Genomic DNA, 109,016 nt, shown 5'->3' with positions numbered 1-109,016 from the left:
TCTCAGACCATGAGAAACAACATTCTCTGGTCTGATGAAACCAAGATTAAACTCTTTGGCCTGAATGACAAGCGTCACGTCTGGTGAAAACCTGGCACCATCCATTAGGATGAAGTGGTAGCAACATCATGCTGTGGGGATTTTTTTCAGTGGCAGGGATTGGGAGACTAGTCAGGATCGAGGCAAAGATGAACGGAGCAAAGTACAGAGAGATCCTTGATGAAAACATGCTCCAGAATGTTCAGGATCTCAGACTGGGGCCGTGGTTCATCCTCCAACAGGCTTTGGGACAAGTCTCTGATTGTCCTTGAGTGGCACAGCCAGAACCCGGACTTGAACCCGATCGAACATCGCTGGAGAGACCTGAAAATAGCTGTGCAGCGGAGCTCCCCATCCAACCTGACAGAGCTTGAGAGAATCTGCAGAGAAGAATGGGAGAAATTTCCCAAATACAGGTGTGCCAAGCTTATAGCGTCATATCCAAGAAGACTCAAGGCTGTAATCGCTGCCAAAGGTGCTTTAACAAAGTACTGAGTAAAGGGTCTGAATACTTATGTAAATGTATACTTCTGATTTTTTGTGTTTTTTTTTAGAAAAAATGACTAAAAACATGTTTTTGCTTTTTCATTATGAGGTATTTGTCACGTCTGCTCCCACTCTTCCCTTCCCCTGCCGCTTGAGGGCACCAGATTACCCTGCATCACACGCTCCTGCCATCCATCACTCACACCTGCCCTCCCTCGTCACTCGCATCAGCATTATTGGACTCACCTGGACTCACTTATCACATATTATTTTCCTCCCCTATATTTGTCTGTTCCCTTGCTCTGTTCCCCGCTGCTGCATTGTATTGTTTTTGTCTTTTGAATTTGTTTCTGACGCTGTTCCTGTCTCGTCTCTGTCCGTTATAATTAAATTTAATACATTTTAGAATAAGGCTGGTAACCTAACAAGATTTGGAAAAAGTCAAGGGGTCTGAATAATTTCTGAAGACACTATATATACAGTACCAGTCAAAAGTTTGGACACACCTACTCATTCAAGAGTTTTTCTTAATTTTTACTGTTTTCTACATTGTAGAATAATAGTGAAGGCTTAAACTATGAAATAACACATATGGAATCATGTAGTAACCAAATATGTATTTAACAAATCAAAATATATTTTAGATTCTTCAAAGTAGCCACCCTTTGCCTTGATGACAGCTTTAAACACTCTTGGCATTCTCTCAACCAGCTTCACCTGGAATGTTTTTCCAACAGTCTTGAAGGAGTTCCCACATATGCTGAGCACTTGTTGGCTGCTTTTACTTCACTCTGCGGTCCTACTCATCCCAAACCATCTCAATTGGGTTGAGGTCGGGTAATTGTGGAGGCCAGGTCATCTGATGCAGCACTCCATCACTCTCCTTGGTCAAATAGCCCTTACACAGCCTGGAGGTGTGTTGGGTCATTGTCCTGTTCAAAAACAAATAACGGTCCCACTAAGCGCAAACCAGATGAGGTGGCGTATCGCTGCAGAATGCTGCGGTAGCCATGCTAGTTAAGCGTGCCTTGAATTCTAAATAAATTCCAACAGTGTCACCAGCAAAGCACCCCCTCACCATCACACCACCACGTCAATGCTTCGTGGTGGGAACCACACATGCGGAGATCATCCGATTACATACTCTGCATCTCACAAAGACACGGCGGCTCGAACCAAAACTCTCACATTTGGACTCATCAGACCAAAGGACACATTTCCACTGGTGTAATGTCCATTGCTTGTGTTTCTTGGCCCAAGCAGGTCTCTTCTTCTTATTGGTGACCTTTAGCAGTGGTTTCTTTGCAGCAATTCGACCACGAAGGCCAGATTCACGCAGTCACCTCTGAACAGTTGATATTGATGTGTCTGTTACTTAAACTATGTGAATACTTTATTTGGGCTGCAATTTCTGAGGCTGGTAACTCTAATGAACTTATCCTCTGCAGCAGAGGTAACTCTGGATCTTCCTTTCCTGTGGCGGTCCTCATGAGAGCCAATTTCATCATAGTGCATGATGGTTTTTGCGACTGCACTTGAAGAAACTTTAAAAGTTCTTTTCATTTTCTGGATTAAAGTAATGATGGACTCTCGTTTCTCTTTGCTTATTTGTGTTGTTCTTGCCATAATATGGACTTCACCAAATAGGGCTATCTTCTGTATACCACCCCTACTTTGTCACAACACAACTGATTGACTCAAATGCATTAAGGAAAGAAATTCCACAAATTAACTTTAAACAAGGCACACCTGTTAATTGAAATGCATTCCTGGTGACTACCTCATGAAGCTCATCCAGGCTGCCGTGATTGGGAGTCCCATAGAGCTGCGCCCAATTGGCCCAGCATCGTCCAAGTTTGGCCGGGGTAGGCCGTTATTGTAAATAAGAATTTGTTCTTAACTGACTTGCCTCGTTAAATTAAAGGTTAAATAAAATAAGAAAATAAAAAGCTGGTTGAGAGAATGCCAAAAGTGTGCAAAGCTGTCATCGAGGCAAAGGGTGGCTACTTTGAAGAATCACATATATAAAATATTTAGATTTAACACTTTTTTGGTTACTACATGTTATTTCATACTTTTGACATCTTCACTAGTATTCTACAATGTAGAAAATAGTACAAATAAAGAAAAACCTTTGATTGAGTAGGTGTGTCCAGACTTTGGACTGGTACAATATATATAAATATATACATTTGGGGGGTGGGGGGGGGTTGCCTGATTTGCATGTTATTTTGGCATTAATACGTGTCACATCAGTTTACAAACAATGTAAAAAATGAAATAAAATAGAGTTAATCAAGCCACACACAAACTTGGTCTCTTTTTTACTTTCTTGATTAAGGCAGCTCCAAGATGCAGGTGTTTCAGCCTAGCTCAGTGCTTTCTGTGGTGGTGGGAAACACATTTGTTTAAGCAAGTCAGCCATATCAGCTGTGTTTTTTTTAAAGGCAGTAAATGAGGCTGAATGAACTGTTTCGCTGCCAGACGAGGCTCTGCTGATAGCCAGGTGTATCAGTGGTAAGGTGTTGGGACTGCTGTTGGGACAGCTTTATGTAGGCCCTAACAGTTTGTGGGCACCGTTTGACACCGTTATAGTGCAATTCATGTATTGTTTAGTGATGTGTTGTATTGTGTAGTGGCTTCTTTAAAAATGTGTGTGGTGGCTTTGCTGGCATATATTTGAAAAAAAAGTGTTTGCCCCCCAAAAATGTACATGCTAAATGATTGCTTATGATCATAATCCAAGTGAAATTATATTCAAATGACTTGAGGACCTGTGTGGATGACTGTGCAACTCTCTGTTTGCACTGAGCAAGATGACACAGTGAGTTAATAATGGAGTTGCTTTGCTGTGAGGCCTCTTGGATTGGTTCAGATCAGTCACATGGGCACCCTCTGGTGGCTCTTTCCCTACATGAACATGTGCTCCATCATCCTGGAGCTCTCTATGCCAGGGGAAAGGTACATGGCCCCTGACTGAGACAGCAGGATAAAGAGGATCTCATGGGCCAGCAGGGTCCCTTTGTTCTGGCAACAGCAACCTGCTATCGCACCTCAGTTCACTGCAGCACACCCAGTATCATTCAGAATAACCTTCTCCATAGTACCTGGAAATCACAGCAGCACAGGTCAACTCAACTAGTGCGCGTGTGTGCGACCATGTCTGCTTGCCCTGATGATTGGTGCTTATAGCATACCTATTTGTATATACTATGGCTCCCCATTGGCAGCAGTTACTCTTCCTGGGGTCCAGCAAAACTAAGGCAGTTATACATTTGAAAAACATTACAATACATTCATAACACATTTCACAACATTAAGTGTGTGCCCTTGGGCCTCTACTCTATTACCACATATCGATAACACAAAGTCCATGTGTACATGTGTGTATAGTGCGTATGTTATCATTTGTTTGTATGCATGTGTTGCTTCACAGTCCCCGCTGTTCCATAAGGTGTTTTTATCTGTTTTTTTTATCTAATTTTACTGCTGGCATGAGTTACTTGATGTGGAATAGAGTTCCATGTAGTCACGGCTCTATATAGTAGTGTGCCTCCCATAGTCTGTTCTGGACTTTGGGACTGGGAAGAGACCTCTGGTGGCATGTCTTGTGGGGTATGCATGGGTGTCCGGTGCATTCAAGATGTCAATACCTCTCACAAATAAAGTAGTGAGGAAGTTAATCTCTCCTCCTCTTTGAGCCAGGAGAGATTGGCATGCATATTATTAATGTTAGCTCTCTGTACATCCTAGTGCCAGCCGTGCTGCCCTGATTGAGCCAATTGCAATTTTCCTAAGTCCCTCATTGTGGGACCTGGCCACACAACTCAACAGTAGTCCAGGTGCGATAAAACTAGGGCCTGTAGGACCTGCCTTGTTGATAGTGCTTTTAAGAATGCAGAGCTTGGGTCTCCCGGGTGGCGCAGTGGTCAAGGGCGCTGTACTGCAGCGCCAGCTGTGCCACCAAAGACCCTGGATTCGCGCCCAGGCTCTGTCGCAACCGGCCGTGACCGGGAGGTCCGTGGGACGACGCACAATTGGCCTAGCGTCGTCCGAGTTAGGGAGGGCTTGGCCGGTAGGGATATCCTTGTCTCATCGCGCACCAGCGACTCCTGTGGCGGGTCGGGCGCAGTGCACGCTAACCAAGGTTGCCAGGTGCACGGTGTTTCCTCCGACACATTGGTGCGGCTGGCTTCTGGGTTGGATGCGCGCTGTGTTAAGAAGCAGTGCGGCTTGGTTGGGTTGTGTATCGGAGGACGCATGACTTTCAACCTTCGTCTCTCCTGAGCCCGTACGGGAGTTGTAGCGATGAGACAAGATAGTAGCTACTAAAACAATTGGATACCACAAAATTGGGGAGAAAAAAGGGTAAAAAAATAATAAGAATGCAGAGCTTTATAATAGACAGACTGCCCATCCTAGCTATTGTTTTATGTTTCAACCATGACAGTTTACAATCTAGGGTTACTCCAAGCAATTTAGTCTCCTCAACTTGCTCAATTTCCACATTATTCATTACAAGAATTAGTTGAGGGTTAGGGTTTAGTGAGTGTTTTGTCCCAAATACAATGCTTTTAGTTTTTGAAATATTTAGGACTAACTTATTCCTTGCCACCCACTCTGAAACTGCAGCTCTTTGTGTTGCTGTCATTTCAGTCGCTGAGGTAGCTGACATGTATAGTGTTGAGTCATCCGCATACATAGATACACTGGCCAAGGCAGCAGCTACTCTTCCTGGGATCCAGCAAAATTAAGGCAGTAATACATTTTAAAAACAGTCATCCGCATACATAGACACACTGACTTTACTCAAAGCCAGTGGCATGTCGATAGTAAAGACTGAAAAAAGTAAGAGCCTAGACAGCTGTCCTGGGGAATACCTGATTCTACCTGGATTTTGTTGGAGAGGCTTCCCTTAAAGAACACCCTCTGTGTTCTGTTAGACGGGCAACTCTTTATCCACAAAATAGCAGGGTGTAACGGATCTCGTCCTCCTCTTCTGAGGAGGAGTAGCGAGAAGGATCGGAGAACCAATTTGCAGCGTGGTAAGTGTTCATGATGTAATATTTAATGAATCAAACTGAACACTGAAATACAAAAAACAATAAAGTGAACGAACAAACGAACGAAAACCGAAACAGTCCTGTCTGGCGACATACACAAAGACAGAAAAGAAACACCCACGAAACACAGGTGGAAAAAGGCTATGATTCTCAATCAGAGACAACTAATGACACCAGCCTCTGATTGAGAACCATACTAGGCCGAACACAGAAACCAACATAGAAAAACAAACAGACTGCCCGCCCACCCCTGACCATACTAAAACAAAGACAAAACAAAGGAACTAAAGGTCAGAACGTGACACAGAGGGTGTAAAGCCATAATAAAAGTTTTTCCAGGAACAGACAATGATCGATAATGTCAAAAGGCACACTGAAGTCTAACAAAACAGCACCCACAACCTTTTGATCATCAATTTCTCTCAGCCAATCACCTATCTTGCCCACTTGAATGCATTTTCTCCACCATCTGCAGTGCCAGGTCCTCCAGATCAGAGTTGAGCAGAGCATGGCAAGCAAAGCCCAGAGAAATCACTGAATGCTGACCCTGATACTCCTTAGTCAATGCCTGGAGCAGAGACAAACTGGGGAAGCCAAACAGACAGTCATCTGCACACAAACATACAGAGAACTATACACATTTACTTAAATACACACACTGAGTCACTCACACATACACTACATAGGATGTGTGTGAATAGTATCAGTAAATGAGTGAGAGTGTGTTCCCCACCTGCAGTAAAGCCTTTGCTTCAATAGATGAACTCCATAGCATCGATGGTCATGCCTCTCTTGCACATGCTCAGTGTGGCCTTCCTGAGCACGCTGCAGGCCTTGTAGACGATGTCGGCCAGAGCCATGCGTGATGACATGAGTAGGTGAGTCCAAACTTCTGACTGGTACTGTATATTCTTGATTATGTGTTGCTGAATTTTCCTTGGTGGACACAAGACTATAAAAACACCAGGAAGTGATTTTTATTTAAGAAAGCTGTTCCCAAGTATTTTCATGCATAATAGAGAGACACGTGATTGTATACAAATATAAGCAAGGTTTTAAATTATTATTTTTTAGTCAAACATATCTGTTTGGGCTTCTTGCGGTTAGTTTGCAGTCTACAAATGATTTGTAATTATGTTCTGGCTCCCCGACCAGCCGCTCAAGAAAAAAAATCAACCCGTGGCTGAATGTAGTTGATGATCTCTGTCCTATGGGTACAGTCGGAGAACCCTTTTAGGTTCTAGATAGCATCTTTTTTCTAGGAGTTTACTAATACTGTAGTTATTACTATTATTCTATATTTGCTACATGCCCAGCTATAACATTCAAACCCTACACCAAAAAGACTGATAACCCCTAACACTCATATTATACACAATTGTATGCTAACATCTTCTGGGTGACCCAGTGCGTGACCAGCTCTACAAAGTTGTGCTGTATGGCACACCGGACCCCCTAGGGTCTCCCCATTCAGATGTTTCCCAGCATGCACTGATATCATGAAGACCTGGAAGAAAAGGAGCAGAGGGGGCAGCTCCCCCTGGCACACTGTGACCTCTGTAGGGGAAACAGAGATGGCATAGGCTGAAAACAGTTCATACAGGCGTGTGCCTGTACAAGATGCAGAGTTACTTCATGGTTGAGACTTCACAATAACCAACATTATGTGTGTATAGGGACCACAACACTATATGACCTCTGTTTAAGACAGACAACAAATAGATCCACCTTTTAACCTTTCCATTGTCTCAAGACAATGAGACCGCAGTGGAGAAGTTCGATGTGGATATGGGGATGCTCCCTCTGCTGTTTCCTGAAGTGCACGATCAGCTCCTTTGTTTTGTTGATGTTGAGTCAGAGGTTATTTTCCTGGCACCACTCTCCCAGGGCCCTGACCTCCTCCCTGTAGGCTGTCTTGTCATTGTTGGTAATCAGGCCTACTACTGTTGTGTCATCTGCAAACTTGATGATTGAGTTGGAGGCGTGCATGTCCACGCAGTCATGGGTGAACAGGGAGTACAGGAGGGGGCTGAGCACGCACCCTTGAGGGGCCCCTGTGTTGAGGATCAGCAGAGTGGAGGTGTTGTTTCCTACCTTCACCACCTGGGGGCGTAGAGTCATGAAGTCCAGAACCCAGTTACACAGGGTGGGGTTCAGACCCAGGGCCCTGAGCTTAATGATGAGCTTGGTGGGTACTATGGTGTTGAATGCTCAGCTTTCTTACATTGGTATTCCTCTTGTCCAGATGGGATAGGGCAGTGCGATGGCGATTGTATCGTCTGTGGATCTATTGGGGTGGTAAGCAAATTGGAGTGCGTCTAGGGTAACAGTAGGGTAGAGGTGATATGATTCTTGACTAGTCTCTCAAAGCACTTCATGATGACAGAAGTGAGTGCTACTGGACGATAGTCATTTAGTTCAGTTACCTTTGTTCCTTTACCCAAGAAATCAATGGTGGACATCTTGAAGCATGTGGGGCAGCAGACTGGAATAGGGAGAGATTGAATATGTCCGTAAACACTCCAGGCAGCTGGTCTGCGCATGCTCTGAGGACACGGCTAGGGATGCTGTCTGGGCCGGCAGCCTTGTGAGGGTTAACACGCTTAAATGTCTTACTCACGTCGGCCACGGAGAAGGAGGGCCCACACTCCTTGGTAGCGGGCCGCGTCGGTTGCACTGTTATCCTCAAAGCGGGTGAAGAAGGTGTTTAGCTTGTCCGGAAGCAAGACGTTAGTGTCCATGACGTGGCTGGTTTTCCCTTTCTAGTCCGTGATTGTCTGTATATCCTGCCACATACGGCAGGTAGCTTAGTGGTTAGAGCGTTGGACTAGTAACTGAAAGGTTGCAAAATTGAATCCCCGAGCTGACAAGGTAAAAATCTGTCGTTCTGCCCCTAAACAAGGCAGTTAACCCACTGTTCCTAGGCCGTCATTGAAAAAAATAATTTGTTCTTAACTGCCTTGCCTAGTTAAAGGTAAAATAAAAACATTTAAAAAAACATACGTCTTGTGTCTGAGCCGTTGAATTGCAACTTTACTTTGTCTCAATACTGACGTTTTACCTGTTTGATTACCTTACGAAGGGAATAACTACACTGCTTGTATTCAGCCATATTCTTAGTCACCTTGCCATGGTTAAATGTGATGGTTTGCGCTTTCAGTTTTGCGCGAATGCTGCCATCTATCCACGGTTTCTGATGTGGGTAGGTTTTAATAGTCACAGTGGCTACAACATCTCCTATACAGATAAACTTAGTCACCGTAACAGTGTATTCGTCAATGTTCCTCTCAGACGCTACCCGGAACACTGAAGTGACTCACTTGCCTTTCCTGAAGCTGGACAGCTCTTCTCTGACAGTCATAAGGGAGGTGAGCTGGGCCACCATGGCCTTTAGTTTTTCCCCATGCGACAGCTTGCCATCACAGTCACTCTTCTTTATGGAACAGATGAGCTCATCATACTCTTTCTTGAAGACGGTGAGAACTGTTTTTTTTTGTTGCAGTTGCATATTCAATTACCTGGTGAAAATCAAACAAGCAAGAGAAAGGCACAGCTAGTTATACAACAAGCCCAGGCATTCTAAGCCCAGGCATTCTAAGCCCAGGCATTCTAAGCCCAGGCATTCTAAGCCCAGGCATTCTAAACCCAGGCATTCTAAGCCCAGGCATTCTAAACCCAGCCATTCTAAACCCAGGCATTCTAAGCCCAGGCATTCTAAGCCCAGGCATTCTAAGCCCAGGCATTCTAAACCCAGGCATTCTAAGCCCAGGCATTCTAAGGCCTACAAAAATGCTTGAGTGTTGATGCTGAAAACAAGGCGAAAGGGTATGGTTCTTTATTTTGATACCAAATGTAGAACTGTAAATTATGTGACATTGCTCATCAGTCCCACATTTATTCACCAAGAGATTCAAGGAAGTTATTGTCACTGGCAAATTTGGCAAGGTTGTTCTTCCATATTATTCTGTTGAGTGATCGAAGTTTCCAGCTCCAAACATAATTTTCTTGTTTTTCACTCCTTTCTTGGAAATGGTTTCATTAATCCAACACCAGACATGTTGCTGAGATGTCTGTCCAATGTGTCCAAACGGTAAACTGGAAGATTGCTATGGACATAAGGGTATTTTGTGTAGTTTAAAAAAAAAAAATAGGGTGACCAGACGTTCCCGTTTTTGGTGGCCTGTCCCCGGCTGGAGCTGTCCCCGGAAATGTCCTTGTTTTTAACTGTGCGTTAAAAACAGAAGGCAAAGTGAAATATTTGACTTGGCAAGAAAGACTGGGCAGCAGAGCCTACCGGTTGACGTCTCAGTCGCGTTGTGCTTGTTTCGTCCAGCAGAGGGGGATGCTCGCTATAGCAGCTTCATTCACTCTACTTCTACTAACTACTTGCTCGCGATAGTTTTAGAGAAAACTGCTGTGGACAACTCGGCCAGAAGCTAGAAAGTATCAAGTGAATCCACAACATCACCGCAAACGTCTTTTCAAGCCAGGTAAGTTACAATCGTTTGAGATACTAGTTATGTTATACTGTCACAATTTATTATATAGATAGATGATCTACTCTATAAGGGTTTAAATAGGTTATGCTAGCTAAGTTAGCTACTGTTATGGTAGGTTAAAAAACGTTCACATGTAAACATGCAGTGGGCGGGCTATTTTGAAAATATGATTATATTAAATGAATGCACAATTAATTCTGAGAATATTTGTGTAGATTACAATTTTAATGGTTTGGCATTATAATAAGTAGTGTGAAAATATATTTAGAAATGTTCATGGATAACATTAGCAGTGGAGAGGAGGAAGACTGGATAGGAAGAGTGAAGGAGACAGAGGAGGAAAGGTAAAGATATGGTTACAGAGCCTGCCAATTTATTATTCCAAACAATATTTTTAAGATAAAATACAAAAATGAGGCAAGCAATGGGAATCTGTTAACCAGTGTTTTATCTAATAGTATGCTATTTATTAATACAGATTGGAGAGGAAGGAGAAGGAACAATTAAGGGAGTAAAAAGAGTGAAGCAAGGAGAGTGTAGAAGAGTGAGGTGGAAAGGTGAAGAGAAGGAAAGGAAGACGAGTGAAGAAAAGAGGAGGAGAAGAAAAAGTTGAGAGCGTAAGAAGAGTGACCCAGGGAGAGTCAAGAAGAACAGACAGAGGAGATACAATGACTCTTTCCAAGAAACAGAAATGCACTTTTTATGAAACATGATGAGAGAATTTCCATGTATACGCTCAGGTCAAGACAATAGAATTGTTCACTGCACCCTTTATAATTCCTCTCTTTCAATTGGCAGCTGGAGAAGAACGGCAGTGGTAGAACATCAGCAGACGAAAAAGCATAAAGCCTCCCTGTTTGCTCGTGTTGGTATGCCCTCTGTCACCACATTCTTCAAGAAGGTAGAGCCTTCCCAAGAAGAATATGATTTAGCTGTGCAGTAGGGTGTCTTTGCATACCACATACAGATCTATGGACTGCAGAGCACAACTAACACGGAAGCTTTATGAGCCAAAGCTTACATGTGCTAGGACAAAATGTGACGCCATAGTGAGTAACGTGTTAGCAACATGGGCAACTACTTTGGTAATACAGGATCTAGACCAGGTTAAATTTGTGTCCCTGTCCATTGATGCGTCCAATCATGGACATGTAAAGCTGCTGCCAATAGTAGTCAGATATGTCAAATATATGATGGCAGCACATCTGTGGAAACAAAACTGCTTGATTTTGTTGAATTGAATGGAGCAGAGGAAATTACAGCTGAGGTCCTGGTGGTCATCCAAAAATGTAACCTGGAAAACATTCTCTGCTGACAACAAATACCAACTTTGGAGGACTGAATAGGCTGGGGAGGGTCAATGTCCATACCAAAGTTAAAAATGCTCTGCAGGGCTTCCCAGGTGGCACAGTGGTCTAGGCTACTGCTAGCTGTGCTACCAGAGACTCTGGGTTCGAGCCCAGGCTCTGTCGCAGCAGGCCGCGACCGGGAGGTCCATGATTTTCACCTTCAGAGTTGAAAGACCGAAGGGCTTTATTGAGTTTGTTGGCCAGGAGTACCATAACATTTTAGGACACAGCAATGTTTGCTGGATGTCCATGCTCCCTGCTCTAGAAAGAGTGCTGAAAATGTATTTTGAAATCCTTTTTTATTTCTGAAGACAAATGCTCTGTTTTCCTGTGAACAATCTTCGAAGATCCACTGACTAAACTTTGGCTGGCCTTTGTCCATGGAAACTTGACCGTATTCAGTGACACGATCAAGATGCTTGGAGGCCAGGGCCACTGTGCTGTGGAGTCCGCTGCAATTCTGAGAAACGTTGAGGAAAAATTGACCGCAAGACGTGATGACAACTTCATTCCAGTTTTGGTCAGAGGACTTCTGAGAGAACTAGAGGAAAATGGAGCCATGTCTAAAGAGAGCTTTCTCAAAACATCCCAATCATTCTTCACTACGGCTGTGAACTACTTGCAAGCATGGGGAAAGCACACAGATAATCTAAAAGATTTACATTATCTCCTTTTAAAAAGGCAACCTCTGCGTGAAGAGATCCAGAAGGCAGCAGGCACACTGCAGGATTTATGCCCCAATGTGACCATCAATGAGGATGCATTGTGTGACGAGGTTACTGGCCTGCAAGAGTTACTAAAGGGGGGATCGCTTGAAGAATGGAAAACATCTGAGACACTTCTTAGTCACAGATGGAGCATGGTGGTTACCCACTTCAAAGAGAATGACATCCCACACTTGGCTAGATTAGTGTTTGTTGTCATGTTCTTACCTGGAAGTAATGCACCAGTCGAGAGAGTGTTCTCCCAAATGAATGATCTATGGACAGCAGTAAGAAATAGGTTCACTGTTCCTACCATCAAGGCCATGCATATTGTGAAGACAAACTTCAACCTCCCCTGCCAGGAGTTCATGGAGAAGCTGGCCAAAGACAGAGCAATCCTGAAAAAAATACATTCTTCTGAGAAATATACCAATGAGGTTGGTATAAATATATTATGTAGTTACCAATCTCATCAGCATCTTATTTCTTTATTATGTTAACTATTTCACATTATACTATTGTCTGTTTTTTCAATTTTGCTCATGTTCTCTTCTGCTCTCATTCTACCAGGACCACTGAATGGCTGTTCAGATCGGACAGTTTTGTCTTGTCTGTAGTGTTTCTGTAATATAGTTGTTTTCTTTGTCTATCACAGTATGCCTGTTAGACTAAATACATGAAATCGGAATTGTCCCCCATTATATTTCATAGATAATAACATTGGATATTTTAATTATATATTGACCGCCTAACTGGAAATGTCTCCGGTTTTCATTTCAGAAATCTTAACCTTATTTTAAAATCACTTCTTTTTTTTAGGTGGGGGATTTCTCCCACAATATCTGTATATCTAAAAAAGTAGCCAAACGGATTTTATATTTTCAGAAAAAAACTGATCTGGTTTGGGGTATGCACCTCGTGTAAAGTGTGATGTATTATGCATTTTTCTGAGGGGTGTTTTTGAACAGGCATTTTATTTGACGCCTACTCCCTGCAGATGAGCCGTGAAAACCCCGTAGCAGGCTTGGAAAGCCCTCTTCTCATGATCCGCCATTAGTAGGAGACCGGTGGTAAGATCGTGCTCTCTATTTTAAGCAATTATTTACCACAATAACGACAGTGTAGATCGTGTTTTAGCTGATATAGTTGTACTTACAACACTGTCGTTCTTGTGTGCAGGTGGATTGATCGCCAAGATGCAGATTTTCGTCAAAACCCTCACGGGGAAGACTATAACCCTCGAGGTGGGTACTTCGGATTTGGTGTAGCGCTTCCTGCCTCTAATAGCGGCGCATGCATTCTTTAGCAAACTAGCTGGCTAGGTAATACTTAAATCAGCCTATAGTGCGTTGTAGCAATTCACCATATATAAACACCTTTGCAAGTTTCCCTATCTTTATTGGGCAGTAGTTGTTAATAGCCTACCAGAACTTGCCGACATGGTAACCGGTCTTTTATTCTGACCTGCTAGCTAGTTGGCTACCAGTAGCTAACTACATTTTAGTAGCATGGCCCTGCGTATACACGTGTAAATGACCGGTACAGCTCGGCAACTTATCTTAGCTATCTAATAACATCGTCTGCTTTAATGTAGATGAGTCATTTATTGCCATTTGGCTGGTAGGTAGTTCATCAATACCCTGGGAATGAGTTGTCTTGGAACTGTTTAGTCTTCTTGCTAGCCATGTTAGCTACTGTTTCAAGACAGGTTTTTCTAATATTATATGCAGGTTGAGCCTTCAGACACCATTGAAAATGTCAAGGCCAAAATCCAAGACAAAGAAGGTAATTGCACTTTTTATTTTTTATCCTCGTCATCCTTGGAATTGCTTGAAGTGGCTGCATGAAAGATTGAACTCACCCTCTTGTCTCTCCAGGTATCCCTCCCGATCAGCAGAGGTTGATCTTTGCTGGTAAGCAGCTGGAGGATGGACGCACACTGTCCGACTACAACATTCAGAAGGTGAGCTGACATTTTCACCTTGGTAAACATTTGACAATACTACACTTTAGTAAATGTGTTGCAGGAAATAGAATACACCACTGAAGTCCACAACACCATTCCTGTAGACAAGGGGTTCTCAGCCTTGCTTTTATCTTAAAATGTTTCCGATCATATCTAAAAGTAATGCATGCTGAATTTTGGTCAAAGTATGACATTTCAGAATGTTTTAATGTACCATATATTGCCATCGGGAATTATTGTTTGGTAGATTAGATACGGACACCATTGTTTCTCAGCAGTGTTTAATTTGACGTTTTAGTTTTTTAGCAGATGCTCTTATTATGGTTAAGTGCCTTACTCAAGGGCACATCGCCATTTTTCACATAGATGGCTTTGGTTACTGGCCCAACGCTCTTAACCGCTAGGCTACCTGCCGACTCATTGTATTGCTGTTTTCTTTGTATTTTAGTTCATTCTGGGACAGCTGTGAATACTCCTTAGGTTTATATTTGAATTTCTCACTACAATCATACAGCCCAAATAAGTATTTATTCTTAGATTGTCATATGCCGCATTGACCACTGAAGCCATAGCCGTTTGTTGGTCTTTCTGGCTGAACTGAATTGCTTTTTCTTGCAGGAGTCCACTCTGCATTTGGTGCTGAGACTCCGTGGGGGTGCCAAAAAGAGGAAGAAGAAGTCCTACACCACTCCCAAAAAGAACAAGCACAAGAGGAAGAAGGTCAAGCTCGCAGTGCTCAAGTACTACAAGGTAAATGCGCTGGATCACAACCTGACCCATTTCCTTGATTGCTGATAACTAGTCTAGTAGATAACAAAGAAAAGTCTGGTATGCCAATTTGGCTGTCTACTGCCACTAGTCTCTAGTGCAGTGGATTTTAACTTTTTCAGCTAGAGACCCAAATTAGAAATTGACCGGCCTCTCGTGGCCCATATTTTCCTTTGACCTAAATTAAGTACTATTATAAGATTCATTTTCATAACTCGACCCACCTCGCATGACCAGGGCACACTTTGGGTCCCGACTAGAGGTCGGCCATTACACGGACGATTAACCTGTTATACCCCATCCCGGGCCCGGGAGCGTAATCGTCAACTGACCCTAATTAGCATAACGTGACGCACATAAATATTACTAGAAAATATTCCTATTCAGGAAAATCACAAGTGAAATATATTGAAACACAGCTTAGCCTTTTGTTAATCACCCTGTCATCTCAGATTTTCAAAATATGCTTTACAGCCAAAGCAAGACAAGCATTTGTGTAAGTTTATCGATAGCATAGCATTATGTCCAGCTAGCAGCAGGTAACTTGGTCACAAATCAGAAAAGCAATCAAATTAAATCGTTTACCTTTGATGAGCTTTGGATGTTTTCACACACGGGACTCTGTTAGATAGCAAATGTTTCTTTTTTCCAAAAATATTATTTTTGTAGGCAAAATAGCTTCGTTTGTTCTTCACGTTTGGCTGAGAAATCGACCGGAAATTGAGGTCACGAAAGTGGCGAAAAATTCCAAATTAGCTCCATAATATCGACCGAAACATGGCAAACGTTGTTTATAATCAATCCTCAAGGTGTTTTTCAAATATCTATTCGATAATATATCCACCGGGACAATTGGTTTTTCAGTAGGAGCGAAAGGAAAAATGGCTGCCTCTGTATTTTACGAGAGAATCACTCGGAGCCATCAGGTGACCACTTACACAATGTAGCCGCTTACGCTTATTGTTCAACATAAAGGCGTAAAACTACGTCACAATGCTGTAGACACCTTGGGGAATACGTAGAAAAAGTAATCTGGTTGATAGCCCATTCACTGCTCAATAGGGACGCATCGGAATGCAGAGCTTTCAAAACACGAGTCACTTCCGGATTGGATTTTTCTCAGGCTTTCGCCTGCAATATCAGTTCTGTTATACTCACAGACAATATTTTTAGTTTTGGAAACTTTAGTGTTTTCTATCCTAAGCTGTCAATTTTATGCACATTCTAGCATCTTGTTCTGACAAAATAGCCCGTTTACTTTGGGAACGTTATTTTTCCAAAAATGAAAATACTGCCCCCTTGTTACAAGAGGTTAATTAGGGCCGATTTCAAGTTTTCATAACAATTGGAAACCGGTATTTAATCTTTATTTAACTAGGCAAGTTAAGAACACATTCTTATTTTCAATGACGGCCTAGGAACGGTGGGTTAACTGCCTCGTTCAGGGGCAGAACGACAGATTCTCACCGTGTCAGCTCGGGGGATTCAATCTTACAACCTTACATTTAACTAGTCCAACGCTATAACCACCTGCCTCTCGTTGCACTCCACAAGGAGCCTGTTACGAATGCAGTAAGGTAAGTTGCTAGCTAGCATTAACCTTATAAAAATCAATCATAATCACTAACTACACACATGGTTGATGATATTACTAGTTTGTCTAGCGTGTCCTGCGTTGCATATAATCTGACTGAGCGTACAAGTATCTGACTGAGCGGTGGTAGGCAGCAGCAGGCCCGTAAGCATTCATTCAAACAGCACTTTCGTGCGTTTTGCCAGCAGCTCGTCGTTGTGCGTCAAGCATTGCATTGTTTATGACTTCAAGCCTCTCAACTCCCGAGATTCGGCTCGTGTAACTGATGTGAAATGGCTAGCTAGTTAGCAGGGTGCGCCCTAATAGCGTTTCAAACGCCACTCGCTCTGAGACTTGGAGTAGTTGTTCCCCTTGCTCTGCATGGGTAACGTTGCTTCGAGGGTGGCTGTTGTCGTTGTGTTCCTGGTTTGAGCCCAGGGAGGAGTGAGGAGAGGGACGGATGCTATACTGTTACACTGGCAATACTAAAGTGCCTATAAGAACATCCATTAGTCAAAGGTTAATGAAATACAAATGGTATAGCGGGAAATAGTCCTATAATTCCTATAATAACTACAACCTAAAACTTCTTACCTGGGAATATTGAAGGCTCATGTTAAAAGGAACCACCAGCTTTCATATGTTCCCATGTTCTGAGCAAGGAACTTAAACGTTAGCTTTCTTAAATGGCACTTTTACTTTCTTCTCGTGTTATTTAAACCAAATTGAACATGTTTCATTATTTATTTGAGGCTAAATTGATTTTATTGTTGTATTATATTAAGTTAAAATAAGTTCATTCAGTATTGTTGTAATTGTCATTATTACAAATGCATTTTTTTTTAATTGTCCCATTAATCGGTGTCAGCTTTTTTTGGTCCATCAATCGGTATCGGCTTTGAAAAATCATAATTGGTCGACCTCCAGTCCTGACCCATTGTTTAAAAATCCTTGGTCTAGTGAATGGAGCCAGCATTTGTTTTGTAGACATTTGTTAATGGCTTCAGAAGCCATATAAAACATCTTAGGCCATGTTTATTAGGCATAAACAAATCTAATTTTAAATGAATATTCAGACTTACTGTGGTGTCAAATTCCTTGTCATCACACCTCATTAAGATAGAATTGGTTTTCTGTTGCAAAACATTTGCTGTTGTGCTCTACTGAACACAGCAGCCACTGTCTCATTTGTGTGTGTTGCTATACTTATGGCTTCCATGGTGTATCTTCAGGTTGATGAAAATGGCAAGATCCACCGTCTGCGTCGTGAGTGTCCAGCTGAAGAGTGTGGTGCTGGTGTGTTCATGGCCAGCCACTTCGATAGGCACTATTGTGGCAAGTGTTGCCTCACTTACTGCTTCAACAAGCCAGAGGACAAGTAAAACAATGGAATGGACTAAATAAAATGTTCATCAATCACTGAGGGCTTGATTCCTATTTCTTTCACACTGGATATGAATGAGATGGGTAACCAATATCACATTTCCGGAGGATTATTATTACCAGGGTTACAAGTAGTCATTGGTTTAAGCATTAGCATTTTCTAAATATGGTCTTGGTGTGGGCCTATTTTAAATTGAACCTTTTCTTAACTGACTTGCTTAGTTAAATAAGTTCGTATTTACAATGATGGCCTACCGGGAAACAGTGCGCTGTTCAGGGGCAGAATGCCAGATATTTACCTTGTCAGCTCGGGGATTTGATCTAGCAACCTATCAGTTACTGGCCCAACGCTCCTAACCACTAGGCTACCTACTGCCCATTGGTTGTTTTTGAACCGAACTTTGTTATTTCTGAAGTACAGTGACTTCAGAAAGTATTCACAACCCACAATGGGTGAAGGGGCCGACAGCACTGCATCTGTGCAAGAGGTGTCACTACAAACCCTGGTTCGATTACAGGCTGCAACACAACCAGCCATGAGTGGGTGGTGCACAATTGGCAGAATTTGTAAAAAAATATATATGTAAATTACATCTGCAAACATGTCATATATAAGCATTAACATCCTTTTTCTATGACACTCTAAATTGAACTCTGGCGCATCCAATTTGATTGTCCTTGATGTTGTTACAACTTCATTGGACATGATTTAGAAAGGAACACCTGTATAAAGGTCCCAATGTTGACAGTGCATGTCAGAGCAGAAACTATACAATGAAACTCAGTTCTCAGAATTGTGATTGGGTGTATCTGGGGAAGGGTATAAAACCATTTCTAGATTAAAAGTTTATCCCTGGGAAACGGAAAAAATATGGAAGTACCAAGATTGCATAGAGTTTACCAAATTGGGCAAGAATGACCTTGGTCAGGGAGGTGACCAAGAACCCCATACACGCTCTTGACAGTGCTGAGGTGGTTGAAACCAGCCAGAACGTAAAGTTACAACAGCACTTCACCAATCTGGGCTTTAAGGGAGAGTGGCCAGACAGAAGCCACTCCAGAGGAAAAAGACATGTGAAAGACAGCATAAGGCAAAATATTGGTTTAATGAGACAAATTGAACTCTGGCCTGAATTGAAAGCGCTGTCTTGAGAAAACCTAGCCCTTAAGACAAAGTTACACTACATTGGGTTAGTGTTCCCACACGGTCATATCTCGATGTTACAGCGCTTGTTTACGGAAAACACGAGACGAGCACCTGTGCTAATTAGCTATCTAGCATGCTCTGTGTGTAAGTGTAGCTTCGTTGGAGGCACCCATAGCTGGATGGAACTGTGAAAAAACTTCTACATTTAATGTATCGTTTTTATTTGAAAGATTCTTTCTCGCTGATGAGTGATAAGGGCAAGGGCGCAACTTCGGTTTTAGTAGTTTTTTGGGGGGCATCTAAAGCTAATGTCCTGCATTTTTACCCAATCTAATATGCCCTATGGCCCTTCTAGCCGTGTATTTAGAACAACAAAAAGCAAAACATGCCCAGTCATCAAGCAAGGTAAGAGATGATTAAATGTTTTTTTCAAATAGGTTACATGTCATTAAACGGCAAAAAAACTAAATAGGTCAGGAGCCAGACCGGGAGCCTAACACCATGCCCAAACCTGACGTGCTCGCAAATTGATTTTGTCCCCCCACAACAGAAGCGTTCATGACATGCAGGTTGCAAGATCAAAACAAACTCTGAACCAAATATATTAATTTGGTGGACAGGTCAAAAAGCATGAAACATTTATGCCAATTTAGCTAGCTTGTAGTTGTCAACTAATTTGTCCTATTTAGATTGCTAGCTAATTTGTCCTGGGATATACACAGTTATTTTACCTGAAATACAAGGTCCTCTACTCCGACAATTAATCCACACATAAACGGTCAACCAAGTAATCTCTCCTCCTTCCAGTCTTTTTCTTATTTAGACTTAATATGGCGATTGGCAACTAACTTTCATAAGGTGTTATCAAACCAAATGTTGTTAGTCACAACAGTTGTAGGTAGACCTTACAGTGAAATGCTTACTTACGAGCCCGTAACCAACAATGCAGTTAAAAAAAATACGGATAAGAAATAAAAGTAACAAGTAATTTAAAGAGCAGCAGTAAAATAACAATAGGGAGACTAGACCACAACCGACCTCAGTTCATCTTTTAATAACCCACGTGGGTATAACCAATGAAGAGATGGCACGTGGCCATATGCTTCTAAGTGTGTTCTAGGCCACAAATAGAAGCAACTTCTATTTTCGGCCTGGCAACGCAAACAAACGCTCATTGACGCTCGTGAGTAGTGTGGGTGCAATGATTGAATAACGTTAATGTGTACATTTATTTTGCGATGCAAGCAGTGTGGTCAGCATGTAAGAAGGAACGAAAATAAATAATTTCAAGGCTATAGTCTACAAAGAAATACATTATGAAGCATTTGCGAGTGCAAAACACTACGCTGGTAGCGACATAAAGCCCTTGTCATTTAAACATTTCGTTGTATTAAATAATTAGTCTATAAATTGTGCATATAGGCTGTGACTTAGAATTAAATACAAATTAAACGAACAATGACTCATTAGTGCCTTTGAATTCATTTTTAGAAACACAAGTTTGGTCTGTGCCTTCAGGCTCATGCGATGGGGAGCAGGCCAGCAGGGGAGAATACCCTCTCCACACTTGCAGAGCCACTGGGGATGCTCAACACACAGGCTGGGCAGAGATGCAGAGTTGTTTATTTTTCTATAGGTAGGCCTAAATGGTTTTAGGCAAAATAACCTAATCAAAACAGAAAGCTCCTTGAACGTGGGAATATGCAAGGCCTATTGTATAGATAGAACAAAAATAAATGAAACGTTTAAGAGATCAGATTTTTCTGTTTTGAAATACTTTGCTACACAGTTATCTACCCACCTTGTTCCTTTCTTTTAGCATGTGCACGTAGTACGTATCTTGAGTGGCACAGCGTTCTAAGGCACTGCAGTGCTAGAGGGGGGAAAACCGACTCCATATTAATGCCCATGAATTTGGAATGAGATGTTCCACGGACAGGTGTACACATACTTTTGGTCATGTAGTGCATATATATGCACACACCGGACATTTGCACGTCCTAATATTTCAATATTTCTTAATTCCATTCTTTTACATTTTAGATGTGTATTGTTAGATATTACTGCACTGCAGTGGTGTAAAGTGCTTAAGTAAAAATACTTTAAACTACTACTTAAGTAACTTTTTGGGGTATCTGTACTTTACTATTTATATTTTTGAGAACTTTTACTTCACTACATTCCTAAAGAAAATGGTTTACCTTTTACTCCATAGATTTTCCCTGACACCCAAAAGTACTCGTTACATTTTGAATGCTCAAGAGAACATCCCTGGTAGTCACTACTGCCTCATCTGGTGGACTCTCTAAACACATGCTTCCTTTGTAAATTATGTCTGAGTGTTGGAGCGTGACCCTGGCTATCCATAAATACAAAATTCAAATGGTGCTGTCTAGTACTTGCACTTTTGATATAAGTATATTTAAAACCATATTTTTTGACTTTTACTCTAGTATTTTACTGGATGACTCATTTTTACTTGAGTCATTTTCTATTAAGGCATCTTTACTTATACTCAAGTATGAAAATTGGGTACCTTTTCCATCACTGTTGCACTGTTGGAGCTCGGAACACAAGCATTTCGCTACACCCGCAATAACATCTGCTAAATATGTGTATGAGACCAACAACATTTGATATTACTTTCGCTTTGGTCTTCCAGCAAAATGTGGGAGGAAACGTTGCAAAAAAGCCGCTCTAACTGCGACGTGAATAGACTACAATCAGCAGCCACCCGCATAGAATGCGCTCATAAATTCACTGCTACTCACAGAATGTTTGAGATCTCAAATTATGATGCTGCGTGCACTTCATCAAATGCTTGCAGTTGAATAACCAATATGCGCGACTTTGGTTCTTTTCCTGTGTTTGATCCAGACTGTTGTCACCTGCAGCAAAACCACACCACGAAATGAATTGAATCTGACCGAGACCACCCTTTTGAGCGAACCACGGTGCGTTGTTTAATGCTCTCCCGAGTGCGGATAGTGTACACACCGTTCCAAACTATTGGGGTAAATGCACCAGAGTTCAGAAAAACCATACAAAACAGTGTGAATGGCCCATATAATTCAGTCACTCATCCTATATAAATATATGATCAATCCGGGATCATGTTAGAATTTGTGCTTTTTCAATGTGTAGAAAGTTTCAGTTTCCCAGCTAATTTCCTGCAATTCTACCCATTTAGCCATGGGGTGGAGACATTTTTGCAGTATTAAAGCTAAATTCCTGCGATTTTGCACATTTGTAATGACTTATGTCACAATATGATGAGTGAGAATGACAAACAATCAATGAATGGAGGTCCCCTGGGCTACATGAACAACCAAACAAACAATTGTTAGCTGGCATGGCTAATTGAGTGACTGTCAGCGACTGACATAAGAGAAAACTGCTGATGCAAAACCATTTTTTTGAAACCCAGACTGAGTTCCACTAAAAAAATATACAAAATTTGGTTGGGGGCCTGAAGTGACCGCTTATGTCGCTTATGCCTGGAACCACCCCTGGGTTTAAGGTGGAAAATATAATTATCCTGCATGTCAGAGAATCAAATCTTCAATTTCATACATTTATCATATGTTCCCTCACATCTCTTATATTTGGCTTCAGTTCATTGTTCCCTCTGATTTATGCTAGGGTTGCATTACATTTTTTTTGTCTAAAGTGGCCTCTCCTGTGCTGATCTATAAACAGACTAGGTGAAAGCAGTAGGATAGATGCCAACTGGGAATATTATTTTACATTGCAGTGCAGATGAAACAAGAAAAGGAGATGAAGCCATTTTAGACTTGAGATATCAGAGTAACATATGTCCTCTGACCTGGTGTAAATGTATTTTTCTCCCTTAGGTATTCACCCCTAAAGAGATGATGCTGGGCCTCCCGAGTGGCGCAGCGGTCTAAGGCACTGCAGTGCTAGAGGTGTCACTACAGATCCAGGTTCGAGGTCAGGCTGTGTCGCAGCCGCCTGCGACCGGGAGAACCATGAGTCGGCGCACAATTTGCCCGGCGCCGTCTGGGTTAGGGGAGAGTTTGGCTGGCCGGGATGTCCTTGTCCATTGCTCTCTATCGACTCCTGTGGCAGGGCGGGCGCAGTGCACGCTGACACGGTCGCCAATTGGACAGTGTTTGCTCCAACACATTGCTGCGGCTGGCTTCCAGGTTAAGCAAGCAATGTGTCAAGAAGCAGGTGCTGCTTGGCAGGGTCGTGTTTTGGAGGATGCATAGCTTTCGACCATGGCCTCTCCCGAGTCCGTACGGGAGTTGCAACAATGGGCCAAGACTAACTACAAATTGTAGAAAAAGGGGTAAAAAGTACAACAAAAAAAAAAGACCTCAAGAGTCAATAACCTCTTCCTGATAGACAAGGGCCTGTAACTAGTCTGTCCCCCATGATCGTCTGGTCAACCTTAACAGGCTGGCTAAGAATCTAGGATTGGGCAGTGGCAACCTGTGCTACGCTATGGTGGAAAAACTAAAAGTTGGGCCAAGGCTGTGCCACTGCCCTGGAACTATTCTGTGACAAGGACCAGAGCGTCAAATTGTCCTGGACAGCGACCTGGTCAACATAGGCCATGAGCGTGCACGTCCATCCTATTACCAATGCTTCCATTATGGGACTAAAGCTAGAGGATCTGACATTTTTAAAGGACACAGGACATGAACCAGTTCTTCAGAGCTTTAAATACCTTGAAATTAACACACTATTCTGGCAGACTGTGTTTTTTCTTGGTACAAGGATTTATTTCGAAGTTATTTACCTTTGTGCCTTTTAACCTTAGGTGAAAATTGTAACAATGCCCATTTCTCTAACTTTTGGGACAGAATAAGGTCTGGAGAGTCCTTATTTTCTATGGGCAAGAGAGCAGTCTTGATTGTTGGTTATATGTGGATGGCTGATAGACAATGTAGTAGTGATTATGGTGGTTGCATCCTCGTATCTCCCTCCGCAAGATCTAGTCATTTACACATTTGACACAATTACTGCAGACACGGAATATTGATTATCCACTCATATCTCCCCCCCTTTTAAAAAAAAAATGTGGTTATACTCTGGTGTATACCTCCTTATCGCACAGACTACACCATTGAGTTGCCAAAGTATCCGTTTTATGTAGGCTAATGGATACCTCAAGCTTTGTCGATCCAGTAAATGGACATCTGGGATATTTCTATTCGTTATATAAAAGCAATACAAGATTCATTTGAAGATGATTTTAAGCGCCTTGCATTCGTCTGTCCATAGAAATCATGACATTGCTTTGGTCCAATATCCCAACAACTTTAGCTGGTGAGATTTCCTGATTCCATAAACGCAGACAAAAATCAATCATTCATCAGGGGAAGAATAGATGACTTGAGGGTCACAGTCCTTTATATGATGAAGATGAAATGACACAGGATTCTTCTGGAATTTTTATCACAAATGGATTTATGTAAAAGTGAAAAAGGAAATTAACACTAGGTCATCATCACAGACAGAAATCTGATAGTAGCCACATACATACTGTAGACCTATACAAAGCTGTGCCATTCAGCTCACACAACCTTCATGATTGGATTGTATGTCAATCACAGTTGGCATGGCTTCCCACGAGTCATTTTGGCATTTCAGAGGAACACAACTTAAAACAATCGTCCATTCTGATTGGAAGAAAAGCATGTTGATTGCTCCATGCACATTGTGGTTGACCTTGTTCTGTGCCCACATGCATTTTTTTCCCTTCTGTGCAGATTGTTGAATGTAGACATCAGTTGTTCCTCAGAAAGATGCTGCATGTGTATGCTCATTTACAAAAAAAGTATAATTAGCATCAATTGGCAGACAGAAAAAAATCCAGCTGATTCAAAGTCACGCAGAGGACAAGGAGTCTTCAGGGTCTAGTTTAAGTTCACCCATTTGGCTTTGCGTGAACATTGGCACTAACAGTATGTCCGTGTAGAGTGCATGTTAGCAGTCTGTCACACCATAGCAGTGCAATTTACCAGAAAGTCAGTTATAGAAAAACTATTGTTGCCACATGCTGCGTCTTAAGTTTTATTTCCTTGATTCAAGGAGAAAAAAAATATGTTTACTTTTCTTTATTGAAGCATTGATTTTTTGTTTAAAAAAAAAAGAATATATAAAGATACATCATTTTTCACACTGAAGACCATCTCAGTAGATCAACTTTTAAATGGCTTCAGAGTCAGACAAACAGCTTGAAGGTCACTTTTCTCTCTGAGTTGGAGGCAGACAGAAGAGTGAAGAGAGAAGAGGACAGAAAAAGAGGTTAGCGGCAGATGACATCAGAGAAGAGGATGAACATATATTATGGACGCACTGGAAAGCAGTCTACATGCATTGACAGGGAGGGGTTTCAGCTGCTTGACCCACAATCCATGCTCACAAAGGGATCACAACCTCCTATAGAGCCACCAGTGTTTTTTCCTGAATACCAGCAGAGAAAAGTAAAAGAAAAGCCAGCTATAAACATGTTACACTGAGGAACAGGGAGGGAGTGTAGCAGGTCAGGACCTCCTGTTATTAGGGACGCCATGCAGACCAGGCTCCATTCATGTGCCCTTTACAACACCAGCATAGCATAAGCAAGCATGAACAGGATGGGACATCTGTTAAGCCACCGGGTTACCATGGAGCACCCCCCTCCCACTGGACTCAGAGCAGCACTCACCACTTGAGCTCATAACGGTAGCCGATGAGTAATGTTTAGGAGCTTTGTTGCTCCCCACTGCTTTTTGACTTTCTGCGCTCTTGTAACACTTCCACATCTGCAGAACAAAGGCATGTCATATTACATCGGAATAAAGGCCGAAGTTAGTTTATACACAAGATAAATACAATAAAACTATTTCAAATGGCAAATACATAAAGCAGAAATAAAAATCTAACTAACATTACTACTCCTACTGCTTGTGCATACACAAGTGCTTTCTGTCTTTGAATATAACTTAATATTTAAAAAAATATAATGGTTGTACAAGGTGTAGTCAGTCTACAATAATTCATAACCTAAAATGTGTTATTGTGCAATTGGAATTTGTATTGTGGCCATGAGCATTCAAGAGTTTACCCAGATCCAATACCATGACAACCAAGAGTAGAGGAATCTTCATTCACAAAATAATCTGGCCATCATATTTGTCTCAATTGCAAATTTCTCTCACCACTATGTATACTGTCTCAGAGCAACAAAAACACAAGACTCAACTATCTTTAAAACGCTCTCTCTCAAACGCTTAACATTGCTCTCAGCTCATTTTGTGAATTACGTTTCCTCAAAAACAATCCCTTAACCCCAATTCACCCAATCTGAATCCCCACATTGGGAGTGGTTTGATCAGAAAAAGAAATGGAACAGAAAAATGTGTCATATGCACAAAACAATAAAACAAAACCCAGAGCATCAGAACAAACCAAGACAGAATAAAGCCATGCAGTTCAGTGAATATGCATTGAGATTGATACAGTAGAATTAGACTGGTAATGCAATGTGACAGTACTTTAGAGAGGACAGAGTTCTCCCACATACCAAACACCCAATAAGATAGAGGGGAAACCAAATATTTTATCTAATTTTAATAGATGTGAAACTGCTTTCCTCTGAAGGGCTAGATTACATAATGACTCCATAAATAGCGCTTATTGGCAGTTAATGTGTTCCTCAGTCAGCCTATCATGGGACGTGTTCTACAAGCCTCATTGCTTTATTATTAAACAGAGCTCCATTCTAATTCTGGAGGACTTCTGACATGATGTTTTAAAGATGCACTGAACATCCAAATGATAGTTAATGTAGCTTTGCAGCATGTTTTCTGGAGATGTATTTGTGATTAGAAAAGAAATAGCAAATAATGAATAAAATAACTAGAACAGCTATTGATGTCCCCCATTAAGCAATCATGTAATAGCTTTATAATGTGAGCCAAACAGAGGTTTGATTAATGAATACAGTGTGAACAGACCTCTGAAGCAAAGACATCCAGAGAACCCCACTTCCATAAGACGGAGGGAAATACCAAACCAGGAGTGATGAAAAGGGATTTACAAATCAGCCATGAAAAAACAAACATAAAAGCTCAAAGGAAAACATAGCATGATAGGGCTTTGATAATGCATGCAGAGTTCCTTCTTTCTCCCCGACCATCACCGGTCCTTAAGCAGGTCCCAGATCAGTAGCTGACCAGGGCGCCACACATTCAGACACAGCCATACTCATACCACAACGATTGTTGGTCCTCTGGGCTAAGGGGTGGAGATGGGTCAGCATCAAGCACATTATTGGTGTCAATGACATGTTCCCCACTCTGGTCAGGTGGGCTGGGCTTTAGCCCATTTGGTTGGTTCTGGGCGGTTTGGGCAGGGTTGGGCCGGAGGTGGGTTTTGCCTGGGGGGCCGCTGATGTTACTGACCAGGGAGGTGTTGAGGGAAAGGAAGGTGTGGCTCTTGCTACTGCACCCTGTGAAGTCTGGCTCGCTGAAGATGGAGTCCATAAACACTGACTCCACTGTGAAGGACGAGTCAAAGAAAGACTCGAGGCTGGAGAGGTCAGTTTCCTTACAACTGAGGGGGTGCTGACTGCCTGTGCAGGGCATACTGACTGACTTCAGCAGGGACAGGGGCATGGGGGCTGGGGCTAGGGGGATGGACTGGTGGGTGGGATGTTGGGACTGGGTGGGGTTGTTGGTTGGGGGGTACTCACTGGGCGTGGTGTAGGCGCGAGGCAAGGCCTTTGAGGAGGGTGAGGGGTCCACAGACACGGGCTGCCGGGTGTCTTTGGACAGCAGGTCATGGATGCTGGTCCGACGTGTGGAGCCCTCGGCTGTGGATATGACGCTGCTGGCCCGGGGCAGCATGGAGGAGGAGATGTCCAGACGCTCAGACACAGACACGGCTTTACTCTGGGAGGAGAGGCTGACCCGTGGCAGGACCATGCCCTTCACACGCGTACTCTCTGCCTTTCGTAAGCTGGGATGACCTGGTTGGCCACCCCTGGAGGGGCGGCCATCGGAGTTCACTGGCGCTGCCTTCCCACTGGCTGAGCGCAGGATGCCCCGCCCCTTAGTGCCGGTGGAGCCTCGCTTGGCCCGGTCTCTCTGCACATGCTCAGCGCCTCCGGAAAGGCGGGGAGACTGGCAGCCAAGAGAATCTGACTGAGACTATTGATGGAGAAGAGACATTAAAGTTACCATACCATAATACCTGGGTTTTTATAGCAGACTTGAGTGGTGAAATAACTTCTACTCCTTTCTTATCATAACACATCTGAAGGCCTAAAACAGTACTCCTATCTAAAAATAGTACAGTAAAGTTTTAATCTAGTGTTCCGGTGTGTTCCAGGCTGTCACCTCTGCAGGGTCGATGTGCTCCTCTAGGAACTGCTGTAGAGAGAGCACCTCGCTGGCGCTGCCATTTTTCTTCTTGGCCTGTGTGGCCTGGGGGTCCAGGGACCTCTGCAGCAGCATGGAGCTCTGGTGAGAGGAGTGGGACAGGGGCTGCTGGACAGGGCTGCTCCCGCTGGACCACTCCTCCTGATCCAGACTGAGGCTGAACTCCCCACTGCTCTCACTGTGGGGCCTGCTGAGGTTTCCGTTCAACGTGCCTGAAGAGAAACACACTACTGTAGGCGAGTTCTGCTCTAACAGTGTACGACTAACTCAGGTACTAACATACGAGTATCACCCTAAGGTGATGACAGGCACTAGATTTAAACCAGCATAGCTCAGAAACCTGCTCATTTGTGAGAACGCAAATAAATTAAATAAATAAATAATAAACATGCCAGAACCTAGCCCGGACCCTTCCAGAACCTAGCCCGGACCCTTCCAGAACATATCTCACACAGAGAGAGGAAGAGAGTTACAGTATCAATGTTAATAGATTACAAAAGTGTCATTTTTTTTCTCTCCTTTTTATCCAACGTGTGTGTATGAGAGAATCAACAGAGAGTACAATGAAGGAGGTGTCATATGCAGGAGTGTGGGAGAGAGGGGGCGTTCTCCTTAGTGATGAGACTGTACCTTTGGCCTCGAGCGGAGTGGAGTGGGAGGTATTACTGCTGATGGTCTTGATACTATGGAGGCTGGAGGCTCGTGAGGCTGGAAAGGGATAAGAGGACACAAATTGAGGACACGTCACACGGGTCAGCAGATGGTGCAGGCAGGAGGGGTGGCACAGTGCCATGCAACGCCAACATGCCCAATCACACAAAGGGAGTGGAGAGGGAGGGGCCACACAAACACGAAGGGAGGAATCATTCACGAGGAAGAACCTGTTGTAAAACCTGATTGGAGGAAAGGAGAGGGGCCTTGTGATTGACATGACCCAGAGACCAACACAGGAGGGACTCAGGTAATTGAGAGGAGTAGGGAATGGAGGAGACCCGGGGTAGAGGAATGTACCAAAGGATAGGTGGGCTGTATGTGAATGTGTGGGATGCAATTGATACAATGTTGTTGCTGTTATTAGTGGTCTTCAGTTTGGTTCAGGTTTGGTGTGGCTGGTACAGTAGTCGTACTGGGGAAGTGATGTCCGCAGGTAGTGGGTGGTAATCATTGATAGCAGTGGCGGGCTTGTGTTAAGTGGTACTGTTAGTGGTCTTAGACATATGTACACAGGTGTGTCACTTACAACAGATGCTACAGGGGACTCTGCACATAGCGGACGGGTCGAGAGCAGAGGGCGACATAGCCTGAGCACTGCTAAAGACCTGTAGGCCTGGCACATTCAACACACACAGCTAACTGGGTTAACCTGCTACCACAGTTGTTAAACACTACACTGGGCTACAGTGGTGCGGTTCACTTATACTTATATATACACTTATATAGCTACTGGTAGTTTGGCTCAGTTTAGGATATAATGCATTGTACTAGGTTATCTGCCATTATATTAATTAACTCACCAACATTACAGCACATCATAACAAAGTGTAAAAAAACAGTTGTGGAAAAGTTCATGCAATAAGAGGTACATTACTGTATAATACAACGTACATGACAGTGGGAGGACATTTTAGCTAGCCAAGACCGCACAGAAAATGGAGATAATGGACACGAATTGTGATACATGTGTGTGTGTGTGTGTGTGTGTGGGAGAATCGAGTAGGCAGACAGCCCGATCTACTAGCTAATGGAGGAATGCTGCTCATGACTATTTGTTAAGCAGAGTTTACTGTTAATGATAGCATGCTGAATCTAGTCATTTAGGCAGATCTACTCTAACGCAGGGCTTTAAAACCCTGTTCCTGGACCGTCCTGTATGTTTTCTTTCCAACCCTAATCTAGCACACCTGATTTCAATTAGCTGGTTGATCAGCTGCATCAGGTTTGTTACAACTGGGGCTGGAGCGAAAACTTACAGTAGGGTAGCATTACAGGAACAAGTTTGGAGAACCCTGCTCTAATGGTAGCAAACTCAAATGTAGAGATATAGGCTTTAAAACATTGCCTATTTTTTTGCCATTTGATATTTCATTCCTTTGTCTCCCAGTAATAAACTGGTGTAAAGCCCTGTGGTTAAATAATAGTAATGGGAGTTTGTCCTAAAGGTCAACAGTTCTCTTACCTTGACCTCTGAACCCAATGGGGTCGTCTGAGGATGCTGCTACGTCTTCACAGGAAGCGTTGTCTGGAGGAGACAAAGATGTGGAAATATGAGTTATGGCTGGAGGGATGGAGAAACTACCAGAGAATAGGGCTTATGAAGGAAACAAAATATGTGGCAGACAATCTTCTGAAAGCTAGAGTATGATGGTAGGCATTCACCAGTGTCCAAATCAAAAAGAAAAAATGGAGAGGAAAGAAAAATGACATTTACGATGGATTAAACAATGACTTGCTTCTGAAACACAATGAGACTTGTAGTAAATACACATCCTAGATGATAGTTCACCACACCACCAAGGGGGGATCGACTAGCGGTCCTGTAGTCTCTACCTTTGATCTTCAAGCTCCTCTTGGCCCTGTTGCCAGAGGGCAAAGTGAGGGTGGTGTAGTTGATAGCGTTAGTGGAGTAGGCCATGGAGCCCAGCTCCTTCATGTGCCGACTTCGGCTGCCCCCGTTGGCCTCCACGGGCCCCTCCAGGTTCTCTGTGCTGCCCGCCCACTGGCCCCCTGCCAGGGCAATGGTCTGCAGCAGGTCATTCATGGCTGGGGTGGAGATGGAGATAAATTAGCCGAGGGCACAGGGAGCAGAGCTAGGCTAGGCATGCAGTGGCTGCTAAGTCAAAGCAGCAGAATTCAGAGATGTGCCACAGTCAGTGTGGGCAAGCCCATGTCGGCAAGGCATGCACAAGAGCTGAAATGCAGCCAAACTGAAAGACTCAATAAAAATAGCAGAGTGACAGACAAAAGTCAGGAAATTAGAGAAAGAAAAAGAGAGAAAAAAGCACTGTAAGGCTCCACTTCAATTCCTACATGGTGGCTGTGAGTGAGAGGTGGCGAGAGAAAGAGAAAGAGAGCAGTGAGGTTCTGCAGAGTCATGCCGGCTCTGTAGTGAGAGAGGAGTGAGGAGGATGACAGGCTGCGCTCACACCACAGGCAGACAGGCAGAGATACAGTATGTAGATGGATGGATGGGGCCAGAGTCAATGTGCAGGCCACCACACACACCTAGAGACAGCACCACCTTACACAGTACGGTACAGTAGAATGGCATACAGTACAGTTAGAATCACCAATTTATTTAAAAAATGTGAAATGTCAGAATAATAGTAGAGAGAATGATTTATTTCAGCTTTCATTTCTTTCATCACACTCCCAGTGGGTCAGAAGCTTACATATACTCAATTAGTATTTGGTAGCATTGCCTTTAAATTGTTTAACTTGGGTCAAGCGTTTTGGGTAGCCTTCCACAAGCTTCCCACAATAAGTTGGGTGAATTTTGGCCCATTCCTCCTGACAGAGCATGTAAACCGAGTCAGGTTTGTAGCCTCCTTGCTCGCACACGCTTTTTCAGTTCTGCCCACACATTTTCTATAGGATTGAGGTCAAGGGTTTGTTCACTTTGTTGTCCTTAAGTACTTGCCACAACTTTAGAAGTATGCTTGGGGTCATTGTCCATTTGGAAAACCCATTTGCGACCCAGCTTTAACTTCCTGACTGATGTCTTGAGATGTTGCTTCAATATATCCACATACTTTCCCTCCCTCATGATGCCATCTATTTTGTAAAGTGCACCAGTCCCTCCTGCTGCAAAGCACCCCCACAACATGATGGTGCCACCCCCGTGCTTCACGGTTGGGATGGTGTTCTTTGGCTTGTAAGCCTCCCCCTTTTTTCTCCAAACATAAAAGATGGTCATTATGGCCAAACAGTTCTATTTTTGTTTCATCAGACCAGAGGACATTACTCCGAAAAGTACGATCTTTGTCCCCATGTGCAGTTGCAAACCGCAGTCTGACTTTTTTATGGCGGTTTTGGAGCAGTGGCTTCTTCCTTGCTGAACGGCCTTTCAGGTTATGTCGATATAGGACTAATTTTACTGTGGATATAGATACTTTTGTACCGGTTTCCTCACTTCATCTTCAAGGTCCTTTGCAGTTGTTCTGGGATTGATTTGCACTTTTCGCACCAAAGTACGTTCTTCTCTAGGAGACAGAATGCGTGTTTTTCCTGAGGGGAATGACAGCTGCGTGGTCCCATGGTGTTTATACTTGCGTACTATTGTTTGTACAGATGAACGTGGTACCTTCAGGCGTTTGGAAATTGCTCCCAAGAATGAACCAGACTTGTGGTCTACAATTTCCTGAGGTCTTGGATGATTTCTTTTGATTTTTCCATGATGTCAAGCAAAGAGACAGTGAGTTTGAAGGTAGGCCTTGAAATACATCCACAGGTACACCTCCAATTGACTCAAATTATGTCAATTAGCTTATCAGAAGCTTCTAAAGCCATGACATCAGTTTCTGGAGTTTTTCAAGCTGTTGAAAGGCATAGCCAACTTAGTGTATGTAAACTTCTGACTGGAATTGTGATACATGAATTAGAATCTGTCGGTAAACAATTGTTGGAAAAATGACTTGTGTCATGCACAAAGTAGATGTCCTAACCGACTTGCCAAAACTATAGTTTGTTAACAAGAAATTTGTGGAGTGGTTGAAAAACGAGTTAATGATTCCAACCTAAGTGTATGTAAACTTCCGACTTCAACTGTACATCGTCATGACCTAGACCAGCGATGTGCAACTTTGATGGGGGTGGGGGCCACAAAAAATCTGAACTCATCATGAGGCAGCAGTTGGCCACTTTGCGAGCAAGACATTTTGACAGCGGAGAGAACATTTTTTAAGTTATAGAGTTCATTTTGTGGAGTTCTACACATTTTGCCATAGAGTAGAGAGAAATATTTGAATTTGTTAATATAATATCTGAGTGAGACTGACTAATAAAATCATTGGGCCCCCCCCGGCTGGTAAATCGACCATGATAACAAGTTTAGATAGCTGGCCGCTAAATAGCAATCCACATTCTTGTTGTTGCTGACATGGACTAATTGACTGACTTAACAAGAGGATAACTGCTGTTGCACAGACATTTTTTTTTTTAAATGCACCTTGTGTATTCTATTATTGTAACTCGCAACAGTAAGTTCAGACGCCGATTAACCCCCCCCCCCCAAAACCAAAATGTATAACCTAGACTAAGACTAACCTAGAGTGCATCTACAGATACCACAACATAAAACTACAGAAAAAGAACTACAGAACACCACTACTACCACTCACATTACTTCACATAAGTGTTGTCAATCATTGAAGAGTGTTAGTTTGTACTAATATCGACATTTGTTAGTTCTTGTATGTCATTACTTCGACTGTACACAAATCTAACCGAACAAAAATTTGTTGTTAAGATAGATGTATCTACTATTGGTGATAAATTAGAGCATGTGTTTTGTTTATTCCTAGAAAGGAAGAATAGAAACCAGCTAGAAGCTATGAGAAGAGAAGCTAGGTGAGGGAAGCAGGAAGGCGCAGGCCAGAGGAGGTGGACGGAGGTGGTAGGACGCCAGGCTGTCGGAGGTCTTACACATGGACCGGCGGTAGATGTCCTTCGCTTTGTCTTTCTCCTTCGATCTGTTCCTCATAAAGGGCAACCATTTCACAGCTGTCAGTTTACAGCCAAAGCAGAGGGGGGAGAAACAGAAATACCAGGGGAGATGGAGAGGAAAAGAAAGGAGAAAAAAAAAGATGGTTGTTAACGTTGAGAACCAGTGTACCGTTCTGAAGACTCAACTGGTAATAAAACAGTGTTACATAGATATCGGGGCAAATACTGATATGTATGCAAACAGACACACGCGCGCACACACACAAACGCTCACTCACTCACTGTTCAAACAAAACGCCAAGCACACAGCAAAGTGGGATGGCTGTGAAGGGGGTTGCCACATAGAAGACCTCAGGCTGTTAACAGACAGAATACCACACACAACACCACACATAGGGTGACATTTATTAAAGGGTGCAATTAAGAGAGTACAACAGTGACACCAGGGGAACGGCACTGCAGTGGAAGGAATGGCCACAGGGATCCCATTACTAACGCAAAAAAAATAGTAGATCCTGGGACACTGTATAGAGAGACCATTTTAGATTTCCAGCTCCACAGACACCTCCATGTGTTCTATAGATTTCTGTAAATGCATACATAGTGTGTGTGTGTTATGTAAAAGGTTCTTTAGTATAGCTATTAAAAGACAAAAGAAACATAGTTACATCAAATATTGCCTTTAGTATAGCTAAAAATTATTGTCAGAAGTATTACAATGTACTTCTAATCCATCTGTCTGCATATATCAAGACATGTCATATGAGGGGGCAGACAGGTACCTGAAGGGTTGGATGATACTTTTCTTGTGAATTATCTTGAAAAAGCTTATACTTAAAAACCGGACATCAACCAATCCTCCATCGTTAAGTCAATGGAAAAATCATATGCTTCATTATCTAAATATTGAAAGAGTGTGGGTGACAGAAAGGAACAAAATGATGCGATTTGAGGATGTGGGAGAAAGTAGTGCAGACACTGGAGATAGGGTCTGGGCAGGTGTGATGTTGATGTTTGTGTGCGTCTGTATGAGATAGACATATATCGAGAGAGAGAGAGACAGAGAGAGAGAGATCTATCTATATATATATCCATATACAATCCCAGTCAAAAGTTGACACACCTACTCATTCAAGGGTTTGTCTTTATTTTGACTCTTTTCAACATTGTAGAATAATAGAGAAGACATCAAAACTATAAAATAACAATCAAAATACATTTATGAGATTTTTCAAAGTAGCCACCTTTTGTCTTGATGACATCTTTGCACACTCTTGGCATTCTCTCAACCAGCTTCACATGGAATGCTTCTCCAACAGTCTTGAAGGAGTTCCCACATATGCTGAGCACTTGTTGACTGCTTTTCCTTCACTCTGCGTTCCAACTCACCTTAAACCATCTCAATTGGGTTGAGGTCAGGTGAATGTGGAGGCCAGGTCATCTGATGCAGCACACATGCGGAACCACACATGCGGAGATAATCCGTTCACTTACTCTGCATCTCACAAAGACACGGCGGCTCGAACCAAAAATCTTACTTTTGGACTCATCAGATTAAAGGACATATTTCCACCAGTCTAATGTCCATTGCTTGTGTTTCTTGGCCCAAGCAAGTCTTCGTATTGGTGTCCTTTAGTGGTGGGTTCTTTGCAGCAATTTGACCATGAAGGCCTGATTCACACAGTCTCCTCTGAACAGTTGATGTTGTGTCTGTTACCTGAACTCTGTGAAGCATTTATTTGGGCTGCAATGTCTGAGGCGGGTAACTCTAATGAACATATCCTCTGCAGCAGAGGTAACTCTGGGTCTTCCTTTCCTGTGGCGGTCCTCGTGAGAGCCAGTTTCATCATAGCGCTTCATGGTTTTTGTGACTGCATTTGAAGGAAAAGTTCTTGACATTTTCCGGATTAAAGTAATGATGGATTGTCGTTTCTCTTTGCTTATTTGAGCTGCCCTACCATAAATATGGACTTGGTCTTTTACCAAATAGGGCTATTTTCTGTATAGCACCCCTACCTTGTCACAACACAACTGATTGGCTCAAACGCATTGAGGTAAGAAATTAACATTTAACAAGGCACACCAGTTAATTTAAATGCATTCCTGGTGACTACCTCTTGAAGCTGGTTGAGAGAATGCCAAGAGTGTGCAAAGCTGTCATCAAGGCAAAAGGTTGACTACTTTGACATGTAAAATATATTTTGATTTGTTTTACACTTTTTTGGTTACTACATGATTCCATATGTGTTATTTCATAGTTTTGATGTCTTCAATATAACAATGTAGAAAATAGAAAATAGTAAAAAATTAAGAAACCCATATATACACACACATACATACATACATAGCTGGTGCATTGAGCACAGGTTACATATAATGCACTACACCGTTTAATAGGTATGGAATGTGGGTGCGTTCCTCTGCCCAGGCATTGCTGACACCTGCCAGATCTTACAACACCTGGATAGGTATTTTATGTATCAGCTAATCACATATGTTATAGCAATGTATCAGTCAATGACACAGCCGATGATGTGGCACGCAAACATTGGTTGATGCATGCAACGTCTAAGTAGGGGAACGCGACCATTGACTGAAGGATGAGACACGACATGTTGACGTGCCTTGAGTGACACGACAGCTCGACTACAAGCCCCGCCCAGCCCTCCCCTCTCAGCATACCATTAGAGGAACCTTGGTTACCCTGGTTACTCTGCACATGGGAGTGCTGCACTCTCTGAGAGTCTTTCTTCCCTATCGCATAGAGAGGGAAAAACAAGCACAGGAAGCATTAAGTTCACACAACCAGCCACCACACAGCAACAAGGGGCTACTGTCCTGGTGTCTCCTGCCCTGCATACCTCCCTGTCTACAACTGAGCCCTGCTCATGTTCTAATGTCTGTGCCAGCATGTACTTTTCTGTCTGACCCAGTGTACTTCGGTTTGTCTGTCTGCGTGCATCATATTACAAGTGTCTGCATGTATCTGCCTCTGTCTGACCATGCAGTTCCTGTGTTTAAACCGCATGTATTTATTGACATACGCTCTGCTCCCAGTGTCTTATTTAACTAATATATGATCTAGTCTTTCTTCCCGTCTGTTAGTCCTTCTGATCAGAGGAAGGGACATATTGAGTGAGAGGAAGACCTAGTCCTAGACTCTTTTCTGATCTGGAGCGGACTCTCTTTCAAAATATAGGTCTATTACTTCCTTCTATTGTGTCTATTTTACCGTAAAGTATATTGATGTGTTTTAATGCACTTGAAATAAGGCTCGATTTGATCTGATCAGTAGGGTGTTTTCCATGCAGGCCAGAGAGCGTCTACTCACTGCTGTTCCTCTTTTGTGTCAGTGTGTCGTCCAGGGAGTTGGAGCCAGAGCCTATGGAGGAAGAGTCCTGGCTGTCCAGAGGAAGCCCCAGGAAGCCCTCGCTGGACTCGGAGCGCGTGGGAGTCAGTGTCAGGGAACGCATCCGCTCCCGACTCCTCGGCTTGATCAGCTTCTTCATCTTCAGGGTGATCCAATTCTCTCGTCTGAGATGAGAGAGAGAGGGTTTTGTAATTAGGGTAAATTATTTGACTCTGGGTAGTGTTCAGTAGGCACAAAAAGAGCGGAAAACTTTTTAAATTAAAGGATGTATTCCCATTTTGTGCCTTATTGAACCAGCATCCGGGGTGTTCTTGTAAACCACAGCCTCCCAATTCCCCAGAGTCAGCTATGATGATGGTGGTTAGGCATAAAGATGAACCAGAGCTTCTTGGTTAATTTGAACTATTTGCAAGAGTTGGTTAGGTTCAGACGTAAACCATATGCATTAAGTCAGGCATGGAAATGAATCAGAACTGAATGGTTAAGCACATACGATCCAGGGCAGTTGGTTATGCAATGGAATTAACCATAACCAGACAACTGCAGCAATCCACCGCAGTTCTACATTTCATTTTCATTTGGGGGATGTCAGCTTTGTCTCAGTCAGCTGTTTACTACAACAGAGGCTGATATGGTCAAAGCACCAACCACAAGGATAGCAGTTGACTCCTCCTAGCTACTTACCTCCGTGGAGGAGAGGGGTCATAAAACTTGTACTGGTCCATGATCTTCTCTTCAAGCTTCTCCTTCTGTCTCCTCAACTCGTTCAGCTTGTCACTGAAGGAGGGAAATACCAGTTAGGCACAGGAACAAATTACATCTATCTACATAGCCAAGAAACAGACATCTCTCTCTTATTGAAATGTTAACTTGAACACTGGTTACAAAATGTAATAGTGGGGTCATCTCTCACATGTACTGTCTCTGTTCTACGTGGAACAGGTCCTTGCTCTCCATGGTCTGTTCTAGCAGGGTGCGGTTCTGCAGCATCAGGGTCTGGATCTGGTCCAGCAGGTGACGGTTCTCCTCCTCCAGGTTCCCCTTCAACTGACTCAGCAACTAGGGTGAGAGAAATAGACTATTATTTGAGCAAAGTTGTTAGTGTCCAAGTTGCTTTCACATGGTTGTATATTTCACACGTGGGTTGTGCCTTCCCTTCACAGTGGGTGAATACAGGTCAGACACTTGTTAAGCCTTAAAGAGCATAGTATTGAGAAACCAGCTATCAGCCTTCCTTTCCAACAGACAGATGTCAGGCAAACATAGTCATGTCTGGACCGAGGCCACATATCAGCTTTGAACACTTACATAACATAGGACTACATTCACCTGTGATAGAGTTTGAAAATATGCGGAACATAATAATTATAATCTAGTGGTTGGTTTATGGGTAGGCGGTACAGATATTGTAGTACCTCACACTGGTTAGTGAGTGGGAGGGAGTGAAGGGGTCTGAGGGGTGTGTAACCGTACATCACACTGGTTGGTGAGCTTGGTGGAGGTGATGTCCAGCTGCTGGTACTGCTCTTTGAGTTTGGAGAACTCTGCCTCCAGGCGGGTCTGTTCCAGCTTGGCACCGTTCATCTGGCTCTTCAGGTTCTTATGGTCAACCTGCAGGCCCTCATTATCCTTCACCAGCTGGCGGTGTGCCATGTTCAGCCTACACACAGACGTCATGTGTTTTAAACAGCACATTCTTTACTCATAGCCCCCTGGCTAGTTCTCTAATTGCAACCACTTAAAATGTCTGCATATTGCCACTCAAAACATGCTTACTTTATTTCCCCCTCTCTCTAAAAACCTTGATGCACAGATTTCTCTGTACCTGGATTGACAGCTTAAGGATGTTCCCTTGCACCTCAAAGTAACCCTCAGGGTAAATTCCCCTCCTCCTCCCCCCTCTCTCATACAAACACACACAGACCTCAGTTTAACCCTGAAACACTCACCTTTCATTCTCCTCTTTCAGTTTGTAGTAGTCTATAGCCGTGGCCTCGTGGCTCTTGTTCTCAGACAGCATCTTCTCCTGCTCTGCCTTCAGCTGTTTCTCCAGCTCCTCCAGCTGATCCTTCTGCCTCAGCAGCTGATTATACCTGCAACACATTACCACCGGTTAGTGGATGGCAGCTGTGTGTATATATACAGTTGAAGTCAAATTTTTACATACACTTAGGTTTGAGTCATTAAAACTAGTTTTTCAACAACTCCACAAATTTCTTGTTAACAAACTAAAGTTTTGGCAAGTTGGTTAGGACATCTACTTTGTGCACGACACAAGTAATTTTTCAAACAATTGTTTACAGACAGATTATTTCACTTATAATTGACTGTATCACAATTCCAGTGGGTCAGAAGTTTACATACACTAAGTTAACTGTGCCTTTAAACAGCTTGGAAAATTCCAGAAAATTATGTAATGGCTTTAGAAGCTTCTGATAAGCTAATTGACATAATTTGAGTCAATTGGAGGTGTACCTTTGGATGTATTTCAAGGCCTACCTTCAAACTCAGTGCCTCTTTGCTTGACATGGGAAAATCAAAAGAAATCAGCCAAGACCTCAGAAAATAAATTGTAGACCTCCACAAGTCCGGTTCATCCTTGGGAGCAATTTCCAAACGCTTGAAGGTACCACGTTCATCTGTACAAACAATAGTACGCAAGTATAAACACCATGGGACCACGCATCCATCATACCGCTCAGGAAGGAGATGCATTTTGTCTACTAGAGGTGAACGTACTTTGGTGCGAAAAGTGCAAATCAATCCCAGAACAACGGTAAAGGATCTTATGAAGATGCTGGAGGAAACCGTTACAAAATTATCTATATTCACAGTAAAATGAGTCCTATATCGACATAACCTGAAAGGCCGCTCAGCAAGGAAGAAGCCACTGCTCCAAAACCGCCATAAAAAAGCCAGACTACGGTTTGCAACTGCACATGGGGACAAAGATCGTACTTTTTGGAGAATGTCCTCTGGTCTGATGAAACAAAAATAGAACCGTTTGGCCATAATGACCATTGTTATGTTTGGAGGAGAAAGGGGGAGGCTTGCAAGCCGAAGAACACCATCCCAACCGTGAAGCACGGGGGTGGCACCATCATGTTGTGGGGGTGCTTTGCAGCAGGAGGGACTGGTGAACTTCACAAAATAGATGGCATCATGCGGGAGGAAAATTATGTGGATATATTGAAGCAACATCTAAAGTCATCAGTCAGGAAGTTAAAGCTTGGTCAAAAATCTACCAAATGGACAATGACCCCAAGCATACTTCCAAAGTTGTGGCAAAATGGCTTAAGAACAACAAAGTCAAGGTATTGGAGTGGCCATCACAAAGCCCTGACCTCAATCCTATAGAAAATGTGTGGGCAGAACTGAAAAAGCGTGTATGAGCAAGGAGGCCTACAAACCTGACTCAGTTACACCAGCTCTGTCAGGAGGAATGGGCCAAAATTCACCCAACTTATTGTGGGACGCTTGTGGAAGGCTACCCAAAACGTTTGACCCAAGTTAAACAATTTAAAGGCAATGCTACCAAATACTAATTGAGTGCATGTAAACTTCTGACCCACTGGGAATGTGATGAAAGAAATAAAAGCTGAAATAAATCACTGTACTATTATTTCTGACATTTCACATTCTTAAAATAAAGTAGTGATCTTACCTGACCTAAAACAGGGAATTGTTATTAGGATTAAATGTCAGGAATTGTGAAAACTGAGTTTAAATGTATTTGGCTAAGGTGTATGTAAACTTCTGACTTCAACTGTATGTGTATCTGACTTAAACACTGTGTAATGGTAGTGTGGAACTGAGTGCATACTAAGACTGTCATGCATGTGTATTTGGCAATGTGTGGTTAAGTGTGTGATCGATGCCAGCTGTGCTAGAGTATGCTGTAGGCACATAACAGCACCAGTTGAAACCCCACCTGTCCTCCAGGTCTCTGTGCTGTGATTCCAGGCTCTTGTGGGCACTTTTCAGGCCTCCATGTTTGCTAATGAGGCCCTCATACTCTGAGGCCTGCCTCTCATGCAGGGCAGCCAACTTCTCATGGTCCCTCAGTAGCATCTCATAGGTCGACCTCAGGTCCTCCCTCTCTCTCATCGCCCCCTCCTTCTCGTTCTCCGTGCTAGACTGCTGTGTCGCAAGCTGGGCATTCTGGGCCATGAGAGTGCCGCTCTGGGAGTTCAGGGTGGAGTTCTCCACCTAAAGGGGAAACAAGACATCTGATTGGACATCTGTGCCATCTGAACTCAGTTGCTCAGAAATGCCCTTAACTATGTCTGTTTTTTCAAGGCTTGTGTCATGTCCTTCTAGGCATTGCATTGGATTAGATTCTCCAGTTATGTGGGGAAAAAAGCAGGGCGATAACCTCACAAAACAATTTGTGTAGGTGTCAGTTCTGAGCAATAGGGGGCAATGTGTCCACAGACAGCCTGTCCATCCAGTAAACACTAACGGTTGAGACGTCGCACGTTCTTGTCCAATTTGGATATACATCAGTGGTCAAATGTTTTTTGAAAGTACAAATTCCCAAGCACAGACATGTTCAAAGTTAGATTTGACATGCAGCAGAATGCATCCGATTCCTGTTCAGATGTAGATTTTACGACCAAAGATTTTGTTGAACCGCTGCCATAAAATATATCAAAATAGATGTGGCTTATGAGAGAGGAATTCTCTCTAGCCACATGGCAGTGGAGAGTTGGGGAGGGTTTAAACTACAATATAAGCTATCAATGCAGTGTAGACAAGGCCAGCGTATAGGGTGCAAAGCACAGCAGTGAAGGAGCAACAGAGGGAACCAGGGCTTAGTGGTTAGAGTTGGGACAGTAACCGAAAAGGTTGCTGGATCTAAGCCCCAAGCTGACAAGGTAAAAATCTGTCGTTCTGCCCGAGACAGCAGTTAACCCACTGTTCCCCGTGCGCCGAAGACGTGGATGTCGATTATGGCAGCCCCCCGCACCTCTCTGATTTAGGGGTTGGGTTAAATGCGGAAGACACATTTCAGTTGAATGCATTCAGTTGTACAACTGACTAGGTTTCCTCCTTTCCCTTACTTGTAGTTTGGCATTCTGGGTCTGTAGGGTGGTATTGTTCTCCTGTAGAGATGCAGTCTGTCTCTGTAGAGCCAGAATCTGAGCCTGCAGGTTACTGCTCTGGGTCTCCAGCTGCTTCAGGTTGGTATGCAGGGCCTGCTTCTCTGCTTGTAGGGTGGCATTCTAAAAATGACAGACAGACACACACAAGATTAACGCATGCATTAATTATATACAGAGGCCCTTCACATATCGTATCGAAGATGGCTATTTTGACCACCTTGATTAGATTGAGTTTACTTACGTTTCTCTCCACCTCGATGAGGCGGTCTTTGACCTTGAGCAGTTCCCGGGTGGTCTCGTGGCTCTCCTTCTCCCACTTGTTGACCGCCTGAGAGTCCTCCCTGTCCCCTCTTCTGGGGGGTGAGCTCTGCACCATCCTCTCCTCCTCCTCCCTCTGTCGCAGGGCCTCATAGTTCTTCTTTACCTGGAGAGGTCAAAGGTGAAAGGGTTAAACCTCCATCCCCCAAAATATGCCCATGCTAATGAGTTCCATCTCTGTTCTGGCACCCCAGTGGCAAGGGTTCTAGTTTTTGTCACAGAGTTAAACATGTGCTGCGGAAATTATTCTCTGGGTTTTCTAGGCTCCTGGTGGCTCATGAATAGATAACACAATGGAAAAGGAATGAATAAATAATGAATTGTGTTTCTCTGTGTCACGTGTTAAAGAAGCATAACCACAGGACCTCTCTGGGATAATGTTTTTTTGTGCAGATGTTCATTGGGCTGCTGTTCTATATTGTTTAGGACTCACAGTTTTGAGCTCCTGGCGCAGTTGTTGGTTGAGGTTGGAGGACTCCTGCAGTCTGGCCTCCAAGGCTGCTATCTTCTCCTCCTTGATCTCCAGAGTAGATTTGAGAGTGGACTCTAGCTTGAACTCCAGCAGCTTGTACCTGCACATAAGGGACATTGACAATCATTAAAAGACCAAAGATATTTCCAGGATAGAATTCAATGTCTTGACACCGTATTGTTGGCAGAGTGTCTACTATGTGATGTGGTCACAATTATTTATGGGGGGATGGGCACCTTTGAGCAGCAGCATAATGGTTTGTGTGTGTGTATTACCTGTCGTTGTCAGAGCTCTGCTTGTCCTGCAGCAGCCTCTCCTTGTTGAGGCCTATCTTCTCCAGCTCGTGGGTCAGTTTCTCCAGGTCATTGTTCATCTGCTGAGTCCGCAGTTTCTCACTCACCAGTTCCTGAAACATAAAACGCAAATCCAGAGTCACTATACATTCAATCTCTAGAATGTAATCCTTTATTAATGAATAATACAATCTTAATGTACTTAATGGAACATAGTTGAGTTCCAAGTTGAAAAAAGTGTTGGCATAGTGGTCTGGTATAATTACTTCTTGCATAATGCAGGTGCAATGATTATAGCTGAATATTCTAAAATGTACATTTGAAGACTTGTGAGCATTCACCCCATGCATTACCATTACAATATATATACACTAGCATTACAACATGCATCTCTAAGGTAGTCGCTACATCATTACCTCTCGTAGAGTGACTAGTGTCTTCTTATCGATGGTGGCCTGTTTGACCAGCTCCTTGTTCTCCTTCTCCAGATCTTTGAGGCGGTTGCAGGAGTCCTTGAAGGAGGTCATCTCCTTGCCCAGCGAACGGTTGTCCTTCTCCAGGTGGCTGATCCTCAGGTTGTCCTCGTCCATCTTGGAGTCCCTGATCTCCGCCTGCTGTCTCAGCCTCTTGTTGTCCTTCTCCAGGTGCTTCTTGTCCTTCTCCAGCTGAGAGCTCTCCTGCTCCAGAGTCTTATTCTCCTGCTCCAGCTGCTCCAGACGTTTGCTAGAGATCTTCAGTTCCTCCAGGCTCCTCTGCAGGCTCTGGTTCTCCTGCTCTACATCCTGCAGCTCCCCCTCCAACTGCTGCATCTTGCGGCTGCTGTTGTCCAGGGCCTTCTGCAGCCGCTGGTTTTCCGTATCCAGGCCCTGGTTGCTCACCTCGAGCCTCTCAGTTTTCTTGGAGGAGGCCTTGAGCAGCTCCAGGCTCCTTTTCAGCTGGCTCCTCTCACTCTCCAGCTCAAGGTTCTCCAGCTCCAGCTGAGCCGCCTTGTTCCCTGCCGAGCGGAGCACCTCAGCAGTCCTGCGAAGCTCCAGGTTCTCCTCGTCCAGCTGGGAGTTCTCCTTCTCCAGGGCCTCTAACTGGAAGGATGTGCTCCGCAGGCCATCCACCACCTTCTTTAAACGTCGGCCTTCTACCTCCAGCTCGGAGTTCTCCTTCTCCAGAGACACCACCTGAGGATTTGGGAGAATATGGGAACATTTATCAACAAAGTACTTTTCCTCATTCAAACTCCAATCTGCTTTATACAATAGGAACTGCACAACAAAGTAATAAGTGACTCATTTGGCACACAATAGACACCAGGTACACCGACAACTAAGTGAAGTTTACAGCCACCAATGCACGCAGGGGCCGACCTTGTCACAGGTGATGCCCAGACTGGCTACTCGTTTCTGCAGGGCCTCGTTCTCCCTCTCCAGCCGCTGCGCCTCCACCTCCAGCTCCTCAGCCCTCTCGCCTTTCTCCTTGTACATCTCAAGGTCCTTACGTAGCTGTTTGCGCTCAAACTCCAGCTTGTTGAGCTTGGAGCTGGTCTCCCGGATGGACTCGTGCAGCACGCGGTTCTCCTTCTCCACGTCTTTGACCCGCGCCTCAGCACCCACCTGGGAGCGCTGCCTCAGCGACGAGACAGTCTGGGTCAGATGCTCGTTCTCCTGCTCCAGGCCTTTCACCTGGAACATGGAGGACGTCTGAGTGGCGCTATGGGACAGCTTCAACTCGAGTCATGCTTCAGTGTGGTGTTAATATGAACAGAGCCCCAGAGATTATCTGACCATGAAAAACTCTTTGCTCTTATAATACCCTAGGGTCCTGAATTTGTCCTAAATCAGGTCGAGTGGTCATGAGAAGTTCCTGGCCCTAGCTCTGAACCCTGTAGTGTAGGTTCACCAGATATCTGTTATTCTACTGTAAACCTCATCAATCTTAACTCCCTGTGTCTGGGGCCTCATTAGATTCTGTCGGCTTTCATTACTTTCATTACACCCCCCCAAGTCACACAGAGCTCTTCAAACTCACTGGGAGAATGCAAGCACAAAGCCTACGCTCTTTTAAGAAAACTCAATCCAGATCCATAATGATTAAGTAGCAATGTCGTTTTGAGTTTCTTGGAACAAGACCAGAACAAGGTCAAATTAGTCCTTTAACCAGCCTAAAATGAAAGGCTGTTTGTGTCTTGAACATGGACATGTATGCATGCCTGTGTGTGTGTGTGTGTGTGTGTGTGTGTGTGTGTGTGTACCTGTCTATCTGCGTTCTCTCTCAGTGTCTCCAGGGTTTTCTCCAACAGAGCCTTCTCCTTCATCAGGTCGGTGCTGAGGCTCTCTGCACTGCACAGACTCTCCCTGCCTGTGTTCAGCTCACTCTCCAGCTGCCCCAGCTGCAGGCACACACAGAGGACGCACTGTTACCATGGCACCCAGTCACTTAGATCACAGACAATGACACTATGCAGTACCACATCATTACCCATCACAATTGGACTCAATTACATTGTAATCCGGTCAATGAAATTGAAGAACCCACTATTCAATTTAATTTCCTGATTGGCCAAAATAAAACTGAATTGACTATGATACACAGACATTTATATTTCTCTAATTACAGTGGCTCCGTGTTGTGATGTATGTCCTATATTAAAGAGAAGCAAAAGCGACTCCATATAGAGCCCTTCCCATGAACACCGGCTCCAATCTCTGTTGTCTCCTCTCCCCTCCGGAGGATGCTGTCAGACTGCACTGGGTAATTACCACTCATGTCACTCACACCCTCTACAAAGGGAAGGGCTGAATTATCTACAAATAAAAGCTTTTCACTGCAGCCGCTTCATCCTCGGTCTGTTCTCTCCTTCTGTCCTTTCTGCTCACCGCATGACGCACAAACACTGTGGCACCAACAGCAACTACAAGTGCACTGTATACACACACACACCGTTCTTCAAAAAGCAGGCGGATTATTACTAATCATATCATAGATATATATACTCACAAGCACTTCATTACGTCAAAGCAGCTTAACTCAAAATTGCCTTATTATTGCTCCTGCTTGGATTCACTTCTAAATGGGCTTTTTTACAGACCGAGTGCTGTTGCCAAACTCTGTTTCGCTTGAGAAATGCACATTTCATGCATTTTATGTGGAGTGCACAGAGAAGGCGTGTCTGAAAATAGCCCGAGAGAGTTAGCTTAGAGAAACCTTCAAGTGTCAAGTCTGAGAAATAATAGGAAATGGACTTCAGGATTTACTCAGTTCTTTCAACTCCCTCTGTTGTCATGGATCTATGAGTCCTGAAAGCCAAGTCCTGGGGTGAAATATAGGGGGCTGGAGAAAGATGCTAGTGTACTGTAGGGTTACAGAGCAGGCAGCCATTATTATGTTGTTAATGCAATAAGGAGCCAATGTGGAGTGGGCAGATGATTGATGGGCAGATGAGGGTCCATGTTTAGGCAGCAAGTGTGAAGATGTATGGGACAAGAGTAAAAGCTGCTCTGACCCTCTGGGTGAGCCTCTGGTCCTCCTTGTCGGCCTTGAGGCGGTGTGCAGGGGCGTCCTTGCTGGCAGAGCCCCTCAGCTCCTCCACGGTTTTCAGCAGGGCCTGGTTCTCCTTCTCCAGCTTCAGCAGGCGGCTGGACGTCAGCTCATTCACCTCGTGGCCCAGAGACTTCTGAGGCACTACAAAATGAAACCAACTATGTCAAACACACAACATACTGCACCGAGAGACTGAAAACAGCCATCACTAGCACAGAGAGGCTGCTGCCTATATACACAGACTTGAAATCATTGGCCACTTTAATAAATGGAACCCTAGTCACTTTAATAATGTTTACATCTCTTGCATTACTGATCTCATATGTATATACTGTATTCTATACTATTCTACTGTATCTACTGGGTCTATGCCGCTACCACATTGCTCGTCCCGTCCATATATTTATATATTCTTAATTCCATTCCTTTACTTAGATTTTAGATTTGTGTGTATTGGGTATATGTTGTGAAACTGTTAGATATTACTTGTTAGATATTGCTGCAATGTCAGAACTAGAAGCACCTGCAATAATATCTGCTAAACACGTGTATGTGACCAATAAAATCTGATTTGATATTTTAAAAAGGTACTGATATAGTGTTGGGGAACTTCCCAAGGGGAAGAGGAAGTATGGGACATCCCTAAATGTAGATCTACATCAGTACTGTAGTTACTGAGGAAACACACAGGGTTTATCCTGATCCAAGACCAGTTAAACATTATTCCAAATCCAGGCCTGTTGCTAATCTGGGTCTCGGATTCATTAAATATGAATTACAGGAGCTAATCATGTGTAAATAAACCCTGTCCAATCTGGTGTGTGTGTGTGTGTGTGTGTGTGTGTGTGTGTGTGTGTGTGTGTATATATATATATATACACACATATGGGTGTATGTATATACCCATATATATATATATGGTCGGCCAAGGCCGGGGTTGAAGCCAGAGCCCCAGTAGGCCTACTGATCCTCACCCTCTGTCAGATCAGGGGTCTTGGAGAGCTGCTCCAGCTCCCAGCCCAGGTGGAGAGACTCGTCCATGCTCTGTTTCTGGGCCATTTCTAGCACCAGGTTCTCCTCTAGCAGCTCCTCAATACGCTTCCTGTCCATGTCCCGCTCCTGATGCACACAGAAACACACAACGTACTGTCAGGATGGCTATACAGTTAGCTAAACCTTAAAGCCGATTTAAGGTAATTCCAGCGTTTGCATTGACAGTACAGAATTTACTGCGATGCAGCCTCTGTAGAAGTCAAGGCATTCATACTTATTGTGCTTCGTAGAGCTGTTGTAAAGGAAGTTGTCAAGGAAGTGAGTTTGTGTTTATACAGGACCTACCGCCCCCACCTATCGTCAACCAATCATGTCAATGCAGAGCTATACGCAGCCCTCCGCATTGTTACAAAATTTGGGAGGCGCACGACAATGCGGGTACAAAGCTTGATTTGGCCTCCGCAAGCCCCCGCAATTGCATCACACCCTCCATACAGAGCCTCTGGATCACATTTCAGGATCAAGCATAAATTGGCTTTTACAGTGAGAACCTATTCAGTACAGTATATGGGATTTTATTCAGAGAGAACCTACAAAATGGTTCCATAAAGAGAAAATATACAAACATACCAGCATGTCTGTTAACTTTAATCCCACACAAAACACAGTCTCTCATTCTCAATCTTTCCCTCACCATTTCCATGTCATGGATCTTGGATTTGAGCTGCAGGCTCTCTTTCTCCAGTTCGTGGAGTTTGTCAGAGCGAGCCCTGGTTCCTTCTAGCTGGTCCTCAAGCATGGCCTTGGTCTCCAGCAGAACCTGGTTGTCCTCCTTCAGCTCCTGTAGGGCCCAGCAGAGATCAACATCAGCAGCCCTATCACTTCTAATACACAGGACTCACAACATTAAACAAACATTGGGGAAACAAGTCGATTTATGTTACACCCAATGGATGCTTCATTGACACGTCAAGCTTGTTGGGTGCTGAACTGCTATTTACTTGTTAGGGCATACCTCCACTCTAGCTTTGTAGAACTCAATGTCATGGAGCCTCTCCTTGTAGCGTCCCACTTCACTTTCCAGCTTGTCCACTCTGATGGCCTTCTCTCTCAGAACGTCCAGCTCGTCACGATAGGCCCTGGCAGAACGCGCATCTGACAACAACTGCAAGCTCTGGAGGTTACAAACAAAACACTTCATGTCAGTGTCACACACATACAAGATATTTGTTTTCACAGACTCATTTCCCTTGAGCGTACAAAACCTTAAAAACACTTTCCTAATATTGAGTTGCACCCACTTTTGACCTCAGAACAGCCTCAATTCGCCAGGGAATAGACTCTACAAGGCGTTGAAAGCGTTCCACAGGGATGCTGGCCCATGTTGACTCAATGCTTCCCACAGTTGGGTCAAGTTGGCTGGAAGTCCTTTGGGTGGTGAACCATTCTTGATACACATTGGAAACTTTTGAGCATGAAAAACGAAGCAGCGTTGCAGTTCTTGACGCAAACCGATGCGCCCAGCACCTACCTCATACCTCATTCAAAGGCACTTGGATCTTTTGTCTTGCCCGTTCACCCTCAAAGGCACACATACACAATCCATATCTCAAGGCTTAAAAATCCTTACGCAACCTGTCTCCCCTTCATCTACACTGATTGAAGTGGATTTAACAGGTGACATCAATAAGGGATCATAGACTGACTAGGTGAAAGCTATGTTATGGAAAGAGCAGGTGTTCCTAATGTTTTATACACTCAATGTACATGCATTGCGCACAGGCATAATTAATATTGGTAAACAAACACACCATAGATTGAGTAGGTAGACACGCACGCACACACACACGGACAGACTAAAGCTCCTCTTAGTCAATAGGGTCATTAGCCAGTAATCTTCTCTGGAAAGGGGATTTGAAATGATCCCACACACACACACACACACAACAAGCACCTCTGCCATGCTGTTGCTGTGGTCCCTACTTTCTAGCGCTGCGAATCATGTTTACAGCAAAGACTATAAATAAAAGAACATCTTTGCCTACTTCTAAGGAGATCGCCAAACTATAGATAGCTCAGCCACTAATTGGTTAAAGGCATTAACCTCATGATTAAGAATGTCAAATAGGAGGTGGTGGAGATGGTTTGATGTGTTGTATAACCTTGAGAGCAGTCAGGGCACAACAGGCGACGTGTCTTATAGGTGGAGCTTTTGTCCAGTTGTCGGCGGGCAAGCTCTGTGTGACAGGCCTGTAAATCTGGATTGATGCCTAGCACAGCTCAGCAGCATGGTCAGTGCGTAGTTTGTGTGTGAAAGTGTGTAGCTGGAGATCAGAAGAGACATGTTGGTCCAAGGCAGACTGTGTATTCGTGCATTAAGTGGAGTCATGCTGGTGCTAAATTGTGTAATGTGACGTGGACCGGGAGCTCTGACATCAGCTGTAATTGACTCCCGGTGATTACTCAGCTGTGTTGACCTATTCTGTGCCACACCTAGTGAGGTCTCAGTCTGCTCTGGGTTTGGACGGTAATGTGTTATGTTGGGCTATATGTTGTGCTAGTTTCATCTTTCTAATGCAGAGTTGGAAATCTGTTCTATATTTCTTTGTGCTGTAGTAGCTAGGTTTGTTTTGTCCAGTACCTCTTGCTGTATCCTCTTGTTCTCAGTCTCCATATTGTCCAGCTCCTGTCTACAGTCCAGCAGCTGCTCACTTTTCTCCTCCCTGAAAGAGAGAGAGCGAGCGAAAGAGGCAGAGAGCGAAAGGGAGAGAGAGAAATGTCTTCAATCACACATGTACACTTTTTTTTTTAAACACACAAAAAATCCTTCCTCACAAACACCATAACTGTCCCACACAGTTGTTATTCTTAGAATAAATATTTTTTCTTGACATTTTTCTAATTTGGCACAGAAACTAGAGGCCATGAGTAACACCGATTGGCCTATAGGTGGCGCTGTTATAAGCAGTCTCACTTAAACCCTCATATCGCCGCCGTCTGTTTGACCTAGAGACTTGAAACTTGGTATGTAGGCGTATTTCATCATGCTGAACAAATCGGCCTCAAGGATCCATAAGGTCTGTCAGGATACATTGTACTCCATTTTGGAAAATTGAAAAACTTCTCATTAACCATAAGTCCAAAGTTTTGTAGACTCATGGTTAGGGTTGCAAACGGAGGGTATATTACTGGTAATGTTTAATATTTACCAGTAAACTACCAGCATTTTGGTATCTTTCAAGGATTTGATCTATCACAAGACATTTAGTGGCACTTTTGAGTACTTCAGATTATTACAGGTGTCTGTCCCTCTGTGTGGTATTATCACATGTAAAATATGGAAATAAGTTCAAATAAATAATCTAATGACAAAGGTGTAAAACACTTCTAAATATAAACCAACTTAGTGAATGTTTGTTATTTTACAAACTTATTTATTTTTTGCTTTCTGGGTTGGGAGATGGCGAGATATTGCATATCCAGTATTCTATTTTATACATCTGTCGATGTCATTTATTGTTTCTTTATAGATAACTAGCTATTATCACTAACTACTTGGCTGATGTGGGTGGGGTACAGTAGTAGTCTACAGTAACGTTACAGCAATACTGAATGACAAAGTAGGCTTGTCACTACTAGCTAGTTGGTTGATATGGGGTACAGTATAACTGAATGAAAGTCACCACCCTACTCTTCTGTTATTCATTGGTCTGAAAATGGTTAAATTAACATTAAAGAGACACCCCACACATTCACGCAGATGGAGGGCCATGTACATTTTAGCCAGTAGTTCTGAAAAGTAGCACTAATGAGCCAAAAGTGGTCCCCGAAAAGTGTCCTCTCTCTCTCTCTCGCTCATTGGCAAATGCTGGTTAGGCCTAATTCTGCATGTGTGAACTAAACATCCAGCCCAATGCAGGAGTTTTATAAAATACTTTCTTAGACGTCAATGTACTGCCGCATGTCTTTAAGGCTAAGCTAATCGTTAGATCCTTTGTAGGCGCGTCAGTAAATCCGAGCTGTTTCCCAAAACCATCATTATTAACGTTGCACTTGAAAACTAGCATAATCTAATGCCTGCCTCAGACCACTCGTAGACCATATAAGTGCGTCGTTAAGATGCTTTTTTGCCCTCCCGCGTCACTTTATACACAGAAGAGCTCTGCTAAACACAGAATCACATGGTTTATCAGTCTCTCTGTGGCAGCTGATAACTCCAGAACAAAGTTGACTACAAAGTTGCCAATGTTCTTGCAATTGGTACAAACAAGTGACGTATAAAACATGCTTCAAATGAAAACAGATGACTGCATTAAAATATAAATACAGTAGGCTATAGGCCTATTTCAACCCTATCAATTTACATTTAATGTGCAATCAAATGAGTTATATTTTGCTACTTGTAGGCTAGCTAGGCTACTGTCTGTAATTTGTCTCATATTTCATGATGTGTAGCCTAACATGTGCGCAATGACTTTTATTGGGTAAGCATTAGAATAAGCCGCCTCACAATTTGCAGCTGTAGGTGGCAATATCTCTCTAGGAGCTGATCCGTCGTCAGTATTGTGAGATAATTATAATGTTGGGGTACGGTTTGAATGGAGAAAGCTGAAACCGAGAGCAGTTCTGCCTTTCTTTCCATCCTGTCAGTATCAACACATGCTCCAATGACGCACAGAGACGATTCACGCTACGTGGTGTTTTGGGAAACGCATGTTACGCAATGTAGGAACGATGCAGGGTTAAAAAAAACACTTGAAAGCCTAAGTTCCACCGCTATCGGGGAAACCGGGCCCAGGTCTCCCTTGAAAAAGTAATGTTATTTTTGACCTGGTAAAATAAGTTAAAAGGTTGTGTGTACGCTCACTAGATAGACATGGATATCGTCAGCAATCCTCAATCAGATGAGATACACCTGGTCGCATTATTAACAGTATTACTGAGAAACAGATAAATCGTTTCAATTCCCAACTATTAAAAACTTGATTGTTTCTAAAAACACAGCAAACCAGTCACGGCTACCTTTGAAAATGCTGTGGACAACACCTCTAAATTAGTCTTATGGTAAATAACTAATCCAAAATTAATTTCATTAATAAAATGTGGCTACAATTTACTGTGTGGATATCTTTACAAGTTATGCATAATTATTGTTAATATTACATTTCTCAATGTTTTCCATTCCCAGATGTGAAGTCACCTGTCTCCAGCAGGAAATATTTAGATTTAGTGACTAACACTAATAGGAGCATATACATTACAGGATTAGTCTACCCTCGCCTTGAACAACAACATGAACCACAATGGTTAAGAGGTGCTTACACACTTGCATCCTTTATTCAACTTGTGTAGACTAAGCCCTTGAGATTGTAACTTCACACGATTTAGCCTACTTGTCAATCCAGATCTGAATGTTTGATATCCTTTTGCTGTACTTTTGATAGTATTTGATGCCAAAGCTAAATCACCGAATGTCCTACTACAAGGTCAGGTTGACGCAGTCACAAAATCACACACACGATTTTCAAATATATTAAGATACAGTACATGTTTGCAATGTTACTGACCCATCCTCGTTTTTTCCTATCACAGCCATTAAACTCTGTTTTAAAGTCACCAGCGGTTTCCTTGCTCTCCGGCAACTGAGTTAGGAAGGACGCCTGTATCTTTGTAGTGACTGGGTGTATTGATCCATTATCCAAAGTGTAATGGACCTCATGGCTTGGTTTTTGCTCTGACATGCATTGTGAACAGTGGGACCTTGTATAGACAGGTGTGTGCCTTTCCAAATCATGTCCAATCAATTGAATTTACCACAGGTGGACAATCACGTTGCAGAAACATCAAGGATTATCAATGGAAACAGGATGCACCTGGGCTCAGTTTCAAGTCTCAAAGCAAAGGGTCTAAACACTTTTGTAAATTAGGAATGTTTTATTATTTTTAATATTTTTGCAAAAATGTCCAAAAACCTGTTTTCACTGTCATTATGGGGTATTGGTGTGTAGACTGATGAGGAAAACATTTAATATGTTTTAGAATGAGGCTGTAATGTAACAAAATGGGGAAAAAGTCAAGGGGTATGGAATACTTTCTGAATGTACTGTATATTAGTTTATTGCTAGTGTGTGAAAATGAACAAATACCAACATTTTATTCTAAATAGCTGTGAATGTCTTGAATAAATCAATTGGTATAGTGTGTAAATAGGTTTGCTGTACAATGGATTGTGCTCCAACACTATTCTAAATATGCTTTTGACTTCAATAAAGTAAACCTCAACAATGAGAGATACACATGGTAATGCCTTCACTGATTGCACATAAAGGAAGATATCATGTAGGAACTAAAGTGCTTGCTTTGTGTCATCCTATGAATCCTGTTTATTGCTGTTCACAGCTATATTTATTTCTGTTTTCTCTAAAGTAGTCTTGAAAAACTGGAATTTTTACTTAGGCCATGTAACTCATTGGTTAGTACAAACCAAGATGTTTACCCAGCAGATAGGAATCCACAGACCTCTGTCCTTACCGGGTCAAGTCAGCTTGTTGACTTCTGCCTGTGTGGGTTGGGGGTGTGGTTAATTACCAAATGATACAGTCCATAGTGGATTATATTTGACATTATTAGGAGCTATTCAGACTCTGCAGGTGAGGATAATTCATTTATATGTGTAATGAACAATTGAAATGATAGTGTGTGAGTACATCTTCTGTCTTTTTGATCATATGAAAACAACCTGATTTGTACTTGGAAGAAAAGAACCAAGCATACATTTTCCTTCAGAGGCAAGTCAATGATCTTGAGTGGAAAAAACAAAAACGCCTGTGTGTTATTTTACAACTTCAACAGAACAACCCTTTCCTCAGGATAACAAACATAGCTCAACTGAAAATATACAAAGTAGGACCAGAAACACAACCTACAAATGACCTCACAATAAGCTCCCCTATGACATGCAAATCTCTAACTGTCGTGCTGCTTTGCTTTAGTTCCACCAGCTCTTTGTAACAGAGCAAATCCAGATAACCAGATGTTAAGTGAGCAACAGGCCAACAGATTCCTCTCCTCACTCCGTCGCTGACTAGACGTACTTCAAACCCCCTCAACCCAGCATTAGCAGCATATAGAGCTCATCTGACAACAGCATATTCAACAGTTAATGGGTTTGCGTGATTGTGACACTACATTAGACAGGCAATGCAACCAAAATACAGGTTGGGACTTGATGAGGCTGAGGGAGGCCAGTCCTGCAAGCTCCTGGTCGGTGAGGAATTAAGAATGTGGCACACACAGCTTTGAAGAGGTCTGTACATTCTTCAGATGAGTGGAGATGCTTTCCAGTCTCCTTGGTCCACTGAACATAACTTATGACGGCCTGCTAGATTAGTGATCTGTACTGGCTTGGCTGATTGTAGGTATTATCATCAGTGTTCTATGCTTCCTGTGATGTGCTTGTAGAAATCAGAGGCTTGAGCAGCTAGCTTCGAGCATGGAATAAAACTCACTGCTGCTGTTGCTTCAGCTACTTTTGGTGAGCACACACTCCAAGTGTGTACCTCTTGTGTTTGGAGTCCTTTCATCTCATCCCACCATAGATACTGTCATCAGACATTCAGCCTCAGCAGCAACACACCTTTCACTGTATTCCACGTTTCATTAAGGCCCTAACAAAGAGAGTAGTTGACAGCCTAGGCCGAACAGAAAGCTGCTCATCCACTGTGGGTGACAGCACTGAGCCTGCAGCAGCTGAGTCACACTGACAACCATGGTACCATGGTCTACCTGCATTTTACAGTCTAACATTCACAATAGAAAATGCAAATCAAATCAAATTTTATTTGTCACATACACATGGTTAGCAGATGTTAATGCGAGTGTAGCGAAATGCTTGCACCTAACTGTAGTTCCACAGAACCTGACAGGATTGAGATTGGGTCTTTAGGGGCTATATCATAATCTATTTCTACACAATCTATTCCTATTCTATTCCTCTTAACACCAGGTTTCATATTTAAGCTTTAAAAAAAACATGATCATTAAGACATTCTGCAGTATGTATGGTTAACATGGTCACTTTACTGTGCCCTCAAATGGACCTTCAGTAGAACTAAATCTCTATTTGTGTTTTAAAGCATGCCTTTGGCGGAGAATGGCCAGCTCCCCTTCCCTCTAGTGTTGGTGCGCCAGAGTCAACAACGGCCAGAAATCGGAAGAAAGCAAGTGGAATTCAATAGGAACTGCGTAAGTAGGTCAAAAACACATTTAAAAAAAGAACATGCCTCTGCACGGCATCATCGGATCTGGGTCAAATCCTCAGACATCTGACCCAGCATCAGGCCTGGGTGACTGGAGGGGTCTGTGGCCATCTACGGCAATAACATCTCCACACACATACACGAGACTACAGTATATGCACTCGCACTCCTGTAGAGAAGTAGTATGCCGCGTCACTCTTATATTCTGGATATCTTCTGGAATTATGATCACCATAAAAAAAGATACACACAGCACATACATACAGTACCAGTGAAAGGGTTTTCCTTATTTTTACTATTTTCTACATTGTAGAATAAGAGTGAAGACATTTAAAACTATGAAATAACACATATGGAATAATGTAGTAAACAAAAAAGTATTAAACAAATCAAAATTTATTTAATATTTGAGATTCTTCAAAGTAGCCACCCTTTGCCTCGATGACAGCTGTGCACACTCTTGGCATTCTCTCAACCAAGCTTCATGATGTAGTCACCTGGAATGCATTTCAAGTAATAGATGTGCCTTGTTAATATTTCTTTCCTTCTTAATGCGTTTGAGCAAATCAGTTCTGTTGTGACAAGGTAGGGGTGGTATACAAAAGACAGCCCTATTTGGTAAAAGACCAAGTCCATATTAACCTGTTGCGACGACCAAACCCGGATCCGGGATTCTATTTATAGACCTAAGCTCATTACCATAACGCAACGTTAACTATTCATGAAAATCGCAAATGAAATGAAATAAATATGCTATCTCTCAAGCTTAGCCTTTTGTTAACAACACTGTCATCTCAGATTTTCAAAATATGCTTTTCAACCATAGGAAAACAATCATTTGTGTAACAGTAGCTAGCTAGCGTAGCATTTAGCGTTTACATTAGCGTTAGCATTTAGCAGGCAACTATCACAAAAACAAGTAAAGCCTTCAAATAAAATAACTTACCTTTGAAGAACTTCTGATGTTTTCAATGAGGAGACTCTCAGTTAGATAGCAGATGCTCAGTTTTTCCAAAAAGATTCTTTGTGTATTAGAAATAGCTCCGTTTTGAACATCACATTTGGCTACCCAAAAAACAACAAAAAAACCCCGAAAATTCAGCCCTCAAAACGCGAACTTTTTTCCAAATTAACTCCATAATATCGACTGAAACATGGCAAACGTGGTTTAGAATCAATCCTCAAGGTGTTTTTCCACATATCTCTTCAATGATATATCCTTCGTGGAAGCCTGGTTTCTCCTTGCTCTCAAATGGAAAAATAATTGCACCTGGCTTTGCGCTCCAATTTCGACGCAGGGACACCAGGCGGACACTTGGAAAATGTAGTCTCTTATGGTCAATCTTCCAATGATATGCCTACAAATACGTCACAATGCTGCAAACACCTTGGGGAAACGACAGAAAGTGTAGGCTCATTCCTTGCGCAATCACAGCCATATAAGGAGACAATGGAACTAGCCTACCTGGTTAAATAAAGGGGAAATAAATTAAATAAAATTAGAAATGTCCTTGTTTTTGTCCATTAAAATATCATCAAACTGATCAGAAATACAGTGTAGACATTGTTAATGTTGTAAATGACTATTGTAGCTGGATTTTTTTATGGAATATATACACATAGGTAAACAGAGGCCCATTACCAACAACTATCACTCCTGTGTGCCAATGGCACGTTGTGTTAGCTAATCCAAGCTTCTTTTTAAAAGACTAATTGATCATTAGAAAACCCTTTTGCAATTATGTTAGCACAGCTGAAAACTGTTGTGCCAATTAAAGAAGCAATAAAACTGGCCTTCTTTAGACTAGTTGAGAATCTGGAGCATCAGCATTTGTGGGTTCGATCACAGGCTCAAAATGGCCAGAAACAAAGCACTTTCTTCTGAAATTCGTCAGTCTATTCTTGTTCTGAGACTTGAAGGCTATTTATTCCATGTGAGAAATTGCCAAGAAACTGAACATCTCGAACAACGCTGTGTACTACTGCCTTCACAGAACAGTGCAAACTGGCTCTAACCAGAATAGAAAGAGGAGTGGGAGGCCCCTGTGCACAACTGAGCAAGAGAACAAGTACATTAGAGTGTCTGGTTTTAAAATGGAACAAAAACTAAAAAGTGTTTTTTCTTTCAAAAACAAGGACATTTCTAAGTGACCCCAAACTTTTGACCGTTGCTGACAGGTGTATAAAATCGAGCACACAGTCGCCATAGACAAACATTGGCAGTAGAATGGCATTACTGAAGAGCTCTGTGACTTTCAACATGGCACAGTCATAGGATGCCACCCATCCAAATCAGTTCGTCAGATTTCTGCCATGCTAGAGCTGCCCCAGTCAACTGTAAGTACTGTTATTGTGAAGTAGAAACATCTAGGAGCAACAACAGCTCAGCCGCAAAGTGGTAGGCCTCACAAGCTCACAGAACGGGACCGCTGAGGCGTGTAAAAATTGTCTGTCCTCTGTTGCAACCCTCACTACCGAGTTCCAAACTGCCCCTGGAAGCAACGTCAGCACAATAACTGTTTGTCGGGAGCATCATGAAATGGGTTTCCATGGCCAAGCAGCCGCACACAAGCCTAAGATCACCATGCACAATGCCAAGTGTTGGAGTGATGTAAAGCACGCCACCATTGGACTCTAGCACAGCGGAAACAAGATCTCTGGAGTGATGAATCATACTTCACCATCTGGCAGTCCAACGGACATTTGGTGGATGTCAGACGAAGACCTGCCCCAATTCATAGTCGCAACTGTAAAGTTTGGTGGCCCCTTAGTTCTAGTGAAGGGCAGTCTTAAAGCTACAGCAAACAAAGAAATTCTAGACAAATCTGTGCAACAGTTTGGGGAAGGTATGCCAATGCCGTCACGCACAAACTGAGGTCCACACAGAAATGTTTTGTCGATATCAGTGTGGAAGAACTTGACTTGCCTGCACAGAGCCCTGACCTCAACCCCATCAAACACCTTTGGGAGGAATTGGAACTGCGAGCCAGGTCTAAAATCACCAAACATCAGTGACCAACCTCACTAATGCTCGTGGCTGAATGGAAGCAAGTCCCCGTAGCAATGTTCCAACATCTAGTGGAAAGCCTTCCCAGAGGAGTGGAGGCTGTTATAGCAGCAAAGGAGAGGACCAACTCCATATTTATGCCCATGATTTTGGAATGAAAGTCGATGAGCAGGTGTCCACATACTTTTGTTAATGTAGTGTACCTCAAAACCGGTTTGACCCAGCACTAAGAAGCCTGCATTACAAAACCCCAACCGTATCACTGGACAAACCACATCAATGTTTTGATGGACTTGATTAAGAGATTCCAGAGTCAGCACCTCAGTTTTTTGCATCCTAGAAAACACTTCCGTCTGAAACAGAGAATGCTTCTCGTTAAAAACCCCTCCCTTTGATAAACTGACCACTGGCCTTTGTCTCTGCCCAGGGTTAATGGACTCTGAAGAGGAAGTTCAATTATTTATGACAACAATGAAGGTCTAGCACTACGGCATCAGAACAGTAGTGTAGAACCATTTGTTTCCTACTGAGAGGCAAGAGGAAATGTATTCTTCTTTAACAATATCGCTGACATAAAACTTTAAGTTCCGTAATTAGCGTCCTGCTTTTGCGGTTCTCTCCGGTCAGTATTAGAGTGCTCCATGAAGTGGTGAACAGAGAATGGGATACTCAAAGACAGAGCTGAGTCACGGTTCCTAGCTCCAATGACACACCGTACTGGGTTGTTTTCCATTACTAGGCAGTCACGAGACAGCAGTAGATGAATGCAGAGTGTCACATTTAGAGACACTCTGCTAGACTACACGAGACACCAACAGTACTCTTAGGATACTTGTACAAAGCTTATAGAACTTGTGAGAACCAATTATGTGTTAAGAGATCCTGGGAGGTCCAACAGTGTTTGCAGTCTACCACAGACTTACTAAAAAGGGCCAATGGAGCTGGAGAAAGGCCAAATGAGGGTACTTACAGCTCCTGGCGCAGGCGTCTGATCTTGGCCTTGGCGTCGGCCAGCTCCACAGACAGGTGCTGGCGGCTCTCTGTACGGCGCAAGCTAGGCGAGTCGTTGGGCGACTGGGCAAAGAGGGGCGGAGGAGAGTACAGTCCACAGTCCCTCTCCTGGGTCAGCTCCACAATGGTCTGGAAGGACACGCAACACCATAACAGTTAGACCAGGGATGCAAACTGGTGAAGGCCCAAGGTGGTGACAAAACATTCTCTGTGTAAACTGACTATTTTCAGAGTGGGGTTGTCACTACACCAAAATATTACTAACGATGGCCAAGTTTCATAAAACAGAGTAGTATCGTGATACCACACAGGGTTAGAGGCAAACTGAGGACGGATCAACATTGTAATTACTCCACAATACTAACCTAATTGAGAGAGTGAAAAGAAAGGTGCCTGTACAGAATACAAATACTCCAAAACATGCATCCTGTTTAAAATAAGGCACTAAAGTAACATTTCCCAGAAATATCCTGAATACAAAGTGTTATGCATGCATTCTGTGCTCAGTCAATAATTTCAATATGAGAAACATACACCATTATTTAGTGATCACACAGAGAGAAGCTCTTTTCACACCCCTCAATGATCTCAATAATTTAAGATCAAAATGACAAATATTGCCAAAAAGGAACAAGCTTGCATCCCTGTAGACAACTCACAGACCAGGACCCTGATCATGTATCCTGCACTCATCTTCTATATTTAACACATGTATCCCTCCCTCCGTCCTTACTTGAAATGACCAGCCTAAGTAATCTTAACAGATTTGGATGGGTGAAAACAAGGCTCTCATCAAATTGCTTTCAACAGTGTTAGATCATTGATCACAATGAAAGACAAAGCAGTTGTCAGACAGGGTATTGAAGATTGAGTATACTGACCGTGTGGATTGCAGTCTATATATAGTCTACCGTGACATCTTGTTATTGAACAGTAGTACCTATGTTGCGTCAGGCTCTCCTGCTGTTCTGTCTGCTCAGTCTGGGAGGTGTGAGCTTAGGGAGATGACTGATTAGGACGGACCTCAAAGGAGGAGAAGCAGCACCTAGCCACCAGGATCAGTCACTTAAATGGAAACCCCAAACATAATGAAAAGCCCAGTACTAATGCAGTTAAGGCTCAAGTATCGGCACACAAGGGTATATTAGGCTGGGTTCGGAGATAATAGTAGCAAAAGGCATTGGTTTAAAATGGTCTGTGACAACATATCATCACTCCTCTCTCTCTCATTGTCCGTTCATAACCCAGTGGCTACGCAATGAAATGGGCTTTTAATGAAGAACGTCTAGCCTCCAGTGGAGATCCTTATAATCCCACCTCCTTCTCCCTGCCCCCCTAGCCCATAGGATGCTGGGACTGCTGCTCTACCAGGCTTTGACAACTGTACGGGTGGGCTGTCCTTAATCAGACTGCTCTGGGTTCAATTCACACACACCCCAACCATACACACAAACTGACGCACACGCCATAAAAATGCAGACACCATAGCACCATACAGACTCTATACAGGCCGTTAACTCATTGAGACAACATTTTATTCATTTTATTTTACCTTTATTTAACTAGGCAAGTCAGTTAAGAACAAATTCTTATTTACAATGACGGCCTAGGAACAATGGGTTAACTGACTTGTTCAGGAGCAGAACAGATTTTTACCTTGTCAGCTCTGGGATTCGATCTAGCAACCTTTTGGTTACTGGCCCAACGCTCTAACCACTTGAGTGGAGTTAAAAAGGTACCAATGTGCCCAGTTTCAGACATGTACCTCCAGCTGGTCGTCTCTCTCGTCCACCAGGCGTTTGAGATGGAAGGCCATGTTCCTGGAGAAGGAGTCCAGGTCCTCTGGGGGCAGGTCACCCCCCTCCAGCCACTGTAGGTCCACAACATTCTCCTGGTTGTGGGTCACCTTCAAAACAACAGCATTAGCGGAGTCGCACTCTGCCAGCCAATACACAGAACAAATGTGTTGAAAGCAATGGGAAGCAAACTAATTTACTTTGACTCAAACTGCTGTGGAGGGCAGTGACATAAATGTGGCTGAAAAGCTCACAGATCCGTCCTACAATAACTAAAGTTTCCTTTTACAAAAAGCTGGCCCAAAACAGACACACGAGACGCAAGGGTTTATGTTTGAACTGGATGCCTTCACAAAATGAGATATATAGATACATCTGTCTCTCATACCTCTTGGATGTGAGATGCTATGGCAGCTTTTGTGTCAAAGTCTAGGGTCTGGATCCTCTCGATGTACTCTTCTTTCTTCTCACACTGCAAACAAAAGGAGGCGGTTTGGGGTTTGGATGACAGTCTGGAGAGTGGAATTAGAGAGGTTTTTGCGAGGTCAGCTTCCTAAACACAGGCTAGGTTGAAGATGGGAAGATGAAGACACCAGCGTCACAATACAGAGGTTCTACCACTCTGAATCAACCATGGGAGCAGCTAAAATATTGTAGCTGCGCTGCCTAGGCGGAAGGCAAGCATTCTGAAACAGATATCAGGATGGTGAAAAATGCATTTTAAGCGAATGCCAGAAAAAAATACATATAGCCAGCTAGCCAACGTTGAGGTTGAAGATTACAAGGTAAAGACAACAGGGTTCTAATATCTCATAACTCTTTACAATTCATGGAACTAGCTTTACTAGTTAGCAACGGCACTAGTAGTTATCAATGGCGCCGGTCCCATTAGTTTATTTTTGAATGCTTCAGCATTGAATTATTATATGGCCTGGCCTGTTCTGATTGGTTGGCTTTGAGGAAAAATGCCTGTGAAGGAATATGTAGATCAGGGGTCAGCAACAGGTGGCCCGCAGGCCATAACCGACCTGCAACGGACTTCCCCACCAAAGTTTTTTTGCAAAACAAAAAAAGGGGGATTTTCATTTTTTGGTCAAACAAGACTAAAACCATCAGGAATTCAGCTAAAAATCAAGTTACCCTGTAATAGAACAGTGTCACCTAACAATTATGATATAGAAAAAAACATTTAAATCAACTGACTTCACACATATTTCCCTATCAGGAGTCCTTGAAGAAGTATCCTAGGTCAGAACTCCCTAAAACAGTGAGCTAAGTGTGCACGAGAATGACTGAGGTTAGCGTCTCTCTGGCCACGGGTTAAGTATGACGCATCATCAGTGCTACTCCAGCCAGGCCCAGGGCAAAGACAGAGACAAGGGTCGGGTCAGGGCATACAGAGCCTCCCATTGAGCAGACACACCCTCTGACCCTTCTCTGGCCTGCTGCCAGGACAGAAGACAGACCACCTGTCATAGTGCCAACTCTGCTGAGGAAGAGGAAGCGAATGCTAGTCTGAGTGAGAATGACTAATTTTACTCATACAACTGTAGTTGTGTTAACACTCATCTGAACAATAGAGCCGAAGGTTATTGATGGTCAGGAACTAGTGAGTAAGAGCTACTCAAATCAATAGAAGAGTGAGTGTTAATCCTACAGGAAATGGTAAATGGTAGACTATTGACAGTAGATGATTAAGGGGATGATGTGTACAGTAGGACTTACCTGGACAGCACAGCCAAGCAACAGCAACAACAGCTTCCTCATCTCCTCCAGACCTTGCTCTGCAGACAGATTGTCAAATAGTGTTTTACTACCATTGATTTTACTACCATACATATTTTCATTGACTGTAGTTCTTGTCCCTGGCATTTTGCCTCGTTTCAAATTCATTTCATAAATCACAACCAAATTCCATAAGTTTTTGCTGTATCATTTTGCAAAAAAGATATCTGCCCCCCGGCCCGGTCACACAGATAGGATACTTACTACAGCCCTGAGATGAGCCATTCAAGTAACCCTATTACATACATGCAAACCTACTATTGCATGCTTATAATGTGAGGTCCTTAACCAAAAAGATTGTACTGTAATTTTCAGCATCCAATCAGCTAGGTACGGTATGATGCCAAGCCACATGTAGAGGAAATGATTACACAGCTGCTAGGAAGCTCAACAAGGTTGAGGTAATCTGTAGAATTGTAAAATAATGAGCCGGTTGGTGGGTGGGTCTGCCTGCGCGTGCGTGCGTGCGTGCGTGCGTGTGTGTGTTGTGGCCAGCTCATCAGCCCCAAGGACATAAACACAGATTACTAACAGGCTTTGACAACAAGGCATGTCTATTCAGAAAAAAAGGGCCACACAGCAATAACAACTACTGTGCATCCCCACCAGTAGGTACAACATCTTCATGGACAGCCATAATATCAAATGGCAATATTTTGGTCTTAGTGTATGTTATGGTGCATTCGTTTCCTCCATGTGGGTGTGTAGTGACAGAGGTAGAGGGTTTAGAAGGTTGAACTATTGGATGTAGCCTCCAGTGCATTCGGAAAGTATTCAGAACACTTGACTTTTTCCACATTATGTTACAGCCACATTCTAAAATAGATCAAATTGTTTTCCCCATTTCAAATCCACACACACACACACACACAATACCACATAATGACAAAGCAAAAACAGTATTTTTTTTTGCAAATGCATAAAAAATATAAAAAATAAAAGAAACACCTAATTTAAAGTAATCTGACCCTTTACTATTAGAATCGAAATTGAGCTCAGATGCATTCGGTTTCCATTGATCATCCTTGAGATGTTTCCACAACATGATTGGAGTCCACCTTTGGTAAATTCAAATTATTTGACATGATTTGGAAAGGCACACACCTGTCTATAAGGTCCCACAGTTGACAGTGCATGTCAGAGCAAAAACCAACCCATGAGGTTGAAGGAATTGTTCGTTGAGCTCCGAGACGGGATTGTGTCGAGGCACAGATCTGGGGAAAGTTAACAAAAAATGTCTGCAATATTGAAGGTCCCCAAGAACCCAGTGGCATCCATCAATCTTATATGGAACAAGTTTGGAACCAACAATACTCTTCCTTGAGCTGGCCAGGGGCAAAATTGAGCAATCGGGGAGAAGGGTCTTGGTCGGGGAGGTGACCAAGAACACAATGGTCACTTTGACAGAGCTCCAAGGTTCCTCTGGGGAGATGGGATAAACCTTCCAGAAGGACAACCATCTCTGCAGCACTCCACCAATCAGACCTTTATGGTAGAGTGGCCAGACGGAAGCAACTCCTAAGTAAAATGGCACGACAGTCCGCTTGGAGTTTGCCAAAAGGAACCTAAAGACTCCCAGACTAGAGGTCGACCGATTATTTGAGAACCAAAAAAAGCCGATACCGATTTTAAATCGGACAATTTCTATGTATTTATTTGTAATAATGACAATTACAACAATACTGAATGAACACTTATTTTAACTTAGTATAATCCATCAATACAATCAATATAGCCTCAAATAAATAATGAAACATGTTCAATTTGGTTTAAATAATGCAAAAACAAAGAGTTGGAGAAGTAAAAGTGCAATATGTGCCATGTAAGAAAGCTAACGTTTAAGTTCCTTGCTCAGAACATGAGAACATATGAAAGCTGGTGGTTCCTTTTAACATGAGTCTTCAATATTCCCTGGTAAGAAGTTTTAGGTTGAGGTTATTATAGGAATAATAGGACAATTTTTCTCTATACCATTTGTATTTCATGTACCTTTGACTATTGGATGTTCTTATAGGCACTTTAGTGTTGCCAGTGTAACAGTATAGCTTCCATCCCTCTCCTCGACCCTACCTGGGCTCGAACCAGAAACACATCAAAAACAGCCACACGCGAAGCATTGTTATCCATTGCTCCACAAATGCCGCGACCCTTGCAGAGCAAGGGGAACAACTACTTCAAGGTCTCAGAGCGAGTGCCGTCACCGATTGAAACGCTATTAGCGCGCACCACGCTAACCATTTCACATCGGTTACACAAGCCTAATCTCGGGAGTTGATAGGCTTGAAGTCATAAACAGCTCAATACTTGAAGCACAACGAAGAGCTGCTGGCAAACGCACAAAAGTGCTGTTTGAATGAATGCTTACGAGCCTGCTGCTGCCTACAACCACTCAGACTGCTCTATCAAATCAGACTTAATAACACACAGAAATACGAGCCTTAGGTCATTAATATGGTAAAATCCAGAAACTATCATTTCGAAACCAAAATGTTTATTCTTTCAGTGAAATACGGAACCGTTCCGTATTTTATCTAACGGGTGGCATCCCTAAGTCTAAATATTGCTGTTACATTGCACAACCTTCAATGTTATGTCATAATAATGTACAATTCTGGCAAATTAATTACAGGCTTTGTTAGGAATAAATGGTCTTCACACAGTTCACGAGGCAGCCCAAACTGCTGCATATACCCTGACTCTGCTTGCACTGAATGCAAGAGAAGTGACACATTTTCCCTAGTTAAAAGAAAGTCATGTTAGCAGGAAATCTTAACTAAATATGCAGGTTTAAAAATATATACTTGTGTATTGATTTTAAAGAAAGGCATTGATGTTTATGGTTAGGTACACATTGGTGCAACGACAGTGCTTTTTTCGCAAATGAGCTGAGAAATTAACAGGCACAGCATCGATTATATGCAACGCAGGACACGCTAGATAAACTAGTAATATCATCAACCATGTGTAGTTAACTAGTGATTATGTTACGGCTGTAGTTTTTTTTTATAAGATAAGTTTAATGCTAGCAAGCAACTTACCTTGGCTTCTTGCTGCACTCACGTAACAGGTAGTCAGCCTGCCACACAGGCTCCTCGTGGAGTGCAATGTAAGGCAGGTGGTTAGAGCGTTGGACTAGTAACCAGAAGATTGCAAGATCGAATCCGCGAGCTGACAAGGTAAAAATCTGTCGTTCTGCCCCTGAACGAGGCAGTTAACCCACCGTTCCTAGGCCATCATTGAAAATAAGAATGTGTTCTTAACTGATTTGCCTAGTTAAATAAAGGTGTAAAAGAAAATAAAAATACTACATTTTTATTTTTTATTTTAAAATCAGCCACAATCGGTGTCCAAAAATGCAGATTACCGATTGTTATGAGAACTTGAAATCACCCCTAATTAATCAGCAATTCCGATCAATCGGTCAACCTCTATCCCAGACCATGAGAAACAAGATTCTCTGGTCTGATGAAACCAAGATTGAACTCTTTGGCCTGAATGCCAAGATTCACGTCTGGAGGAAACCTGGCACCATCCCTATGGTGAAGCATGGTGGTGGCAGCAGCATGCTGGGGATTATTTTTCAGCTGCTGGATCGAAGGAAAGATAAATGGAGCGCAGTACAGAGAGATTCTTGATGAAAACTTGCTCCAGTGAGCTCAGGACCTCAGACTGGGGCGAAGGTTCACCTACCAACAGGACAACGACCCTAGGCACACAGCCAAGACAATGCAGGAGTGGCTTCGGGACAAGTCTGTCCTTGAATGGCCCAGCCAGAGCCCGGACTTAAACCCGATCTAACATCTCTGGAGATACCTGAAAATAGCTGTGCAGCGACACATCCCATCCAACCTGACAGAGCTCGAGAGGATCTCCAGAGAAGAATGGAAGAAACTCCCCAAATACAGGTGTGCAAAGCTTGTAGTGTGCCATACCCAAGAAGACTTGAGGCTGTAATCGCTGCCAAAAGGTGCTTCAACAAAGTACTGAGTAAAGGGTCTGTGTATGTATGTAATTGTGATATTTCAGTTTTGCTTGGTCATTATGTGTGTAAATTGATGAGGGGGGGGAACAATTGAATTAATTTTAGAATAAGACTATAACATGTGGAAGAAGCCAAGTGGTCTGAATACTTTCTAAATGCACTGTATACAACGCAATAATGCTTCTAAGGGGCATTTGGTGTTAAATGTACTGCTATAGTGTCAAGTCAACTGATTATAAAAGCCATGATAAAAATTATGACCTGTAACACTTCAGCTGAGCTGGCTTATATCTGTGGCTAATAAACAACTCATTATGACATCAGTGTTTCACTCATCCTAATGACATCATCCTTGAAGACCAGATTCCCCCTATGCCATCTGGAATCCTTACAGATGTCCACACAGGACATCCAGAGGATCAAAACACAGGTCTCAGCTAAACTAACAATGTTTGTGGCCCAGACTGAAGTAAGAAAAATAACTACTGGCCTATATTCACAACCTTACAGTATGATGTTCAATGTTTCTTTAGGGGAAAAAAATATATAAATTCACCATATTAAAACAAGAGTTAAGTAACAGGGTTGACCTTGAAATTAAAATCACACAAAATAATATTCAGAAATGACTGTCAAAGTAACAAAATAACTAGGGTTTTACGATAATCGTGAAAACTTGGGAGAAATGTTTGGGTTAAAGATCTTCCTAGACAGTGACAGAGGGACATGTCAAAATGCCCAAGTCTATTCATATAAAAAAAAGTGTTAAGGTCGCAATGAATAACTCAAGATAATATTCTGATAGATAGGATATGGACAGAACGGACGACGATTTGAAAATGTTGAGGCCCATCAAAGCTAAACAACATCTATAAAAGGCTAGGACATACAATATCTTTTGTCGGCCAAGAGTACTTAGCACCTCTGAACAGATTTCAGGCCATAATTTGCCAACCATTCTTCATGTAGAATTGCGCAAAAATGTTGGCAGTCGGGATGTCCATCAGCGGGTGGTCTCTAACACACCACACCGAACAAGCGGCAGATCGACAATGTGTGTGGTGTGTGTGGTCCTTTAGGGAATATGAGAGTAGTCCGTTCTGGATTCTATTCTGAGTACACAAGGCCAGCTGTTGCGAATGCCTTCTAAATGCTTTTTCTTCAAACTGAAAGCCTTAAGAAGGATTCATACACACACACACAGTAGAGCCTACACACAGAAGCCTGTACAGTGATTTAGAAAGGCAAATCTTCTTGAGCGCTGAAGATAAAGGAGCAGGCAGGCGCAGGATGAATAATTTAAGAAGCTGACTGAACCAAGCATGGCGAGCGAGCATGCGAGAGAAAGAGAGAGATGGGGGAGAGAGCAAGATGTGGCGAGAGAATGAGAAAGAGAGCAAGAGGAGAGAGGGGGTGGTTTAAAAATAGATGGAAATTTCCCTTCAGAAGCCCTGGCTCTGCAGGCTTTGTTATGATAGTGCTGTATGCGCCTAGTGTGGCTCCTTCCCTCGGTCGCTACACTCCGCTCTTCCTGGCAGGAAACTCACAGGGGCGCACAGACAGTGACTTACCCCTCATTGCTGCAACCCTTCCTGCCCAGCCATTGTTCACAGGGAGCAGGGGCACAAGGCCTCAGTGACGCTGGGGCATACAGGTGAAAAACCCAGCAGCGTCACAGTTCTTGACACACTCAAACCAGTGCGCCCAGCACCTACCCCATTCAAAGGCACTTGAATCTTTTGTCTTGCCAATTCACCCTCTGAAAGGCACACATACACAATCCATGTCTCAATTGACTCGAGGCTTAAAAACCTTTCTTTAACAATACATCAATAAGGGATCATAGCTTTCACCTGGTCAGTCTATGTCATGGAAAGAGCAGGTGTTACTAATGTTTTGTACAGTCAGTGTATTTTGTCAATTGGCCCAATAATTGTTATTCATTATATATGTCTATAACGTGAGTCAGGGACTACTCATGGTTCCTCTGATAAAATACCATACTTTTGCTAATTTCACTTCCAACTGAAACTGATTTTATAAATCACTTATTTCCCCAAGGGCCTCATTTATAAACATAGCATATTTTGTGCGTATGCGTGTGCCCAGATCACGCAAAACTTGCCATTTATAAAAACTGAGCTTGAAGTGAGAATGTGCTTATCCTCCCGCAAACTTTAGACCACGTGTACGCAGTTTCTATTGGTTGAAGTATTACATTGCAGGCAAAAGTAGTATCCTTGTGCTGAGACAGTGGAGCTCATATTCCCGACGTGGCTACACAACAAATTACCATGCACGCATCTCATTTAAATTGGGCCTATTAGATAGACTTCTGTCATTTAAAGTTTTTGCTCTTTGCATCCGACAGGGAGCACAGTTCATAAGATTAACAGGTGAACATGTATAGGCTACCACTGTACGTAGGTCTACTGTTGTTTATTTTTTCCCCCCAGAGTAGACAATGTTTCAGAATTTGTGGGCAGTGCAGAATATTTAGGTTCGGGAAAAAGTGAAAGCAAAACATGATTGCATTCAAACGATCTGTTTACTGGTCCACAACAATTTGCTATTGTTTTTGACCTTCAGAAACAGTCAGATAAAGCAAATGTCACTGCAAAAATGAAACACGCAGTCTGCTAACCCCTCCAAAGACATTTGATCAAGTTTGCCATTAAATTTTCCTTTAGATACCATCTTGGCCTATTTCCAATACTTCCAAACCATACAGCAAATAAGGGTGTTATTGTCCCCATAAAAGGTGAATGATGGGCATTTTTCAGATGCAGTTATAATGCTTGTTCACGCTTGCACTATCTTTTACGGCAGGTATGATGTATGGCGTGCGCCAGGTTTATCAATCTCAATATTTTTGCAGTCTTTTCAGAAATGGCGCACACAGATATTTAGTGTTCAATTTATGTAACGGTTATAAATGAGGCCCCAGGTGCTCTAACCATCTTCAGGTTTCTAAATGTGACTTCAGGTTTCCTGACCTTCCCACAACCCCACACAGCGTTGCTGATGACTGCCACTCTGCCCTGCCTCCACCTCTCCACCTGGAGAGCACATATCTCCATACGGTTGCCATTGTTTCTGAAAAGAGACACTCCTCTGGCATCTAAACGACCACAATAGAATCAAACAATGTCAGCAATACAAAGTAGGTACAAACTGCTCTCCACGTGGCATGCAACGGACACCCGTGTCCAGTCTCTGAAATAAAGGCTTGATCGTTGCACCCAAGGAGAAGTAGTTTCACTAGAAAGACACAGACAGGGCATGACTGTCCACATTGAACAGGAGATGAGCCTTTAAGAGCACATTGTGTTCTAGCTGGTCAAAGTGCTTTCCATTTTGAAGCTGGATCAGACTGAATCGAAGTGATATTCAGTGTGGAAGTCAGACAGTCTGGGGTGGGGACGACCAGATGAGTTAGTTAGTGGGCTCAGAGGAGTGGGGTTTTGTGGTGTTGAGGACAGAGGTTGGGTTAATAATCAGAGCCTGGGGTGGATTCCCATAGTACTGATAATAGGCCCATACCCCATTGAGCCTTAATGACTGCATAATAAAAGCCACATGGTCAATCACTTTCAGATGGCTCCAGATACCAGCACCGCTGCACACCACCAGGGTCAAAGGTCATTGGAAAGAGACTGGAATGCCACATGTTTTGGTTCAGGACTTTGAGTTGGTCTGATAATACTTTGCACATAGGAGTATTGAATTTCATGGCTGTGTTGTCTAGGTCTTCACTCTAGATGCAGATTCTAGCTAAATTTCACAGTAGCAGAACGATTCAAGATTCAATAAACCAGCATATTGTTTCCCAAATCACCGTATTTTGACAATACAATCAATGGCTGGTTTGATCTTAATTTTATTTCACCAGCCAATATTGAGAGAACCAAGACTAATTCTAGCTGGGGGAAATCAAATCTACACACAAGATAAAAGGGGAATGTGAAATGCAAACAACCTACACGTACGTTGCATAATAATGAAGTTATAAAGGGTTTAAAAAGCACATCATATCCCAGTGTAACAGAGTGTGTATTACACACTGATCAGCCATGACATGTAACAGTCTGTAACAGTTTGCATTGTTAGCAGGTCAGTCAGATGAAGGACGTACCACTGAGAGGGTTCCTGCCCAGCACCAGCACGTTGGGGAGAGGCATCGCCACCAGCTGCTGGAGGGTCTCCTAGAAGAACAAAACATCAAATACTTATTATTACAGTATCAGTTATTACAGATGTTCACAGGATTTTATACATCCTGACAAGTGTACATATTGTTTTCACTGAACATCAGAATGAGTACTGACTTCATGGAGAAGGAATCTTTAAAGGATCACTGCAGAATCATGCATGAATCCCCCCTCCCAATGCGATAGCTATAGGCTAGGCTAGAGAGTTTCAGGCAGGCCGTGTACAGAGACCGTACAGGCAGAGGGAAGCCCAATGGGGATGTTATATAAAAGAGTATCAATTTGTCCAACAATGGACAAAGCAGAAGTCTCATATAGCATCGTTTGATGATGTCACCTGTCCTGTGTCTATGTGCCGACTGTGCTCTTGGCTGTCATGTGACAATGGTGACCTTGGTCTTTCTGTAGGTTGTAAATCTCAAATCCCCCTTTCACTACACAGGTATTCAAATGTGTTTTTTTTCCATCATGAAAACAGGATGCCCACACTTAAAGCTCACATACATATGTGAACATGAGCACACATGGGATTGCAAACACACACACACAGAGAAAACGCTGTAGTCAGCTGACTAGACAACTAAAGCTGCTCATCTCCTGCTCCTCCTAGTTCAGTACTACACCACCATGCTGCTGCTGGTACTCTGACAGGCAGCCAGTCATGCCGACTGGGGGGGGGGGGGGGGGGGTTGGAGGAGAGTTAGACTGCCATTCCCCAAAGTTGGATAATTTAGCATTTTTCAAACACCTGAAATCCTGTTCCTGCAATCGAGAGCCATAATCATTATGCTTACATTCAATGTAAAATGTTATGCACTTCTAAGCATACCTCTTCAGCTTTCTGTATTAGAGGCCTGTGCGGGTTTACACAGATTTATTCATCTCGCTCCCGCCTGCCCCCGCCCACACCTGCTGTCTGTGTCCGACTCCCACCTGCTACCGCAAGAAATGGTCTGGAACTCAACCGCAGTCTCGCTATGTTATTTTAGAACTATGTGACGACAAAGCTCACTTGACAGCAACATTGCACCCTATAGTCAATATCAAAATGCACAAAAATAACCTAAGAAATAGGTTAAATTACCAGAGATTCTCACTGGGCCCATTATAATTAGGCTATCGGTAGGTATTCTTGGGCTATATCAACAAATAGGCAAGATGTGGTTTGAAGAGTGCAGAGTGGACACTTGCACTTTCTCGAGATACATGTTATAGCCTACCTTTAAGGAGCAGGACAACTTGCATCTGATCTGACCGCCTGCTCCCAACCGCAGCCTGAAAAATGCAGACCACGCCGCAATGCTCTCTGTCGGGGCCCGCATGTATCCCTTGCAGTCTGAATCCTCCAGACTAGTGGTTCTTTAAAAAAAATATATTTTTAAATAAACTAAATATGCTTCTCCATCTCTGCTAAAATCTGGGTAAAATATTTTTAAATGTGAGTCCTATTCAGTACATTTAGTTAAGTCCACAAACCTAGCTACTCAAACTTGATTGATAGCCTGAAATGGCTGAAGTTGGCTTTAGCTAGGTGGCTAGTAGTATTACAGAGAAACAACAAACATTTGTTTGTCCGAGGTCAGCACGTGCCCCTGTGCCCCCTATGGGCATAACACCTCTGTCCACACACACACACACACACACACAATCACACGTCTTCATCTATTATATAATCTATTATATAAAAAGCCAAGTACTCACTAAATGAGGGAGACCTTCCATTAAACAGCTTTAACTATTGACTCAGTAGTGAAGAAGTCTGTTGAACTGGTGGGACTGGAATGAGACGCGTGGGCAGTGCTGTTCTAGGGCCTGTGTAATCTCTAACAGACTGCCAGACTGACTGGCCGCCGTTTGGAAAATAACCTTGGATAATGAACTTGCTTACGGTGTAAGCATAATTAATAGTAATTAAAGCCTATGTCGGGACTTGAGCCAAAGAACTCCAACCCAAAGTAACCATTAAAGTATGTGGGACGGTGGCCTGACCTTGTCATTTGTCCAGCGAGCAAAAATAAAATAAAACAATTCTTGAATGAGTAGGTGTTTTAAAACTTTTGACCGGTGGAGCGAGCGAGTGTATATATGCATATCTGTGTGTGTGTGTGTGTGTGTGTGTGTGTGTACAGTGGGGCAAAAAAGTATTTAGTCAGCTACCAATTGTGCAAGTTCTCCCACTTAAAAAGATGACTAATTTTCATCATAGGTACACTTCAACTATGACAGACAAAATGAGAAAAAAAAATCCAGAAAATCACAGTGTAGGATTTTTAATGAATGTATTTGCAAATTATGGTGGAAAATAAATATTTGGTCAATAACAAAAGTTTCTCAATACTTTGTTATATACCCTTTGTTGGCAATGACAGAGGTCAAACACTTTCTGTAAGTCTTCACAAGGTTTTCACACACTGTTGCTGGTATTTTGGCCCATTCCTCCATGCAGATCTCCTCTAGAGCAGTGATGTTTTGGGGCTGTTGCTGGGCAACACGGACTTTCAACTCCCTCCAAAGATTTTTTATGGGGTTGAGATCTGGAGACTGGCTAGGCCACTCCAGGACCTTGAAATGCTTCTTACGAAGCCACTCCTTCGTTGCCCGGGCAGTGTGTTTGGGATCATTGTCATGCTGAAAGACCCAGCCACGTTTCATCTTCAATGCCCTTGCCCTTTTTTGCCCCACTGTATGTATGTATGTAGGTGTACACACACACACACACACACACACACACATATATACATCCAGTTGAAGTCGGAAGTTTACATACACCTTAGCCAAATACATTTAAACTCAGTTTCACAATTCCGGACATTCAATCCTAGTAAAAATTCCCTGTCTTACGTTAGGATCACTACTTTATTTTAAGAATGTAAGTAAGTCACTTTATTCTGACATTTCACACACACACACACACATACAAAAGTCTGGAGACCTACTCAGTCCAGGGTTTTTCTTAATTTTTTACATTGTAGAATAATAGTTCAAACACAACTATGAAATAAAACATATGGAATCATGTAGTAAACAAAAAAAAAAAGTGTCAAACAAATCAAAATATATTTTATATATTAGAGATTCTTCAAATAGTCACCCCTTGATGACATCTTGAATGCCGAGAGTGTGCAAAGCTCAGAACAGTGCTAAAGTGCGATGGAACAAGGACATCCAAGCCGGCCAAACCATCCACAAACCCAGAAGACACAGGGCTAGCTGTGCGCTGCCTCCCGGTCGCAGCCTACTGCGACACATTCCGGGATCGGACACGGATCTGTAGAGACGCCGCTAGGACCGGTGCGCCACTAGGGAGGCCCAAGGTGGAAATTATTTTGTCCATTGGTCACATCTGGTCAATAATAGGCTCGTCTTTTGAGCGAGATTTACAGTTGTAGCCCTATATGATGTGTATAACATGGCACGAGGAAAAACAGACAAGAGTGGACAAAATACTGATGCTTCAGCCACCAGACACACTCTCCCTATCCACAGCACCCCCTAACCTCAGACGTGTGGTAGATGCCGGTCACACTAACGAGCGCCAGGGGACGGAGGGCTCAAGGTCATTCGTTTCCAGGGGTTACAAAGTGAGAATTTTACACTGTTGCCATGGTTTTGTGTGTCAGTCAGGATGAGTGTCAAGCTGCTGCTCCACCCTGTACTGCTGCTATGCTGGTGAAGGGTGGATGGATGATTATATGGCTAACACCACAGGAAGGGAGTACCTTCACATTTTTTTTCCCATGCTTCCAGAATAGAATAGATCGAATGGAATAACATGTGATTTGCCATCAAATGCTATCCCACCACAATCATTTTGTGGCATAAGGTGCTGATTGCTGAGTCAGATCCCAAGACAGCAACTATGGCCTTGGATAACTACCAAATAAATGTTATTTGTCACATACGCTGAATACAATGAAATGCTTACTAATACGTGTTAAGAAAGTATTTACTAAATAAACTGAAGTAAACAAATAAATACAAATGAAAAAAATTATTATAATAATTATAGCGCAACAATAAAATAACAGTCAACGCAAATAGTCCGCAAAGCCATTTGGTTAGCTGTTCAGGAGTCTTATGGCTTGGGGGTAAAAGCTGTTAAGAAAACCTGGACGTCCCCTTGACAGTAGTCACACCAGTGTAAACTTGGGGTAAGAGCTAAGGGTAGTAGTTGCCTTGTGGAAGTTGGAGGGGGATAATGTAACGATTCCTGTGACCACTAACAACGCTAGAAATATTGTAAAAGCAGTTGCACTAGCTGGATTGTGGCCACAGATGTAATGTCAGTACAGTAAAGCATCCTTAATATAGCATCTCAAAAAGCAATGTCAGTGAATCCAATCTCTCGCCTCCTAGCAAAGATCAGGAAGGTGGTATCCTTTTTTCATAAAAGCACAACTCCTGCACATGTTTTCAAGACAAAACAAGAGATGCTGGAGCTGCCAAACCACAAACTAATCCAAGATGTCCCTGCTAGATGGAATTCAAGCCATAACATCGTTGAGAGATACCTTGAGCAGAAAGTTGCGGTGTCAAGCTGTGAGGAAGAATGTCAAAACATATTGTGACTGTCTGAAAATGACATAAGACTAGCAGAGGAAGTTATCAAAGTGTGCAAACCTCTCAAAACAGTCACAACACTGAGATGCACTGCAAGCATTCCGTCAGTTTCCATGGTCCTATGTAAACAATGATCCTGAAATCAATGGTGGCATCTGATGAAGATGAACTCGCAGTAAGGGACGTCAAGACTGCTATCAGAGTTAACCTGGAGCCTAGATATGCTGACCCTGGCGTCCAAGACTTCTTACACAAGAGCACCGCTTTGGACCCCCGGTTCAAGTCCCTGCTGCACCTGGATGCTGCTGCTCGTCTGAGAGTCTACAATGAACTCACAGCAGAGAATGTGACCAATATACAACAGGTATTGTATTTATTTCCTTAATGTGACATTTAGCTTATTAGTAAGTTAACAATTAAAGTATTGTGTCTAATATACATTTCAAACAACAAATCATATCTTTAAGCCACTTCAGAGATTTTCATATAATTGAATTCTGCAGGATCAAGCCACAGATACCACAGGCGCCAACCCCTCTCCAGAGACTGCAGATGACAGGGGTTCTCCTCCAGAAAAGAAGTCTGCCATGGCTGGGCTTTTGGGGGGAGCAGGGAACCAAGTCAAAGGTCAAGCTCATCGAGGAGGTGGTGACCTCATACAGGGAAGTGGACTGTATTCCCCTGGATGCTGATCCACTTACATGGTGGAAGACCAAGGAGTTAATATATCATCATGTTGCCATATTAGCAAGGTGCTACCTGGCTGTGCCTGGGACCTCTGTCCCTCGCGAGTGTCCCTCGCGAGAGGGTATTCTCCACAGCGGCTGACATTGTCACAGCAAGCCGATCTGTGCTCATTCCAGAAAATGTAGATAGACTAATCTTCTTAAAGAAAAACTTGGGAAAAAAGTTAAATAATTTTTATCAGATTGAGTAACCAGTCTCAAGTAGTCCTATTTAGTTTAAGGTACTGCTATGTCACTTAATTTTGATATATGCTGCTGGACTATGCACTTTTGTTGAAGTTCTGTTTTAAATTTAATTTCATGTTATAAGTGGGAAAGAGCAGTGTGGAGTGCAATCGAGATTGCGTCATCTGTGGATCTGTTGGGGCGGTATGCAAGTGGGTCTAGGTTTTTGGAGTGGGTCTAGGTTTGGAGTGGGTCTAGGTTTTTGGGATAATGGTGTTGATGTGAGCCATGACAAGCATTTCAAAGTACTTCATGACTACAAATGTGAGTGCTTACGGGTCAGTAGTCATTTAGGCAGATTACCTTGGTGTTCTTGGGCACAGGGACTACGGTGGTCTGCTTGAAAATCTTGGTATAATACTGCCTCGGTCAAGGACAGGTTGAAAATGTCAGTGAAGACAGTCAGTTGGTCAACGCATGCTCGGAGTACACGTTCTGGTAATCAGTCTGGCCATGGCCTTGTGAATGTTGACCTGTTTAAAATGTCTTACTCATATCGGCTACGGAGGCGATCACACATTCTTCCAGAACAGCTAGTCCTCTCATGTAGGCTTCAGTGTTGCTTACCTTGAAGCGAGCATAGAAGTTATTTAGCTCGTCTGTTTAGCTCGTGTCACTTGGCAGCTCGTGGCTGTGCTTCCCTTTGTAGTCTGTAATAGTTTGCAAGCCCTGCCACATCCGATGCGAGTCGGAGCTGGTGTAGTAGGATTCAAGCTTAGTCCTGTGTTAACGCTTGTCCGTTTGATGGTTTGTTGGAGTGAATAGCGGGATTTATTACAAGCGTCAGGGTTAGAGTCCCGCTCCTTGAAAGCAGCAGCTCTATCCTTTAGCTCAGTACAGATGTTGCCTGTAATCCATGGCTTCTGGTTGGGGCATGTACGTACGGTGACTGTGGGGACGACGTCATCGATGCACTTATTGATGAAGCCTGTGACTGGCATTGAGGAGTACACCATATCATCCGAAGAATCCCGGAACATATTCCAGTCTGTGCTAGAAAAACAGTCCTGTAGCTTAGCATATGCGCCATCTGACCACTTCCATACTGAGTGAGTCACTGGTGCTTCCTGCTTTAGTTTTTGCTTGTAAGCAGGAATCAGGAGGATAGAGTTATGGTCAGATGTGCTAACTGGAGGGCAAGAGAGAGATTTGTACACATCTCTGTGTGTGGAGTAAAGGTGGTCTAGAGTTATTTTCCCCTCTGGTTGCACGTGACATGCTGGTAGAAATTAAGTAAAACGGATTTAAGTTTCCCTGCATTAAAGTCCTTGGCCACTCGGAGCGCCACATTTGGATAAGCATTCTCTTGTTTGCTTATGGTTTTATACAGCTTGTTGAGTTGGGTCTTAGTGCCAGCATCTGTTTGTGGCGGTAAATAGACAGCTTCCGAAAAATATATATGATGAAAACTCATGGTAAATAGTGTGGTTTACAGCTTATCATGAGATACTCTACCTCAGGTGAGCAAAACCTTGAGACTTCAATAATATTAGATTTCGTGCACCAGCTGTTATTGACAAATAGACACAGACCGCCACCCCTTGTCTTATCGGAGGCAGCTGTTCTATTTTTCTGATGCACGGAAAACCCAGCCAGCTGTATGTTAGCCATGTTGTAGTTCAGCCACGTCTCGGTGAAACTTAAGATGACAGTTTTTAAATGTCCTGTTGGTAGGATAGTCTTGATCGGAGCTCATCCAGTTTATTATCCAATAATTGCACGTTGGCTAATAAGACTGATGGCAGATGCGGGTTATCCATTCGCCGTCTGATTAATTACCAGGCACAACAACCTACATCTCTGTCTCTTCTTCATGCGAATGATGGGGATTTGGGAGCTGTCCAGTGTCTGAAGTAAATTCTTTGCGTAGGACTCGTTAAAGAAAAAATAAATCTTTGTCCAGTATGAGGTGAGTAATTGCTGTTCTGATATCCAGAAGCTCTTTTTGATCATAAGAGACAGAAACATTATGTACAAAAGCTACAAATAATGATTATTTTTTTTTATTTTTTAAACTGAACAATTAGTTAACCGCAGCCATCTTCTCTGGCGCCACTAAACCCAAAGAGGAATAAATACAAAAACCCTTCTCTCCACCACACACACACGTCCCTTCTAGCTGCTTCCTCACCTGCCGACACACACCTGTCCCTTACAACAGACACGTTTGCAATGCAATCACATACTGTAGCACTGTCAGGCACGGAGTCAAAAGCCTGAGTGTATGTTAGTCAGTCCACCAACCTTATCTCCTCTCTATGTCAACTCTTTCTATTTTGGTTAAGAAGCTGAACTATCTGCTATTGAAAAGAGAAAACACAGGGAATGGAAAGCCTCAGATCCAGGCTAAAACGACCTCAAGTGTATTCCTTTGTTTGGTTTATGAAATCTCACTATTTAAATCCCTGAATAAATGCTTGAAGTGGGGGGGTTTGGATTCTAAATAGAGCAGTGGGAGGTGCACAGATTGGCCAATGAATGATAAACTCCATGATGTTTCATTACGGACGCTTGATTAGGCAAAGCAAAACAAGCAGCATAGGAATAATTGCTAAATTAAAAGGCTGAATGAGTCGCTGCTAAAACAAGGTTAGCATATTAAAGACATGCTCTGGAAATTTAGGACTATTAAATATTTTTTAAACCTCCCACTTTCGGCTGTATGTCTCAATGTGTAGTACACACATGCATAATCTATGAGCACAATTAGCGTTTTACCTTAGCTACGAAATCCAGTTTGAAAGCTGATTTTCTGGGAGCTGTGCTGCGCCATGTGAATGGGGTCTATTTTCAATCTGATTACACTGCTAAAAATCTTGTTATTTTATATATATTTCTTGGTGCATTGATTGAGGAAAAACAGCTTGCAATCAAGAGAAAATGTCGCTCTGAAAAAGTCTCAAAAAGGTGGATAACAGCGAAATAGGCATTCTTACCATATTTCTCCAATGTCAATCCCAAGTGTCTTATTTCCAATGAAACGGTTGCGGTTTGCAAATAATTCAATAATATTAGACATCCGTATGAATCTAAACATGACACTTTCAAAAGTCACTCATCCACCCTGACAGAGGCTGCTCACCTGATGCAGAAAAATAAGCTTCAACTCTGGGCTACTCATCCGTAGTTTAACCCAAGAGAAGGGCTTCCCTAAAAGCTTCCTGGTTTTAAACATCTTGTCAGAAAGTGAAAAGCTCAATTAATTAGGGACGAATAGGTCCATTTTGTGTCTCCTCAAAATTCAAGGCAGCATCAGAATTTCAGATACAAATAACATATCCCCATAAGCATCAGCGTTACATCTTTTGTAGGGGTGGGCGGTATAGCGGGATGAACGCGAATACCGGTATGACGTTTTACCATGATATGGATTTTGCCATGTCGTGCATGTCATGATGAATTAATAAAATAAGCCGTTGTTTCAATCAAGACTTCAGGCGTGTGTTACGGCCTCAAATTGTTTCTCTTTTACTAAAAACATAGCCTTTTTTAGCAAAGAAAAAAAACTAGAAGCATGGATGTTACACGCAATCTGCCTACCAATCAAAGTATACAAACAAGCATGCGCAACTGCAGAGTACACAAACATTTAGTGAAGTAAACTCCTTTCGTTAGCAAAAGTGTAAAACGTGTAGGCAAGCATTGAGGATGACCGAAGACAAGGAACATAACAGTTGAGGTTGATTTGCAGGACAAAGAATTGGTTAGAAAAGAAGGAAAAAAAAGAGAAGGGGGGCCTCTGTGGTTTGGAACTGGTTTCGCTTTAAGATAACCAGTCAATGTATTATGCTAGCCAGAGGTGGAAACACTAGCAATATATTTCACTACCTGAAAACACTGAATGTGTGCGCGAATTAGAGGTTGACCGATTAAAATCGGCATGGCTGAATAATTAGGGCCGATTTCAAGTTCATAACAATCGGTAATCTGCATTTTTGGACGCCAATTATATTGCAATCCGTGAGGAGACTGCGTGGCAGGCTGACCACCTTTTACGCAAGTGCAGCAAGGAGCCAATGTAAGTTGCTAGCTAGCATTAAATGTATCTTATAAAAAAACTTCACATAATTACTAGTTAACTACACATGGATGATGATATTACTAGGTTAACTAGCTTGTCCTGCGTTGCATATAACCAACCTGTTAATTTATCGAATCACAGCTTACTTCAAACGGGTGATGATTTAGCAAAAGCCCATCCGCGAAAAAAAGCCAAATCGTTTCACCAATGAACCTAACCATAAACATCAATGCCTTTCTTAAAATCAATACACAAGTATATATTTTTTAACCTGCATATGTAGTTAAAAAATTAATGTTAGCAGGCAATATTAACTAGGGAAATTGTCACTTCTCTTGCGTTCCAGTGCAAGCAGAGTCAGGGTATATGCAGCAGTTTGGGCCGCCTGGGACGTTGGGAACTAATATGCCAAAATTTTACATAATTATGACATAACTTCAATCAAATGTATTTATATAGCCCTTCGTACATCAGCTGATATAAGTGCTGTACAGAAACCCAGCCTAAAACCCCAAACAGCAAGCAATGCAGGTGTAGAAGCACGGTGGCTAGGAAAAACTCCCTAGAAAGGCCAAAACCTAGGAAGAAACCGAGAGGAACCAGGCTATGAGGGGTGGCTTAGTCCTCTTCTGGCTGTGCCGGGTGAAGATTATAACAGAACATGGCCAAGATGTTCATAAATGACCGGCATGGTCAAATAATAATAATCACAGTAGTTGCCGAGGGTGCCACAGAGGTCAGCACCTCGGGAGTAAATGTCAGTTGGCTTTTCATAGCCGATCATTGAGAGTATCTCTATCACTCAGCTGAAGTTTGTGCAATGTAACAGAAATATTTAGACTTAAGGTTGCCACCCGTTCGATAAAATACGTAACAGTTCCGTATTTCCCTGAAAGAAAAAACGTTTTGTTTTCGAAATGATAGTTTCCGGATTGGGCCATATTAAATGACCAAAGGCTCGTATTTGTGTTTATTATATTATAATTAAGTCTATGACTTGATATAACAGTCTGACTGAGCGGTGGTAGGCAGCAGCAGGCTCATAAGCATTCATTGAAACTTTACTGCGTTTGTCAGCAGCTCTTAGCAATGCTTGAAGCACAGTGTTGTTTATGACTTCAAGCCTATCAAATCCTGAGATTAGGCAGTCAATACTAAAGTGCCTATTAGAACATCCAATAGTCAAAGGTATATGAAATACAAAATGGTAGAGAGAGAAATAGTCGACCCGTCATAATTCTTATAATAACTACATCCTAAAACGTCTTAACTGGGAATATTGAACCACCAGCTTTCATATGTTCTGAGCAAGGAACTTAAACGTTAGCTTTTTTTACCTGGCACATATGGCATTTTTACTTTCTTCTCCACTGTTTTTGCATTATTTAAATCAAATTGAACATGTTTCATTATTTATTTGGCTAAATTGATTTTATTGATGTATTATATTAAGTTAAAATAAGTGTTCATTCAGTATTGTTGTAATTGTCATTACAAATATATATACAAAAAAATTATATATATACGGCATCAGCTTTTTTGGGGTCCTCCAATAATCGGTTTCAGCATTGAAAAATCATAAAATCGGTCAACCTCTAGCGCAAATATGAAGAATCTAGCAGAATGCTTGCAACAAACACCCGGAGCAAGTCTCAAGACATCTTCAAGTCAGACCTGCACTCAGCTATAACTCAAGGCATCATTCATTAGTGGTACTCCCTATGACAAGAAGAGCAAGAAGAAGTGGAATGAGATAACAAATGCAGTTAAGTATCACATAGCGAAAGCCATGGAACAAAGTCAACTGTGGAGAAAGACAGTTTCAGAAAGTTGATTTGAACGCAAGACCCAAGATACGAGATCCCGAGCTTCACAAAACATGTCTGCCAGAACTGTCCTGACAACGAAATCCTAACGCTGCATTCTTCTTTATACCACTGCCGACTTATGATCAGGCCGGACCACAGAGCCATACATTAGCCTCACGATTCATTACATTGACGACAACTGGAAGCTGCAAAGCCAATTCCTTCAAACCTCTCATTTCCCAGATGTTCACACCGGAGAAAGAATTGCAGCTGGGCTGAGGGAGGCACTTTCTTCCTGGGGCCTGAAAGAGTCACGTCAAGTATGCAGGACTACAGACAGCGGATCGAACATGGTCAAAGCATTGGAGCTAAACAAATGGACAAGACTAAGGTATTCCGGACACAGGCTATACATTGCTTTGGTAAGTTTCAAAATGTCCAAAACACAGAACTAGGTAGAACAATTACATAATTTAAAAATACATTTAAAAATGCAGAACTATAGTTAAGTTCTCTATTTAAAGTTATAGCTGACTACACGGTCTGATCTTTCTTATAATGTTACACTGAATATATACAGCTACGCAAATCTATAATATTTGTAATTTGTTTACGTGTGCAATAACACAACATTGCATGGATTAACTTGCTTAATTATAATTGCCTATGGTTTCAATATATGCATCTATCCTCTTTCTTTCAGTAATAATTTATTGAGAAGGCTATCCTGTTTTCTAATGCAACATAGCTCTCTTATCACAAGTTGTAAATCTATAAATGGATTACATTTGTAATCATGTCCGGTGTCCATGCTTTAATTATAGCAGATGCAATGTTATTTCTATTGAATAATTGATTAATATGCAACTCTTTCACCTTTTTATTTTTTCAGAGAGGAGTGTCCAAAATGAACCTCTGGTTTCCTGGGCCACTGGAGGGTGCAAGAAAGTGGTCAGCACATTTTCCTAAAGTTAGAAGAAGCAGAAGGCCCAGACAAGTGCACAGGGTAAACAGAGCCTGACCCTCCACAAACTCATCACAGAATCCCCGACAAAGTGGGGATCTCGACTGCAGATGATGGGAAGAGTCCTGGTGCAGGAAAAGGCCATCACACAAGTTCTGGCAGCAGGAAAAAAAAACAGCACTTTGCACCCTCTGGGCAAGACATTGATGCCTTTGAATCCATCACTGCAGCCCCTCCAGAATTTCACAGATGCCCTGTCAGGAGAGAAATATATGAGTGTGCACTACCTGAAGCCGATCCTCAATTTGTTCAAGACGGAGGTTCTGAAATCAAATGGAGGGCGAAGCCAAACTGACCCAAGAGATTATGAATGTCCTCAATTACCTGAATGACAAAATGCACCAACCCTGAAACAGATGAGCTGCTCACCATGGCTACCTTTCTGCACCCAAGGTTCAAGACCACCTACATGACCACTGAGTAGCTGGTGAAGGTGAAAGCTGCCCGAGACAGAAGCCCTCCTGGTAGGGAACACAGCCATGGGAGACTTCTCTCTTGAAGAGGACCAGAGTGAGAAAGAAGCTGCCACTGCTCCACAATCATCAAAGAAGTCCAAGAAGAGCTCTCTTTTAAAGATGCTAATGTGAGGTGTTGGAGGTGCGTCTTGGTCAGTTGAGCTCGAAAAATGCCACCCTTGTCAAACTGCCGCTCCAGGCAGCTGCCTAATCCTGGATTTATATTTAGAATCCCTATTAATTCAAAAGCCTCTCTAGTCAAAGATTTGTCATTTAACTTTTAAAATGTATAACCTTAATTGGGGCTCCCGAGTGGCGAATCTTAGTGCTACAGGCGTCACTACAGACACCCTGGTTCGAATCCAGGCTGTCACAACCGGCCGTGAGGTGCAAAATTGGCCCAGCATCGTCCGGGTTTCGCCGGTATAAGCAGTCATCGTAAATACAAATTTATTCTTAACCCGATTTGCCTAGTTAAATAAAAAAAATACAGTTGAAGTCAGAAGTTTACATACAGTTTACAAAAACTCAGTTTCACAGTTCCTGACATTTAAGCCTAGTAAAAATTCCCAATCTTAGGTCAGTTAGGCTCACCACTTTATTTTAAGAATGTGAAATGTCAGAACAATAGTAGAGAGAATGATTTATTTCGGCTTTTATTTCTTTCATCACATTCCCATTGGGTGAGAAGTTTACATACACTCAATTAGTATTTGGTAGCATTGCCTTTAAATTGGTTAACTTGGGTCAAGCGTTTTGGGTAGCTTCCCTTCCCACAATAAGTTGGGTGAATTTTGGCCCATTCCTCCTGACAGAGCTGGTGTAACCAAGTCAGGTTTGTAGGCATCAATGCTCACACACGCTTTTTCAGTTCTGCCCACACATTTTCTATGGGATTGAGGTCAGGGCCACTCCAATACCTTCACTTTGTTGTCCTTAAGCAATTTTGCCACAACATTGTAAGTATGCTTGGGGTCATTGTACACTTGGAAGACCCAAATCCACATACTATTCCTCCCTCATGATGCCATCTATTTTGTGAAGTGCTCCAGTCCCTCCTGCAGCAAAGCACCCCCACAACATGATACAGCCACCCCCGTGCTTCACGGTTGGGATGGTGTTCTTCGGCTTGCAAGCCTCCATTTTCCTCCAAACATAACAATGGTAATTATGGCCAAACAGTTATATTTTTGTTTCATCAGACAAGAGGACATTTCTCTAAAAAGTACGATCTTTGTCCCCATGTGCAGTTGCAAACAATAGTCTGGCTTTTTTATGGTGGATTTGGAACAGTGGCTTCTTCCATGCTGAGCGGCCATTCAGGTTGTCGATATAGGACTTGTTTTACTGTGGATATAGATACATTTGTACCCGTTTCCTCCAGCATCTCCACAAGGTCCTTTGCTGTTGTTCTGGGACTGATTTGCATTTCTCTTACCAAAGTACATTCATCTCTAGGAGACAGAAAGCATCTCCTTCCATTGCGGTATGATGGCTGCGTGGTATAGTGTTTATACTTGCGAACTGTTGTTTGTACAGATGAATGTGGTACCTTCAGGCATTTGGAAATTGCTCCCAAGAATGAACCAGACTTGTGATCTACAAAGAAAAAATCCTGAGGTCTTGGCTGATTTCTTTTGATTTTCCCATGATGTCAAGCAAAGAGGCACTGAGTTTGAAGGTAGGCCCTGAAATACATCCACAGGTACACCTCCAATTGACGTCATTTAGTCAGAAACTTCTAAAATCATGACAATTATCTGGAATTTTCCAAGCTGTTTAAAAAGCACAGTCAACTTCTGACCCACTGGAATTGTGATACAGTGAATTATAAGTGAAATAATCTGTCTGTAAACAATTGTTATGAAAATTACTTGCGTCATGCACAATGTAGATGTCCTAACCGACTTGCCAAAACTATAGTTTGTTAACAAGAAATTTGTGGAGTGGTTACATTTTTTTTGTTAACTGTATATATGCTGTGGCATAAACACAACCAGTCATGTTTTTATATGATTGTCAAAATCACTTCAAAGGGCTCCTTCACTAGACTACTCATGCACGTTGATCCACTCGCAACACATTTCCAGACACCAAACAGTGGTGAATGGAAAGAGACATTGGTTACAATTTTGGCGACAGAATTAATTGCTCCACTGCTGTCCGCGCGTCTCAATATCAGCCACTCATCTCTGCCTTGGCAAAATGTCAGTATTCTCGTCAAACCACATCACATTTTGGAGCGTAAGCTATAGGCCTACCACCCGTTTAAGTCCATTCGCTCATCTTTCATGCCTCAACATTCAGTGATGGTAAATAGTGGTGTAATAGCCTGCAGTTCTTGTGATAGGCTCATGTTTAACCGGTACAGCATACTAGAGGTCGACAGATTATGATTTTAACACCGATACCAATAATTGGAGGACCAAAAAAAGCCGATACCGATTAAATCGGCGGATTTTTAAAATGTATTTGTAATAAATGACAATTACAACAATACTGAATGAACACTTATTTTAACTTAATATAATACATCAATAAAATCAATTTAGCCTCAAATAAATAATGAAACATGTTCAATTTGGTTTAAATAATGCAAAAACAAAAGTGTTGGAGAAGAAAGTAAAAGTGCAATATGTGCCATATAAGAAAGCTAACGTTTAAGTACCTTGCTCAGAACATGAGAACATATGAAAGCTGGTGGTTCCTTCAATATTCCTAGGTAAGACGTTTTAGGTTGTAGTTATAGGAATTATAGGACTATTTCCCTCTATACCACATATGTCAGAGTCAAGGCCCGCGGGCCACATCCGGCCCGCAAGAAGGTTTTTTACGGCCCCTGGGATGATCTTGATTTATTATTAGAACCGGCCCGCAGCAAGCCGGCAGCCCGCAGATCTTTTACACGCACCAATACTACATTTCCCACAATGCAAAGGTGACGCACCGAGCAGTAGGCTGCTTCATTTCAATATTTATTGGCACAGCAGTCGTCAGCATCACAGTAAAATTAACTTTCAGATACCCATCAAAAATGGCAAAACGGAAGGTGGATACTGAGAACCGGGGGTTTCAAACAAGGTGGGAGTCGGAGTATATGTTCACGAAGGTAGCTGGAAAACCTGTGTGTCTTCTGTGTGGAGAAAGTGTGGCGGTACTGAAAGAGTATAATCTGAGACGACATTATGAAACGAAACACGCGGACACACACGCGGACGCAACTGTTAAGGCCAGTTTTATTTTGGCAGAAGAGATCGCTAAATCAGCCCGGCCATTTACGGAGGGGGATTTCATCAAAAACTGCATGATTAAAGTTTGTGACGAAGTTTGCCCAGAAAAAAGGCAACTCTTTTTAAATGTGAGTCTGAGCAGAAACACCATTGCCGAGAGAGTAGACCAGTTGTCCATCAATCTAAAAGAGCAGCTTGTGAAAAAGGGAAAAGATTTTATTGCATATTCCTTGGCTGTGGATGAGAGCACCGACATTTCTGACATTGCCCAGTTGTCAATTTTCATCCGCGGAGTGGACTCCAACCTAAGCGTGACAGAGGAGTTTTTGGCTTTACGTCCTATGCATGGCACAACTACGGGGCATGATTTGTATGAAGAGGTGTCAAGATGTGTAAATGAGATGGAGCTGCCTTGGGAAAAACTCGTGGGTTTGACAACCGACGGAGCACCTGCGATGTGTGGACACAGGAGCGGACTGGTGGCGAAGATACGGGAAAAGATGCAAGAGGAAAACGCGACAGGTGAGCTGACAGCTTATCATTGTATCATACACCAGGAAGCGTTGTGCGGTAAAGCCTTGAAAATGGAGCATGTAATGAGCATCATCACGCGCACAGTTAACTTTATCAGAGCCAAAGGTTTGAATCACCGCCAGTTCAAGGCATTTCTGACGGAGTTAGAAACGGAGCATGGTGATTTGCCTTATCACACAGAGGTGCGATGGCTAAGCCAGGGAAAGGTGCTTCAAAGATGTTTCGAGCTTCGTGAGGAGATTTGTCTGTTCTTGGACAGCAAAGGGAAAGACACAACACAACTCCGAGACGAAATGTTTCTGTGTGAAATGGCTTTTCTGTGTGACATTACGAGTCATCTGAATGCAATAAACTTGCAGCTGCAGGGTCGGGATCGTGTCATCTCTGATATGTACAGTACAGTGAAGGCATTTAAAACCAAACTGACTCTGTGGGAGACGCAGATGCGGAAAGAAAATTTGAGCCACTTTCCCAGCTGCCAGACCATGAAAGAGAAGCTCTCTACCAGTGCGTTCCCGAGCACACAGTTGGCTGATAAAATAGGTATGCTTGCCGCTGACTTTCGACGCCGATTTGCTGACTTTGAAGCACAAAAAAGCAGGTTGGAACTGCTCGGTAACCCATTTGCTGATGACGTGGAAAGCTCACCACCAAACCTCCAAATGGAGTTGATTGACCTCCAATGCAATGATGCACTGAGGGCAAAATATGCGGCAGTGGGTGCTGCGGAGTTCGCCCGTTTCCTCCCCGGCACAATGCCCCAGCTGCGCATCCAGGCTGCTCAAACGTTGTCTATGTTTGGCAGCACATACCTGTGTGAACAACTGTTTTCTTTGATGAACCTGAACAAAACATCACACAGAAGTCGACTTACTGCTGAACACCTCCACTCAATTCTGAGGATTTCTTCAGCTCAGAGCCTTACCCCGAACATTGATGAACTTGTGGAAAAGATGGGACACCACCAAGTATCACCCTCAACCTCAAACAAGTGAACATTACTGTGCAATCACATATTTAGAGTTTTTACTCAGTTCAAGTTTAAAAGTTAAAATTTAATATTTGTTTTCACTGCATGTTACTTCTCCTTAAACAAAGTGTTGTTTTTGATTAATAGATTTTTGCACTTTATTTTTTTGTATTTCAATCCAATTATATTTTAAAAATATTTCAGTTGAGTGGATGATAGAAAATTGCTATTATTGTTTTTTCTTTGAAGTAAATTTAGCCCACTTTTGCTAAAATAGAAAATATAGTCTACTGATGGTGCCTTGAATACCGGTTTCTTTAATTTAATGTTCATGTTATGGGGATATTTATATAAAGGAAATTTGTCTTTTGTGTCTGTTGAAAATTAAAGATTACTGACAGAGCCATAAGAAAATATTGCTTTATTTATCTGATCATATTGTAATATATTTGTTAGGTTTTCAGTAGGTTCAATTAGGTTCACTAGACTATATGCGTCATTTAAAAATTTTTCAATGAACATTCGAACAGTCCGGCCCTCGTCTTGTAGCTGATTTTTTTATTTGGCCCTCCGTCCATTTGACTTTGACACCCCTGCTCTATACCATTTGTATTTCATTAACCTTTGACTATTGGATGTTATTCTAGGCACTTTAGTATTGCCAGTGTAACAGTATAGCGTCCTTCCCTTTCCTCGAACCAGGAACACGTTGACAACAGCCACCCTCGAAGCAGCGTTACCCATCGCTCCACAAAAGCCGCGGCCCTTGCAGAGCAAGGGGAACAACTACTCCAAGTCTCAGAGCGAGTGACGTTTTAAATGCTATTAGCGCACACCCCGCTAACTAGCCAGCCCTTTCACATCGGTTCCACCAGCCTAATCTCAGGAGTTGATAGGCTTGAAGTCATAAACAGCATTGCGAAGAGCTGCTGGCAAAACGCACTAAATTGCTGTTTGAATTAATGCTTACGAGCCTGCTGGTGCCTACCATCGCTCAGTAAGACTGCTCTATCAAATCATAGACTTCATTATAACATAGTAACACACAGAAATACGAGCCTTAGGTCATTCATATGGTTGAATCCAGAAACTATCATCTCGAAAACAAAACATTTAGTCTTTCAGTGAAATACGGAACCGTTCTGTATTTTATCTAAGGGGTGGCATCCCTAAGTCTAAATATTCCTGTTACATTGCACAACCTTCAATGTTATGTCATAGTTACGTAAAATTCTGGAAAATTAGTTTGCAACCAGCCAGGCGGCCCAAAACTGTTGCATATACCCTGACTCATTTCACCTGGTTAATATTGCCTGCTAACCTGGATTTCTTTTAGCTAAATATGCAGGTTTAAAAATATATACCTCTGTATTGATTTTAAGAAAGGCATTGACATTTATGGTTAGGTACAGTCGTTCAATGATTGTGCTTTTTTCGCAAATGGGCTTTAGTTAAATCATCCCGTTTGGCAAAGTTGGCTGTCTTTGTTAGGAAGAAATAGTCTTCACAGAGTTCGCAACAAGCCAGGCAGCCCAAACTGCTGCATATACCCTGACTTTGTTGCAAGAGAAGTGACACAAATAAATTCATGTTCATGCAATATTAACTAAATATGCAGGTTTAAAAATATATACTTGTGTATTGATTTTAAGAAAGGCATTGATGTTTATGGTTAGGTACACGGAGCAACGACAGTCCTTTTTTGCGAATGCGCACCGATTATATGCAAAGCAGGACACGCTAGATAAACTAGTAATATCATCTACCATGTGTAGCTAACTAGTGATTATGATTGATTGATTGTTTTTTTATAAGATAAGTTTAATGCTAGCTAGCAACTTACCTTGGCTTCTTGCTGCATTCGCGTAACAGGCAGACTCCTCGTGGAGTGCAATGTAAGGCAGGTGGTTAGAGCATTGGACTAGTAACGGTAGATTGAAGATTGAATCCCCGAGCTGACAAGGTAAAAATCTGTCGTTCTGCCCCTGAACAAGGCAGTTAACCCACCGTTCCTAGGCCGTCATTGAAAATAAGAATGTGTTCTTAACTGACTTGCCTAGTTAAATAAAGGTGTAAAAAATATATTTTATATATATATTTTTTTTTTTTAAATTGGGGGGCCAAATCGGTGTCCAAAAATACCGATTTTCGATTGTTATGAAAAGTGGAAAAAAATAAAAAAAATAATAATAAAATAAAAATAAAAAATAAAAAAAAATAAAAAAAAAAAATCGGCCATTCCGATTAAAAAATAAAAATAAAAAAAACGGTCGACCTCTACGGCATACCCCACTATTTATTTTACCGAACCGCCTTGCTTTAACCGCTGATTTTCAATAAACATTTGGAAACTACATACAGTTTACATGTCAACAATCTAAGCCAACCCAGTCTGTTTTGCCCCAGTTGCCCACGTGTCGGTTTTGTTGCTAAACAACCAACCCGTCTATAATTTGACATTGTTTTTTAAATTCTTTATTTTTACAGTGGCATCCACAATTTAGCAGCTGCGATGCATATAGGGGAAACACTGAGCATGTGGTGGCAGGAATACATACTCCTCTTTGAAATGGAAAAGCCTCCATCATCCAGTGGCACGCTCCATGGTGCCAGGCAGGAGGGCAACAAAAACAGTACATGCCTGTCTTGTGATTTGTTTTACTTCTCACATCTGCAACTTAATATTCATGGTGAGAAAATAGTCCATCTGTAAAAGCAGTTTAGGCAGATGTGCCAGTGTGGGGAGAGAGAGAGAGGGAGAAAAAGTTACAGTATGCTGTGATTAGCTTACACTTCCTCGTCACACTGTGTACTCCTGAATTATAGATCAGCTCAGAGTTCATTGCTCTTCAAGACTGGGTCAAGTTACAATCAGATAAGGTGTTACTGAAGTGCTACACCTTCAGTTCTGTAGTACTATGTATTGCTGAGATGAAACCGTGTTCTCACAGTGCATCAAAACAGAACATTTTTTGCAATAACAAGGTGTTAAAAAAAAAAAATGCAGTTGCTCAAAAATAACCACAACCCTCATTATGCCAGTATGTGGGTCCTGTTGGCACTGTATGCCAACTAGACAGTGTTCTTTATCCCGATAGACTGGAGTATACTTATGAGACAGTGTGCTCTGCTGACAAACCATGCTTGCTGATATACTAGCCTCTCCCTAATACAGTATTCTGCTGCCGTATGCAGAATGCAGATTTCCCTCCTCCCTTCTCTTCCTCACAGGAAGGGAGGGAAGGAGAAAGGTGAGGTTCGCTCTGAGACGGCTGTGTTTCTGTCTCACAGGACCCCAGTCTGTTTAAGCAGCTCACTACCCCCAACTCCCCAGGTTCCACTACCGGCACCTCTCAAACGGGGGAAAGTGTGCAGTAGCGTGAGAGTTGGGGGTGGATGGTGGCTTGCTTATCAACTCAATGCTTGAATCACAACTGTTCTGCACACAGTGGGTTGCCTTAGCAACATCAATGGGGTTTATTCTCCCCAGCCTGGTGAATCTTCCCTGGGCGTCTCGCTCGCACACACGTGCACATGCACACACTTCTGGAAAAGGCAGTGCAGACTTAACTCCTCTACGGTGCAGTGCAAACGTGATGTGATTATGAATATGTAGACAGGCTTAAGCTGGTCAGATAGCAGAAGGAGAAGAGGACATGCAGAGAGGAGAGGGAAAAGCAGGAGAGAGGTAAGAGCGGGAGCAGCTCCATGGAAACGAGCTGCACCACAGCAGGCTTCCTCTCTCACACTGTAACACACCAGTCTCTCACCACATGTGACAGACAAGGAAAGCACTCCTATTGTTGAGGATTTCAAGAAAAGCTGGAGAACAATAAACCTTTAGACAGGATTGTAGGTCCAATTCAGAGCTGAGATAAGCGTGCACAAGTGGGACTTTCACATAAATTAATCTCTAATTTAATGAGTTCAGCGCAAAGATTTCAGAATACCTCCCTGTGTGAAGTGGCATAAAACATGGTCTCTAATGTGCTTGGTTATATCAGATGTGCTGTAATGTAGGTCAGAATCAAATCCTCTGGCCGTAAATGACTGTACACATACCAAATTTCATAGTTTTAGCGCTGATTTGGATACATGACAAACATCTCATCAACGCATCCATGTAATAATACCAGCGGTCACAGTCAGTAGTACCACCAACTGATCAAACTACCCCACGAGTCAGACTGTCAATGACCCTTGTTAGCGAGGCCAAACGAGAAACCGAAGGACCCAGTCAGATGGACAGACTTCATGCATGCGAAGGAGGAGAGTACATAGCTATTAGTCCTGTCCTCCCTTTGTTTCCAGAGCTATCAGTTAGAGTGGTTTTAATATAGCCCCCTGGGGATGCTGCTGTTGCTCATGACCAAGATAGAGGCACCTCCACGAGGACAGCCTTGGCCCACACTGCCACCACTCAAGAGACTAGCATCTGGTGGCAGGTACCAACACTGCCCTGTCTCTCCTACAGATCAGGCTCTTTTCTTTCTACTTTAATCTAAATTCATCTTGAAATGTGCTGTTCTTTTACACATGCTCATTAAGACAACTACAGTGTAATTTGACTATGGAGAAGTGCACCTGCTGGAGTGTCTGTACTGTAATGTCATGACAATACTTACTATAGATAGAAAGAGTGGTGTAACTCAAGGTGCGAGAGTACCGAACTCAGGTCATCCTTGGCATATTTCTGTACAAAAGCAGGTCATGGTGACAGATCTTTTACTCTGTCACAGAGATGTCCTCAGGCAGACATCCCCCTTTATTTGATCTATGAGGAGGCCACAGAGGGGTGATTGCACCAATTATCAACCTTGGTCGAGGCTTAATAGAACACTCGCCAAGCTCTTCTGCGGAATACGCTTTCATGAATTAAAAACCTCTCATTATGCTATATTAAGACAGGGGCAGTACTCATCCAATTATAATTTCTCTGAACACGGCGAGGTCACTGACACAATCTCTTTTTGTATAGATAGTCATGATGCTATTCTCTATTATACTTTGCTCCCGTGTGGCTATAGGGGCATTGGCTACACAGCAATGCAGAATCTAGATAAAGGCTTGGTTTGATCCGATCCACGTTAGATCTGCGCTAATTTCTGATGGAGCCGACATGACGGCCTTTACCGTGAATGTGATCTCTGCGAAAGTTGGGGGAAAGGCCATTAAAAGATGCAATGTCAGCTGTCCAGCGTGCTGCGCTATGAATTGAATTCTGGCCTCAATCTATATTGCATCTGCCAAATAAAAAAATAAAACCAACAAATGACAACCCTGCAAAGACTGGCGATGATGTGCATGTACCAGCTATCGGCACAGCTCTGACATCAACAGGACATTTAGGCTTAGCATGTGAGATTGCATGAGTAGATGCATTTAGCTCCGAGCTACAAGTAGCCTACATGCCCTAATAAACTGATCTGCTCATGTTTCAAATGCAAAGGCCATGAAAGAAATCCCTTAGGGATCAGGCATACGCAGTTCCCAAATTAAATAAATGTTGTGAATTGCCGATGATTCAAAGAAAGCAAAAGAACCTCTGGCTTGAACCTTTCCCATAATAACACACACTTAAATCTTTCCATGATGAAGTCCAAGACAAAAACAACAACATCCATCCTAGGCTCTGCTCTCGCCATCTCAGCCCTCTGGCCCACTAACAGACTGTCTTTGTGTAGGTCAGCAAGCCTCAGCCGCAAGGGGAACTCAGTCCCCTGGAGCCTCCAAAACAAGGTCCACTACTCCGGGGATCAGCATAGAGACATACAGCATTAAAGTGTCATATGTGGAGGATTATTTAGCATTTGGATGATAGCAGAGAGGATGTGAGCTGTGAGTGTGCCAACTCATCTTTAAATGGCTTCTAAAATGGGCATGGGGTAGGGGTGAGGTCAAAAGATACATTAGGCTCAGTGCCCTGAGGACCAGGCCCTGTGTGTGAATGGAGCGCTGTTCCCTTTAATGCAGTGAAAACAAAACGAGCTACTGCCTTAACACACCCCAAAGCAAAGCAGTGCTAAAGGGCGATGTTACACAGCAGGTCCACTCTTCAATTCACATCGGTACTGAAAAGTGTAGGGCTATAAGTCATCTTTTTACTTGACGTGATGCTACGCACATGGAATTTGTTTGGCTGGCGAGAGCTCCAGAAAAATCTGCATGCATGCCAAACAGAGACCGCCAAATAAATAGGCCTAACAATCATTTGGATTGAGTAACCAAGAAGAGAAACCTTCATATGACCAATCAACAATACTGGCAAACCCAAATATCATTACTAGGAATGCACTTAAAATGTTTGGAAAAATTTAAAATTACCATTTCCAGTGTGAAATAGAGTTAATAAGTTAGATCTCAAAACCACCTTCTGGACTCTGGACTCTGAATCACCAGGTAGTACTCAGTGAACTGTTGAGTATTTGGAAAGCACTCCTCACAGTTGAATTCAGTGGACTACGAAGTACCTGGGAGCGATGCAGCCACCAATGATTACCACAGGCCCTGATCCTTATGACCAAAGCCTAGCTAAGGAAGGTATTACGTACAGTTGAGTAATGAGGATCCTGAAAGAACATGACAAAGAATCAATAGCCTACTTCGTAAATAAAAGGAGATGCCATTTTTTAAATGAAAATCTTGTGCACTCCTAGTGTAATAAAAAGTCAGAACTAGGAAAGCGTTGGTTCTAATCAATCATTCCTTCTGACAGAAACAAGTCATGAGCATTGTTCCTTCCTACAAAACCCAGCCGCAATACAGTGTCATACCGTAGTAACACAGTATCCATGCCAACAACAATAGCACTCAATGAGCGACTACAAATATTTAAGCAGATAAGTGCAATAGCAGAAACCATGGGACACATGACAAAATGCATATTATGCATGCCGATGAGATGAAAGACATTATGGAACTATAGGCCACTCCACTTTAACAACCTCTGCACAAAGTCATTTTCCACATGTCCCAAGACACTGGTGCACTAATAGGATGGGTGGATGGATAGATGGGATCCCAGAGGAATGGAGGTCTCTAGTCTGACACCGGAGCTCTGAAGAGGAGAGTTAGCTTAAGTATTACATTTGTTCAGTTGCAGGAGACTTTGAGCGGAGTCAGCACGATCAGTAGCTTAATAATGTTCCTCCTCCCGAGATTCAAGAGTGAAGCTACAGTGCAGAATCGACAGACAAAAGGATGGTAGAGCTGCCAACATAACCACCCTATATGCCAAATGAGCCCTGCAGCGTCTACGTGCCCACTTTAGTATGATGTTAACTCCATTAGTTGAAAACCTAGAGAATTTATTACATTTCCATCTAGAACACGTAAGATTAAAAAGGGATGAATTAAAAGGCAGGAACAACTGGGACCACAGCAAAGAAAAGCCAAGACATTGTTCAATGTCAAAGTGCCACTCTCTAGACTTTGATCAGCCCCAGTGGTGAATGGCTGGGGCCCGCTGGCCTGTTTTCCACTAGCCTAGTTTAGGATCATCCAGGAAGGCCAGTCATAGAGGTCTATAACCAGCAGCACTGAAGCACCAGGGTGAACCTTAGCCAGGGCAGATATAGCAACTTAAGGCTGGATAGTAGGCAATCCAGAGCCTAGGAATAAGGAGTAGTGTGCTGGAGGACGCTTCAATTCAAGATCTCAATAAAATCAAGGGGTCTGTTGACCAGACCTTTAATCTGAAATCATTCCTACACATTAACCAATATCATAAGACTGGGCTGTTCTTGTTTCAGTGGAGCAATTGCTTGTGTTCACTAATCAGCTAAAAAAATAAAAAAATAAAAAAATAAAAAACAATTGCAGAGAGTCACGAAAGAAACGTAAAAAAAAGCCAAGCAGTGTTTGCTGGCAGCTGGTCCACTGATCTCAGTCAAGTAGTTGCCATTCACACCAAAGGCCAGCCCTCCATCAAATCTCAACCCTTGATGAATGTGAATGAGGTAATCAAGTGGATTTCAAACAAGTCAAACGGACTACGCAGGTCTACACAAAACACCACAAGAATCACTGCTGTCCAAATGAAAGGAAAATGGCATGGCGTTTCCAGTTAACAGAGTAGTTGATTGCGGGTGGTAAAGCCACAACGACAATTGAGAGACTTGCTACAAACAGTGGTGGCTTCACTGGATTGACAATATATAAAACATGAGGTTAGCACAAAGGCAGGAAAGGCTAGGAAAAGATTGATGACACCCACCGTAGAAGCATTCATTGTGCATCTAAGGCTAATGCTTTCAGCTTGGCATGGCCACTTGGAGAGTTGATGTTATTACTTAACCCAAGCGGCTAATAAGGGTATTAAGACTCTTGGCTTTGTGACAGATTATTTTGAAAGACATTTTGAGAGGGCCTAGCAGAGCTTTCAAGGCTTATGACATTAATGTCGATAAACAATGGCCCTGCTCCACATATTCCTGCCGTTGGTGTTGTGCATGCTGGATCAAGTGCATTTCCTGATTATCATTCTGAGTGCCAAGACACCCTGAGACGACCAATTATCTCTCCCAGCATCAGCACCTTCAGCAGAAACACCAACATATCACGGCTGAAATTCTTTATCGTCCTCCATGTTAATTATTAAGTGTGTTCTCTCTCGGCTGTGAGGTTGGCAAAAAAGTTGGTGGACAGGTGTTAACAGCCAGATAAACTTCCCTTATATTAAGGCCAGAGCCCCTCCATTCGCAGTCATTGTGTATACCAGATCTTGTTACCAGGAAGCCCCCCTTCCTCCCTCTATCCACCAGATTAATGGGAAGTCTCATTACTTGAGCAGAATGGAAATTATCAACCACGCTCTGAATTGACTCTCACATGCAAGAACCTGATATGATCTAATGCAGTGAAAACATCAGCCAAGCAGCGAAACTGAGACACTACTGGCAGACAGCTTTTAAAGTTACTATAGTGGGTAAGTAACTCCTCATAGTGTGTCCGTTTTAATACTGTTCTGAGCGCTCACAAAACTGAAACCAAAATACATCCCAGATCTTCATTAGTCAAAGCGTGAGACGGAGAACCACATTAGTGTGCTGCGTTTCAGCTCCAAAAATGTCTGCATGCAGTTCCCTTCCATTTATAGAAGCCTCCGTGACATCTGGATGGAGGTCCCCTTGCCACATCACACCAGCCACAGACATCAAATCAAATATGTGTGTGTTTATACTTATTTTCCAATGTGTGTGTGTATTTGTTTATAGGCTAGTTTAAACTTGATTTTGTGCACGTGTGTGTGTGTGTGTGTGTGTGTGTGTGTGTACACAAGGCAGTCTCCACTGAAACATGTCTTGCTGACAAACCACAGGGTAGAAAATGTAATTGATCCCAAAAAGCAAGGAAGCTAATGGCTTTAACAGATCAGCACAATGAACCAGACCTCAGCACCAGATGCAATCTGTATCATTTTTCCATTAGAGCTTTAGGGTTAACTGCCCACTCACCTGGTAGTACGACTTTATCTGCCGGATCAGGATGGAGAGGTTTTGTATGCGCAGTGTTGAGTCATTGTTCACTTTCTTGTTGGTTCTTTGAACAATGGCTTTTGGATTTCTGTGGGGAAAAAATAGATGAGAATAAGAGCAGAGTAGACAAATCCATTTGTAAATGGTCTTTCTGCCTTTCAGTCAGTCAGTAAAATGCTGCATTAGCAGCACAGTGTTAAATCAGTGTTTGAACATTGACATTTCTCATGGTTGTGTTGATGACCCCAGTACGAACAGAGCTAAGTCTAAACCAGGACTCTCCAACCCTGTTCCAGGTGAGCTACCTTCCTGTAGATGTTCGATCCAACCCCAGTTGTAACAAACCTGATTCAGCTGATCAACCAGCTAATTATAACAAATCAGGTACACTAGATTACAGTTGGAGCGAAAACCTACAGGACAGTAGCTCTCCAGGAACAGGGTTGGAGAGCCCTGGTCTAAACTTTGGAACGTTTGTCTGTGTTGCAGGACAGTTGGTAGCGAAAACAACTCACTTAACTATTACTTGAGTCTGGTGTGAGAATCACAGAGGGAGTGCATTCTAGTATAGTCAAGGAGTACTATTGAGATGTGCTGCCCCAGGACTAGGAGCGTAACTGTTATCAGGAGTGTCAACCTGCATTAACAGACATTCCAGACATACTAAGCATGGGTGTAGAACTTCAGAACAATACGTATTTTCCTTGCTCTGAGTGTATGAGGAATGCATGACATTCTACTAGCCGACTAGGTGAAATACCTGCCGATGTGCCCTTGAGCAAGGCACTTAACTCCGATTGCTCTTGTAAGTCACCCTGGATAAGAGTGTCTGCTAAGTGACTAAAATGTAAAAAACTGTCAATGCAATTCCAACAATCTGCCTTTAATGAATCAACATTTTAGTAATTAATCATGCATTCTAAATAATTTAGCATTATTATTTTCAAAACTACGTTCATTACACTTTATGAGGAATACATTATGAAACTACCTGAAATTCAAAAAAAAGGGGTATTGAATTGAATTCTTGAACTCTGACAGGACAAAAGCAGAGGAATTTCCCCTCATCTGTCCTCACAGACCATCAAGGTTGACCCAATTTCTGAGTCCCTCTCATCTACTGTCTGTTAGTTCAGAGCTGTGCTTTGATGATCATCAACCAAAAGGTTTTGGACCAACATGGTTTACAAGCTCAGAGATTAAACACACGCAGGCCTCCACTGGGCTCCTTCACTGGCCAGGTGGCTTCAGTTCAGTCTCTGGATGCTCTCCTCTGACCTCATTTCTTACTGAAGCCAATCTGATGGTGCGTCCATGCAGCGTTCCAATGATCTACTGGTCTGGAGATTTAAAAGCGTCGCTGATAAAGCGAATGATCTCCCAATGTTGGAGGATGGGACAATTATTTTTGACAACAAAATCTCTAAATTTGTTGTATGGCCATTAAACCCAAATGGCATGGCATGTTCATTAACTTCTTTGGGACTGGGGGGCAGTATTGAGTAGCTTGGATGAATAAGGTGCCCAGAGTAAACTGCCTGCTACTCAGGCCCAGTTGCTAATATATGCATATTATTAGTAGATTTGGATAGAAAACACTGAAGTTTCTAAAACTGTTTGAATGATGTCTGTGAGTATAACAGAACTCATATGGCAGGCAAAAACCTGAGAAAATCAGGAAGTGGGAAATCTGAGGTTTGTAGTTTTTCCATGTCATTGCTTATCGAATATACAGTGTCAATGGGGTCCTATTGCACTTCCTAAGGCTTCCACCAAATGTCAACAGTCTTCAGAATGTTGTTTGAGGCTTCTACTGTGAAGGAGGGGGGGAATGAGAGCTGATTGAGTGAGGGGTCTCGGCAGAGTGCCATGAGCTGATCACGTGCGCTCACGTGAGAGCAACCTGCGTTCCATCGCATTTCTACAGACAAAGGAATTCTCCGGTTGGAACATTATTGAAGATTTGTTAAAAACATCCTAAAGATTGATTCTATACATTGTTTGACATGTTTCTAAGAACTGTAATAGGACTTTGTCTGAACTTATGCCTGGACTTGCCCGCGCCTCGTGAGTTTGGATTGTGTACTAAACGTGCAAACAAAAAGGAGGTATTTGGACATAGATGGACTTTATCGAACAAATCAAACATTTATTGTGGAACTGGGATTCCTGGGAGTGCATTCTGATGAAGATCAAAGGTAAGTGAATATTTATAATGCTATTTCTGACTTCTGTTGACTCCACAACATGGCGGATATCTGTAAGGCTTTATTTTGTTGTCGGAGCGCTGTACTCAGATTATTGCATGGTGTGCTTTTTTGCTAAAGCTTTTTTTAAATCTGACACAGCGGATGCATTAAGGAGAAGTGTATCTATAATTCCATGCATAACACTTGTATTGTCATCAACATTTATGATGAGTATTTCTGTAAATTGATGTGGCCCTCTGCAAAATCACCGGATGTTTTGGATGCAAGACATTATTGAACCTAACGCGCCAATGTAAACAGATTTTTGGATATAAATATGAACTTAATCAAACAAAACATACATGAATTGTGTAACATGAAGTCGTATGAATGTCATCTGATGAAGATCAAAGGTTAGTGATTAATTTTCTCTATTTCTGCTTTTTGTGACTCCTCTCTTTGGCTGGAAAAATGGCTGTGTTTTTCTGTGACTAGGTACTAACCTAACATAATCGTTTGCTGTGCTTTCGTCGTAAAGCCTTTTTGAAAATCGGACACTGTGGCTGGATTTACAACAAGTGTATCTTTAAAATGGTGTAAAATACGTGTATGTTTGAGGAATTTTAATTATGGGATTTCTGTTGTTTTGAAAATTGGCGCCCTGCAATTTCACTGGCTGTTGGCAAGGTGGGACCCTACCGTCCCACATATCCCAGAGGGTTAAATCTATTGTAAACAGGGTTGTGTGTTTACCTGCATGAGTGCATGTACATGTGTAGCATGTGCGTGCAGTCATACATGCCCGCATCTGTGATCCAAGCTTTCAGCATTCATGTCTAACACAACCTCATGTGTACACGGCTAATTTCAAATGAACCTTGCACAATTTCTCCCCTCACCGTTAACTCTGTTCTAGATTTGGCTTCCATGGAATTAGAACACTCGGTGAGGGATAAAATGAACCTCTATAATGCGCCTCGGTCATAATACTCATAATGGAAAAATAGGCCCGTTGCCAAGCAACTGATAAAATAGAATAAACAGAGTTTCCAGCATCTTCCTGAAACCCCCTGTATTGTTAAGACTTAGCAGTTGGCCTATAAAAATGTAAATGGCACTTCATAAGACCAGAGAGCTATCATTGAACTATGATAAATAAAATGACAACATTCATGATTTTTTATGAAAGCAACTATCCTGAGAAGGGGAGCGGGTGTCAATAGGCATTTTGATCAGCTATGCTCCCACACACACACACACACACACACAGTCCCCTCAGTCTTGCAAATCAGAAAGACAGGGTCCACTTTAAGGGCACTTTGAATAGCACTGGCCACATGACCCCACCGCTCACTCAGAGCCTCTCTAGAGGAGCACTTTGGGGGTGGGGTCATCTTAACCCCTAATTAAATAGCATGGAGGGAGCTGAAATCCTTTCAAGCCGAGCATTGGCTGCACATAGGGAGCTGTGAAGGAGGATGCTAATTTAGTAACTAACTTCTCTATACATCACAGAGCCAGAAACACACAGCCAATTCAATGTGCCTTGAAAACACAATCCCAATCCCGCCGTGGCTCAGTTCTTTTAGGCCGAGGCCTTCTCTACTCCTCCTCCCTCATTGGACTACATCACCCCCAGTGTTAGTGACTGCAGGAACCTGAATAGGGCACTTTGTGAGGTAGACAAAACCCAAATAATGTACCACGATGATCATATAGGCTTCAGACAATGGGGAGTCAACATACAAGTCAATAGTCAATGCAGAGCACAGTACTGCCCAGGGCGCTCCTGCGTTGCATTGGAAAATAACCTACTTCTGACATGCGGCATCAAAGTCAACGGGAGCAGAGAGTAGAGCAGGGGCAGGCTGCCCAGCACGAGGAGGACAGATGCAGTGAGCCTCTCAGTCCAAACACACTAGTGGGGAGGAGTGATTACTTCCCAGGCACATGGAGGGCTAGCTGGGGGAATCACCAGAGAGGAATGTGGATGATGACTACAGTTGTCCCACTGTGGTGAGGCGGTGTTCAGAACTATTCAGGCAGGACGACAGTGTGTGTGTGTCTCATGGAGCTGCTATAGTGTTGCCCAATCATTTCCATTTTTCAACTCAAAGCTCCTGAAAGCCACAACCGGTATCACAGCAATCTACTGTAACATACTCTTTCTACAGTACAGCACAGCACACGCTATAATATCCAGGGAGAGGGAACAGCTGCAGTAGGTTCTGCACCTCGGCCTTATGTGGCCTTGTGCTTTAACGGGTAGTTTGGTTCTGTATGAAGCTGTGTGTCATTCATGTACATTTCCATAGGGCCGTTCGTTCCTATTCCTGTGAGTCTCTGCATGGCCTTGTTAAAGCAGTACCCTTTCAAGGTCACAACAGCTGCTTCCTGCATGTCTGACTCACAGGGCTTTTTCCCAGCTTATAACATCCTCCTTCAATACCGTAGTCTAGTGACCATGTGAGTGAAGCACAAGACATCAGGCATAATAATAATAATAAATGCCCACTGTTTACATTACCATTCAAAAACAGAACCACGAGCTCTGTTGTGTTCACACCAACCATAGGTAGACACGGAGAGGTCTTGGTTCAGGCAGATAAACGGAATATCGGCCCGGAAGAGTGGGAGATGCGACGCAGGGAGGATGGTCTGTGGCTGTGGCAGATAACGGGAAAGCAGCATGGTGTGGGATGTCTGTCTAGCTGGCTGTCAGTGGTAGCCTATGACTGAAGCCTTTGATCTCCAAAGGAAAAATAACCTAGCTTAGGGAAATTCAACAAATATACACCAGCCGTCCAGCAAGAATCCAAACTATACCCCGTCTTCCTAAGCAGGAGAGAAAACAAAAGCAGGAGGCATGTTGCTCAGTGAAAACACAGGGAGACAGCGTGCATGGAGACGTGTTGTGGTTCAGCAGTGTTGCAGAGGTGGTGGTTGTGATGCTGTCCTGTCTTATCACCCGTTTTTTTTCCAGTTGAAAACAACAACCTGTTTGTGTGAATTGGGGAGCTGCTGGAGATTTTAATCCTATATGGATTAAGTTAATTCAACTGTTGTCTTTCAACAGAGCTTCCTCTAAACTGCTGCACCACTGCGTTAAGTGGCCATGTCGCGTTGGAAGTGGGCCGCACTCATCTGTGATTTTGTCCTGACTGGAGGTGTTGAGGGAGAGGCTCAGGAACAATGAGCATGTGGTTTCCCTACAGCTGCTGCACGGCTTCAGGTGGAATTAACATGTGTGTGTGTGTCTGTGTCACATGCTCATTAGTCTCATTCATCTGAGTTTCATGGACTGAGGTGATGCATTTGAGCACTGAAGTGGAAAACAGCACACTAACAATATCACTTCCAGAATTGAGGGGGATGTAGTTACCCTTGATACATAAATTTAGCTTCAAAAACAGGTTTAGCTCTAAATTGTGCTACAATTTGGCCTTGAGGTCAACCATCCCAGACACTGAAAATGCAGCCATTCACCTTATTACAACTGTGGACCTGAACCATTGTAATGTATGCCAGTACAACCAGAAAAAAAAGAACCTGCTTTTTGACCAATGCCATGAGAAGAGAGAAATTTCAATTCTGTCCAGTCTGTGCTCCACACAAGAAAACAGACCTACAGTATATTGCTGAAAGGTGGTCTAATTGGCTGGGCAGTAGTGACTGAGGGGCAGGACAGTGACACCATGCCATCTGTGAGTCCAACTAGCCGTTAGATAATCCAGCAGGGCCTCTGTCCTTCCTGGACAACTTAAGTCTGCCTGCCTCCCTGTCAACAGCTTGGAGAGATACTACAAAATAAACATGCTTAAATCATTTGGAGCCCTTATCTGTGTACAGTACATGATGAACCACACACATACAGTATTCAACACGAGAAGATTCAAATGGTAGTAAGCCAAACTCACTATTTGTACAACAAGCACTGCAACTCGTTACATGTTAATTTTATGCAGTACATGATACTTCAAAGCATGTGAATCTGAAGGTCTACACAGCTCTGTGCTAGATGGATGATGCCTGTACGCCTAGTAGAAATGTGGTTTTAAATGGATTGTTTGATCTATCAGACATCCATTTATCTTTCTAATGGCTGCTCATGGACAAGACTGAGCACCCCTTTACGATGCTACATTGATCATAGGCAGGTCAATACCAAGTATGCCTACCGTTACACCCACGATAACAGCACTCGGCAGGAGTTTCAACACAGACTTGGGCAGTGAGAGTGCGTATTGTTGGGCAAAGCCATCAACTTTACAGACCCGCTGGGCAGTTAATCTTTTTCATCACTTAACGCAGCTCTCCACTCTGCATACAAACTCGGCGTCACTGCAGACAACATTAAGTTTAGTAGAAATGACATGTTGAATAAACTGAAGTCATATGAGCTGTAACATGGTTAACATGAACTAAATCTACGCTTTTGTACAACTTCACTAAATAAACTGGAAGTCTGAGTTTTGATATGGCCGAATCAACTAAACCAAGGACAAACATGGGGGGGAATAATAATAACTTCATCCAGCACAAGGTAAATATTTACCAGTGAATATCTTAAACCAGCCAACGGAAGATGAATATGTAGCCTTGACGAAACGGAGAGTGAGACAAAGACCTGCTTCCCAACAGATTTTGACAATGTGCCTTCTGTGTGGGAGTCTTGCTGGGCAGACGAGTGCCAACAGCTGCCCAAAACTGACTGTGCACGCGTGCACGGACACACACACACACACAAAGAGCTAGGATGAAGTGACTGGCCAGCCCCAACACCCTGCCGGCCAGACAAGCAAAGCTAAACTACAGTTCATTTAAACTGAAAACTGCTCTTGGGATGAAAATCAACAAATCCAAATATTAGGCTTTGACTGATTATATTGGCAATTATAAACAAGGCCTACTGGTATGACTGGAGTAATGGATATGGATATGGATAGCTAGTACCTGGAAACTGTGAGCTAACTGATACTCTGGGCCAGTAGAGATTAGACCTGTTAATAGAATGTGTGAGAAGAACGTGCTCTGCAATAACAAAAAAGGAATTTATTTGATGTCTGCCTTCTGATTTTGAATCCAGAGTGATAATGCCCATAATAAATAACATGGGTTAGGGTTAATTCTACTCATACAGGATAAGTAGGCCAAAGTTGACATAGGCTACCTTTTAATGCAAACCTAGCCCAGACAAAAGCATTGGTGGAAACCAGCTTCTTTTGTATAGTGCGTGTCAGTGGTCATGGCAGAGATGGATGGATTCCTCATTTCTACTGCTCCTCAAGGGGTAGGCTGGGTGAGTGAGGTAGAATAGCTGCCCTCTGTATTATTCTAGCAGGCAAGAAGAGCAAGCGCCAGGGAGAGGAGGTCTTCAGCAGGCTGCAGATTGCAATTCACATTCTGACATTTGTCAGTGACTGACTGCTCGAGTGGAAGATGACCTGCTGCAGACTCCGCCATCAATACAGAACTCGTGAAACGGTCTGCTTCAAAATACCTACAACTCATTCTGATTAGACCACCTAATCTAGTTGCATCAAATGGCTGACATACTTCACTAGTGAAATGTGTCTGTGGAACTCGTTTAACATTTTTTGTCCTGAATTTGTCTCATGAATCCACCGTAACCTACAGTGCTGGGCAAAACTTGATGAGAGTGGCCAATGGATCAGAAGCATGCGTGGCCATTCATTCATGAGAAAGACAGAGAGCACCCATAAATGACAGACAGGCTACTACTTACATCTCAAGCATGATCTCGTTTAAATAAATCCCATCCAACAATTCAATGTATTCCGATAGTTTGGTGCCATCGTTTCCTGATGAATGCCCAGCCGCCTTAACCTGAAAAATATGACAATACACACCAAACCTGTCAGCAAAACCAAATCACTTGTTAAACAGGGCATTTATTTTGGATACCCTGATTAATTGCTTTTCTCAAATTCCCATAGAATGGTTAATTAGGGTGTCTTACCCAGGCGACCAATGGCGTGAGCAGAAATTGTTCCAACAATGGCGTAAAAACCTCACTTTCCATTTCCTTGTGTTGGACAGCGACAATTCCAGAGAATTTGAATTAAACTGTATTTTCTCGTTGTCGGGAAATGTTCTTCGCGTCGCCTTTCACCCCTCTGAACGCGTCCTTAATTTAGACGCCGCTCATGTGGTTGATGTAATTAAACAGACACAACTTTTGCCGATAAAGAAAACAAGTCAATGACGTCGGGTTTTGCTGAAAATGTATCCACAATTATCGTATCTGATACCCGAGATAAACATGTTAACGTTACCCTCCTTGAGAAGGACTCCATCACATTTTTTGAAAAACCTTGAATCACATCTAGCCTGTGCCCGTCAAGGCAGCTTACCTACCTACAGCTAAATGTCTTTAACTAAGACATTAGACCTGTACAGGTAGGCTAATAATAAAGAACATGCTCCATGAAAACCTAACGTTGATCTGATAAAACACAGAACTAGTGGTAAGCCTAAAGACAGTAACTGGTTTCCTCCAATGGACGTCGAGTTACAATATTCTTTTAAAAAATGTATTCCTTTCCCCATCACGTTCTTTTAAGTCTTGAAGGTCGCATATTTTTCCCCATTAAAACCAACGACTGTTCCAATAGAATTGGGCAGAGATGTCTTTCTTCTGTCATGTATTCCCTTCTTCCAGCCAAGTGACTAACGGCTGAATAGCCTACTACTGACATGAGTTTACTGATGGCGCTAGTACCGCCTCCACGGGCTCAACTCCGTTTTGTTTCCATTCCAGCGTACTCATCCATCCGTAGGGACGTGTCTTCTTCCGCCAAAATCAACTGTGCTCAAGAAAATAGGGCTGCAGCACGTTGTCATTAACAGTTCCACCTCCACATTAAATGGATTATGTTGTATGGAGACTATAGACTACATTAGCAGGACATAATGATTCACATTTGATGTGTCTTCTTTGTCAATTAATATTGTCAAAGTGAGTGTGTCAGTAGGACTATGCTGTGTGTGTGTGTGTGTGTGTGTGTGTGTGTGTGTGTGTGTGTGTGTGTGTGTGTGTGGCATGCTGGCTGGCTGCCAATGTAGGTTATGGGTAGTATTCATATAAATGATCTCAAACAACATGACTAGAAAAATTATTAGTGTTACCACACAGAGATCAATAAGAATGTCCAGACAAATCCTTGTATTAATGATTGAAAGAAATCCTCATCTGCCCATCTATAGATATATCCTGATGTAATTGATTAAAAAAAACAGTACTCTTCAATTTGTGTGATACTTGCATGCCAGTGCACATATCATTTATCCTCAAACACACACAACCCTTTGATTAAACTATTTGGAATGCACTGCTTTGAAGGTCACGGTAATTCATATTGGATTTTTACACTGTTATCTACCTGTAATTACAAACAAAGTGTCACAGGGAGGCCAAGTAGTTAATCAAGGACCTCAGCCACTCGAGCCACAGCCTGTTCACCCCGTTACCATTTAGAAGGCAGAGAAAGTACAAGTGCATCAAAGCTGGGCATGAGAGACTGATGAACAGCTTCTATCTCCAAGCCATCAGACTGTTAAACAGTCATCACTAGCCGGCCTCTGCCCAGTAC

At 42.7% G+C, this 109,016-nt stretch overlaps 2 protein-coding genes and 1 pseudogene across 4 annotated transcripts; 1 reads left to right on the top strand and 2 right to left on the bottom strand.

The window, feature by feature from the left end:
- Positions 1-3,435: 3,435 nt before the first annotated feature.
- On the bottom strand, positions 3,436-9,096 carry LOC139381255 (clathrin heavy chain linker domain-containing protein 1-like; annotated as a pseudogene).
- A 1,469-nt stretch (positions 9,097-10,565) lies between these two features.
- Positions 10,566-17,872, top strand: LOC139382037 (ubiquitin-ribosomal protein eS31 fusion protein-like). The gene is made up of 6 exons (XM_071125975.1): positions 10,566-13,210; positions 13,320-13,384; positions 13,871-13,925; positions 14,018-14,103; positions 14,725-14,856; positions 17,680-17,872. The coding sequence occupies exons 2-6, from the start codon at positions 13,337-13,339 to the stop codon at positions 17,827-17,829; spliced, it is 471 nt and encodes a 156-aa protein (XP_070982076.1). The 5' UTR covers positions 10,566-13,210; positions 13,320-13,336; the 3' UTR covers positions 17,830-17,872.
- Positions 17,873-25,114: 7,242 nt separating this feature from the next.
- Positions 25,115-108,143, bottom strand: LOC139382036 (girdin-like). Of its 3 annotated transcripts, XM_071125974.1 has the most exons (35): positions 107,384-108,143; positions 107,150-107,250; positions 99,194-99,302; positions 72,090-72,159; positions 63,913-63,971; positions 62,576-62,659; positions 62,157-62,297; positions 60,351-60,520; positions 50,757-50,838; positions 49,131-49,289; positions 48,810-48,956; positions 48,097-48,241; positions 47,085-47,263; positions 45,834-45,971; positions 44,950-45,264; positions 44,008-44,763; positions 43,574-43,704; positions 43,260-43,398; positions 42,750-42,932; positions 42,467-42,628; positions 41,335-41,612; positions 39,353-39,496; positions 38,877-39,063; positions 38,317-38,462; positions 38,088-38,180; positions 37,365-37,567; positions 36,716-36,787; positions 34,013-34,090; positions 30,920-31,132; positions 30,549-30,611; positions 29,003-29,080; positions 28,331-28,584; positions 27,685-28,141; positions 25,657-25,753; positions 25,115-25,202 (listed from the first exon to the last, which is right to left on the bottom strand). In XM_071125974.1, the coding sequence occupies exons 1-34, from the start codon at positions 107,444-107,446 to the stop codon at positions 25,692-25,694; spliced, it is 5,661 nt and encodes a 1,886-aa protein (XP_070982075.1). In that variant the 5' UTR covers positions 107,447-108,143; the 3' UTR covers positions 25,115-25,202; positions 25,657-25,691. The 3 variants fall into 3 exon arrangements, with proteins under 3 accessions (XP_070982075.1, XP_070982073.1, XP_070982074.1); XM_071125972.1 differs by lacking the exons at positions 25,115-25,202; positions 25,657-25,753 and having other exon boundaries at positions 26,874-28,141; XM_071125973.1 differs by lacking the exons at positions 25,115-25,202; positions 25,657-25,753; positions 62,157-62,297; positions 62,576-62,659 and having other exon boundaries at positions 26,874-28,141.
- Positions 108,144-109,016: the final 873 nt, after the last annotated feature.

This window comes from Oncorhynchus clarkii, chromosome 23, assembly GCF_045791955.1.
Source record: "Oncorhynchus clarkii lewisi isolate Uvic-CL-2024 chromosome 23, UVic_Ocla_1.0, whole genome shotgun sequence".
Classification (NCBI taxonomy): domain Eukaryota; kingdom Metazoa; phylum Chordata; class Actinopteri; order Salmoniformes; family Salmonidae; genus Oncorhynchus; species Oncorhynchus clarkii.
Note: the sequence above shows the minus strand (reverse complement) of the source record. Positions and strands in the feature narration are given on the sequence as shown.

What these genes read in the sequence shown, in the direction of transcription:
- LOC139382037 (XM_071125975.1), top strand. Translation starts at nt 13,337, where the DNA reads ATGCAGATTTTCGTCAAAACCCTCACGGGGAAGACTATAACCCTCGAG. An exon ending in CCGACTACAACATTCAGAAG is followed by an intron (nt 14,104 to 14,724) that starts GTGAGCTGACAT and finishes TTTTTCTTGCAG; the next exon opens with GAGTCCACTCTGCATTTGGT. An exon ending in CAGTGCTCAAGTACTACAAG is followed by an intron (nt 14,857 to 17,679) that starts GTAAATGCGCTG and finishes GTGTATCTTCAG; the next exon opens with GTTGATGAAAATGGCAAGAT.
- LOC139382036 (XM_071125972.1), bottom strand. Translation starts at nt 107,446, where the DNA reads ATGGAAAGTGAGGTTTTTACGCCATTGTTGGAACAATTTCTGCTCACG. An exon ending in GGGCAGGAACCCTCTCAGTG is followed by an intron (nt 63,972 to 72,089) that starts GTACGTCCTTCA and finishes ATCTGTCTGCAG; the next exon opens with AGCAAGGTCTGGAGGAGATG. An exon ending in AGCACATCGACCCTGCAGAG is followed by an intron (nt 28,142 to 28,330) that starts GTGACAGCCTGG and finishes CTCCATCAATAG; the next exon opens with TCTCAGTCAGATTCTCTTGG.